The 144,179-nt window shown below is 35.4% G+C and overlaps 6 protein-coding genes, 1 long non-coding RNA gene and 4 other non-coding genes across 13 annotated transcripts; 7 read left to right on the plus strand and 4 right to left on the minus strand.

The window, feature by feature from the left end:
• Nucleotides 1-33,059: 33,059 nt before the first annotated feature.
• On the minus strand, nucleotides 33,060-75,714 carry P5CS (Delta[1]-pyrroline-5-carboxylate synthase). 2 transcript variants are annotated; one of them, XM_073076755.1, is made up of 10 exons: nucleotides 75,467-75,714; nucleotides 54,644-54,820; nucleotides 53,344-53,487; nucleotides 52,439-52,546; nucleotides 39,801-39,971; nucleotides 37,803-37,991; nucleotides 35,166-35,358; nucleotides 33,876-34,880; nucleotides 33,564-33,701; nucleotides 33,060-33,347 (listed from the first exon to the last, which is right to left on the minus strand). In XM_073076755.1, exons 1-10 carry the CDS (start codon nucleotides 75,581-75,583, stop codon nucleotides 33,226-33,228), a joined length of 2,364 nt encoding a protein of 787 aa, XP_072932856.1. In that variant the 5' UTR covers nucleotides 75,584-75,714; the 3' UTR covers nucleotides 33,060-33,225. The 2 variants fall into 2 exon arrangements, with proteins under 2 accessions (XP_072932856.1, XP_072932857.1); XM_073076756.1 differs by lacking the exon at nucleotides 75,467-75,714 and adding an exon at nucleotides 66,651-66,828.
• A 3,293-nt stretch (nucleotides 75,715-79,007) lies between these two features.
• LOC140744660 (uncharacterized) lies at nucleotides 79,008-81,231 on the plus strand. The gene is made up of 3 exons (XR_012102575.1): nucleotides 79,008-79,255; nucleotides 79,805-80,371; nucleotides 81,070-81,231. It is a non-coding gene; the product is annotated as an uncharacterized LOC140744660 (long non-coding RNA).
• A 473-nt stretch (nucleotides 81,232-81,704) lies between these two features.
• Nucleotides 81,705-91,097, minus strand: RhoGAP54D (Rho GTPase activating protein at 54D). Of its 2 annotated transcripts, XM_073076757.1 has the most exons (10): nucleotides 90,812-91,096; nucleotides 90,548-90,726; nucleotides 89,145-89,354; nucleotides 88,443-88,651; nucleotides 87,796-87,986; nucleotides 86,952-87,124; nucleotides 86,378-86,523; nucleotides 84,991-85,611; nucleotides 84,192-84,385; nucleotides 81,705-83,843 (listed from the first exon to the last, which is right to left on the minus strand). In XM_073076757.1, exons 1-10 carry the CDS (start codon nucleotides 90,922-90,924, stop codon nucleotides 83,288-83,290), a joined length of 2,592 nt encoding a protein of 863 aa, XP_072932858.1. In that variant the 5' UTR covers nucleotides 90,925-91,096; the 3' UTR covers nucleotides 81,705-83,287. The 2 variants fall into 2 exon arrangements, with proteins under 2 accessions (XP_072932858.1, XP_072932859.1); XM_073076758.1 differs by lacking the exon at nucleotides 84,991-85,611 and having other exon boundaries at nucleotides 90,812-91,097.
• Nucleotides 91,098-91,825: 728 nt separating this feature from the next.
• On the minus strand, nucleotides 91,826-93,012 carry LSm1 (U6 snRNA-associated Sm-like protein LSm1). Its single transcript, XM_073076759.1, has 3 exons — nucleotides 92,824-93,012; nucleotides 92,566-92,750; nucleotides 91,826-92,148 (listed from the first exon to the last, which is right to left on the minus strand). The coding sequence occupies exons 1-3, from the start codon at nucleotides 92,879-92,881 to the stop codon at nucleotides 91,975-91,977; spliced, it is 417 nt and encodes a 138-aa protein (XP_072932860.1). The 5' UTR covers nucleotides 92,882-93,012; the 3' UTR covers nucleotides 91,826-91,974.
• Nucleotides 93,013-93,644: 632 nt separating this feature from the next.
• Nucleotides 93,645-98,141, plus strand: Dok (docking protein homolog). Its single transcript, XM_073076760.1, has 2 exons — nucleotides 93,645-93,958; nucleotides 94,952-98,141. Exons 1-2 carry the CDS (start codon nucleotides 93,875-93,877, stop codon nucleotides 96,506-96,508), a joined length of 1,641 nt encoding a protein of 546 aa, XP_072932861.1. The 5' UTR covers nucleotides 93,645-93,874; the 3' UTR covers nucleotides 96,509-98,141.
• Nucleotides 98,142-99,615: 1,474 nt separating this feature from the next.
• On the minus strand, nucleotides 99,616-100,629 carry LOC140745017 (uncharacterized). Its single transcript, XM_073076761.1, has one exon. It carries the CDS (start codon nucleotides 100,482-100,484, stop codon nucleotides 99,933-99,935), a length of 552 nt encoding a protein of 183 aa, XP_072932862.1. The 5' UTR covers nucleotides 100,485-100,629; the 3' UTR covers nucleotides 99,616-99,932.
• A 539-nt stretch (nucleotides 100,630-101,168) lies between these two features.
• Nucleotides 101,169-106,984, plus strand: Mms19 (MMS19 nucleotide excision repair protein). Its single transcript, XM_073076763.1, has 7 exons — nucleotides 101,169-101,428; nucleotides 101,851-102,234; nucleotides 102,578-102,927; nucleotides 103,462-104,919; nucleotides 105,280-105,546; nucleotides 105,843-106,010; nucleotides 106,455-106,984. Exons 1-7 carry the CDS (start codon nucleotides 101,341-101,343, stop codon nucleotides 106,656-106,658), a joined length of 2,919 nt encoding a protein of 972 aa, XP_072932864.1. The 5' UTR covers nucleotides 101,169-101,340; the 3' UTR covers nucleotides 106,659-106,984.
• A 29,604-nt stretch (nucleotides 106,985-136,588) lies between these two features.
• Nucleotides 136,589-136,727, plus strand: LOC140745171 (U4 spliceosomal RNA). The gene has a single exon (XR_012102632.1). It is a non-coding gene; the product is annotated as a U4 spliceosomal RNA (small nuclear RNA).
• A 636-nt stretch (nucleotides 136,728-137,363) lies between these two features.
• LOC140745173 (U4 spliceosomal RNA) lies at nucleotides 137,364-137,502 on the plus strand. Its single transcript, XR_012102633.1, has one exon. It is a non-coding gene; the product is annotated as a U4 spliceosomal RNA (small nuclear RNA).
• Nucleotides 137,503-138,136: 634 nt separating this feature from the next.
• Nucleotides 138,137-138,275, plus strand: LOC140745165 (U4 spliceosomal RNA). The gene has a single exon (XR_012102626.1). It is a non-coding gene; the product is annotated as a U4 spliceosomal RNA (small nuclear RNA).
• Nucleotides 138,276-138,898: 623 nt separating this feature from the next.
• Nucleotides 138,899-139,037, plus strand: LOC140745166 (U4 spliceosomal RNA). The gene has a single exon (XR_012102627.1). It is a non-coding gene; the product is annotated as a U4 spliceosomal RNA (small nuclear RNA).
• The last annotated feature ends 5,142 nt before the right edge of the window (nucleotides 139,038-144,179 follow it).

Below are 144,179 nucleotides of genomic sequence, written 5' to 3' on the forward strand. Positions count from 1 at the left end.
TGGACTCTTGGACAACAACTTTGCTATAGATCATAACTTGATCAAATGCATAGTTTCCGATTCTATAACTACTTACGAATTAAAAAATAATTAAAAAAACCTTTTCCCACGGACTAAATTGTGAATCTAAACCGTTCTCAAGTCCCCTTGAACACACACAACAAATTTCATCAAAATCAGTCCAGTCGTTTAGAAGGAGTTCAGTGACATACACACGCACCTAAGAAATATATATATATAAAGATAGTAGATAATAATCCATGGTCCTTGTGCCATGTTTTCATACATACATGCATTAAAGCGTTATATTTCAAACTTTTCAATTTATTAATTCGTTCCATATGTCTTTCCGACCACTAGCGGTCACCCATGCAGTTCTCAAGCGATTTAAACTTGCTTAACTTTGTAGGCCAAAATTTAAACATGCCGCGGGGTACTAAGTACGACCATTTTCATGCCTTCACGTTAAGTTAAGAATATAACTGTTGCAAAGGATTCCGCCCTTGTAGCATAATCGACAATGAATAACTGGAATAAAACCATTTTCTCCACGAGAAATAGCAAATTTAGGGATATTACTTACTAAAAATTCATGAAAACTGAACGTTTGAAACACTCATAGATATATTCATCGCATCGTGAAGAATATATTTCGACATCAGCGTTCAATAAAATTGAATCATTTGGAGAAATTCAAAGAGCTGAATATAACATGTATTGAATACCGAGGTTTATGTAACTGAAATCTATATTTTCAGGCAAACGTCTGTGGTTGAAGGCCAAGTACCAACTCATTGAATGTGGTAGAACTCTCTGTGGTTCGACTCCGGCGGCACCACCGCTACACCTATTTCTGCCTAATAACAGCAGTGTTAAGTGCTGCCGTGTTTTGGTTTGAAGGGCCACACCCTTCCCTAAGGGAGACATACTTATCCGAGGCGTTCCAGCTTAGTCCTCTGGGTGGCGGCGCATCTGTTGACCTCTGGTAGGAATATCTAATCCTATCTGGGGTTGATTACGGATGTCCATGGTCAGCAGTACCACTTACCATCACGTGGTCTGCATGCTCGTCTGCTACTCCTATATTATAAAAAAAAACAGATAGAAGATATTTGTTTCCCAATAATGTATCTCGTAATACTTAGTATATTAGCACCACCTGAAAAATATTCTGATTTTTCGTAGCACTATGAACTTGATTTCTTTATTACCTATTAGTTTCTTGGTTGATGTTACGACATTAATTAATTACTTTGAAGGAGAACCTTTCATGGTTTCACTCCGGAGGTACTACAACGAAATCTTTTTCTACCTTATTACAGCAGCGTTCAACGCTGCTGTGTTTCCGTTGAAAGGTATAGTAAAGAAAATATACTCATTTAAGGCGTTCCAATTTAGGCCCTAGGGGTAGCAACCCATCTGTAGGCAGGTACGAATCTAATCTAATAGGGACTGATTACAGATAATATTGACTGTATAATTATTTGCTAGTTTAATATTATAAAGATTATGTTTTAATTAAAAAGACTAATTTTTAAACAGTAACAGTAAGTGTAAAATAAAGCATAAAGATGGCAACCGAACGAAGCATCGTAAAAGACAATTTCAGCGTCGTCTATGATTTGTTTATCGTTAAAAGGAAACTTTGTTTAAATTCGAATAGTAAACGGCTGGATTTCCTAAGTTTCAATCTTGTTTGTGGTCCGGAGCTTTGATATTATTTTATCGTAACTACGGGGACTGACAGCGCGGAAGAAGATGTACGCGCAAATCTTATTTTCTGAGGTCTCAGGTCGCCCTAGTTTATCAATAATGACATTTGGCAGCATATTTTATAGCTTTACAATAAGATTTTCTGCTAGTAACAAAGGTAGGTTTCTTCAATTTTTGAAATGTTCATAACTCTTCAACACTAACGAAATTTTTCAAATCAGTATATCTATAGAAATAAACGAATATCAGTGGACCAAAAAGCAAATGGAGTCATCATTTGTAGATACATTTATAGTGTTCCAAATAAAATATTTGTTATATCAAATAATATTTTAATTTGATCTTTTTGTAGGTATTTAATTAAATAGAATTTTGTGTTCTTTTTGTATTTAATTAAATTATTTCCTATTGTTGCACGAGCATACAATTACTTATCTAGAGTCACTAATTCAGAATACAAACTCAATGCGGAATATCCAAGTTATCGGGCTTCATTATAAATATGAGTATATTTCATGTACCTATCTACCTTATTTTAAAGTCCATGCAGCTCGAAATTTGAATTTAGCCAATACAATCGATAGTTAACTAATTTTTCATACATAACAGATTGCAAACTTCCCATGCCGTTCAAAACAAAACTTAGTAACTTAACTTTACTGTTTTAAGGTTTATACGTGTAGCAACGTAACCACACCCACAAAATGTTAATGTTAGTTAACAAATTTCTACGTTTAAAAGTAGCAGTATTACAATCCCAACGGAATAAAGATTCTACCTTCAAAATGCTGATTACAGTAAAATTATAAGGAATACCTCACACGACTTCGAAACGAAAAACCTTGCGAGGAAATTTCACAAGAGAGGAGTTGGACGTTTTTCTTTTACTTGTGCTGAGTTTTCCTTTGTACAATCGTTCAAATGTTATGCCATTGGGTATCTGTGCACCTCGCACAGTTCTAGAAAGCTGTTCCGATTGAAACTGCACTCATAGAAATATTCATTGGAGAACGGTTTAAGGATAAGTGGATTTAAGGTCTTTTTGCACTGTGCGACTGAAAAAAAATTTAAGCAACTTATTCAGTTTAAGAAATTAAAGCAGTCATGGATTCCATAAAGACAAAGAGGAGGAAACGCAGATCTAGACACAGAATTTAGATTATTTACGTGTATGGGCTTATCCTGGGCAGGGATCAAACCTGGGAAGCCCTTTGCTTATTAGGCTGACATGTTGAACTGCGTGACGATATCTTCTTATACTCGTATATAAAGTTCTCTTGTTCACTTCACAATGTTAGTTACCGTACTTCTCCGAAACGGCTTTACCGATTTTCACCAAATTTTATATGCATATTCAGTAGGTCTGAGAATCGGCTACTATCTATTTTTCATACCCCTTAGTGATAAGGGTTTTTGACCCTTAATATATTTTTATATATATGTCAACACAACGTTTGCCGAGTCAGCTCGTATATTTATAATATTTTCATTAAAATAAAGTTCAAATATATTACCCATCATTAATTACTGACATATTTAAAAAATGCATGTTTTTGCTGCAACGTAATAGCAGGAACTACACTTACAAATTGTGTTAACGTGATGCAATTTATCTCAATTAATCAAGATTTAACGGGCCTTCGACAGAGATAAATTAACACGTGTAGACCCGGGTGCATAGTATTGCATGTTGTCGATCATGATCAATCGTTATTTGGGCATGATTGATTACGATCATAAGTGCATATGTAGTTATTTCATTTATTACAATTGTGTTTATATATGAACGACTCTATATTTTGTGTCAATGCTCACGTGGGTACTATAAATTATATCAATAAAAAATATTTTTATTGAAATACCGCGGTAAAACACTTTCATGGTATCAAATGTGTTTTCATGTTTTACTTCACAAAATATTAAATGTCTTATAGTAAATATTCAGACTTGATCGAGTTTTATATGTGTAAGCTTTTATCTCGTATTTACCCACACTGGGAAACAAATTTTCAAAAAACCCTTGATTGAACTATCTAAATATATATAACTCAAAGGTGACTGACTGACATAGTGATCTATCAAACCACTGGACGGATCGGGCTGAAATTTGGAATACAGGTAGATGTTATGACGTAGGCATCCGTTAAGAAGAATTTTGATCAACTCAAGGGGATAAAATAGAGGATGAAAGTTTGTATAAATCTTCTTGGTTAATAATATTACTTCATAACGCGAGCGAAGCCGCGGGCAAAAGCTCGTGTCACATAAAGAACTGTATGCAGGATTTCATGGTTGTAGATACACAACTATATAATATGTTCGCTGTCTCTCAAACAGTCTTAAGGACCTAAGTAGTCGATACAACTATGTCGTACTATCTGCAAATGCCCTTATAATAAATAGAAAATCCAGACGTCAATGTTCTAACAGAAAATTTAAGCATTTCCTAGTATCTTTGAGTTGAAACATACGGTCGCAGAGTGAAATACTGATTACTTTAATATCTCCCCAGTCGGTATCTGGTATTAGAGTTAGTCTCTAGTTCTAGGTCAAATTCAATAATACAGTCTATTTTAAAATCCTTACTAATATTATAAATCCGAAAGTAACTCTGTCTGTCTGTCTGTCTGTCTGGTTGTCTTTTCTTCACGCCTAAACCACTGAACCGATTTTAATGAAATTTTGTACAAAGATAGTCTGAGACCCGAGAAAGGACATAGGGTAGTTTTTATCCCGGAAATCCCACGGGAACTAGGGATGGCGATCTAAGATCGATTAATCGCAGAATCGATCTTTTGGACCTAAAACATCGATTATTTTAATCGATATTAGTAAGGATTGAATCGTAAACTATTCATTTGATCAAGTGATGATCTTTAGCAAAGTTGAAGGTACGAATTTTCAGTTTTATGTTTGTTAGTAGGTACGTTATATTATTTTCTTTTAAACGCGGGCGAAGCCGCGGGAAAAAACTAGTATTCTATAAATAAATATTATTTTAAGAAAAAAATTTCAGCACTCCTAAAACGTACTTAATTATTTTTAGATCAAAAGAGGTTCATAGGTTAATTACTATGTTCATAGAGAAAACTGAAAGGATTGTCTGAAATACAAAGATCTAGAATGGAAGACCGAAAATTTTACGTCTGAGCTATGTATAAATATTAATTTAACTATCCTTTATTGCTAACATTACTATATTACTTGTACCCGCCAATCTATAGTGTCTGTTTTTAATATTAAAATAACCGTTTACTACATGCATATGAATATACATACGGTACATACACCAAAATAACATTTTTTACAATTTTTGTCTGTCTGTCTGTTTGTACTGGCTATTCTCTGAAATGGCTGGACTGATTTTGACGGGACTTTTATTGGCAGGTAGCTGACGTAATAAGGAGTAACTTTAGCTACTTATATTTTAGAACTAGCTGTGCCCCTGTTTCTTTTTAACGCGGGTGTAACCGCGCGACACAGCTAGTTATACAAGAATTGTTAATTAATTGTTAAATTTATTATCCCAAAAAGATTTTCACGTATTTGTAATAGTACATAAAAGTAATATTTGCAGTAAGTTTTCTGAACAAAATTATGCTATTATTTCAACCAAATGCGGGCAGGTAAGTAAGAATAAAAATGGTTACAGAACTTAAACTCGTTATTTTGTGGGGAAAAATGAGTTTCACTACTTAGTGTGGCGTAAAAAGAAAAGGAGTGTGATATAACACTAGTCGTAACTAAACGTCAAGAAATACGAATCTTTCAGCGTTAGGCACGGTTTACACCAAAAGCTATAGTGCGATTTGGGACGCGATACAATCTAAGGTGGTAGACCTCGTTGTGGCTCTAGTCCGGTAGCACCACCGTCAAACCTATTTGTGCACAATCACATCAGTGTTTTGTGCTCCTATGTTTCGATTGAAGGGACGGACGTCCGTTCAGTCGTTGTTCAATCACCGTTGCTTACCTTAAATTAATGTCTCTTTTTTCATTTCGCCGCATCAAATTTACTTCATTGTCAAAATTATATTTAACAATATTGTAAAAAATATATTGGCAACGTTACTTTAACCTTATCAAATTCAAATTCAAATCTTTTATTGCCTGAAAAAGGGTAGGTACTAACGATCGATGGTAGCAGACCCTTAATTATTAAAATACAGATTAAAGCAGCCACGGGGTAACAAATGGCTGTTATTGCCCTAATATAACACAAGGAACTTAAGACAATAACTCATAGTTAACAACTAGCCAACAATATTCGCTCGGGATAAATTTATAGCTATGTACTTATAGTGTACTGTGTCCTTTACTAGAAAAAGAAATGGAACAGAAAAAAATACTCCGCTGAACAAAATTTAACTCACTCCTTTAATTATAAATTCTTACCTTTGAGTTAATGTGTTGGCGAGTGTACTTAACATGTACACATTCTGTTTTTAATTCAAGTAAAGGTTGTTACTTAGTATAATTAACTTGCTAGTGTATTTTAGTAGAGTACACAATGTACATAGAAATGTTTACCGTTTTGTACTGTTCAGCCAAAACATGTACATTTTACAGTGTAAACTTATACAGTGTACACAATTACAAAGCAAGATTTGACGGACAATAAATATTAACGTCTTTAAGATTCACAACGAGCCGAGATGCTTAATTAAACAATAAACAAAAATCGTAAAGACCTACAGTGTTCTTTATTATTGTTACTAGACGATAATTATAAAAACATAAAACCCAATTGACGAAATTTAGCCAATGTCACTGTTATAATTTTGAAGAATTCTAGCACACCATTATTTACACACATTATTGTACATACATCTAAAGATTAATTTAAGTTTATGTTCTTGGTTTGTGTCCATGGCACCCACTTAAGTAATAATTTTAGTTAGGTTGTGAATTTAAAACGCCTCTTTAATGTAATAAATAACACAATTACTGAATTAGGCAATCTAGCAAACCACTTCTCACAACACCAACAGACATCATTAAGGATAAGAAAGTTACAAGATCGTCTAATTTAAGGAAGTTCAGCTAACTTAGAGATCTCCACAAAACTTAATGTATTCAAATCGTTTGCCTGTCCCATTATAGCCGGAATGATTCCCTCTGGCGTTATAAAGTATGAGGGTTAATTAAACTTACACTATTTCCTGAACTTAGCTCACTGTTCCTAGAATTGCTTAGAACTTTTTCGCCGCATCGAACATCTAACAAAGTCACAGTCGGCTTCTAAATTGCTGCTTAACTTGAATGAATGCTGATGAACTTTTATGAATGTAGGCAACTGTGTAAGAGTAGTGGAACCCTTCGTAATTAGGCGGTAATACCAACATCCAACATATTTATTTCTGCCTTATTACAGTAGTGTTAAGCAGTGCTTAAGTTTAGTGCCTACTGTCGCCCATGGACCAGATAGGATTAGATATTCCTACCTGAGGTCGGCCACAGGTGCACCGCTACTCCTGAAGACTAAGCTGGAACGCCTCGGAAAAGCATGTTTCCCTTACCACACCATTAAAACCATAACATAACAGCTTAACACTGCTGTTATTAAGCAGAAATAAGTGTATCGGTGGTACCGCAGGATCGAACCACAGAGCGTTCAACCACCTTCCAGGATTGTTTATAGATCTTCATGAACGATAGCAAACACTAGTTACAGGATGAATTGCATGCCCATTTCCTGCTTCAGTTTTATAAAACTGAAAATCATAGAGGATACGTGAATATAAAATAATAAAACCGATCTATAATAAAGATATAAATTATGCCAATCACGTGTTGGCTATAATGTTCTTCAAATATGACACAGCAATGTACGATATTTTTACAACTATATATGTGTTTTATGACTTTAGTCTTTTATTTTATATTCCTTTTTATTGATCTCAATAAAGTCTATGCAGTACTTTTGCATAAAGATAATCTGGATATACTGGAATCATGTCTGAGAACGGTTAGCGGTATGATAAATTTTGTTAGCTGAATTTTATTTAACAACGAAAGGATTTCAAGAACGATATAATACGATTTAATGTTGTTTCTTGATTTGTCATTATTATATATTTTTTTTAAAGTTTTTTTTTTTGTAACATAGGAGTAGCAGACGATCATACAGTCCACCTGGTGGTAAATGACCACTGCCGCCCATGGACATCTGTAATCAACCCCAGATAGAATTAGATATTTTCACCTGAGATCGGCCACAGATGCGCCGCTACTCCTGAGGACACCTCAGGAGTAGCGGCGCATCCTTCTCGAAAAAGTCTGTCTCCCTTACCACACCCTTCAAACCGGAACACAGCAGCGCCTAACACTGCTGTTATTAGGTAGAAATAGGTGTGGCGGTGGTGCCGCCGGAGTTGAACCACAAAGGGTTCTACCACCTTTTAGTTAACAAGAACGGACACTTTAAATCTTAGTTTAATATGTTATCGATGCGTTATAAATTCTGAGGTTCAGAAAACACCTGTACGAGTCGGAAGGTCAGTGACCCATGCCACTAGTCTTCTAAATAGAGGGACAGCCTCCGCAGTCAGGAAACCATTCTTGGGTTTGCTAGTTTCATGGTCTTCTTCTTTGAAGACTGAGTTTCGTCTCTGTTTGCGTGGGTTCTCTCTTCCAGAGCCAAAGGCCTATGCGACATTGATAAACACAGTGATCCACCTGCAGATATCATAGCGGACTCTTCGCATATACGTTCGTCTAAAACTAGATGAAGCTGTACAAAAACTGCATCCCAACCTATTCACTTGGACACAAATACCTATCGATGCCTAAGAGTTCTTAAAAAAAAGTTCTCAAAGGTGTGTGAAGTCTACCAATTTGCACTTGATAAGCTTGGTGAACCATGCCCTAAATGAGTCTAAATCTCTTTCACTCTGAGAACACTCGTGCCCAGTAGCCGACGACGTACACTATCCAAGATTTTACGTCATACTAATAGTATCCCATAAACAAGGGCATTATTCACGTGTTCAAATCATTTGGTGGAAATGCCCTCAATCAAACCGCTGTAACGGCGTGGAAAAGCTCAATTTGTTAGAGTAATATATCACATGACGATGATATGGGCTCATAAAACAATATTTTCGGCTCGTAAACTTTATTGAGAACGTCTGGTTTTTTATAGGCGTTTGATTTCAGATAGGGTTGAAATAGTGGTTTTACTATTCTCCATTTTTTTATAAGGCTTTAAACGTATTAAATTACTTAATATGACATTTTTTCGTATTTCGATTTACGGAAATTATGTGTTAATATTATTTGACCTTATACAAATTACGAAATATGAATTGACCTATATTAGGGTCTTGCTAGTTCTCTAGAATGTGTTTGAGGGAGAAAGATACACAAAAGTCGTTATATTTGATTTAAATCGTTATTAAATGAATGATATTAGTTCTCAAGAGTATCACTATAGTAATAATCGTGGTAGATCATTATCAATTCAGAATCCATGGAATCTACTGGAGATAGCATCTAGTACCAGAATCTGAAGATCTTCAACTATTTGATACTATAATCTGATAAACTTCGCAACTAGAACAAGCTGTTAGGCTTCACACATCTTTGAGAACATTCTGGAGAAGTTTCAGTTTCATATGTTAGCAATCCTGTACTGTGAACAATGTAGAGTGATATATGAAATATAAGATTTATATATACAGACAATGAACGTGTCGTGTCAGACAAAGTCATGTTTCAGGGTTCCATACCCAAAGGGTGAAAACGGAACCCTATTACTAAGTCTCCGTTTTGCTATCCGTCTGTCACAGGGCACTATTTCTAAACGTGTTTCCTGAAAAATGTGTATAACGTTGTCGCTATAACACTAAAAGTTAAAAATTCTTGAAAATAAATGGGGTAAAACAAGAAACCGCTATTTTTCGGCATTTCTCGCTTTAACTATTAAACCATAATAGGAAGACAGTTCAAATTTTCACAATGCATTGACATCTATGGGTGTTATGATTTATTAATAAAAAAATATTAGTATGGAACCCACCGTGTGCAAGTTTAATACGCACTTATCAATTTACGGAACGCTCAGTCCGGCACGTTTTCTCATGTCGCATTTATAGATTAAGCTTTATATTTGTACCAAATTCCCTGTAGGAGGCCGAATTTCAAACTATTAGGGTAGTAGGTAATAACAACTATAAACTACAAACAAGTATAATTCCTACAAATCTCAGTGAAACCGCTGTAATGGCGCGTGAACTAGCCATTTGTTAAAACGGGACTCGGGACTGACTGTCGTTACCATGATCGATGCATGAGATATGTCTATATCTACTATATCATTTTTTATGATGTGAGTTTCGTGTTTTTGATTTTCGTAAGTACCGTAAGTGTCACTCAAGAACTTCAAGAACTTCAAACCAGAGTCACCATAGGAAGTGTATTGGAGAAAGCGGTGGTAGTTTGTTGCCTTCAAAAAGTATTCTATATGTATTAATTTTGAATAAATGAGATTTGAATTTGAATTTGAAAGGCCCTGTGGGCTGTTTTTGAGTGTGGAAAAATAAGGTCATGGAGTTTCCTATTTTTGGCCATGAGGTATATAAAATCACTCTGTCAAGCAGTGATAAGGGACGAAATATCCTATTATGTTGCCTATAAGTTTATAGCTACTACCCTACATTATACTCGCCAACCGAAACTACAAGTATGCATTTAGTGTGCACAAGGTATCTACTTCATTCAATCTTGCTATGTGATACTATTGATACCTAAGCATTACATACATTATTTTAATTAAAAAAAATTAATACTATGAGAAAACATAATTCTATGATTATTTTTAATTTTTGGGGATTTTTGTCGCCTTCTCTTGATCTCTGCCGCTAGAAGACATCTATAAAAAACTCCATAAAAAACAGAACTTCTAACTGAAGTCAATCACCGATGCTTTGCAGCTTCTCAGAACTAAGACGGTCGGCTTATATGTAAGTCAACCGGTATCCACAATTTTACACCGAATCGCAAGAAGTGTTTACTGTACAAATAGGTATGGCGGTGATTCCGTCACCTATACAAATGACGTCAGTTAAAGTTAAATCGTGTTAATCCACGTTTAGATGAGCACAAGACGTTCCGCCCACTGAGCCACAGTTTCCGTGTGACTTACCCGCTAATTTAATTATAAGTCGAAATTCTCGATAAGGCGTGCGTCATCCAAGTGATTTAAATGACTCGGTACTACATGTACTACTGTTTACCATTACGAGTAATTCTTGTATATTTTTGTAATAAAATTATATACACATTCAACAGAAATTCCAAAATAAAAATTCCAAAATCCAAAATGAAATAGGTGTACAACCATAGTAACTATTTATTAATCTGTATAATGGTAAAATGAAGGTCGCAACAACCCGTTGAAGTTCCTGACTGGCGGAAGATGCGACGCACTGCTACTTACTCTTCTGCGCGAATATGGACCAGACCATGGTCTGTTCTGGAGCATATCCGTCCAAATGAATATCAATATCACAATACGCGGAAAGCCAGCGTACGAGAAATGGACAGACTTTTCCCTCTTTCACCTTTGATTACCTTTATAACGTATCATTTTATTCCCCTTAAGAACCCTCAACTCTCTTGTTATTCTTTAATTCATTCAGTCCCATTTTCTGTATCGCTCCATTATATAAGTAGCAAACTAAGGCAGCACACCTGAATAGTTAATCACTATCGGCTATGACATCTGTTATCAACTATACACATGATGTATGTATCGGAAGTCTATCGCAAATGTATTACATTCCCTTAGGACAAACTTGGAATGTGGCTAAGTATGTTTTAGTGTTCATTATATATTCATAGTCATACCAAAACTGTGAACATTATTGCTAAAAGCTGAAATAAGCTTTGAGGTAGTAGAACCCTTTGTGGTTCGACTCCGGCGACACCACCGCCACACCTATTTCTACCTAATAACAGCAGTGTTGGGCGCTGCTGTATTCCGGTTTGAAGGGTGTGGTAAGGGAGACAGACTTTTCCGAGGCGTTCCAGCTTAGTCCTCAGGAGTAGCGGCGCATCTGTGGCCGACCTTAGGTAGGCATATCTAATCCTATCTGGGGTTGATTACAGTCCATGGGCGGCAGTAGCCACTTACCATCAGGTGGACTGCATGCTCGTCTGCTACTCCTATATTATAAAAAATAAGGTACATTTTAAATATAATAATTAGGCAGGTGCAAGTCGAACTCGCCCACGGAAGTTTCCGTACCACCAAATTTTGATTTATTTTTATTATTTGTTATCACATCAGTCATAAAGTAAATGAAAGAAAGAAAAAAAAACATTGTGAATTTTAAATGCATTGTGAAAATATGAACTGTCTACCTTTTACAGTCTAAGTCCAGTTTTTTGTATGGAGACCCCATTTATTTTTGCATTTATTTTTTTATTTTTAGTATATGTTATTACAACGGCCGCTATTACACATAGTCTGCAAAATTTTAAATGTATATCTATCACGGTTAAAGAGATAGAGCCCTGTCAAAAGCGGACAGTCAGCAGCTTAGTAATAAGGTTCCGGTTTTGCTCCATTACAGGTACAGGACCCTAAAAATCGTTTCACCGATGCATTTTTCCTTCTAGCCTAAAAGTACCACTTCAAAAAGTCTGACAATAATGGGTCCACCACCAGACAGAAATGGGTTAAACCACAGATTCTCCAAAAAAGTTAATTCACAACTGAACGAGCATCCGCAAATGTTTCGTACACTGTAATGGATCACTATCCATAGTTCCTGTACAAGTTTAGTCTTGAATCGAACTAATCCGGAAGAGTCCCAATGTAGTATTCGGAGAGAAAGTTTTCTTGTTACTCTCCGTTTCTTGAAAGTTACTTGGCTAATACTAAACTAATATTAAACAGCACCAATTGATAGATTTAAGAGATAGAATAAAATTCATCTATAGTAGGTATATATATATTTGCGAATTTGCGCCGAATACAACTGACTATGCAATATAGATAAGGAATTCGACATTTACTTTGATACATTATCTTCTTTAAAAAATAGATTTTTAGCACATAAGTAGCACTTATCATCATCATCAGCAACCCATTACTGTCCCACTGCTTATATCAGTAGCACTTATATCATAGTTAAATGGCACAGATCGAAACTAGTGGGCAACAGTTGCGGTTGTTTCAGTATTACCATGCTCAGTCAGCATTATATTGTTTGCGTATGGTTCGATTTGTTCCATACAAATTAAAAATACAGACTAAAATATAAACGTTGTTCATGCCTATAATTTGGACTCATAGGACCCTTATTATTATTAATACTACTATAGTACTATATAATGTGTACTTCTAAGTACTATATAATGTATTGTGTGTGTTCCTGTTGGCATGTAAATAAATAAATAAATAAATACATATAGACGTAGCGGCTCGTACAATACAGGTCTGTTATCTCACCTTACTTAAGTAGTCACTGCCACTCATAGATATCTGTAGGGTACTGTACCCTTAGTATGAGTTTTTACGTTTTGACAAAAATGACTGTTTTTGTTTTTGTTTACGTATTTCTCACATATTTCCAATCAGTTCTAATACAATCCGCTTGAGGCGCTGATTGGAAATGTATTGGCAAATCCGTAAACAAATGCCAAAACAGTTATTTTTGTAGAAACGTAAAATCTCATACTAAGGGTACAAGGTCCGTATAGATCGCTCGACAACTCTAGGCGCCTACTTGAGGTGAATCTACCTTGCCTTACCATTTAATCTACGAGTAGTATTATATTGATAACGTCAATGGTATTACATTGAAACACTCAATCGGGAGATGAACTGTTAAATAATGTAAGTACGATTAAAAATCTATGAAAGAAATACATAATATATATCAAAAGAATAAACCAAAACGCTATCTTGATTTGCCGTTAAATCACAAAACAACTTTGATTATATTTTTTTTAATTCATTGTGCCTTCTACAGGTGTAATTATAAACAGAATAATCGTACCGTTCGTCTTCTTTTATGTTACTCGTAGCTTTACCTACTTTCAACGGAAAACACTCCATAAGAAAATCAATTGAAGTACCTACTCGTATAAAACATAATCAGTACTACGACTTAGGAACGGGCGAAGTACAGACAGACACTTCTGTTCCAATTATTTTTTTGTAAAAAGACGCTTTGTAACCTTTCCTTTAAATCTAAATGAAAGGCTTAAAGAAAATCTGGCTCAACGAAATAAATGTAAGGAAGTAAGAATACGCAGATAGTCCACCCTTAATGATTGCGCAATGAATTGTCTTAATGGAGATTGCTTCGTTGCGAAGCTGTTTTAATTACGAGAGAATTATAAAAGTTAAAAAACGAAACATGTAAAAGGTAGTCCGAAAATTGAATAATTAAAAATATTTGAACGCGTGGAGCTGCCCGTCATTGAGTTAAGTCGCGTATTAATTATTTTTAAAAATTGTGTAATCGTAATAAAATCACTACGTCGACTTCTATCTATGTAGATAGTTATAGCGTGTTTTACAAATAAATCACTTTCGTTAACAGTGAAGGAAAACATCGTGAAACCTGCAACCTTGAGAGATATTTAAACAAAGGTCTCAAAGGTACATAAAGTCTATCAATACGCACTTGGCCAGCGCGGTGGACTACGGCCTAATCCTTTTCATTTTGAAAGACCCGTACCCAGCAGCGAGACAATAATAGGTTGATGACGAATTATATAGCTAGTATATACAAAGGCATTCATCATCCTCGGTCCATAACGAAGTCTTAATAAATTGTTTTGTCAAACGTCATTCACTTCCAGATGGTGTCATTGTGAAGCAGGATAAATAAAATCTTAATACATTACATTGACAAATCACTATTTGTGGCACTGCCTCTCATGTCCATCTGTAATCACAGAGACACCACAGATTAAAGCACAGTCGACCAGTCGACCCTAAGTCGAGCATCGATGAGTTGCTACTTATATGTAAATCATTTTCCAAAAATGTAGTTTATACTCCGTAAAACAGATTATTAATGAAACATTCTTCTTTTTATTTTAATCTACGTTTATATTATTCGCATCAATGAACATCTAAACCTTTTGTTATTTCGTGTCCATTTCCTTATTTTTCCTGTTTAATTACAAGAGTGAAACGTTGCCAAAATAAGAATGGTTCAATTTGCGGATGGAGTTTACGACCTCCTTCAATTACACTTTTTAACGGCGGCCAAATAAACGAACCGTTTTATTACTCAATCCGGGAATGGTGCAGCAAATTCGGATTTTATAGTGAAAATCTCGTTGCAGTAATGGATTATGGGGCTGTGCGCTTTATTTTGTAATAACGTTAAGTACTTAGTTACGTTTTTGAAAGTGGTTTGGCCCTTTGTGGTTCGACTCCGACAACAGGACTGCCACACCTATCCCTGCATAAAAGTTGCAGTGTTATGTTGCTGTGATCTGGTTTGAAGTGTGTCGTAACGATTCGAGGCGTTTCAACTTGATCCTCATTTTTTATATAATATGAACGTAACCAACAAGCATGCAGTACATCTAATGGTAAGTGGCTACAGCCGTCCATGGACATCTGTAAACGAACCCAGATAAGACTAGGTCAATGCGTTGCCCTGATGATTAAGTTTGAACACCTCGAATGCGTGTCAGAATCCAATCACAAATATGTCGTTACTCCAAAAGATCAAGATCGTGGTCTCATTACTAACTCAGGCGATGATAATGGCTCATCATCCACGGACACCTGTAATCAACGCTAAATTAGATTAGACTGTAACTTAGCTACAGAAGCATACATATGCTGTCGCTAACCTTATTAGATTTACCTCAGATACCTTGAGGACCTACTTGGAACACTACATATGATTGTCTCTATCTTTCCACACCTAAACTAGAACACAGAACTTAACATTGCTATTACAAGGCTGAACTAGGTGTGGTGGTAAATTTACTTTACCTATATTTTCCAAAATGCTTAGAATGTTTAATGAATAGTTTTAGACTTCTAGTACATCTGTTACGACTAATCATCATATTCATCATCATCACTGTCCCGCTGCTGGGCACGGATCTCTTCTCAGAAAGAGAAGTATTAGGCTCTAGTTTACCGGCAAGTGTGAGTTGATAGACTTCACATTCCTTTGGATTTTTTTTTAATTTCTCAGGTATGCAGGTTTCCTCAAGATGTATTCCTTCAACCGTTTAAGCAAGTGATAATTAATTTCTAATTCGCACATACCTGAAAAATCAGAGCTGCATGCCTGAGACTTGAACCTCGGACCCTCGACCAAGAGGAGATAGCCGAGTTTCTTTACCACTAGGCTATCAGTGCCTTACGACTAATATTTAACTGAATCAAATAGTAGCAGACAGACGCCTTATAATAATCTTCATATAGTATATTTAGCAGTAATTAAGATAGTGCTTCGTTCTAGCCCTTTTGAACTTTCACAAAGCTTTTGTTTTCATACACAAAGTGTCAACTTTGAAGGCATGAAAGAAATTGTTCAGCTCAGTGCCTTGCAATAAACTATGTGCTATATAAATGTATAGAATAAAAGATTTCGCCTTGACCTAAATCCAAATTTAGGTCTTAGATATGATACCTATTTAGACGGCTTACGGATTTATTTCATAAAGGTTCTATAAGAGCGCGCACCGTCACATGGCAACGACAGGTTCAACGACCTTGTCTTCACGACACGTCAATGATTTATTCAACGATCTATATATCAATATGTATATGCACCAAAATAAAAGCAGTAAGATGGGTTATTTATACGCCGAAAATATTGTTTACCTTCTATATTACAGTTTTTGTTGACCAATCAATAATTGGGTAATTGCTCTTTGTCTCTTGCTCGGAAAAGATTGCTCATTTAACAATATGGCTGAATTCTGTTCAGATGTATATGTTTCTTTCTCTATGTTTAATTGGTGTGAGAGTATAATTGTTACTTTTCATGTACTCATAGCGAAACAACCCAATTATAAACTTACTCCTAAGGGCCTTATCGCATTTATCATTAATAAAAGTGATTTCAGCAGCGCTATCCATCTTACCTATTACTTTTTTGTATTTTGTCTGACATGAATCAAATCAAATCATTTTTTTTTATTCAAAATAGGTTTTTTACAGAACACTTTTTGAATATCAATACAACTACAACCACTTCACAAGGTGTTTCGTTATGGAGAAGAAGCGGCAAAAGAAACTCCATAACACACATCTTTTAAAAAAAATGTTTTTTACAATGTTAAACTTAACCTAATGGTACATGTGGAGCTGGAACTACTTCAGACCACACTGTTTTGTCAGTCAACTAATCACTTAGTTTATAGTACGCTTTTACACAAACATGTCGTTAACGACATGTTTGAACTTTTTTTCTGTGAGATTCAAAATGTGGTCGGGTATTTTATTTTAGTAGCGAATACAGTTACCCATGAAAGATCTAGCCACCTAAAGATGATGCAGTTTTTCTGGTTTGGTAGCATGTGGATAATGAAGACCGCTATCTTATAGCTAATGCTATGACCTCCTATTCCTCAAGAGTGGCAGCGCGTCGTCGTAGAATTCATGTTCTATATAGAACTCCATACAGTATAGGAATTCTTCCTCAAGTTACAGATTTCCCTGGGCTGGAGTGATCTCTTAGCCATGAGTACATTGACGGATAATATCATGGAAACATGCACACAAATCGCGACTCTGACAACGCCCTATTCGTCTTTCAAATTAATATTTACATTGTTAAAAGCTTTCGCACAATTCAATTGTTTTACAAGAAGATTGAGATTTCGCAGAATTACATTGAAAACGATCCAACTAGTTATGTGTCTCGGTTTGATGGCAAATACCATAATTATCAACTTGTTGTACAATAAGTGGATAAGTTAAGCGATATTTTTTACCAAGATAGGGTAAAAAATTAAACGTCTATAAACATAGTGAATAGGCATTATATTAGTTTTAAAATAAATGTTATAAAACCTATTTCTACTCGTTCGAAATCTTGACATACCGGTTAGGGGGAAAATCATAAAAAATATAAATTTTGTTAATTATTTTAGTTTTATACCAGTTTTTATTCTGTTATAGTTCACGCCAAACTGCTAGTCTGCTCTGAAGTCGTTGCTGGTGTAGTCATACAATTTGCTATGGCGATGCGATTCATTTCTATATTCAGAGCGGACTAGCAGGTTTACGCGGACTATACTTACTGTAAAATGATTATTATGTCTAGGCCAGTGGTCTAGGCATAAAATAAAAAACAATTACACTCAATGCTACTGAAAATAATTGAACAAAGACCCGTCATTTAAAATATAGTTACGGCTATAAGTTGATGCAAAATGGGATTAGCAAAAAACTTTGTGAAGCCACTTTAAATGAAAAATATTTAATGGAACACAAAAGCCTTTGTTGTCCTCTTGAAAAGAAAATTTGAAATTCAAAAACGTAATTGCATATCCCGAATGGTATTTTGTTAAATTTCTTTTGATAAAATAATAGTGTTACTTTTGTTGTATTGTGGTTATTCTTAGTTCGATCATTTTAAAAATTGATTAAGGTCCAATGTCAAACACAAAGCAACAAAGTAACAAAAAGGAGTCCACTTTATAATTAAGACATTCTTTTTCGAGGCGTACCAGCTTAGTCCTTAGGCGTAGCGGCGCATCTAACCTAACTTAGGTAGGAATATCTAATCCTGGGGTTGATTACAGATGTCTACGGTTGGCAGTAGTCACTTACCATCAGGTGGACTGCAAGCTCGTCTGCTACTCTTATATTATGAAAAAATATAGACAATCTCGTTTCTCGTCAATGATAAGACAAGTGTGTGTGTTCGTTTTGGATTGTAATTACATTTACATAAAGGCGCAGGCAGCGAGCCATACCTGAAGGTTAAGGAAGGTTCGTTACCTTTGTTTGACGTGTGGAAATACAACTTACGACTGTCTTTTGGTAGGCAGGCACCAAATACATATTGAGAAGTAATGTTGAAAGCGGTATAAAGTAACGCTTTGAAAAAGTTGGTAAAATTTTCATGGTTCTTCTCTGAAGGTACCACTGTCATACCTATTTCGTATAACAACTATGTTAAGTGTTGCTGTGTTGTCGGCCTCTTGATCGAGGGTTCAAATCCCAAGCCTCTGATTTTTCAATGTTATGTGCGTATTACAAATTAATTATCACTTGCTTAAACGGTGAAGGAAAACATCGTGAAGAAACCTACATATATGTGAAATCTAAAAAAGTTTTCAAAGGTATGTGAAGTCTACCAATTCGTACTTGGCCAGCACGGTGGACTATGGCCTAATCCTTGTCATTCTGCGAGGAGACCCGTGCCCGGCAGTGGGACAGTAATGGGTTGATGACAATGAGGCATAATAATCTTGCTTAATACGAGTAGATAACTGATACAGACGTCCGAGTACAAGTATAAATTTAAACGAATATAAACACCAAATTACGTCATATTGTTGTTATTGTAATGGGCTGTGACGATAAGTAATTTATATCTTTGTATATAAAATAAAAAACAGTGAGATGACAAATTATTAATTTATCTGGTGCTTTTAAATAAAAACAATGATCACAATTATAATGTTATAAAAACAGTGAGTTGACAAATTAATTATTAATGTGATGTTTTGAAATAAAAACAATGACCACAATAATATTGCTAATTTTAGAAATTATATTTCATATGGTCATCATCGTTTACTTTCGCATAAGCAAATGCTGCCCTATTATTACTGCATGCACTACTGAAATATGTAAATCCCTAACCTTCCAACATTTTAAAGTTATTCAAGCAGAATTTTGCATTATACTCGATTTACCTGTTCCAAAATAACATCAAACCGAACAAGTCCTACACACTCCATAAACTCTCGAGTTAACGGCGCTCCGAAGCGAGTGGAACCCGCGATCGTTAAGGAGTCGCTTATGTTTGCTCGTGCAAGTGCAGTTTGTGAACAAGAATACTTTCCTGTTTTGAGTTTATAAAACTGACGTAAACTTTTAGGGATCCGCACTTCAAAACGACATACGGAACTTTATAAGATCTGTTTTCTGCAGTGACGTAGCATGCAAAAACTCTCGAGTTAACGGCGCTCCCGAGCGAGTGGAACCCGCGATCGTTAAGGAATCGCTTATGTTTGCTCGTGCAAGTGCAGTTTGTGAACGAGAATACTTTCCTGTTTTGAGTTTATAAAACAGATGTATTGATTTGTAGGATTCCGCACTTCAAAAAGAAATAAGAAAAGCTTTATAAGATCACTCGTTGATGCATAACATGCCCCGAGCGACACTGTTTGGTGATGATAGTTTAGAATGCCATAAAGCTCTCTGTAGTTTGGCGGCCACCACCACTGCCTCACCTATTTCAGCCTAATAACTAATAACAGCAGTGCGCAGCGCTATTGCACTCTGGTTAGAAGAATGCGGTATGAGAAAAACCATTTCAGAGGCATTCCAGCTTAGCCTCAGGACCTCGGGTCAGAATCTAATCTTATCTGTGGTTTACACCCTTTGCCCACAGTCCATGCAACTCATATACATATTTAAAAAAAATGGTGCCAAATGAAATCATGATCACGACAAGAATTCTTCCAACATTTTTTGCCATTTTTATGTTACGTAATTTATGATATTATGTCAACCCAGTTGCATGTATCGTGTTTTCGCTTTGTTGATTTATCATTTTTTCCATTTAGAACAATGCAAAAATCGTCTAACATTAATTAGCCATCTTTCGCAGTCTTAACTCAAGAAGTCTGCAAGCCCTTTCACGTGTTTATATTTACACACCCTAAGAAGAGAATAATGTTCCACCTAACTTACTGGAACAAAAACCTAGGGAAGGGACCTTAAAATTTCATGACCTTTAAATATGAAAAAGCTGTTACCTTTTTGTGGAAGCCATTCGTCAAAGCTAGGGATGGGTACGCTGTATTCCTTTTAGCCCTGAACTATAAATCAACATTACTCGTGCAAATTATTTCACACGAACGAAAGATATATGAACAATACTTTATACGGAGATGTTTTATTTAAGCTCGCGTTTCCCGGCATATTTTGATATTTATTCATAAACTCTGTTTTGCTGGGTATATGAAGATTTCAGAATATGATGTTCTATCGTTTGTAAAGTGAACAGCGATTTTTAAGGTTAAGGGTTTATTTACATCTACGGACATAAAGCGTATCCGACGTGTGCCATGGCCATAGACATACAACTATGTAGTAGTAATAGACTTTTGCTCTATTTGCCTAGGCGGCACTCATAAAGGTAGAAGAACCATCTAGGGTTAGAGTCCAGGGACACTACCGTCACACCTATTTCTGCGTGAAGCGCCACCTAGCTAAGCGCTGCTGTGTTTTGATTTGAAGGGTGAGAAATATTTTTCCTAGGCATTCCAGCTTAGCCCTCAGAGATAGCAACGCATCCATGGCCAACCTCAGGTAGGAATCTCATCTTATTTAGGGTTGATTACAGACAGGGCCGGATTTAAGGGAGAGCAACCGGGGCGGCAGCCCCGAGGTCTCCACAAAAGAGGGGCCCCCACAATAGAGACGTCGGATTTTTTTTTAAATTCAGACTAGTAAACACTTGTAAAAAAATCTTTTCCTTTGATATTTCTTTTCGCTGTTTTACCTTTATCTACAATACTTTGTACAAACATGAATACTAGAAGAATCTACCTGCGTTTCACAATAAAATATTTATTAAAAACTCAACTGAAAAAATTGTTCATTTTATTCGGAAAATAATTTGGGGCCAGGGGGCCTCCACTCCTTTGTTGCCCCAAGGCCTCTAGACCTCTAAATCCGGCCCTGATTATAGATGTCCATAAACGGCAGTAGCCACTTACCATAGGTAGACTGCACGTTCGTCTGTTACTCGTATATTATATAAAAAACTAAACTACCGAACAATTATTAGTCCTATCGATTAAACGGGCCTGTATCACTACTTGCTAATTAAATAAGCTTTGTTAACCGTTGTCCGGATACAGATTCTATTTTTGTCTTTACAAAATAGGAAACGTTGCTCACTAAGCTCAAACTTATGTGTAGTTTATTTCGAGAAAGAAACTGTATTATGAAAACTAACGAACATAGAGTAGATTTATCACAGAGTCTTCTTTATAAAACAACTGAAACATGAAAAGGAAGTAAAACATGTGTATATTAGAAGGGGGTAGAACCCTTAGTGGTTTGACTCCGGTGGTACCACCGCCACACCTATTTCTACCTATTAATAGCAATGTTAAGCACTGCTGTCTTCTGGTTTGAAGGGTGTGGTAAGGTAGACATACTTTTCCGAGGCGTTACAGCTTAGTCCTCAGGGGTAACGGCGCAGCTGTGGCCGACCTCAGATAGAAATATCTAATCCTATCTGAGGTTGATCACAGATGTCCATCGGCGGCAGCAGCTACCATCAGGTGGACTGCATGCTCGTCTGTTACTCCTATATTATAAGAAAACATATGACTACAGAAAACTAAACTTAATGAAAATGACATAATTGTATAAGAGTATTGTGTATTCTATATCATTTTCTCACATGGTAAAACTTATACAATTATTTTATTTATTTTAGTGACACTTTTTCTTCACAAGTTTTAACATCAAAAGGGGCCGGTGAAGGCGACCTCGTCAATATTCATGAGTAACAACGCATCTGTGGTTGGCATTAGGTATAACCCTAATTCTATAAGAAATTAATTCGTAGGTGGCAATGACCACTAGTGATGGTAGCTTAAATGTCGTTTACTACTTCAATCTTATAAAAAGCTAGTAACATTTTCCTTATATATAAAATTCTCGGTTCACAATGTTACTTACCGTACTCCTCCGAAACAGCTTTACCGATTTTCACCATTTTTATATGCATATTCAGTAGGTCTGAGAATCGGCTACTATCTATTTTTCATACCCCTAAGTGATCCTTCACTATCACTTAGGGGTATGAAAAATAACAACCGTTGGTCGTTAACCCTTAACATTTTTTTTAGTTATATGGCAACACAACGTTTGCCGGGTCACATAGTAAATGTTTACTGTTCATTTTTATATTACTCACTTTTCTCTATGAAAAGTTAATCTGTAAGCAACAATAATTTGCTGCTCCGGCTAAATTGTTCGCAGTTAATGGCAACACTTAATTGTTGTCGGGCGATCTTTTATTCTCGACTGGAAAAAGATACGGAAACAAAAATATCACATTATTTGCGAGAAGAGATCTGCCTCACAATACAATTAATTAACAGGAAAATGTTATTATAGACATCGTTTCTATAAAAAGAAAGTTGGATTCATGAGTTATATAGCCTTTTGTATGTCCCACTGATGGGCACGAGTCATAGTAAACATTGGTGGTGGTTTGACCATATTCCACCATGCTGCTCCAATGTGAATTCGTGTAGGAACATTTATATTTTTTTACGATTGGAGTAGCATGCAGTCAACCTGATGGTACGTAGTCACTGCCGCCCCTATGACAGAGACATCATAATTATGAAACTGGTGCGATGGTCACCTCATAGTATATAAGTCAAACAGCATCTTCCGTCTAATACAAAACAACAAAAATATCACATTATTTGCGAGAAGAGATCTGCCTCACAATACAATTAATTAACAGGAAAATGTTATTATAGACATCGTTTCTATAAAAAGAAAGTTGGATTCATGAGTTATATAGCCTTTTGTATGTCCCACTGATGGGCACGAGTCATAGTAAACATTGGTGGTGGTTTGACCATATTCCACCATGCTGCTCCAATGTGAATTCGTGTAGGAACATTTATATTTTTTTACGATTGGAGTAGCATGCAGTCAACCTGATGGTACGTAGTCACTGCCGCCCCTATGGCAGAGACATCATAATTATGAAACTGGTGCGATGGTCACCTCATAGTATATAAGTCAAACAGCATCTTCCGTCTAATACAAAACAACAAAAATATCACATTATTTGCGAGAAGAGATCTGCCTCACAATACAATTAATTAACAGGAAAATGTTATTATAGACATCGTTTCTATAAAAAGAAAGTTGGATTCATGAGTTATATAGCCTTTTGTATGTCCCACTGTTGGGCACGAGTCATAGTAAACATTGGTGGTGGTTTGGCCATATTCCACCACGCTGCTCCAATGTGAATTCGTGTAGGAACATTTATATTTTTTTACGATTGGAGTAGCATGCAGTCAACCTGATGGTACGTAGTCACTGCCGCCCCTATGGCAGAGTCATCATAATTATGAAACTAGTGCGATGGTCACCTCATATTATATAAGTCAAACAGCATCTTCCGTCTAATACCGTCCATCCATCCGTCCATCCATATACCGTCCATCGCTACGCTACAAATTAAAAGACACACACACTTCACATACTTGAAAACTTTTTTTAAAGAAATCGAAGACGTGCTGGTTTCCCCATGTTTTCTTTCACCGTTCAAGCAAGTTATAATTATTTCATCATATATTTATAACTTAGAATAACCAAAAGTGTTTGTCCGGGATTCGAACCACGAAACCCCGATTAAGATGCTTACTTTCTGAACGTTCCTAGTTTAGTTGGATATATTTTATTTAAGACTGAGCTTTCTTGCCTTGAGTGTAACATCCACATTTATTTTACGTCAGTATTCGCGTATAAAATATATGTTTTATTTCACATCGACATATAGAAATCTTTTTCAAGAGCGTAGTTGTCCAGAAAACCAAATGGAACCTTTTTACAATAATAAAATATTTTACATATCTTTAAAACCTTTGAAAGGCTAGACCAAACCACAACTTTCATTTAGGCTAGACTTTCTAAGTGAGTGCTTTTGCAAATGAAAGGGTCTAAAGGGTGAAAGTTATATAAATAAAATACATTAGAATATAGACTTTCTACATTAGGGTCCCGTAGACAAACGGCAAAATATAACCGTTATTTTTGAGACGTTACTTATTTTGGGTTCCGCACCATTTTGAGATAAGCTAACCTAAAATTAACGTGCATGGAATAGAACCTTATGTTTGCTACGGATAAAATTAATGTTCATCCCAATTTATCTGGTATGAACTTTATCCAATAGGTTCAATTTCCGAAAAGCAGTAATATGGTATGGGGTTCTTTAAACAGGCGCAAAAAGCCTTTAAAGCTAAGAATGCATTGACGTCTTCAAATTGGCCTTCTGTCTCATAAAAGGTTTAATAATAAAAAATATTACGGAACCCTTTACAATGCGTAATTGGGTTACACTTAGTCGGTTTTTCTATAATATTTAAATATATCGAGTCACCTAAAATAACGTTAGCTGCATAATTTTAATAGTGATAGCCAATAGAAAATTTATCCAACGATCAAACCTTAAACTCTCTTTATAAATATTAGTGTCGATCAACTAAATTTATATAGAACGTCCTACCAAGGTCGACAAACAAAACTAAACATGTAGATGTGTCAAAAACTATGCTGATAACCATTACTTCAAGTATTCCACGGAAATCGAACTTATATCTTCTTAAAGTTATATCCTTCCTAATAATTTAACCCATCATCAATTCATCACATTAAACTTCGTCAAAGATGTGACGGCGCCACGAGTATTCTGAAGAATACTCGTGGCGCCATCTCTTGTCGATTAGTGAGTAGTCTCTTGTGATTCATCACGCTATCCAAGTTTTCTAAATATCTGGCATATATACAAGTTCCGAACTGAGACAGTTGGAGCACGGCCGCTCCCCGGGCATGATCACCTAGCCCGGCGGGAGATCTCCGTTTGCCTAAGATCAATAAATTTTATGTCCAATCGTGTATCGCACATTATGTAACATTCATGAACATAAGAACAACACATAAATCATCTTAACAAATAAAATTGTCTTTACGTGGTGTCAAAATATTTTAATATAATTTTTTTGTGATGTTATTAATAAACACGATGCATTTATAAGGTGCGATTTAGGGCTAAAGTTTTAAGCGTAAATTAAGAGGTATTGCACTAGCGGTAAAATAAAGTTGCTTCAACATTCGCCAATACCGGACGAAGAATGGCTCGCCGATATTGCCTCCTACGACGCTGCACTTAAAAACTTGAGCTAAAATATTGCTCCCATATTTCAGGGAGAGGAAACTTTTCTTATATATTGTGTTTTCTATTTTATTCTTTAATCAGGCGGTGTGGGGATTTAATTTGTGCTGCCTGAATAACATTTTTCGGAACTAAAAATATAAATCCATGTGATGCTTTTTCTTTATGAAGTTGAAGAACCAAACGAGCACGCAATCCGTCTAATTACGAGAGGTCACTGCCGCCTACGGACATATGTAACCAGCTCCATAAAGAAAAAGGACTCCACCTGGAGCAGATCATGGGTGCATTGCCACTCCTGATGTATGAAATGATCGCCCCATATGTCCGCAGCAACACCTGTCTACCAAAACGCAGAATTGCTACAGGCTATAATTAGGAGTGGCGATGGTAACTCCTTCATAGAATATTGGTTCTACCACCTTTCGTGATTGTTACATATTGAATATCGACAACTGTAATGAACCTAATAGAATTAGAATCTTACCTGCCATTGACCACAGTTTTGTCGCTGCGTGTAAAACTTTAATAAATTGATCCGAACTCACGAGAAGAAAACTATAAATGGGATGTTAACGGAACAGCGCATACATTCTTCGGTTTTTACCACAATCAATACACCTAATGCTTTTTACGAAACGACACGACAGACCCCAAGTTCAAGATTGATGGCGCTTTTATGGGATAACAACGATTTCATAACACCATCGGAACGCCATAAGGCGACCCTTTAGTTCCAATACTTTTTGTTTTGCAAAATATAAGCATATAAATCATTTGTTGAGGATATTCAAATGCCTTTAGGGTTTTATGTAATGGATAAATCTTTGTAAGGACTTGTTTATGCAAATCAGAGCCTTGTTCCGTCTCCGTAACTAACAACTGTGTATATTGGTATACTTAAATATGTGCCCTTGAGCAGAGGTAACCACTTTTCGTTAAATAGACTAATGATAAGTGATGATCATGATCATGGTAATTTGATTTTGGCTTTTAAAATAAAAAATAGGAAGAAAATGCTATTACTATCACATTTCTATGTATAACTCACAGATTAAGAAAAATTTAACCCAAAGCCCGAATCAAGTCGAAGCGAAGGTTGAGAGACTGTCATTATCATCAACCCATTACTACTACCACACTACTACATAGTACTACTGTGAACATTTTCTATGAAAACAATACCGCTTTAGGCCTTGAAGTATGCGGCAAAATACAGCCATAAAATAATAGTTCATCATATAGGCATACTGGATTGGAGGACCTCTCTTTCTTCACATGCTAACACACACATTGATTTTTTTACAGAACTCTTACGACATTTCTCAACCGTTTAAATATGTAACAATTAAATTGTACCACGCATGTAATTTTAAATAGTCACTACATACGTGTCTGGGATTTGAAACGATGATCTCCAATATGCCAGTGCCAATAATAGATAATAGATATGTTACACTAATTTTAATTAATAATATTCAACACTCACGCATACGAAACGTAAGCCTATAAACACCCCTTTTCCCGGAGCGAATAATTAATTCAATACTAATATTTATTCATATTAGCAATTCGAAATAATATGCTATGCGGATGTAGTCGGGATCCATTATCCTAATCCCGGCTGTGCCTTATCATTTCCTCGCAGACATTATGTACCTGGACAGGGTTAGCGATTTGCAGGAAATAAACTAAAATAATGGAAGGACCTAAATTGCAAATGTTTTGTTTGCTAGTGAAAAACAGTTACTTATTTATTGAAGAAATCTAAAATGCCAAAAAAAAGTTTCAGTGTATCAGTGGCAAAAATTAGAAAATGATTTATTTATTTATTTTATTGATCTAATTAGAACGGCTGTGGCCACTTACACTAACTAGACAGATCTAACATACAGACATCTCACAGAACTCTAGGCATACAGACATGATCAGCTTCCAGTCATCAGCAAGCACATCACAGTTCGGATAACGATCCATGAGCGCGTTCAATGTCAATGTTCAATGATGAAATGATTTAGTTGATTATCATTTAAGAGTGCTTTAATAAATAATTGCTTTTCACCAGATCAGTTTATGTCCACTTTTCGGTCCTCCTAATATACAATTCATTCATAATATAACTATTTTATAGCTACCATATACTTAATGCTTAATAGTCCAGCCAGTCAACCTTATGATAGTGGGAGCATAAGTGGGGTATAATAGTATTAGAATGAAGCATATAGCTCAGTTAATATCTAGTAAAAGTTTATAATACGTATATGCTAAATGTCATTAATATACTCGCTTCTAATATCTCTTATGTCATTGCGACGTAGCTCACCTTATTTAAATATCTATATTTACTTTAAAACGCGAATAATTACACGGGAAAACGCTTTGTTAAAAATTTTGAGCAATCAATCTTTTGAAAAGCGTTATTAAGAGAATAGTTATAATGTGGAACGTAAAAATATTTGGAAAAGCAATCGCTAACCCTAATCCCGGTTTATGTCCCAAGGACCCGCCTTATCCAACAGGTGATTATAGTACTTACGGATAAGGGCTGGCAAAATAAACATATTACCTTTATTATCATCAACATTAGTATCAATCTATCCGTCCTAATGATGGGTCTCTCGGAGTGGAAAGCTCTTAAGCCATAGTCCACCATGCGGGCTACATGCATACTAGTAGACTTCACATAACTTTGAGAACATTTTTTTATTGAACTCGCAGGTAGGCATGTAGTAGTAGAGGCACAAGTATTTCCGACGCGATGTTTTAGCCAACTCTGATTTTCGATGCGTATTAAAATTTAATTGTCACTTTTGAAGGTGGTAGAACACTTTGTAGATTGAATCCGGCGGCAACACATCCACACTATTTCTATCTACTAACAGCAGTGTTATGTGCTGCTGTGTTGTGGTTTGAAGGATGTGGTAAGGGAGACATACTTTTTCGAAGCGTTCCAGCTTAGTCCTCAGGATTGGCAACGCACCTGTGACCGAACTTAAGTAAGAAACGAATCCTATCCGGAGTTGATTACAGATATCAATGGGCGGCAGTAGCTACTTACCACAAGGTGAACTGCATGTTAATTTCTACTCCTATATTACATAGAAATAATGCTTAAACACTGAAGAAAAACATCACTACCAAACTTAATGTCTACGGAAGATCTTCTATCTTCGTCAGGCTTAAGTTTTGTTTGTTTCAATAGTTTAGTTTGAGAGTTGTATTTCACAAAGCGCAGCCCGCGGCTGGTTACATCGTAACCGATCAAAGTTAAGCATCGTTCGGCAATTTCAGGATAGGAGCTAAATTTCATGGACGCTTCTATAATGTGTATAGCAATTCTAAAGACTTGTCCTAGGCGTGATCGATTTGAAAACATCCGAAACGAATTAGGTATTAACTAAGGGTTGTGATATAAGTATGAATTTGTGAACGTTTCCTAGCCCTTGAAGCTTTTAAAGAAGTTGATATGTGGTTCGACTCTGAAGGTACCACCGCCAAACATATTTTAACCTAATAACATGCTTTAAGCTTCTGAGGCCAACTTAATGTAGGAATATAATGTTACCTCTGTTTGGTTACAGATGCCTACTAATGAGCGGCAGGAGCCATTTACCAAGAGGATAACATTCTCATTTGCTATATAAATAATATGAAGCAGCCCCTCCCACCCTTACGACTTTCTACCCCAGAAATCCGGCAAGACATTTGACACTTCTAACAAGCTCGAGATAAAAGTTCCTACTCCAAAGTGCGTACGAAAAGAAATCCGGTGGAGCAAAACATTTCCGTAGAGCGAAGTCGTGTCAATAACCGAAATCGTCTAATGGATACAAGGAAGTACTCGTACCCAGCAGCCCTCTGCTTATATCCTTATATATATTTCCCCATATATATATAACAATTGCTAACCATACAATTAACATTCATAATAAAAAAAAACTCAAATCCCAATAAAGAGTGTATGACTAAATTTTTTTTTCTTAAACATTTCACTGTCATACTCTGGACTGAATTTTTTTAGTCAACCCATTTGCAATATATTTTTGACAAATTTAATTTGATATAGAAAACGTTTCATCCATTAACCAGCTCGGTGAAGGTCGTCCTATACAGGAATCCTCTTTTATACGCATAATTGATTATATGTACTTAATATACACAAGAAAATAAAAAATATACCAACATCATAAAAACATTAAGTAGCAACCCTAAGAACGGCTTACGAGTCGATTTGTCTTCAATAGCAATAATTCCAAAAACAGGTCTTTGAAAGACATTGAAACAAACTCATCCATGAAAGAAAATAAATGTTTGGGTTTATTACAGAAGCGGTCTTCTTACGTCAAAATACGTATGTTAGGATGTCCCTTCAGAGACTTCAGAGTGGAGGATTAGGGGTGTGGTCCATCTTCCTTTACTTCGTGGTTCTATTAAGGTTGAATTACTGCCATACTGCCTCATAGTAACTGTGTATTATATATTTAGTGTTAACGTGTTCTCGTTTGATGGAATATGGGACATTGATATAATAAGATGAGGCCTATGATAGTCATCGTTTTTTTCACATATTTATACCTACTTAATGATAAGCAGAAGCAGTGCAGAAGGAAACCTGCATACCTGAGAAATCTTAAAAAAAAATTCAAAGGTATGTGAAGTCTACCAATTCGCACATGGCCCGCACGGTGGACTATGGCCTAATCCTTCTCATTCTGAGAGAAGACCCGTGTCTAGCAATGGGTTGATGATGATGATGAATGATAAGATAGACGATCTACTTGCAAAGCAATCACCGTCGTCTGTGGTCATTAAAACCCTAGAAGAGTCGCCTATGCCTTTGAAAAGCTCTTTTTGTACCTTTCTTGGAGGGCTTTATGTCATAGCGCTCCATGAATATGTCGATGGTGTAGTAATGACAAACTTTATTACTATGACAATGCTTGAAGAGGTGTCTTCTCATTTTAATGGCATTTTTAGCAAAGTCGAACATAGCGTATACATTTTTAAGGTGTCACCAATTTCCGCCCTTTACTGAATTTTAATTATTTAATATTTTAAGTATTTTAATTATTTTAATTACTTAATATAGTGTTACTGTATAATTTTGGCGGGTGTGTTCAGCGAGAATTTATTCAGGCTACTCATAATTAGTCGTCAGGGTCCACATCAGTGTCCAATTTGACGTAGTCCAAACATAAAGTAGGCAAGTAAGTTGAAGTTCTAATCATATCTGAGATTGATTACAAATGGGATGCCAGTGGCATTTTATATTACTACATGCTCGTTTTTATATAGAATTTATTTTTGATAATATAAGTTACATTTATTACTTTTATTAAGATGGAAAGATGGATATAGTCGGACGTGTACCAAAAACCATTTCTTTTAAGCATTCTTATCTAAGGGCTTACTAGAAATATTGCGAACAATAAAATTATGTTTCGTTAAAATTACTTTCACGCACTAAGATATAACAAAAGACGACTTGAGAAGAATGTAGCATAATTAATACCTGATTAAGTGTAATTATAACACAACAATAAAGTAGCTAAATCTACACAAAAGCCTAAGTAAGCACGAACAAAGTTTATCGCCGACAATTTATATAGTTAGCACTTCTTAGCGTAATTCCAACAATAATGGAATCTAAGTTGTTCTATACCACTTTTATTTAGTAAGACCTAACAAAGAGAACTAGTATCGCCTGAGGCCATAGATTAGTAAAGATACTTCGGCGCCTTGAAATTGAATGAAGCCGCAAATGGCTTATTATAGTAAATTCTTTTTTTGAATTCTTGACAAATAAAAACATTTTTAGAGAAAATTTACGAATAAATAACTAATACTGCGTAATGTACATAATAAATAAATAATTCATAATAATAATTTCAAATATGTTAGGGACATTTCAGCACGGAGACGTGGCAAAACTTTTTTACGCAACGATTTCAATTCTCAAAACTGGGCACATTTTCTTGAGGTGAGTAATCTTTACTAATCTATGCCTGAGGCCGAAAACTTGCCAGATATTCCGTCGTCAACCCATTATTCTCCCGCTTTAGGCCATAGCACAGATTAATAAATAGTTACTACGTAAGCCATAGTCCATCGCGCTGGCTAAGTGCAAATTGGTAGACTTCATACACCTTTCATAACTAATTTTAAAAGACTATCATGCGTACTCTTTTCGTCAAGTCGGTTTCCTTTATAGTTTAAAGAAATGATAATTTCTAATACGCTAAGTTTTCTAGAAAAATACTTTCTAATAGGTACATAAGTTTGGACAATCATATTTGAAAATAATATTAGCCTGGGATTCGAACATCGGATCACTACAGATTGAGAAAGACAGTTTCAAACCACTCGGCTAAAATTACTTTCGTTACATTGTTATTCCTACTAAAAAAATCGGTACTATATAAAGGAGAAACACAGGAAGCTTCTGTAATTAAACACAGTCTAATTCAAAATAGACCGCTCTGTTAATGTCTGTTTCTGTCATAAGTGCGAAGATATATGCTGGCACCACTTCCTACTCTAGTATTATTTCAGCCCATTGTTCTGTGCTCATCATACGTTTAAATTAGCAATTTAAAACCATTGTTGTGAATAATGGGCTCTCTGAAGCTTTCGTGTTTGTTTAGACATAACTAAAATTGTATAACCAAGGTTTGTAACTAGTACGCGTTTTGGATTTCTACGCTTATGCAATCCTGTTTTTTTTTCTAATATTTGTAACAAAACGATAAGGCAAGGCTACCTGATGGAAAGTAGTCACCGTCGCCTATGGACATTTGCAACACCAGAGGAGTCGTCAATCATCATCGTCATCGTCATCGTCAGCTTTGGAGGAGAGCTCTTTTTTCGTCTTTTTTGAATAGCCATGTCATAGCGCTTTGGTTGAAATGTAAAATTATACAAAATAATAATTATGAATGTTACGTAAAATCAGTTATCACTTCTAACTTGATAACCGCTTATGGCTGCCAATGCAGTTTAAGACATTTATTTATCAATCATAACACGAAATATTTTTTCTAAAAACTAACAAATTTTAAACGGCAAAGTTTTCGCCGATTTGTTTTGGCCAGATAAATGTAAATAAGCAGAGATACATAATATATACATAGATAAGGAGTTTGTAAGTATATTTCAATGAACACCTGGTAGATCAGATATACAAGGTAATTTATAAACAAAGGATAATAATGAATAACGATGTAAAATAATTCAAAACTATACTTCTCGATTATTGTTTTCATATTGAACTGTTAAAATCCTTATATGTTAATCGTTTTCTTATATCTATCATATTTATACACTATTTCCTTAATCTACTTAATAATAGTTTGACACTAGACAAAAAGCTAAATAATATCTTCAGTAGTCAATTGACAGGCAATTTCTCGTGGAGCCACGTCCTCTTCCCTTCATTGAATTCGGCAGCAGTATGGTCGGTACCTTCAAGGATCCATTTTGTAGTAAGAAGACCTTCTACTCCAACGGGGCCTGGAATAAAATGTATGGCGATATTAACAATAAGTAACCTAGATAATATTGCAATTTAGACAATATAAATATAATATCCAACGTAATAGTGTAATCTATAAATCTCCACTTTAATTTCAGTATTTTTCTTCAGTACTCATTTGATAGGAATATTGCTAGATACATATTTAGAAGTACTTAAAGACTAAAGATGTAGAAATTAAATAATTATCTTACCTCTTGCATGTATTCTAGCGGTAGAGATACCAACTTCAGCACCCAGACCGAATCTAAAGCCATCGGCGAATCGCGATGACACGTTGTGGAATACACAAGCACTGTCCACCGAACTCAAGAACCGTCTAGCCGTATTATCTGTAAAGAAACCGTGTAAATCAACTATTACAATAATTAAGTAAATATAATAATCGTACCTAACTATTCCGTAGATAAAATGATCTCAGCTTAATGTCCGTTCGAACATCAATATTGCTGTACATGGTCACTATAATTTAGATTTTTTTAATAGACGTAGTTTAATGTACTCACCGTTTTCAGTAACAATAACATCAGTATGTGAGCTACCGAATTTATGAATGTGATCGATAGCTTCATCCATATCCTTTACGACTTCTATGCAGCACTCTAAAGCACCATACTCATGTTTCATACTCCTTGCAGCCGGTGGCCCAAATGTTAGCTGACTTGCTAACTTTGGACCTGCGTGAATCTTCACACCTTCATTCTTCAACATATTGCAAATTTCGGTAAACAGAGAGTTGGAGACGTGATCCTCATGAATTAATAACGTTTCCATAGCATTGCAAGCTGCTGGGTAGTCGCATTTAGCGTCTCGAACGATCTTCAGAGCTTTAGCAGGATCTGCCTCTTTGTCTAAGAATACATGACAGATGCCCTCAGCATGACCTAGCACAGGTATATGTTGTGATTGTTTTTGGATGTTCCTTACTAGGTCTGAAGATCCTCGTGGAATAATCAAATCGATATGCTTTTCCATAGCTAATAAATCACTAATCTCCTCCCTAGTAGACACTAATGATATGGCGTCTGATGCACCAGCAGGCTCGAGCGACTCTTTAACAAGATCCATAAGAGCCTTGTTAGAAAAGGCAGCCTCCTTTCCTCCTTTTAAAAGAAGGCCGTTACCTGAAGCCATAGCTAACGCAGCTACTTGTGGCAAGGAATCAGGTCTGGATTCGAAAATAACCAAAAGTACACCAATTGGTACAGTGACCTGTTGTAAAATCAAATTTTCAGCTAGTTTCGTCTTTCGTAATACTCTTCCGAGATTTTCATAACTAGAATCAGCTATTTGTTTTAGTCCAATCGACAAAGTTTTTAGCTTTCCTTGACTCAATGCAAGTCTGTTTAGTAAAGGCTTAGCAAGACCACCTTTTGTGGCTTCTTCCAAATCTTTATTATTTGCTTCTAAAATTTTGTCTTGTTTATTTACTAGTAAATCAGCTAAGGAATGAATAGCAGAAGCTCTTTCTGACGGTGACAATCTTTGTAAAACCCGGCTGCCAGATCGTGCTGAAAATTAATAAGAATACAAACTTATAACGGTTCCTGAATGATATTACAGAGCGATGCGTCCCTTAATTAGTACAAGTAAGTTTTCATAATTAATTACTTTATCACATGCAAATAACACAAGACAACTTAATATTCAATATTGACTAACTACCTATATGCCATATGTTTGTACCCAGTCGCAAAGCTTATAGCAGGATCTGAATTCTGTTAACTGATTGATATTTAAGAAATCTAAACTACATATATATCGGTATAAGATAGAAACAAATTCAATTCCCGTACCATTCTCAGCCATCACATCAACAGACGTGGACGGGTTGGATGCGTAGTCAGTGAAGAACGTGCCAACTTTGCGTCCATTGATTATGGTCTTTATCGCCTTCTCCTGCATGCCGTTGCAGATGACCACGCTGACTCCTCGCGCCATCGCCCATGTAGCTGCTTGTACCTTGGAATCCATTCCACCAGTCCCAACCTGCGGGGATTAAGCAACTTTTATTAAGTGATTGTCTAAAATGTTACTTCGCGTTATATCTCAAGGATATGTGAAGTCTACCAATACGCACTTGGCCAGCGCGGTGGACTAAGGCCTAATCCTTATCATTATGAGAGGAGACCCGTGCCCAGCAGTGGGACAGTAATGGGTTGTTGGTGTTGACTGTTTGCAGTTGGTAGCGGTCTTTTCAGTTTCACCAAGATTGGTGGAGAATATATATTATTATCAACCAAGAGTTAAGACAGAAGACTATGATCAGAAGGAAGGGTAATTTTGATTCCCATGTTTGTACCACATCAGGCTCCTGAAGATGTCTCAGGAACCCCTTCTTTTAAGTGAGGCATAGTTTTGAACCTGTATTCACGGGAAACTTGGGCTATTCATCCCTCTTTGAAAAATATATTCGGCTTAACGTTATACACCAAACATCGTCCATACATTTAACCAAAAATAAAAGTATAAATAATTCCACAATTCCACGTTGTGTAATCTCTGACCAGATATCTTGGAACAGACTCTTTCATAAATCAAAGATATTTATAACATCACAAAAACAAAAAGGAAAATTTATAGTAGCTCGTACATAAATTATTTTTAAAACATTCAATTTATTGTAGGAACAAAAATACTCAGTGCTCAGTGGAAAACATAATGAATAATCCTAATATGCCAATAATAATAAATTTTATCAGTTTTGTTCTTACATCATTAAAATACAATATTCATCACGACTTAATGTCGTATATTTCCATGTCACAATATAAATAGTCTCTAGCACTAATTAGTAATAGAACTATCAGTCTACTATAGCCTACAATTAAACTATTATTTGCCACAAATTCCATACCAACCCTTGTATAAGGGCAAAGGACCTTTTTTAACCACACAAACGGAATGTAAATTGTTCGAAGTCGCCTACTAGTAATTATTTATTAACTGAAATTGAAAACCCTTTGTACCCACGCTTCGTAATATATTTTGTGGTTTTGTTCAGAGAAATTAATTTTAGCCTTTACCCTTACCATGAGTTTTTACGTTTTGACAAATATGACTGTTTTGGTATTTGTTTACGTATTTGCCCATAAAAAATCCAATCAGCGCCCCTAGCGGATTGTATCAGAACTATAGTGTCAGTAAAGTAACATTAAATGTCAAACATTGACAAAATGGCGCTTTATGTTTTGTCTCTCTTTTTTGCGAACATGTGAGGTAGACAAAAAGTACATCGTCACTTGAGCACTTACTTATTGTTACGTTTACTCAGTCTACTGAAGCACAGATTAATAAATAGTTACTACGTAAACTGATGCAAACGGAACAGAATAATGGATTGAGTAAACGTAACGTAAAATTGTGGGATGTTTTGAAAACTCATGGTAAGGGTACTGTCCACGTATTAGAAAGGAATCGATTAATTAGAAAACTATTTGAATTGCAAATGAACAACTTCTGAGCGTGAGAAAATGTAATTATTTGGTTCAAAGCTTGCAAATTAGCCAAAAATTGATGCGAAAATAATTTTACTGGACCGTTTCTGTAATAAAGCTGAGTTATACCAATAAAATGTTATTAATGTAGACATCGTTTTGCGGACTCATTTTTTTCCGATAAATAAATAAACGCCATGAGAATAATTCAATAGGCGGCAACCTTAACATATAACTATCAGGTATGAATCTAATCCTATCTGGGATTGATTACAGATGTCCATATGGACTGTATGCTCATAGCTCATCTAACAGTCCCATATTGTAAAAAATGTAGAAGAGTTTCATTTCAGCAGTATAGACACCATATTTTTATTTAAAAACATAACAAGAATTCCAACTCAGTGCTCAAGTGTAGCGGCACATATCCAGTTGACTCCCGTTGAATCTCATGTCGAATGTCGAGCTTGCATGCTCGTTTGATATTACAGACATTTAAAAATATCTTTTAACTGCCGAGTTCCACTTTACAAGAAGTGATGATGTAAACTGCACGTACAATTGAGGCTCATAATAATTCTTGTAGAAAATCTACACCTTTTTGTACCTAATACTGAATAGTGTTGACTTTATGAATTTTCTTTATATACTTCATATGGAAGTAGCAGACGAGCATACAGTCCACACGATTTTAAGTAGCTACTGCTGCTAATGGACATCTGCAATCAACCCTAAAAAATACCAGATTCACACCTGTCGTCGGCCACAGACACACCGCTATCCCTGAGGACTATGTTTGAAGACCTCAGAAAAGTATGTCTCCGTTACCACACCCTTTACACCAGGACACAACAGCGCTTAACATTGCTGTTAATAGGCAGAAATAGATGTGACGGTGGTGCTGTTGAAGAGAGGATTCTACCACCATTAAACTCTTTGACGCTTAAAGGTGGTAGAACTCTCTATGGTTTTTATTATAACCATTGTTTAAATTACCTTTGATTTCTGTCCAAACTGAACTTGGTCTCGTTCCTTGGATGTGTAGGTGTGCATCATTCGGGCACCGTCCTCCCAGGGCGGCTTGTTGTAGATACCGTCGACGTCAGACATCATGATGAGCAAGTCTGACTGGATTTCCGCTGCAAGAAGAGCTGACAGACTGTCGTTGTCTTTGATGCCGATACCCTGTCGATAACATAATTTAGTTACAAATTTGGAAAAACTAATACGATAATATTGTGTTTGCCTAAGTATTTGTTGTTTGTGTGTGATTTTATAAAAAAGTAAGTTGTTAGTGAATAAGACTCGTTGAAATTATTCATACTGTGTAAAGAACATGTGGGATACTTTTAGATATCAGAAACAAAGGTAAATTATATCACGAACTGTAAAGTATTCATAAGATAACATAAACATGACTAGCAAATTTCCACACATTTCACTATATTTAAAATTAGTTAACCCCATATACATGTAGCCCCACACTAACCTATAGGTCAATACACATCCGACCGGCTAGAGATTCCATTTACTTCCAGCGTCATTTTAAATTCAAGCTAGTTTCAGCAAATGTCGTTGCAATTTGGAGTCAATTCCGTGGTCTTATACGATCGGGCACACGTTTGTTTTTAACACTCGACACTGACGCTCGTATTGTAGATCGAATTTGCTTTGAATGGTGTAGCTCTGGTAAGATACTATTATTTTTCCAACATACAATCTCAAACATATTAAGGAATCCAGAACCAGAAGATCTCAAGATCGAACGGAGTTTGCCGCAGGCGCTTGTGATGTGGTCACCACATTCGTGCGATTATACAGGTTTGAAGTGTGTACCAAGTACCAAGTGTGTGGATGCATCAAAGATACTGTACCTTCTAAAAAGTGTCAACAATTTTCGGATATTTCAAAGAGCTGTTTCCTGTCTAAATTCGTAAACTATCTATAAAAGTTTTATTCAACTAAAATTGAAAACGTCGATGTCTCCGGGAAAACCATGTTACTCGTTCGAATGAGATAAAACAAAACTAACAGAGTTTGGCTTTTTCCCATTTTCCGGTAACATATAGATGTACACATATACGCTCGTATATGGTACATAGCAAAGCACTGACAACATCGTTCGTGTGTAGTCGAGAATTTATTAGTTAAATGTAAAAATAAACTACTATGTCATCTTCTTACTTAATTACGACTTTAATGCTGGGCTATCATACAGTGAAACCATAGTAAATACGTAATTAAATATATAAAGTTAAACTGCTATATACTCGTCAACAGAATTTCTCTTGAGAGTCACGCTGGCCATATGACTTAATAGACTAGTCTAGCTCTTATGTAGTTGGCAACGCCTCTTTTTTCATTTAACTGAAGGAGTTATTGTGTTGCCGCAAGAAATTTGATTAAGTTACTCATGTCTAGGATATTATTACCTTCTTCCAGGTCCCTGGAACAACGGTATCGTCGTGGATGTACATGGGCGGACTGACAGCGTCGTTCGTTTTCACGAATAGAACAATTTTAAGAGATGTGAACTCGGGGAGTGTGGAGAACAAATTCTACCTTTATTTACAGATAGGTGTGGAAAATTACATACATAATTATTTTCAAATATTACCTTTTTACCAGTTCCTGGAACAACGGTGTCGTCGTGGATGTACATGGGCGGGCTGACAGCGTCGTTCGTGTTCACGAACAGAAAAATGTTGAGAGATATCAACTAGGGGAATGTGGAGAACAAATTCTCCCTTCATTTATAGATAAGTACTTAGAGATCATTATATAAATAATTATTGTCAAATATTACCTTTTTACCGGTTCCTGGAACAACGGTGTCGTCGTGGATGTACATGGACGGGCTGACAGCGTCGTTCGTGTTCACGATCGGAACAATGTTGAGAGATATCAACTCGGACAGTGTGCAGAACAAATTCTCCCTTTTATTTATATGTGCAGATAATTAAAATAATATAGATAACGATTTTTCAATTATACCTTTTTACCAGTTCCTGGAACAACGGTGTCGTCATGGATGTACATGGGCGGGCTGACAGCGTCGTTCGTGTTCACGATCGGAACAATGTTGAGAGATATCAACTCGGAGAGAGTGCAGAACAAATTCTTGCGCGTTTCTTCGTTGTAGAAATCCGGTTTTGTTACCAGCACCTGGTAAAAGTAATAGAAGTGGTTTAATTTGTTTATTTGAATCTTTATTTCAATATTATTAATAAGTAGATATAACATACTTTAGTAGGTAACGGACTATCGCAACACCAATTGTATGCCAATATTTCGATGTTTTTGAATATGTTTTACGCAATAAAATATACTTATTCAGTGACATTTTATTTAGAAAGCGCTGAATAATAAAATGTTGTAATATTTATTTCTAGCTAGTGAACATTTAGTTTGTAATATAGGTAATTGTATTACTTCGATTCTCTTAGTATCCCTAAAAAAATTTCAGTCTGTTAGACAATACTTGCAGAGCACTATTTTAGCTACAATGTAAATTTACCGAAGTTTTGTTTTAACAGCGAAAAATTATATTACAGTTCTTGCATATTTTCTTACTTGCTCCCATTGTTTTGTATTATCTTAAGTTATGTTTACCGAATAAAATGCAGTGAAAATCGTGCAGAAGAAAATGCAGAAGAATCGTGTTTTAATGCAATTAGGGCTGCCAGTCGTATAGATAAAAAATATACCTATTATTACTATTATAGTCGACGAATCATTCTTTATATTAAGTTAAAGTGGCAAGTGATCATTCCCAACTATGGAAAGTAATCAAGCACAAAGTCGGTCGGTCACAGATGCATTACTATTACGACCTCTGTGAACCAAATTGGTCTCATTTGCGTTTCTCCTTTCAATACATTCTTCAAACCTTGAACAACGCTTTTTAATACTCAGTCATATTATTGACTTAATAAATATTAAGTCGTTAGTCTAAAAACTTTTGTTTTCAATAAAATTCTGTTAGATATTTTTAATATTCTGCTCGACCAAAAGCGTAAGGATCGAACACATAAATCCTCGTCTAAACACGAAGGTATTAAGCCTCTGTCCAATAAAACCCAGCCTGACAACCCTACATGCAGCATATTAATAAAGTTTGCGAACTACCTCCCATCAAATATTGTATACCACTACAATCTGCGCTAATATAAACTTTATAACCCTAACTTAGTGTACACTTATAAATCATGCCTGTGTTCGTAGTTCGCATCAAAAGTCTAAATAATAATATTTTACTCTTTAAGTAGATTTATAGAATTTTACGATTCGATCACTAATGCTCCTATTAGTGATCGAAGACTTTACGTCAATTAACCTTGAAAAGCGTTTCATGAATAAAAGCAACAAAACAAACTTTATTACATATATTTTTTTCATAAAAATGTCAAACACAATAACAATTTACGCTAACAGAACATGTGGAGCTGGAGCTATGTCTTATTCAACCACAGGGATTGGAACTCAAGGAAACTGCTCGTAATTCGCGTTCGCGACACGTCCGTCTCTTGTTACTACTCAAGTGAGACTGATTCAAATCGACCGGTGGGTTGCAATATTACATGAACGAGTATTAAACAAACAGCGGGTAGTACAATACATCTTCTTATACAATTTTACTAAATTAACTTATTTCAATGAGAATTTCTAAGTATGGTTCCTTGTAGCTTCTTAGAAAAGAGACTTTTGGACCCAATAGGTGGCGTACTGATTTCATTATATTTTACTTTACTCAGGGGTAACGACGCATCTGAAGCAGGCCTCATATAGGAATTCCATCTTATCTGGCATTGCCTACAGCTGTTGATGGGCGGCCGTAGCCACTTACCATTAGGTGGACTGCATGCTCGTCTGCTCTTATGTTCAAATAAAAATGTTTAGAAGTAGGTTTTTAAAGTTATATTTCATTAGACATTACCTAGCTCTAAAGTTTGAGTACATACCAAAAAGATTGGTATTATACCAAAAGATAAAGTCGAAGCCTAATTTGAATACCGAATCTAAAGAAAACAAAAACTTGATCGTATAAAAGGTTATGGAATTCGGTAACAAGAAAAGTTAGATTTAGTTCTAGAAATAGTAAAAGGATTGTAAATTCACTTTTATTATAGAGTTGAAGATTGTCGTAACAATCTAGGAACTGGAATCTAGTTTCCTGAACTCCACAATAAAATAATATTATGGCTATACAGGGTGTTTTTTCAAAGGGTACCCAAATTGACACAGATGGTTCAGAAGCGGTTAAATAACCGATTTTTGAAATAAAATAATAAAAAAAATGTTAAGAAATATTGAACCATTTTATCCCCTAAATACAGAACTCATGGACATGATTTCAACAACGAAAACTATCATTCATAAGTTCTGCTATTTATTATCACACACTACTCTGAGCGCTCGCACACAAACATAAAAACTATGCAGGGAGATATCGGTAATATTCGGCTAGCGATCGCCTAGTTTCGTACAACCCCTTTCCCCCTCGTCCTCGCAGACACCTGTGATGCGCACCCGCCGCCCGCCGGCCGCCAGTGGCGCCAGTCGACCGTGACCGATTTTCGAATGTGTTTGCTATTTTTTATGAGTGAAAATGGCGGCACAAAATCAAATAAGTTATACGAACCGCGAGTATTATGAGATGGTACGGTGCTACATTTTAAATGGTAAAAGTTTACGTGGTGCGCAAAGACTTTATGAAAGTGACTCTTTACCGCGTTTACAAATACATGGAAATAACTTAAGAGTACCTAATACGACGACGATTTTAGCAGCTCCGTTAGACTCCGTTAGCTCCTTTAGACTTTTATTTATGGGGAGCAATTAAAAGACTTGTTTACGTTGAGGAAGCCCAGAGTTATGAGAACCTACGCAATAAAATAATTACAGATTTTAGTGAAGTGAAAAGTGTCCAGACACAAATAATGTTAAAAAACAATTTAAAAAAGCGTGCTCAGCTATTGAGAGAAATGGACTCCACTTTGAACAGTTTTTGAAATACCAGTGATATGTAGACAATGTAAATACCAGTGTGTTTTATAAGGGACATTCAATAATTATGTAATTAGGTAAGTTAATTTGCTGTAAATAGTTGATTCCAATTTTTTAAATACGCCATAAAATGTATACATTCGTTTTAAAACAATAAAGTCGTAATGTGGGTAGTGTGTATTTGTTCATTATGACGGTCCTAAGGCCTTGTGTGCGTGTCAGTCTCAATGAAGAACCGCGCGTCGGCATACTTGTATTACGAGTTTGTGTGCGTTAGTGCTAGTGTCATTATCAATGACTGCGCGTACTATGCGACGGTTGTCCATAATGTACGCAGAATTTGGAATAACTTAGAATTAATGTAATTAAATAATTAAGAGGGATTTTAAAGTTTTGACATTTTGTACATAACATTATTGATGTCTAGAATATGGTAAAAAAATTTGGGTACCCTTTGAAAAAACACCCTGTATATCTACATCAGTTAAGCTGAAAGCAATAATGGTGCAGTATTTTGGATTGTAGTACGTAATATTTAAATCATCATCAACCCATTACTGTCCCGCTGCTGGGCACGTGTCTTCTCTCAGAATGAGAAGGATTAGGGCATAGTGCACCGCGCTGGCGTGCGTATTGGTAGACTTCACATACCTTTAAGATTTTTTTATATAAATCTCTCAGGTATGCAGGTTTCGATGTTTTTCTTCGCCGTTTTAAGCAAATGATAATTAATTTCTAATACGCACATGACTTTGAAAAATCAGAGGTGCGTGTCTAGGATTTGAACCTCGGACCCCTCGTTCGAGGCCGAATTTCTAATCCATTAGGCCACCACTGCTTTTACTCAAGAGTAGCATCAGTACAATCAACTCCAGGTTGCATTTTGCAAACGAGAATCCAAAGAGATTAAAGATATCAAAACAATTGTACACGAATGACTAACAGAACGGTGAAAACCAGATAATAACTCGTGTTTGAAACTTTACCTCCCTAAGTCCGGTCCGTTGCTACTATATAGATAGTGAAATGTATTGAAGGTGGTTGAACCCTTTGTGGTTCGACTCCGGCGGCACCATCGCCACACTTATTTCTGCCTCATAACAGCAGCGTAAATGCTGTTGCGTTCTGGTTTGAGGGGCGTGGTTAGGGAGACATACTTTTCTGAAGCGTTCCAGCTTAGTCCACAGGGGTACCGGCGCAACCGTGGCCGACCTCAGGTAGGAATATGTAATCCTATCTGGAATTGATTACAGATGTCCATGGGCAGCAGTAACCACTTACCATTAGGTGAAATGCATCTTCATCTGCTACTCCTATACTATAAAATATAAAGAAAAAACATATTTTTGTCTGTTGCGATGAGACGTCCCTATATTTATTCACAGACGTTGTGGACGTTTGAAACATAAAGTTGAGATCGCAAAATCAAAATGTTAATGTGATTGCTTTCTAGCAGACTGGAAAATCCGTTAATTGAAATGTGAGATTTCAAAGACATTTTACAAATTTGTCGTTGAATATTGCGAAGTGAACTTTAAAATCATTTTTCATTGAAACCAAAGGTATCGTCTTTCGTGAATTATTAAAATTTAAATAAAGCTCGATTTAAAATTTAAATATAAATTGATATTGTTTTGTTTTGTTTTGAAATTTTCCTCTGGAAAGTCTGGAAAGACTTTACGTTGCCATTTGTTTTAGTATTTTGGACTGATCGCAAAACTACAAGGTATAAATATTGGTCAAGAGCGAGTCAAACTCGCACACGGACGGTTCCGTACTACCAAATTTTCAATTATTTCTAGTATTTGTTATAGCCGCTATAGAAGTAAATATATCAATTGAAATTTTGAACCGTCTACCTATTACGATTCAATAGAAAAAGAGAAAAACTTTAAAAAAATAAGGCTTCCAACATGGCCACTACATTTTTATTAAAAAAAATATATTTTTAGGTTTTGTTGTTTTAACGGCCACCGTTATATGCTCTTTCGATACACGAAATTTCAAGTGTCTATCTATTACGGTTCAAGAGATAGAACCCTATGACAGACATTAATTCCGTTTTTACCCTTTTTGTACAGAACCCTAAAATACAACAGACAATGGGCAGTCAACCTTACCGTGATATTTTATGATCGTATAGTTTCGAACGGTACAATGCAAATCATTCTATGCTTATAATCCGCTTGGGACAGTCTAGGATTACCATAATAAAAATGGATATCGAAGGCAGCATTTGTTGCGTTCCCAGGATTTCTTGCAAAAATAAAATGTAGGTAACATTGTATAAGTTATGACGATACAGGTGCTTTCAATTTTATAGGAAGTAGTATTTTCTAGACTTTGATTTAACATCTTTTGAGTATTTTACACACCTACGAGTATTTGTAGATATAGAGTTCTTACGTTTTAATGGAAAAATATGGATAACGACTGACTTATAAATTATTAGGAGACGATCCTAGTATTCAATAACGACGAATTCGGTTGAAAATAGAACCTTAACTTAATCTTGAGTTGGACACAGATGTCTCTCTTACCAAAAAAAATGCACGGTTCGGTTCGGTCCCCTAATCTAATACAACATGTTATCAAAGTATTAACTAAACAGAAGGTATATTTCCAATTTCATCGACGACCATGTAAGCGTTATTACTTCGGCAAAACTTTATATTTTGTTTATATGCATAATTCTCATAAAGAACAAATAAATAATTATACAATTGCGTCGTAAAACTTGCGTAAACTTGCCACGCGATTATGCGTACTAAGTCTTAATGCAAGATTCTAGTAATTTTCAACATAAAGCAGCTGCAAACATAGTAACATACGAGTAGTTCTCAATTTCATTAGAAGAGACAGCATCTACGAGAACATCTACTGGAAATGTGTACAAGTTTGCGAATACTTGAGACATACTCGACTCAGTACTCCAGTGGTAACAATTTCACAAAACATACAAGTTACGAACGGCTTTTAATACAATTTGATAGAATAACATCAGAGTGAAACGAAATAACACAAAAGCAACTAAGTTTCAACGAGATAACACGTGCAGTTAGTGGGTAAACTAAACAATGTATTGTACACGTCAAGCTTTCAACTGCACGAGCAGTTATATCTAAACGCTTTGTCGTCATCATCGCATTACTATCGCACTGCTGGGCACGTGTCTCAGAGTGAGAGGGATTAAGGCTTTAGTCCACCGCGTTCGCCAAGTGCGAATTGGTGGACTTCACACAACCTTGAGAACAGTTTTTAGATCTCACAGACGTACAAGTTTTCAACTGCACAAGCAGTTATACGAGTATATAACCGCTGCGCCGATAGCACAAATAACTTTATTACATATTACGAGTAATTATAATTACGTTGAATTAAACGTCACTAAATAATAAAAAAATAACAAAATTTAATAATATAACCTAAGCTTGTAGCATCATTTTGAAAGCGGAAGCCTCACGACAAAACAGTGAAAATTGCTCGAGCATTCGTATCTAATTGCACGAGCAATCGCTTTCTAAATTAAGCCAAACTTTGACCGCTCTGTGTGACTGTATTTACTAGGGCCATCTGGTATATAAATTAGAAAAAAAAATTGCAATTCGTTGCACTACACTGGGTTTGTTTAGACAGTTGAGGCTTTAACTTGGTGAAGAAATATTTTTGTGGTAAGGTTTTTACGTTAGAAAAATATAATTTTGGTACTCAAAATCCTACAACAAAAGTAATCAAGCAAAATAATCCTCTGTAAAGGTAATTTAATATTAAGAATGCTGTTTTATTATTTGACATTTTCTTATCTAATTTTTTTGTTGTGACACTCAAGGTACATCTATTTTTATTGGAACGTCTGAGCTGGTTTTATCTATGTATTGTCTAGATTTTTTATAAATAATTTCAACCATCTGTGCTAAAGAATAAAAGTATTTTGTTACGATAAAGTGTATTTTTTATTATACTGCCTTCTAATTTCTTGGGGTTGAAATATCGCGGGCTACATTGTAGAGTAATATTATTTTAAAAATCCTTTATCTTTTTCTTAGATATTTTGAATAAAATAAAGATTCAATCTAAGTAATGACCTAAGGTCATAGACTCGTTATCGCTGTAGTTCCGGGACAAGAATAGGGCTACGGTATCCCTTGCCTGTCGTAAGAGGCGACTAAAAGGGGGCTTCTGGGGTCGTGGGTGGCAAGAGTGGGAGCTCAAACCGCCCGGGCAACGGCCCCGGGAAGGACGGCGGTATGTGTGGTCGCATACCGTCGTACGCACCAGACGGTACGGTGAGCGATAAGCTCACCTGGGCGGAGCCCGACGGGGCAATGCGCTAAGAGGACTCCGGTTGCGTTCCTTTGGAGATCCCGGAGTCCTCTACACAGCGCTGAGGACGGCCACCGGGGGGGGGTTTTAGTGTGGTAAGAGTCCCACATAACCCTGTGTCGCTCCCAAGGCATCGGGTACCTCTTGAAGGTTTCCCCCACGTCAACAAAAAAAAAAAAAAAGGTCACTCGTGAACTCTGAGTTTGAGTGCCTGATATATTTTATGGCCCACTGATTTTTACAGGTTTATTCCACGATATACTAACAGATATCAGAATCGTATAAGAATCAGAAGGTACATCGTTGAATGTTATCAGGCTAACTACAAAATCTCCAACAATATTTGACGGCTGTTATTCAACTAGAGCGGTTTATACACTCAGTAATAGTAAAGGGGCAAATTTGAACCACTAGTGCTCACCGATCTAAGCCCTCATCGCGTTCGGCATTGATCAATCGCGATCTAAACATTCCACGTGTTACAGCGATCTACAAATCTTTGGACTTTAAATTTGGCTTACCACGAAGAGATTTTTTAAACCGCTTGTTGCTATAAATTAGAAATTTACATCTGCCAATCTGCCATCTGTCGTTAGTTAACTAACGACAGACAGCGACCATAGCTTGTGTATAATCTTTTTTTTATAATATAGCAGTAGCAAACGAGCATGCAGTCCACCTGATGGTAAGTTGCTACTGCCGTTCGAATGCCTCGGAAAAGTACGTCTCCCTTACCACACCCTTTAAACCAGAACACAGCAGTGCTTAATGCAACAAATATGTAATGAATACGGGTATGTTAATAAATCAGTCTGGCGCTAACCCCGTCGTTTCATTGACGTCTCACTGGCGACGAGATTTTCGAGGCGTAATTAATATTCTTTTGTAACCGCGTGTGCTAAGCAATAATCAAAGATGCCGATCGGAAAGTTGGAACCTTTTAACATTAATTCGCAACAGTGGCCAGCATATATCCGCCGCGTAAATCAATATATTTTGCTTAACGAAATAAAAAACGAATTAAAAGTACCGATGTTAATAACGGTAGTGGGTGAAACAACATATTCGTTAATGTGTGATTTGTGTTCGCCGGATTTGCCTGAAAATAAAACTTACGACGAATTAGTGAAATTGGTAACAGAGCACCTGGAGCCTCAAAGGTCCGAAATAGCTGAACGCCACGTGTTTAGATTGCGTCGACAGCGTGCGGGCGAGTCTCTTATGGAATACCTACAAGCACTGAAACATCTCGCAGCTACTTGTAACTTTGGAAAATGTAAGAACTGTTCTACACTCGAAGAAAATTTAAGAGATCAGTTCGTGTCGGGACTTGCGAACGACGTCATGCGTTCGAGAATATTCGCTGAAAAGAAGATTCAATATAAAGAAGCCGTGGAGTTGGCGCTAGCTCTGGAGGCCGCGGAGAAGCACGCGGAGGTGGCCGGGAGCACGGGCCCAGCCGAGACCTCGGTTGCTGGTGGCGGTGAGGCGGGCGAAGGCCTGCATTTCTCGCGCGGAGGACGCGGACCGCGGGCGCGCGCGCCCGGCGGCCGCCCGGCCGCGGGCGGTGGAGCGCCCGGCGGCGGCGGCGCGGGCGCAGGCATCCCTACATGCTGGCGCTGCGGCAAGGCGCATCGCGCAGATCGGTGTCGGTACATTCATTATAATTGTGATGAGTGCAATCAAAGGGGTCATCTGAAAGTGATGTGTAAAAGTGGTCGGGTCGGCAGTGGTCGAGTGAATAGTCGACATAATTACGTGAGTGACGACTCGGATGATATGTTTAATATCGATGTAGCAGCTCAAGGTAACAAACCTTATTTTGTTAATGTAACCTTAGACGGAAAGGTGGTGGTCGAGTGTGAAATAGACACAGGCAGTCGTATATCCGCGATTAGCGAGGAAATGTATAGAAAATTATTTTTGCATAAGAATATTATAAGTGACAATTTAATTTTACGTTCTTATTCTGGTTCACGAATCGAGTCGCTCGGGTATATAGAGGTGGATGCGCGAATAGGTAAACGGGTGGCTAAATCTTTACGTTTGTATATTATAAAAGGGGGTTCACGTCCATTGTTGGGGAGAGAATGGTTGCGTACACTCGACGTAAGCCAAATAAATCTTCACGAAATACTTGAGGACGGATTCGTGAATCAATTATGTAAAGAATTTCCGGAAGTATTTAATGAGAAGTTAGGAACATGCAAGCGCGCCCTTCGACTACAGCTGATTGACGAGACACCGGTGTATGTACGCGCGCGGCCCGTGCCGCTTGCGCTGCGCAGTCGGGTCGAGCGAGAGCTCGCGCGACTCGAAGCCGACGGAACGATTTATCGTGTCGAGTACTCTGATTATGGAACGCCGATCGTTCCGGTCGTAAAAAAAAATGGGGATATACGAATTTGCGGGGATTACAAGATCACCATTAATCCTAAATTAAAGAGAGACCCTTATCCGTTGCCGCGAATCGAGGAATTATTTGCAAACCTTAGTGGGGGAGAGGAATTTACAAAAATAGATTTAACTCACGCGTATGAGCAGTGTTTGCTATCCGAGGGGTCACGTCCACTAACTGCTATCACTACCCATATTGGGACCTTTGTGTATCGTCGCACGCCATACGGGTTGTGCTGTATTCCCGAGAAATTCCAGAAACTGATGGAAGAGACCCTACGCGGGATACCGGGTTCTGTAGTATTTTTAGACGACATATGTGTAACAGGTGCGAATAAAAAGGAACATTTGGCTAACTTACGGGCTGTACTCGAAAGGCTGCGTGAGATGGGGCTTACGGTCAAAAGAACTAAATGTAGTTTTTTGCAGAAAAGTGTTAAGTATTTAGGATTTATTATTAATAAGGAGGGGTTGCGCCCCGATCCTTCAAAATTGGAGGCGATATCGAACGCACCTCTTCCAAACAATGTCTCTCAATTAAAAAGTTTTTTGGGCATGTTAAATTATTACGGTAAATTTATTCCAAATTTAAGCGACCTGCTGCACCCTTTACACCAATTATTAAAGAAAGACATCGTTTGGAAGTGGGACGCACGCTGCGATCGTGCATTTTTGGAAGCCAAACGCGCCCTCCTTAGCGAACGCGTGTTGGCATATTACGAGGAGGGGCGGCCGCTGGTGCTGTCAGTGGACAGCAGCGCGTACGGGCTAGGCGCAGTGCTCGCACACCGCTACCCGGACGGCAGCGAGCGCCCCGTCTCGTGCGTGTCACGCACGCTTGCGGCGTCTGAACGAAACTACAGCCAACTTGACAAAGAAGCGCTCGCTATTCTGTTCGGAGTTACAAAACACCATCAATATTTGTTCGGGAGACATTTCTTGTTGCGTACGGACCATCAACCGCTGTCACATATTTTCGGTATAAAGGGCGGTATTCCACAGACGGCAGCGAGTAGATTACAAAGGTGGGCTGCACGGTTAGCCGCATATGATTTCAGTGTGGAATACGTGCGATCGGCGGACAACGGTCCGGCCGATGCTTTGTCTCGATTACCTCTGGCTGAGGAGGGTCGCGTGGTGGACACTATAGATTATATAAATTTAGTTGAAGAAATGTTACCGGTTAGCTGTAACGAAGTAGCTAGGGCGACCGAGAAAGATAAGCTTCTTTGTAAGATTAAAGGTTATATTCAGTTCGGTTGGCCGTTGGACACGAGTTGTGACGAAGAAAAGCCATACTTTATCAGAAAACACGAGTTAATAGTTGAGTTAGGATGTATTATTTTTAAATATCGAGTGGTAATTCCGGTGAACCTAAGAAAGCGAATTTTAGCAGAAATACATGATGGTCATTTAGGAATTAGTAAAATGAAAAATTTGTCACGAAGTTATGTGTATTGGCCAAGCTTAGACCGGGACATAGAGGAATTATGTCGTCGGTGTGATGCGTGCAGGGCGGTCCGCGATGCACCACCGCATGCACAACTGCATCCTTGGGAATTCCCGATGAATCCTTGGCAAAGACTACACGCAGATTTCGGAATGTGTGCGGGTAAAAATTATCTCGTCGTTATCGATGCACATTCGAAGTGGATCGAGGCGATCCCCATGCGATCAACGGACGCCCGATCGACGGTAGCCGCGTTTCGTAGTATTTTTGCACGGTTCGGTTTACCGTCTCAACTCGTGACGGACAACGGCCCGCCTTTCTTTTCTCACGAATTCAAATCATACTGTTCAAAAAATTGTATTAAACATGTGACATCGGCACCTTACAGACCGCAAGGTAACGGCGCCGCCGAAAATGCAGTAAAATCGGTTAAGAAAGCTATTAAACGAGCCGTATATGAGGGCGAAGATATCGCCGCGGCCTTGAATAGATTTTTATTTCAATATAGAAATTGCGAGCACGCGAGTACTGGCGTGTCTCCGGCGGTGGCATTACAAGGCCGGCGGCTCCGCGGGCGACTAGATACACTGCGCCCCGACGTGGCCGCTAGAGTGCAAGCCGCGCAGGAGCGGCAGCTGCGAGCCGCCGGGGGCACGTCGCGCGATTTTGGCGTGGGGGACGCGGTGTTAGCGAGGGATTACTCCGCGGGGGGAGATAAGTGGTCCGAAGGGATAGTGGTTAAAAAAACTGGGCCGGTCTCTTATAATATAGACGTAGGTCGCGGAGTGCAGTGGCGGAGACACGCTGATCAAATTATTAGCAATAAAAATAGATTTTCACTATCTCGCACTAGCATTGCCCCCGAAATTGACACGGCGAAACTAGATTCAAGTTTATCCGAGACGGCGGCTAGGAAAGGTGCCGATGACACATTTGAGGACGCGTCCGACGGCTCGGTTGTCGAAGTCGAGGGGGAAGAGTCTAATAAGAAATCCGATTTAGTGGCCGGAACCGATCCTACACCATCTCCCGTGCGGCCGCAGACACCCAAGCCGGCGCCGGCCGCTTCTGCGCGAGCTTTACGCGCACATTATCGTGCCAATAAAAATACGCCTAAGAAATTAGACTAGTCTACATCTTAAGTTTATATACTCATCTGTTTAGGTATAAGTTAGTAATTTAGAAAGGAGAAGATGCAACAAATATGTAATGAATACGGGTATGTTAATAAATCAGTCTGGCGCTAACCCCGTCGTTTCATTGACGTCTCACTTAACATTGCTGGTATGAGGCAGAAATAAGTGAAACGGTAGTGCCGCCGGAGTCGAACCACAAAGGATTCTACCCTACCACCTTTAACTACTTATACTTAGCCTATTAACGCTTGTATGTTACCTCTCTTAATGGTTAGAATAACCTCTATATTTTTAGTTTCTGCTTCTCTTGTAAAACGTACCTGGGCTATTTTGACGTTGTACTGTGAAAACATAGCGTCATACATAGACATGAGCTCCGACTGGCCGACCGCGGCTGCAGCTCGCGGATCCAGAATACTGCCGGCATCCTGCAAAAATCACATTGTCTTTAACATAGCAGTCCAACCAATTTAACATAACATCACATAATTTTAATAAACTAACAGTATTCTAGTTTAGAAATTCGTAATTGAAAACAGCGGGGAACTAAGGGTCTGGCGAATTAAATTCGGGCGAAATTGAACTGGAATTCAAATCAGCATTTTGTGTTACCAAAATGAGAATCAGTGGGCATAAATGTGGATTGCTGGAAAGGATTTCATAATGTGTGCTGCCGGAAAATTAGGTACAACTTAGTGAAATTGGATCCGAACGCCAGCAGGGGTGCTATTGTGATGGTCTCTTTCAAAAGAATACTCCTTGTAATGAGGCATTTTGTAAAGGTTGGGTTTCTAATTTTGCGCCCAACTTGAGCCTAAATATCCAATTTGAAAACTTGTTATGAGTATCACAGTTGTTCTTGATTCTTATTAATTCAAGGGTGCCTCAAAAGTCCTTGAGTATGATTTCTTTTTTTATCTTTTAAATCTACGTTGTAATAAACGAAACGAACAAGGCTGATTTACTTAGGGATGTGAAAAAATAATCTTTTATATTTGTTTATAAACGATTTTTAACGGTTATTTAAGTGAGTGGTCGGCAATGCACAAGCTGTGACCCTTTCCCTGCATTTTAATTAAACCCAGAATTAGAGAGCAAATATTGTAATGGCTTTTTTATTTTTTACCAGTCAATTTTCGGTTTCAAAAATCTATCATTTCTACAATAATCTATTTTTTATTAATAGATTTTTTTCATTCCTTCGCACATCCTTAGAGTTACTTACTTCTCTAGTATGATCGCTGGGGGATAAAGTCTCTCTCATTGACAATGACATAAGTAGTTCTTGTGTCAGCTTCTGTCTCCCAAACGCCACCGCACCACTGGTCACCATAATACATTCTCGTCCCTCATGATGACATTCTGCAACCTAAATACGAATAACTATATATAATAGTGAATAACAATAATTAAAAAACTGAATGATTGACTTGAATGAGATGGAAAAAATAGAAGAAGAAGAAGAAACATAACAATGCATGAGAAGGAAGGATGAAAGGAAGAAATAATATTATGAATTTTAAAAAACTTTACGCTTACTACAGTCATAGTAGAAAATATAAAAAGTCTAAATTGGCCTTCAAAGCCATATACGAAATTCTTTATTTATTTTGTAGGTACTCTATAATTATTTTAATAGACCAAATCATACTTATTTTATAAAACTACTTTTATGATCCGGTAATTTCAGACAAAAACATGTTATTTTGGTATAGACCAAACTATTAAAAACATAGGAAAACATGGCGCCCAACACGGGCCCAATTATAAACTAATGTTTTTAAAATCGGATTATTTGAAAATATGACGTAGAAAACCACAGGATATGCAACACAAAGTAGTGCAATCATGTATCCTATTAAAAAACTCATCTACGGCATAAATGAAAGTTGACTAGCAAAGCTGAGTACCCTTATATGTAAAAAAGTAATTTAACTTTGCTCTCTAGAGTAACCTAGTACCTATATGCAAATGTTGGTATCCCGCTCATGTATTAATTTGTTTAAAGATTGTGAGTAATTATTATGGTATATTTTAAACATGGTTCTATGAGGGCGTTTATTGTGTATTTTACTGCTTTTTATAATAAACAGCGGGATATTTTTATTCAAGGGAAGGCCAATTATTTATAGTTAAAAATAAATGGAAAACAGCTTTAACTGTTACTCAACGTCAAAGTTAACTTTTAATGACTGCACACTATTTAAAGTTAAGCAATGACTAAATAAAAATGTCCAAAGTCCATATTTATATATCTAATGAAAGTTTAACCAACTTTACACAATATTGAAAATTCGTATTTACTAACATTTATCGATTACTTTAATCAACATATTAATAATGACGTTTACAATTGAATTGTGTTGCTTTGTAAAGGTAATTATTAATTTAACATTTATTGTTCTTTTACTTCATGGGGTATTTAAACCTCACGCACAGTAAGCTCTTCTAGAAAAGGTATTTATCAAAAGTGAACTTGCATTATCAATAGACTAAAAGTCATCCTGTGAACGAATTCTCATTACCTGTTCAATAATAGAAGCGAGTCGTCCCAATGCAAGTCCGTTGCCATCCTCCCGAGTGATGACAGCGCTGCCGAGCTTCACGACCAGTCTCCTAGCGTACTTCAGCTGGGACCTGTCCGTGAACGTCTGGCGTTTGCGCTCGGCACTCACGAGTGTTCGCTTGTCCAAGTTCAAGCCCTGTAATTATCAAGTATATAGCATCGTCATCATCATCATCATGAAACATCTTTAAAATAAAGTTCTCAAAGGTATGAGAAGTCTACCCATTCGCACATGAGCAGCACGGAAAATCTCAGAAGATACCTGTGCAACAATGGTCATGGGTCATGTTCATTGGTCATGGGTCGCTGATAATAATAAATCATCAACCATCCAACTATATCAAAATTGACAGTTAGTAAATTTCGTAAAGAAAGATTCGTGTTTGCACAAGCAAACCTGAAAAACTGAAATCACCAGCTTTGTTATCAATTTTGACTGTTTATGCGCTCTGTGTATCTGTAAATTATTCAATCGATTTTAATGGAACTTTCCCGCAAATACATTAACTTTTCTTTTCAAGAGTTAACAAAGGTTGCTTTTCTACCTTCAATAGGACTCGTGATGCAATGATCAGTCAAGCAAACATTTATTACGAAAATTGATATCTTCTTACTATATAACTTAACTTTATGAGTACGTCGTTTAGTTCTTATCTACTATGGATTTTACTATCTATGGTAGTATAGTAAATTTTGAGCCCTCATTACTTTTGCTGGGTGTTCTCATTACTTCCTCAATTTCGTAAAATGCTTCGGAAGACATCTGCAAAGTGTTTCATGAAAATGAGGTAGCGTTTACGTTAAACATTTGCTTTTGATATAGGAAGACCATAAATTCGACCCTTCCTTACTAGTATCGCTATATGTCGGGTCCTCAGAAAGTGAAAAATATATAGATGGCATATATAACTTCAGTTGTGGACAATGTTAAGATTTTTTTATTTTGATTAAAAGAGAGCATGCAAAGCAGTGATGGTCTAGTGAGTGATACACGGTCTCTGCATCGAAGGGTCCGATGTGTAAACCCTAGACATACATATAAGTTGCATTCTGACAGAAGATCAGTGCCAGCAGTGGAAAAGTGATGGTTTTTGGATGATGATGATAAAAGGAAACGTGGAAATCAAACGACTGGGGTATGCTCCACCACACTACTCCAATGATGATGGAAATGGGTCAATGCCAACTTTTATCGAAAGTTACCCATGATTACACAAACTAATGTTTATCATTGTTTTTAAGTGGATCGAGCAGGAATGTCTGAATTTGTCATCTCCTGTTTCATGTTCATGATACGATTGACTGATACAGCAAGAGCATGACCTTAACAGTTCCAATTTGCAGGGAGATATAATGCCATTAGTACCTCCGTACACCCATATCACTTATACAGAAAAAATGTAAATAAAACATTTTTTTATTAAAAGATTCAAAAACTTATTGAGACAAAATTAATCTCATAAGGTGACAACAACCGGAACCAACAACTATATACTCGTATGTCACGAAAAGATAAATAAATAATGATAACAACCCATTCAACTTATTCATGGTGTCTTTATAAAAGTAATCTTTAAACATTGACCCACTTTTGGTTTCTCTGTTTACTGACGTTTTCATTTCAAGTCGGATGTTTTACTGTGCGTTCTGATTATTTATCTTATCTAAGGTAAGGCCACAAGGGAAAAGGTCCGGCATATTTTACTTTACAGCCTGCATATGATGTACTATCAGGAACAACTGTTCGGAAGGTACGTCCGCAGTATAATACTAATTTATAGATCCTTTGTAGGGTTGCCACAAAAAAGTAAGTATTTAGTAAAATTTTCAACAAAATTTAAGTTCATTTTTGACCAAAAAAAATGGCATTAGTTCAATTACATTAAACTATGAAAATTTTAAGGAAAGCAGAAAATATGACAACCCTAATGTGCAGAATAATGGTAAGATCGTACATTAGGGTATTTTCACCACGCATCGATTCAAAAGTACATTATTTCATGTACTAATTTTATTATTCTTGTTACTTATTTTATTTCATAAGTAACAAGAATAATAAAATTAGTAGTATTAGAAGTCAAATACTAATGTAGGACTGACGTAAAGGTAAGTGAATATAGATTTATTTTTGAGGTCTAAATATTTCGTACTCCTCTTGTGTGCAAAGCTCCCATATAGGAACCGAGTTTGGGAAACTGTATTTATTTATTACTTTTCATCCACTTACATTTGGCGGTAATCCAAATGTAAAATGCTTATGCAGCCAAAACCAGTAGATACGTAGAATTGGAGGCATCTATCGTTATTACTGTTTTTAATTGCCTAAGGTTTCAGAGGGAAAGAAAGCTCACTTTACTTTAAATCTTTATCAGGAAAATTCTTAGAAATCTTACTCTTTTATAATATAGGAGTAGGAGACGAGCATGCAGTCCACTTGATGGTAAGTGGCTACTGCCGCCCATGAACATATGTAATCCACCTCAGATACTCGTAGTATTTCTACCGGAGGTCGGCCGCAGATGCGCCGCTACCCCTGAGGACTAAGCTGGAACGCTTCGAAAAAGTATATTTCCCTTACCACACACTTCAAACCAGAACACAGTATCGCTTAACGCTACTATTATGAGGCAGAAAAAGGTTACTTAAAGTAATGGTGCCCCTTTCTTCTATTTTCACAAGTTATTTATTCTAACGTTACGACTTAATGTGTTTCCTAAAACAGTTAATTTGCTACAATGGCCCCTTTCGATCAATGGTCTCTATTTCGGCGACCTTAACTGAAGGAAATCTTATAAAACTCTTTCAGAGGATTCCGTGGAAAAGTACAAATACTTATTCTTAAAGTTAAAGGTGGTATAACTGTTAGTGAAGTAAACAATATTTATTTTAATAGTCAATAATTTGTTATTGTAAAAGTCATGCAGTAATTGAGAATCTATTCACCGTATGGTAGGAAACGGAAGCTCTTGGCATCACTAATACGTGTGGAAACGTCCCCAAGAATTTTTCAAAATCAATTGTGTATAGTATTTTAACACACATCATAAACTAAGCAATATAAGGAAGTCAACATCTCTCGTTTAGTTTCATAAAGTAAAACTTGCACTTATTTGAGCACTGTGATAAACTCCATTAGCGTTAAAAATATCATAAGGAAAGGAGATGCTTCAATATTTAGTCATAGTAATATTTTTGCTGTACTTGAACTGCGTTGCATGCGTTCCTTTTTTATACATTTTGTGTCTTTGACGGGATGTCAATTATGGTTTAGACACACATTTTTTATCCGTGGAAGTAACTATGTCACGTGAATGTGATCTATATTTCATATTTTTTTTATTAAGTTACATAAGCACGGATAATAAAGTGGCGACAGTAAGACTCCTATTAATAAACAATATCAAGCCTAATTTAAATGTTTTTTATTTCAATATCTGAGGTCATCTCGCTATAGTACGTATGAATACGATTATCAATTCTATATTTGTACGCAATCAATTCAATTCTATGTATGACACTTGTGGACTCGGGAAGACGATGGTATGATTTTGACAACAGAATGACTTATCCAAAAGTCTAAAATCCCAAAGTTTGGCTATCTTTCTTTTTAAAATTATTTTTAATATTTGATTTTTTGGCGTATAAGAATATAAAAACATGTCATTTATTTATTTATTAAAAAAGCAGATTAATTTCGTTGGTCTAAGGATCTAGTCCAACGAAACACAAAATAGGATTTCGTTTTGTTTGACACGCAGAAAGTGTAGGATTCGATTTCTAGCCAAGCAGATTTGAAAATAACGAATTCAGATTTAATATACTTCATCTACTTACTTAATTTAATTTATCGTTTATTTCGTTTATAAATTATTAAATAATGATTAATTAAGTAATAATTAATGATTTAATTTACTTCGAGTGCACAGGTTTACGTAGCTCCTTAAATATGTCTTCATATTTATAGTCATGGTGCTAACTATTAAAGTAACTGAGACTAAGACTATCATCATCATCATCATCAACCCATTACTGTCCCACTGCTGGGCACGGGTCTCCTCACAGAATGAGAAGGATTAGGCCATAGTCCACCGCGCTGGCCAAGTGCGTATTGGTAGACTTCACATACCTTTGAAAACCTTTTTTTTTTAAGAATTCTCAGGTATGCAGGTTTTCCTCACGATGTTTTTCCTTCACCGTTTAAGCAAGTGATAATTAACTTCTAATACGCACATAACTTTGTTAAGTCAGAGGTGCATGCCTGGGATTTGAACCTCGGACCTCTCGATCAAAAGGCCGCGTTTCTTAACCACTAGGCTATCACTGCTTAGACTATAAATATAAAGAACATTTTGCTTATAACTTATTCATTCATTACAACCTTTTTAATAATAAAAATGTTAAGGAAGATTTTCTCGTATTTGATATTTATATCGTGAATAATGAAAAAGTACGAACAGATTCTAATAGGGTATTAATTTCAGAGAAGGTACATTATTATTATTAATAGACAATATTATTTCTAAAAATAACAAAAGAAATTGGACTGACATATTTTGTATTTATTTGACCTTTCATGTATTTCGTTCTAATGGAAACGTTACGTAAAGATATAAAAATATATTGTACGACATCCGTAAGGCTAATTATTTTGTTCTTCGCATAATAATATGAATAAATTAAAAGTTCTTAAAAAATAAGAAAAAAATATTGAATTTGTTATAATATTAATGTAGCTATGTAGTCCTGATGGTAAGTAGAGGTGCGCAAAATATATCACTAAAGTGAAAAGGGAGATATATATCTTTTGAACTCAGTGATATATATCTCTCTTTTAGCTCAGTAGCTCACTTTAGCTCAGTAGCCCTGTAACGATATAAGCGACATTTTATATCAGTATTTCAGAGAATCAGATTAAAATGTTTTGACAACATTTTTTATTCTTATAATTAATACAAAACTGGCAAGAAATTATATATGAATTTCACAGCCAACACTATTTGTATATCCCTGTTTTCATATTCTTAGCAAAGAAAAAAAGATTTTAATTTAGTGTTTAATACGTAACCGCAACTGTAATGTATCTCAATCAATGCATTTGACTCAAATAGACTCTCTCAGTGAGTCGCTCATTTGACTCATCACTCACTCGCAAGCGAGTATAACACTGTTGAGTTGATGAAGATCTTATATCCGGAATCGTATGGACCTATGAACTCAACCTTATGACGCGGATATAAAGATATAATTCAAAATCGTCGGGGTTGATGAGTGATTAGCTCTTTGGTGAAGGTATATATCTTTTATATTACTCATTCGCGAGCTACTCAATTCTAATGGTAAGTCACCACTGCCGTCTATGGACATTGTTATGAACCCCTTATGAAATTAGATTTCTACCTGAGGTTGGATACCGATGCAGTGCTATACCTGAAGACTAAATAGGAATGCCTCGGTAAAGTATGTCTCCCTTACCACACCCTTAACACACCAGCTTAACACAGCTGTTATTGGGCAGAAATAGGAGTGGCGGTAATGCCGCATGAGTCGAATCACAAAAGACTCTACCATTTCCAAAATTTGAGAACTCTTAAGACTTCGAATTTAAATTCCTTTCTTTTTGGTAAGTGCAATTTCTCGTTTGAATCTTATCCGATACTGCCGGTGGTAAAGCTACTTATAAGTAGTTCAAAAAACCAATTAATGCTTTTAAATTAAAAAGTTTCAAATTACGTCGGGTGTCGGAGGATTTTTAACGAATGCAAAGCTGCTGTGGGATCGGTGACAGCTGTGAAGGGATTGGAAAGGTAGATAATCCCATAAAACACTTTTTGCCAGGCTCAAAACGATTTTGAATATACGGTTAGAAATTTCTACAACAAACGTAAAGTATAATTCAGTGGTAATGGTATATAGTGTTTTATTTTAACACATTTATTTTCTTGTAGGTTTTATGTCTCAATCTTGTTCGTAATATTTTTGACTTACAAAGTTACTTTCAATATCAATGTGTAGCCATGTTTTAAAATATAAAAATTGATTAGATAACTGAAATTAACTAGGAAAAAGATACATTTCTGATTGTTCAATTAAGTTCCTTTCGAAAACTTACTTAAGGTTTTTTTTTACAACGATAAACAATATACGAGTATCTTGTGCATTTATGAGTACATTTATAATATTTATAATAATTTAACATTTATAATAATTTGCGATAAGATATTTTAATGATTTTACGTACACAATTTCTCTAATCCATAAATGAAACATGAAGTAGGTATCCATCCGTTTTGTCCCTGTAGTCCCGGGACTAGAATAGGGCTACGGTATCCCCTGCCTGTCGTAAGAGGCGACTAGAAGGGGGCTTCCGGGGTTGCGGGCGGCAAGATTGGGAGGTCGAGCCGTCCAGCAAGCAACTCCGGAAAGGACGGCGGTATGTGTGGTCGCATACCGTCGTAAACACCAGACGGTGTGGTGAGTCCTGAAGCTCACCTAGGCGGAGCCCGAAGAGGCAACACGTTCAGAGGACTCCGGTTGCGTTCCGTAGGAGATCCCGGAATCCTCTTGGCAACGCTGAGGACGGCCACCGGGGGGGTTTTAGTGCGGTAACAATCCCACATAACCCCGTGTCGCTCCTACGACACTGGGTACCTTATGAAGGTTTCCCCCTCGTAAACAAAAAAAAGGTATCTATCCGTATAAAAACGTTGACGTCTTAAATATCTCACCGTATGTTTTCCCAAATCCGGTCCCTTAAACCCAAAGTAAGGTTTTCCTACTTACAGGTAAACCTATAAAGTGCCGAATTGCTTTATCCCAACACAACATTTGAATCAAAATTTGTATATAAAAGTAATTTGGTGAACCATTCGTTCTAACATCAAAGTTGTTTACGAAGTTTTATTTAGGATGATTTGAAAGGTGGCGTAATTTTATGGTGGCGATTTTCCAAAATGGATTTACTGTTCATCACCCGCGTTACACAGGTCTTTATAAAGGTAATGTTAATATTAGGTATTGCTATGTTAAACAAGCCTATTTGAAGTTAAATACAGATATCTACAGCAATGGCCACTGTAGGCTGTTTACTCCTCTATTTCGTAAAAAAGTCTACTGTTCGACTGCTGTAGTACCATAGTCATACCAATTTCTACTTTATATTGGCGGTAGCTGTACTTTGCCGTACTTTACCGTTTAAAATTTATCTAGGATTGACATTACACATAAGTGAATTGACTTCCGATCTAGCTCTTCTTCTAACTGAAAATTAATGCAAACAGATGTCTAACGGCAGTTTATTTCGATATTCTCTCTCACATACAATATGCTACTGACTGTGGCCCGTTAAGTCCAAAACGTAATTCACGTTAATTAAATTGGACATCGCCTCTTAATTAACGCCATTAAAATAAAAAGGTTACATAAACCGATTAAAACCGTTGAAAATCTGAACTTATTTCCCAATACCGCCATATTAACCCCTTCAACGCCATAAAACCCTCTTTTGTATGTTATTTAATATGATATTAACTCTCGTAAAATTCCATTCTGTGCTATTCGGACCCAATGAGTGAAATTTTAAATCATAATTTATTTATTTCTGTATGGATGTGACGTTTTAGGGTTAACTCGCTTTGATGGTATATTTTGGATTACAACCCGTCATTTCAGAAAAATGTCAAAGCCAGCTTTTCTTTATTCGTTTCTATGACTGACATTTTAAATGGAAATAAATGTTATAAATATATTAAACTAAAATTGTATAAGACTTTAGTAATTACTAGTTAATTAACACGTTTTAACATTTGTTCGTGCGTCTAATTCGAATTTATATGTCTAATGCCTGCACACAGATATATCTATTCCTGTCGTATACCAATAGATTTAATATGACAGACAGTACCCTTACCATGAGTTTTCAAAACATCCCACAATTTTACGTTACGTTTACTCAATACATTATACTGTTCCGTTTGCTTCAGTAGACTGAATAAACGTAACAATAAACAAGTGCTCAAGTCTTTTGTCTACCTCACATGTTCGCAAAAAAGAGAGACAAAACATAACGCGCGATTTTGTCAACTAGACATTTAATGTTACGTTACTGACACTATAGTTCTGATATAATCCGCTAGGGGCGCTGATTGGAAATTGTATGGGCAAATACGTAAACAAATACCAAAACAGTTATATTTGTCAAAAGGTAAAAACTCATGGTAAGGATACAGAACACAGTGCCATACAGTGTTCAGTTTAGTCTGAAAGGGCTACGGTTTGAGAACAGTGACAAGACAAAGGTACATTCAGAACCTGGCCGAGAACTCTGTTTATCAACGTGACCTTTTGGTCTTCAATATATCTTCTCAATTATCTATTAGGTAACACAAAACAACTGAGGGCTAAACAAAATTGATATATATCAATTTAATAAATATAAAAGTATAACTATTGTATCAAATATATTTTTTGTTCAATTATTGGAAACTTTTGACGTTATTATTAGGCATTTAATAATAAAATTAAAAATTAAAAGAGAATACCAAGTAGGTACCTAGTACAATAATAAAAATAATATTTTAAAGTCATAAATAAATGTTATAAGTTGCTGCAGGCGGAGACTAACATAGTTTTAGTATATTTTCTTTGTCATAAATACATATATAATGTTTTTTCTATCGTTAGTCTAAAAAAGAAAAGAGAGTTGTTAAACTATATCAACATCACTAGAAGGTGGTAGAACCCTTCCTAGGGTAGCGGCGCAACCATGGCCGACCTCAGGTACGAATATCCTATCTGGGGTTACACATGTCCATGAGCCATCACTTGGTCTGCAGATCCTATATTATAAAAAAAAACATCAGTTGATACACTGTTCTTGCTATTAATATTAGTTGAACCAGGATAAAAATACCTGTCCTTGTACACCCGTGCACGTTAAACGCAGTTGCCACGCAAACCGCACGTGCGATGCAATTGATACAATTGGACCTTGTATCTCGACCGCAGCACGTGCCTCTACATAAATGCTTACATATGTTGTAGGTGGATCGGGATATCGGACATGTCACAAAGTTCCCAGGAGTGTCGTAGTACAAGCAGTGTTAATAAATGCTAATTAATGTAAATAAAAGTTATTGGTTCCTGTTTATTTAAAGCTTACCTATGTGATTTTACCAAATCTTGCTTATCTTATAAATGATTATAGCAGGTACTTATTCGAGAAACTTATTACTTTGTTGGCTTTTCTGTAATAGCAATTAATTACTCAAATAGTAGGTACAAAAACATCAGCACTCTTGCGAAAAATGGATTCATCATTCAAATTCATTCGTTTATTTCATTGAAAATTGAGATCTTTCATGATAATAATTCAGACCGAGATTAGGATGCAATACGCTTTCCTTGAAGTTGCTAAAACATACTACTTACTCCTTAAATACATTTCGAAATGACGAATTCAAATATTGGGCGGTAACATTATACACAGGATAAGGATGGTAAAATAATATGCTTTGAAGTAATTATACCTCTAAAACAGCGTGCTTTGTTACATAATTACTTAATTAATATGTTGACTAATGTGTTGAATTAATCATAATTATATTATATATTGATGTTTACAAATTGAAATTAAGAGATCTATAACTATTCATGTACAACAAAAGGGAAATATTTGAAATATCTATTATTTCTTGATGAAATTAATAACATATACCTATATTGTTACATATGTATAGAAAGTTTTGCCTCCCGAGTCACCGCCGTTCCACCTATTTCTTCCTAATAACAGCAATGTTCAGCAATACTGTGTTCCTATTTGAAGGGTGTGATTAGTTAAACATAAGTCCGAGACCTTCCAACTTGATCCTCTCTAGTAGCAACGAATGATCAGAGGCTGTTAATCTTCTCTGGGTTTACCCTTACCATAAGATTGACATTTTGACAAATATGACTGTTTTGGTATTTGTTTACGTATTTGCCCATACAAATTCCCATCAGCGCCCCTAGCGGATTGTATCAGAACTATAGTGTCAGTAACCTAACATTAAATGTCTAAATTGACAAAATGGCGCTTTATGTTTTGTCTCTCTTTTTTGCGAACATGTCAGGCAGACAGAAAGACTTGAGCACTTACTTATTGTTACGCTTACTCAGTCTACTGATGAAAACGGAACAGAATAATGGATTGTTTAAACGTAACGTAAAATCGTAGGATGTTTTGAAAACTCATGGTAAGGATGGAGCTGTCCAATGATGGTAGTAGCCACTTGCCATCGGGTGGACTCTGCATTCTCCATTGCTACTTCAATATTACAAAAAAGAAATCTTCTAAAGCTTGGTGAATACCGTGATTTAGTTTTAAAAAATATGTCAGTCATTTACCGATAACGCATTTATTACACATTATTAGCAGTAATGTATTGATTTTGTCTGTGTATTCCCATTTTGTTATTACGATAAAAGATATCATTTTACATAATGTAAATTAATAAGGAAATGTTTACAGTATTATTTAATAACAAAACGCGTTACATCATATAAATTATAGGTAGTAACGCTAGACCAGAATATTAAGAAAATCTGTTGTGATGAAACCAAATTAAAAAGAATAATAATATAGACCAGACCTTGCATTTAGTCACCTAGAAATTGCACACTGAGATAAGTTTATTACTATTTATCACTGACGTCATAGTAAAAAATATTAGCGTACCTAATCTTCAGTAATACGTATTGAAACAGCGCAGTGCAGTACACTCTAGGACTCCCAGCCGTGGGCACTCGTGCCCAACAAGGGACATAATAGTTACAACCATGAATAAGTTTAATTTCATGCAAATAAATATATTTTTACAAGCTTTTGAAGGTGGTAGAACCCTTTGTGGTTCGACTCCGGCGGTACCACCTCCACACCTATTTCTACCTAATAACATCGGTGTTAGGCGCTGCTGTGTTCCGGTTTGGAGGGTGGTAAGGGAGACAGACTTTTCCGAGGCGTTCCAGCTTTTAATTAAGTTGCTCTGACTAGTAAAGTGCTAAATCTTGCAAGGTAAATTTGACCCACTCCCAGGTCAGGATTGAGCTGAAATTTTGATACAATTTCGATTTGAACCACAATGCATGGTTAGTGACGTCATTCTAGATATAATATGGTTGACGCTCCAATATGCCAACGAACGTCCCAATATTTGGGCCAATATATTTTTACACATAAAGGGATTTCTGAGACACGAAAAATAAATGACATCATTAATAACTATTTTTAAAAACCTTTTTAATATAAATGTATTGTGTAGACAACACTTATTAGAAGCCAATACGAAATATCCATGTGTGGTCGCTCCAATTAAAAATTGGAACAATGATAAGTTTGATATTAAAATTGACCCGTTTAAATATAATGTCATCTGTTGATTGGGTTTAGTCGTTGAATGTTAAGGAAATATGTTTATTTATGTTATTTCCTGAAATTTATGGTACCAATTACGAATGTAAAAAATATATATATACCTACTTAGGTACTTTATAATTAAAAATATTGACTGTCTGCTTGTTTTCTAGTTATCATTAATTTCTTACATTCTAATAAAAAATGCTTATGTCTAAACATTGAAAAATCTATCAAGAACCCAATTAGATGGAGCTTTTAGACTTAGACAGATGAATATACAATGATCAACATCGAAAAGATGGTGATTGAAAAATGCTCACAAGCAATAATAATACGACATAATTCATATAGTTGTGTCTAATTTTAATAACAAACAAGCATTTTCCTGGCCTCGCGTCAAAAATGGGCGTTAAAATTACCCCTTAAATAAAATAGGTTTGATGAGTACATTCCTACGATCGATAAGCATCCTTTATACTAAACAAAGGCTAACATACTGGCCGTGCCGCAAACAACCACGCATTCTTAGTATAAACTATTAATCAAATGATAAATTATATTGATAGTAACAACTTACGTCTTGAAAGATAGGTGGTTTGTCATTCGGCAGAAAATCACCAACAACAGTGTAATATCTACATCCATATGATTTTTTTATTGCACGAGCAATTCGCAACATTTTCGACTTTTTAAACACTCAAATTTTAGTTAAGTTACACTATTTAGTTAATTAATTGGCATTACGATGTGCGTCCGTCCGCTGTATACTTTGACGATGAACTCAAAACAAAACGAGAGCATTATCACCGCTGATAGTAGGTAAACTAAATATTGTTACATCAAATAACTTTAATACACAAAGGCAAAACTGTTTTACAACTGGTTACAGCTGGTGGTTTCTTTTAATTGTACGCTGGAGACTTATATAGTTTTGTAAAAGAAAAACCTGCAATAGAAGACGATCTTTATTACACACCTCGTATCTATAATAAAGAAGAAGGAAATGGTAGTATTGTGGTATAATGGTAGATATAAGATTATTTCTAAGATGAAATATGTGAATTAAGACAAATAATTAATAGTGAATAAGTAAGTACATAAGTAAGTTAGTGCGCGCCAGTGGACGAATTTTTAACTTTTATAGAATTTTAGAGCTATGAGAGAATGTCGCATGTAAATGTTTCGATACGATTATGTTCATATTTTTTGGTATCATTCAGATAAGCATTTTAACCTGGAAACATTCGTTTTTTTTTTAATAAAAATCGTATAATTCAATTTGTAGGTAGGTAACAATAGGTAGGTACAGGCACAGATTATTAATATGAGTTACTTTTTAAGATTCACTACTACTACTACTACTACTTTTGAGATTGAAACTCTATCTCATAACTTTGAATATCTATAAATTTGAATCTACGTTTGATCGGCTTACTAGTAAATATTACATAGTGTTGTATGTAGTAGTTCTATTAAATATATAATGAAGCAAGCACGTTTCGTTCACTATGATTGTAGAAGTAAACATACCTTGGATACAATATGCATATAACTGCATTGACTGCATAAATTACATAAATATACGTAATAGTTACGCAGGACTAGTCGTCCTGCTGTTATTTTGTATATTCATAAGTCCGTTAAGCAGGAAATACTAGCTACTACTAGCTACTACTAGCTATAATGTTATACTAGTGACTTTATTTTAAAATATTAATAGCTTTTTCCATTGTCCATTTGATGGTAAATGGCTACTGCCGCCCATGGACATCTGTAATCAACCCCAGATAGGATTAGATATTCCTACCTGAAGTCGGCCGCAGATGCGCCGCTTCCCCTGAGGACTAAACTCGAACGCTACTACTATGAGATTCATACTACTACTGATGTACTCCATGCTTGCACGGTGTGTAAATATCGGTTACGATGTGTGAATTTAATTTGTAAAATATGTACCTATTTTCCTGAAATCTTGTAAATAAATTACCTGTTGTAATTACAAAAAAAATGTAAAAATAAGGCCAACTGGTAAAATACTCTTTGTCACTTCCAAAATTAAGACGAATCTATCGACATCTATTATCCATCAAGCTGTTTTCCCATTCGGCTATAGGACGTGCAAAACAATGAAACATGCATGCTCGAACATTACCCGTCGTAACTTAACAAACTCTCATAATGAAAATGTTAATGAAACAGAGTTACCGCGGTCACGGTCAACTATATCACTAAGTGAAGTTATGTTCCGTTTCAAATCACATAGAAAACGACAAGACAGTAAAATCATAAAGATAATCATAAAGATAAACTAATCTTCAAGTTTAATCTGACAATCAAACAAACACAATCACGTTCTGAGGCAGCCGGTTACTGTTTGATTTAGTTTTCTCTAGATTTTACTCATATTTGGAGTGGAAAAATTCATAAATACTTTAGAATTTAGTATCACTACCTAATAGGTGAATAAATATAAAAATTAATTATTTCTAAATGAAAGTAATGATGTATGTATATTCGATACATCTACCTATGTAGAAATCTACTTTGTAATAGTAGTGTAGTGTCTTGATTGTTTTTTTTTAGTTAAAGGTAAGAAACGAACATTCAATTGCAGACTAGCATGAATTGGTCCACTGCCGCCCATGGACATCTGTAACCTTTTGTAACTAACTCCTTTTTTTATAATATAGGAGTAGCAGACGAGCATGTAGTCCACCTGATGGTAAGTGGCTACTGCCGCCCATGGACATCTGTAATCAACCCCAGATAGGATTAGATATTCCTACCTGAGGTCGGCCACAGATGCGCCGCTACCCCTAAAGGACTAAGCTGGAACGCCTCTGAAAAGTATATTCCTTATAGAACAGGGGTTCTAGAAAGCTAATCACAGATGTGTCGTCAATTCTGAGAATGACATTTTTTTTACAACAGTGTAACATACTAGAGGAAAAGAAAAATTATAATATGTCTCTTTGATAATTATGATGGTTGCCTCACGTGTATGTCAACCAGAATCCACACTCTTCCACCGAAACGCTGGAACTAACGCTAGTAAAAGATGTGGCGGTGATCCTTTTTTTTTAAATATAGGAGTAGCAGACGAGCATGCAGTCCACCTGATGTTAAGTGGCTATTGCTGCTCATGGACATCTGTAATCAACCCTAGATAGGATTAGATATTCCTACCTGAGGTCGGCCACAGATACGCCGCTACCCCTGAGGACTATGCTAAAAAGCCTCGGTGCAAGGGGGTACTAACATCTTTACCCCAAATGTAAACCTCACCTGCACGTGGTGCACCCTGCTAAACAACAGACGGGGCTATGACGACCGACTGATGGCGGAATAACCATCCAAAACTCGCTAGGCAAAGTCACACAGGCAGCGGCGGGCAGCAGCGCCGCTTGTTCACGAAGATGCCTAGCACTGCGATCACCAACCCGCTTGCCCAGCGTGGTGATTAGGGCAAATAAACCCTCATGAGTAGTGCCACAACAGAACGGCCCCCAGTTCCCGGCAGCCCTACTATTCCTGGCCAAGGTAGCGGTCACGGTCACGGTAGGGCGAGGGGTGCGAAGAATCCCCGGGTTACGGTAGGCTACCACCGACGACTGTTTTTGGCGACTTATAATGGAAGAACACTGCGACTGGACGAACATATTACGGAACTCGAAGTAGAGTTGAGCAACATGAACTGGCACATACTGGGGTTATCGGAAGTCCGAAGAGAGGGTGAGGACACGATGACCCTAGAATCCGGGAATCTCCTCTATTTTCGAGAGGGTGACCATCTTTCCCAGGGTGGCGTGGGATTCCTCGTCAACAAAGTCCTCATAAATAACGTAGTGGAGGTCAGCAGTGTGTCGAACAGGGTAGCATACCTCGTACTTAAATTAACCAACAGGTATAGCCTGAAGGTTATACAGGTATATGCGCCGACTTCGACGCACTCCGATGAAGAGGTTGAGGTGCCTTATACGAAGATATCGTTACGGCTATCAACAAAACATCTAAGACCCACTTCACCGTTATTTTGGGAGACTTCAATGCCAAAGTGGGAGTACAAGAATTCGACGAATCGGTTATTGGACCATATGGTTTCGGACGCAGAAATCACAGGGGGCAAATGTTGGTGAACTTCCTGGAGGGACAGGGGCTTTTCTTAATGAATTCATTCTTTAAGAAAAGACCCCAAAGGAAGTGGACCTGGAAAAGCCCCGACAGTGTGACAAGAAATGAGATCGACTTCATCATGACGGATAAAAGGTGCATATTCAGAGATGTCTCGGTGATCAATAGATTTAATACTGGAAGCGATCACCGGCTTCTAAGAGGCACTCTGGATATAGATTACAGGCTCGAGAGGCGCCGCTTGATGAGGTCGACGCTCCGTCCAAATGCGTCCGAAATCAACATCGATTGCAAAATGTTCCAACTAGAATTAAAAAACCGATTCGATTCGCTGGAAACCACGGCTAATGTTGACGAGGAATTACATAATTTGGTGGAGATTGTTCGTACTGCGGGTCGAGGGCATTTTGGGCAACGTCGGAATACCAGAGAGTCTAAACTCTCCAGCGAAACTCTGGAGCTCATGAGGAAAAGACGAGAAACAACGCACACCGCATCAGATTGGCAGATTTCCAGCAAACACATCAAAAGATTGATAAGACGAGACTTACGCCGCGCGAACACTCTCAGGATTCGGGAAGTGATCGAGCGGAATAAGGGATACAAGACCTTACCGCAACCGCTGGGAAAAAGTCATCTGAATACAATTCGTACATCTCAAGGCACGCTCGTCTCCTCTACTCCAGAAATTCTCGCTGAAACCGAGAAATTTTATAAACACCTGTATTCCGCACGTGCTCCTAAGCCTTCGGCCCGTGTTGATGATCCAAGGGCCGAATTAACACGCCACTTCACCGAGGACCTCCCTGATGTCGACCTGGGCGAGATTAGGATTGCTCTTGAACAGCTTAAAAACAACAGAGCTCCGGGAGATGACGGAGTTACAACAGAACTTCTCAAAGCTGGAGGATCCCCTCTGCTTCGTGAGCTACAGAGGCTGTTCAACTCCGTCATTCATAATGGTACAACACCGGAAGCGTGGAGCAGGAGTGTGACAGTGCTGTTCTTCAAAAAGGGTGACAAAACTCTTCTAAAGAACTATAGGCCTATCGCACTCCTGAGCCACGTGTACAAGCTGTTCTCAAGAGTGATTACGAACCGTCTCGCCCAGAAACTTGACGCCTTCCAGCCGCCGGAGCAGGCAGGTTTTCGAAAAGGCTACAGCACCGTAGACCACATTCATACCATACGGCAGATTATACAGAAAACTGATGAGTATAATCTGCCTCTATGCCTGGCGTTTGTGGACTACGAGAAAGCCTTCGACTCCATCGAAACCTGGGCTGTTCTGGAGGCACTGCAGAGATGCCGCATAGATTGGCGATACGTAGAGGTGATGAAATGTCTCTATAATGCCGCCACGATGACCGTCCAAATTCGAAACCAGAAGACGAATCCTATCCAACTGCGTCGAGGCGTAAGACAGGGCGATATAATATCGCCGAAACTGTTTACGAACGCATTGGAGGACGTCTTTAAAACGCTAAACTGGGATGGACGGGGCATCAATATTAATGGTGAATACATTTCTCACCTCCGTTTTGCTGACGATATCGTCATCTTAGCGGAGTCTCTGCAGGACATCGAAGAGATGCTGCACAGCCTGAATGATTCATCCCGACGTGTTGGTCTCGGCATGAACCTTGACAAGACAAAGGTCATGTTTAACGAGCACGTCATGCCGAGACCGGTAATGATCGGAACATCGGCTATTGAAGTTGTTTCTGAGTACATTTATCTGGGCCAAATTCTAAGACTCGGCAGGAACAGCTTCAATCGTGAAGTGGATAGACGCATACAGTCGGGCTGGGCAGGATATAGGAAGTTTCGTCAAGTCTTCTCGTCGCCAATACCACAATGCCTAAAGGTTAAGGTCTTTAACCAGTGCGTCTTGCCGGCTATGACCTACGCTGCCGAAACGTGGACTCTGACTTTGGGACTAGTCCACAAGCTAAAGGTGGCTCAGCGAGCTATGGAACGAGCTATGCTCGGAGTTTCTTTGCGGGATAAAATCCGTAATACGGAGATCCGGCAAAGAACGGGAGTAACCGACATAGCTCAAAGAATCAGCAAGCTGAAGTGGCAGTGGGCTGGTCACATATGTCGCAGAACCGATGGCCGATGGGGCAGGCGAGTTCTCGAATGGCGACCACGTATCGGCAGACGGAGCGTAGGACGCCCTCCGGCACGCTGGACCGACGACCTTAAGAGGGCTGGTGGTAGTGGCTGGATGAGGGCAGCGGAGGACCGAGTGTTGTGGCACACCTTAGGGGAGGCCTATGTCCAGCAGTGGAATAACAAGGGCTGATGAAAATGATGATGCTATATCACTGAAAAAATAATCAACTTTAATATTTCATGAGCAATTACATTACTCTTACTATTTGTCATACACATTAAAAATACTGAATCAATTGTTTACAAAGTAATTAGATGTTATCACACGCATGCCTCATGTTACTCGATATATGATAACACTATCACATTTATATGCTTTCGTTTAAACTCTACAATAGAGCGACACAAGGGCGTAAGATTTAATACATTCTAATGATAATATAATTGTTAAAAGAGAAATTAATTGGAACAAGAAATCTTATAACTGAGATCTTTTTTTAAACATAGATACAAATACAACTTATATATAAAGCAAGTGGTATTAGTGTTATAGAGAATAGATATGCGTGACTGAGACTTTCGATTCTGAAAACTTCTCGATTGAGACTTAAGATGTCAAACTTCTTGTATTCAATTATTTATAAAAAAAAATGAAAAATATTTTATTAAATTATTACTAGTAAGAATGCTATCACTCTTAAAATAAATATACATTCCTTTATCTAGAATATGTTACCACTTCAAACTGTAATATTTCTCTGCAATTATGGCCTGATTTATCATATTCTTTTATGATTTTATAACATTAATACAATTGTGTAATAAATATTTATTATTTATAATATAGAAGTAGTATACGGGCATACAGTCCACCTGATATATCAACCCCAGATAAGATTCCTAACCTGAGATCGGCCACAGATGCGCCAGTACTCCTGACGTCTAAGCTGTACCCTTACCATGAGTTTTTACGTTTTGACAATTATGACTGTTTTGGTATTTGTGTACGTATTTGTCCTTACAATTTCAATCAGCGCCCCTAGCGAATTTTATCAGAACTTGGACTGGTATGTCACTCCTACCACTCAGTACAAACCAGAACACAGCAGCGCTTTACACTGCTGTTCATATCCTATAAGTACCTTATCCTATCTCAAATAAGGTGTCCCACCTGAGGTCGTTAACAACAGCAAAACTTAAGCTGCAATGCGTCGTCAAGTCATCCCACCTGCTGGGCATGGATGTCCTCTAGAATGTAACATACCCGATCCTTTAATTATTACGTCTTTATTGACTCTATTTAATATAAAGCTCGTGCAAACTATAAACACGCTATTTGCATACATAGGTAGGTACAATAAACTCAATCAAGCAGTAAAGTGCGTCAACGAGTCATCATTGCACCGAGTGCATTAATAAAAGTACTCATTAGCGTTCAAGGTTTTATTATATAGGAGGAATGAAGAACACAAAATGAAAAATAATGCTTTCTATATATACCGATACATGTACCTGTCTGCAAATGAGTTTTCGGCCTAGAATCTAGATGGAGATCGAACCCGAAATCCTCTTCCTTTTTAATAGGTAAATAGCACAGTGCTATATTGTGATTACCACAGATACATTTACCTACAAATGAGTTATCTGCCTAGATTGAGATCGAACCCGGAACCCTCTTCCTTTTAAACTGGTAAAACTATTTTCAGTGCTACATTGTGATCACTATCTTAAAAATTAAATAAAATTATTGTGACTGAGAAGCTTTTTATAGCATTCTACGATAATTTTGGGTAAATTGCGATTCAGGTATGAAGAACGGTACTCCTTCAAAACTGAACGGTACACCTTCAAACGAAGGTGGTAGGTAGGTAGGTCCTTTGTGGTTCGACTTCGGAGGCACCACTGCCACGCCTATTTCTGCCTAATACCGGCAGTATTAAGCGTTGCTGTGCTCCACCTTGATTTAAAATATACTTTATAAATAATGTAACTATCCTGCAAGGCTTTAATACTTGTATACAGGGTATTCTACAACGATCTTAATAAGAAATCTAGTCAAGAAGTCTATTATGTCTTAGTTTATAAAATTGAGGATGTTTTACTTAAAATAAGCGACCGAAAAAGAAAACAATAAGCCATTTCATTATCAAGTAACGAAGTAGCCAATTTGTTACGATTCTTGATTACCGAGATGTCCCGTGGGATGGCAGTTAATTTAATTATGTATAAGATGACTTCCTTTGAAAATTTTAAAGTTATCCACAAAGGAGCAGACGACGTTCAATCGTCAGAATTGTTATTCAAACCACGGTCAACTTACCTACACAAACAACTTGTAACAGTAAGTACTATTTACAAAGTATGTTATGTCATCATCAACACATTAATATAATCTAGTATTTTATATAAACCCTGTGTTTTAAGATGTCGTAGAAGGATAAAACGACCATCTTAGATCTCAAACGATCGGTACCTTTGATTGGATTCAGGTAGAAACTGTCCTATATGGACTTGTGTACGAAAGTCCCTGGGTAACATCACGTCAGGTGGACTGCATGCCCATTTGCCACTTCAATATAATAAATTGAAATTTATGACAGGATAGGACCCGATATCGCGAGAGTGAGAGCTGTACCAACCTATATAATACCAGTTTGCTATCAGAGCTCAAACTGACTTATGTAATAATATTTATCGCACAATTAATATTTCTAACATTAATGATGATTAAGTGTGTTGTACTTCTACTCAAATGCTTTGTCTTTTAATATATGTTGTGCAGCTATTAAAATAAATAAATACATTTAAAATGAGACATAAACATAACTGCTATTTTCCAAGTATGTTTTCAAACTGTCTCTATATACAATTTTTCAGGACCTTTGATCGTTAATAAAAAGCTGTATAATGTCTAGAAAAAGTCTTTTTAACGTATTTTTACTCGCTTCACTTAATTTCAAATGTAACTAAATAACAAACGGTTTAATCCAATTTTGGAAGATTTTTTAATTATTGACAGCACCCAACAAGCATATAGTTCACAAAATTTTAAGCCGCCCATAAACATAACCAACGAAAATGATATCCTTCGTATTAATTTGAAACACCACAACAGCTGTACGTATAAATAAAAATCGTACTTACAGTCAAATGCCGTCCGTGAACACTGAAATTCCGAAGAAAGCCTCCTCTGTGCATCTTCGAAAACTTATTTGTCACAGCACAAGCGTTCAGACCAGTCAGTAGGATGTTATAGAACATTGTGGTATTATTTATCGAGTATTTTAAGTGTATGAAGTGTTTATATAATAGGAACAATTAATACATGTTTGCAAATCGGTTGTGAGTGGTTAACTGCGATAGTGGCAATATGAGATCTGTTCTTATGTCCTAGTGTGACGCGTTTGATAAAGTAGGTAGTAGGTATGTATCATTATTATCAGAATAGTTAGGTATGTACGATTCCTCCAGGAAATTTAATTTGTAATCGCAAAACTGTGTTCGTTACGCCATTTTTGACAAATCAGTGGGTGGAAAGTCACGCGTGTACAAGATGGTATTATCGTCACCCGAAAATATTTTGGAATCTAAATATTGCCTCATAGGAACAATGTTCAGTAGTAATTTTTTGTACATCATTATGTATATCTGACTCACAAAGAGGTTACAAAGTCCACCCATTATAGTTGACTTCGTGTTGTTACTATCTTCTTCTTTAAAGCCTCTTTAACAGGTAAATACTCTATCAACCAGAAACAAAACAGAAATATATTTGATCACCTTTATCTGCCCTGTCGGGGTTCTACTGAGAACTCTGCGTTAAGAGCGGTTAAGTCACAGCGCCACGGTACCCAAAAAAGTCAAGTACTGCAAATATTACACTACCCACGAAACATAAAAAAAATAGCTGCTACCTATGACTTATTATAATTTTTATGATGGCGTCATTTACAATGCAACTATTTGCGTCATTTTTGCATGTGTAATTAGCGCAGGATTTATAAATGTTAAAAAATACAAAGTAGCATAGTGAATATGATGTGCCTACAATCCTCTAAAAACCACATTAATTTCTATTAATCAAAATAAAAACTTAGTAGAAAACATATACATTACATAGCTACAACAATAAAGTACAAAAAAATATCTGATAAAAAATATTTTTGCTACCAATAATTGCTACCAAAAATATTTTGGCTCCCAAAAATACCTAAAGTATTTAATCTTTAATAGAGTTCAACATACAAAAAATGTTAGACTTATATGAAATCGCGAAAACAAACTTATTTGCGTGAATTACATATTATAATAAGAGTTCCGTGGTACGAGTGATTAGATAACATTAGGTCAATATTTACTATGTCTACGTTTAGATTAATAAATACGCAAACATCATTATACTAATAATAATTTATTATGTAATATTATGAGTAGCTACAGTTCCGCCTTGATTTCTAACATTTTTATCTAATGTTATTTAACTTTAGCAAACGCGAATTTTTGCAACAATATTTGTTTCACAAAATAGTATTATTACAAACGTTCTCTTGTATAACACGAAACACATTGCTAAATTGTTATTTTCTCATTTATTTTCCTGTCGCGCGTGTTTGTGGCCTCACGCGCGTCCAACCCGCCATTTGCGTCTTATTATTTCATGTACAGCAGGTATAGCCTAGCGGTTAAGAAACTCGGCCTCTCAATCGAGGGGACCGAGGTTCAAATTCCAGGCACGCACCTCTGATTTTTCAAAATTATGTGCGTATTAAAAATTAATTATCACTTGCTTAAACGGTGGAGGTAAACATCGTGAGAAAACCTGCATACCTGAGAGATTTATAAAAAAATAAATCTCAAAGGTATGTGAAGTTCACCAATACGCACTTGGCCAGCGCGGTGGACTATGGCCTAATCCTTCTCATTCTGAGAGGAGACCCGTGCCAAGCAGTGGGACAGTAACGGGTTGATAATGATGATGATTTCATGTACATACGGGTCGCGATAACACTGCCGTGAATTAGAGCGTTTTTCCTATCACGCATGTTTACGCCCGCGCTTGCGTTCCTACCGCAACCTCGCAACTCGCTGCAGTTTCTTCGCGATCCATGTGCGTACGAAACGATAGGACTCAAGAGGATGAAAGCGGATGAAACGCGTGTGCGTGTGTAAAGAAACGCGACAGTAAAAACGCCCTTAATTCATGTGTGCGAATGTGACGAGTAGCGTGTGGAATAACACGCGCGACAAGACCAACTATATTTGTGACGTCACGAAGCTTATGATCTGTTATGAATGACTCCCATCTACATAATTAAGCTCTCTATAAAGGGTCTATAAAGCTTCTAATATTGGAGAACCAATAATAAAACTGCGTAATTAACCTCCATTCGCCACAAAATAGTTTAAACACTCACTCTACCACAAAATACCTAATTGATCCTACATTAATTTGAATGGCCTCCCGCCCACCTTGATTGTCTAGGACCACAAATAGAACATAGGTACGAAAGTTTATCTATTAGCGTTTTAAGCCTTGAAGGCAAAACAACATCATTTGTTGTTTCGCCCTTAGGCTTAACCTTATTTTCGAGTACTGAATAAGTGATCTAAAAGACAGAATTGTAAAATCCCTTTGAGAGATTTTTTTATTAAAACAAATAGAGCTGCCTACAATCCAACAGTATCTAATGAAAACAAAGAAAGTAATATATTGATGTGAAAATAAGCAAGTGTATTGTGTGGCGGTGGTCTCGGAGTATGATTAAGCAACATTCTCTTATTTGAATAAGTTACCTAAACTTACTAAGTTAAATTTATGCAGATTAAGAGACAGGTCTTTATTTTATGGCAGCTCCAATGTGTGAGACAGAATACCATGCATGATATATTATAAATATAAATTCGTAAAGTAGCACCATTTGTATTGCCACTGCGCCTGCTATTTAATCTTAATTAGTATAAAAATAAAAACCCAACTGCTTGAAATTGATTAACTTAAAATAACAGTAATGTAAGTCACACAATTTAGACGAATCCATCAACACCTCATATGGTAAAGGCTGTAGGGCGTACCAGAAAACGTGACATGCATATCTACGCTTTGAAGTCGGATAAAAAAGCATCGCACTCAGTTATGGGTTAAGGCACAGTATAAGGATATTTGTACCGTGGTTAAGAGCTTCGTAAAAGCAAATACACGTTTTTTATATTATATAGGAGTAGCAGACGAGCAGGCAGTCCACCTGATTGTAAGTGGCTACTGCCGCCCATGGATATCTGTAATCAACCCCAGATAGGATTAGATATTCTACCTGAGGTCGGCCACAGATACGCCGCTACCCTTGAGGACTAAGCTGGAACGCCTCGGAAAAGTATGTCTCCCTTACCACACCCTTCAAAACGTTATTAGGCAGAAATAGGTGTGGTGGTGGTGCCGGAGTCGAACCACAAAGGGTTCTACCATTTTTAACACTTACCTAAGATGTTCCAAATTTTCCTGAGATGTAATGATACATCTATGGCCAACCTTACGTAGGTATATTTCATCGTATTCTTCTTTGATAACTGCCTACTTAATTGAGGTTCATTCTAAGCGTAACTGTATTTCTCGCAAAATATTTCTTTTCTCTAAAAACCATAAAGCGTAGATAAAACACAAACAAGAAATTCACTGACACAAATAGAAAACTTCATCAAAGCTCGAAATTATTTGACAACAATCAACAATGGATTGTCACTGCAGTTAATCAACCAGTCTGTTCACATGCAAAATATTTAAATAACCATGTGTTAAAGGCCTCATATCCAGAAGCATGTGGGGCAAAGCTAAATGATCGGTAAAATTTTAGCTTCGACGAAAGGCAAGCCATGTACCTGTCCCCAAGGGAAGTTATGCACACCGTGCAAGCTTATGAAGACCAGGAAATCTTTGAAGTATTTATTTTTTTTCTTTTTCAATTAAAATTTGTTGTAATTGATTTTTAAAGTCATATTAACATTCTTACCTGAGCAGTAGGTCACTTATTAGATTCATGCTTAAGTGGTAACGTTTTAACACTTCAGCATATGAACTCTTTGGGTATCTTGGGATGAAGACTCAGTGTTAGTTGGGAGATTACATGATTACTGCGCCAAATAAAACACAATTTATTCATGTAAAAAAATATAAAGAAAACTGATTGTTCAATCTACTTGATGGTAAGCAGTCACTGTCGTCCATGGACATTTGTCCACAAATAAAACAGGAGACTTGTTTGAAGTCATTCACAACATAGAAACTTTTTATTTGTTCCTCACGGAAATCAATAAACTTTTCTAATTTATTTCCGAGAAATAAATTAAGAATCTTAAAATACAGTTGCATATGTTCGATTCCAAAAACCCAAGTTTACTTAATTAAAATTAAACAATTAAATATATTTTTGTCACTTGTAGGTAATCAAAGAATTAGGTACCCTAGTTAAAGTATAAGTATATCCACAGGCCTCAAATTTTCGTCGAAGAACCAAAGCGTCTCCCGGTTCCAATAATAGTAAGCTATTCCAAGCAAAATCCAGTAAAAATCCAAGACTTTAGTACACGACGCCGACGATGGAATTCGCGAAAATCACGAAAACAGCAATATGAATCGAACCCGTGCAAAATTCTTAACTTTTGCCAATGGTATAAAAGAAGGAAGGCTCTGAAAGAATTAATAAGAGAGAACAAAAGAGAAAAAGAAAGACGAAGGAGAGAAGAATATGAACAAGAACGTCTAAATGACCTAATACGATGGGAACAAGTGAAAAGACAGTATGGAAAACCAAAATACGAACCAATACCAAGAACCATTGTTGAGGAGCAAAAAGAAGTAAATATCAAAGAGCCTAAATCTGAGCCTTTGGTTTGGCCAGCTCCGAAGAAGGAACGTTTTTATAATAGGAAAACGAAAGAGAAGCCCATAACCTGGTCAACTCCCGCGCGTAAAGTGAAGAAAAAGAAAACCATCAAAGAAACTTCAACCACCGCCAAGCCCCGTTATGGGACTAAACATGTGTCGGTAAAAAAATAGTAAGTATTCGTACCTACTTTATAGTATTCATAGAGCGCTAGAAAGACGATAACCTTAAAAACCTTATATACTATTTTCCCGCATAGGGGATATTTTATTCTTTACTATACGGATGTAACACATAGATCCGAATTCAATCCTCGATCAGGCAGCATGTAAATGAAAAATTGACATGTCTGTCCTAAATTGAAGGGTAGTAGAGCCAGTATGATTATACCGGGAAGGTACCACCGCCACATCTATTTCTACCGAGAAGCAGTTCTGAAATTCAGTAGTAAGGTGAGGATGATAAGTGAGGATGCGCGCTAACTTACATAATGAGGAGATACCTAATAACAGCAGTGTTAGGCGCTGCTGTGGTCCGGTTTGAAGGGTGTGGTAAGGGAGACAGACTTTTCCGAGGCGTTCCAGCTTAGTCCTCAGGGGTAGCGGCGCATCTGTAACCGACCTCAGGTAGGAATATCTAATCCTATCTGGGGTTGATTACAGATGTCCATGGGCGGCAGAAGCCACTTACCATCAGGTGGACTGCATGCTCGTCTGCTACTCTAATATTATAAAAAAAAACTATTTTAATCCTCAAATGTGACTCAGTATTTGCATGCAGTGACTTGTCAATCAATAAAAAAACAAGACGTCCTATATTTCTATATTATAATACGAGTAATATGCATTTTACACAATATTTACATTTCAGTGACCCAAAAGACACGATAACCAATCGCTTCGTCAACTATTGTTACCGCGTCTGTTGTCAGTTCTACTGTTGCCTCACTTGCATTCTGGTTATAGCATTTGTAGTCATTTTTATCCTATAAACACTTGTATCTGAATATGCATTAAAATATTGTAAAGTTCATTATGCGTTTTTATTTTAAAATTATCTTACCTTCAAAACATGTATTCGTTGAACAATATTAGAATGCTAAAAGGTTTGAAGGTGGTAGAACCCTCTGTGGTTCAACTTTGGCAGCACCAACGCGACACCCGTTTCTGCCTATAGAAGTATTAAGCGCTGTTGTGTTCTGGTTTGAAGGGTGTAGTGGGAGACATACTGTTCAGAGGCGTTCCAGCTTAGTCCTCAGGGGTAGCGGCGCATCTGTGGCCGACCTCAGGTAAGAATCTAATGTTATCTACGGTTGATTACCTTCAGAAGGACTGCATGTTCGTCTGCTACTCCTATATTTAAAATCCTTCGAGCTTCTTCGAGAGACGGAACAGAGCTGCTACGCAAACTATTCCGGTCCCGAATGTTTTGCAACCTAAATTTTTGACACTGGACCCGATTAATATGAGCGGTGAACAATTAAATGGTGGTAATAAAGCATACACTTAAAATGAAATAATATTTATTCATAATAATTACGTATGTATAGCCTACACAACCTGTATCAACTACAGATTAAGAAAATATTACACAAATACTTTTAAAATGTCATAAGAATATTATTATTTTTGTACACTGTTATAAAATTACAAAATTATTATGAGGAACAAAAAACTGACAAATGAATAATTTTATAAAATCAATATTTCTACAATAATGTTATTAATTAATAATGTTATATCAATATTGTTACATTTATGTAATTTCGATGTTATAAGATTACAATAATGCGTGAAGATTTACAACGAAGTCCTTAGGGGTAGTCATATTACGTGTCATAGTCGTGCATATTACGATTTAGCCTCTTACTAAAGGTTTTTGAGCATTTAATCCCAGACATTAAAGTTATTGAACATGTGAAGTCTACTAAACTGCTTGGCGAGCTTGGTAAATGGCCTATACCCATTGCATTTAGAGAGGCTAGAGTAATAAGCTAACTATATTGTGACATTAAAATAATTAAGGCACAATTTAAGGCAACCGTTTAAATTTAATTTATACCTAAATTTAAAAAAGATATTTACAAATTGTCTTACAAAATTGAATCGCAATATGCTACTCAATTTTGTCTCACACAAGATAAAAAATGCGACAGCATACTTTATAAATAAAAATGCGGAACAATTGAGAGAGTACGAATATGATAATATAATTTAACAAAAATAATTAAATCTCTCAATAGAAATGAACCACATCAGAATACATCAGATGAAATATTCAACAACCGGGAGGATACACAGGGTGTTTATTTTCTAAAATAACAATCACAACTCTAAAACGACGGAAAAACGGCGCTTGATACAAGACACAATTTAAAATATAAAGTTTAATCGCTTGTGTATATCTGTATCCTAGGAAATCACATCATAACATGTTAATACGCTACAATAAAACTACTTAATAAAAAGAATACCCTGCAGGTATAATAAAATTTGGTTAAAAATACTTATCGTAATTGTGTTAAATGTTTTATGGAAAATTATGCACATTTTTTTCATAAGATCTCCAGTCCATCTGTACATCCGAATAGAAATCTGGAGATTTCAAATTATGGTTAGTTGTTTAGTATCTATTAAGATAATTAGTAATAAACATTTAATTAATTCTCACTCTTTAACTGCATATTTAGGGGCAAAACTCACAGAGCATTTTTCTTCCTCCACCGCACGTGGACATGGAACCGCAACAATTGCGTTTTTTTTACGGCGCGATTGTCTGCTGACGAAAGGCAATTATATCGATCATTTTCCGTCTTACGAGTAATACGTAACTGCAGCTACTACCGAATCTCGCAAAACTGTGGTGTGAGTTTTTCAACAAAATAACCATTCGCTAGAAGAAAAACGCTCTGTGAGTTCTGACGCTTAGAAGGGCAAATCACGATATGGGTCCTAAAAATTCAGATTTCCATATCATATCACTTAAAATAAGCTCTTTTATACCCAACCTTACACCTGTTACCCTTTGGTAGTCTACTACAGGACATATACTTCCATATATTCGCATGGATATATCCTTAGCTATCACACTAGAGATCAGTTTCTCTCAACTCAAACGGCTTATCAATCACATTTTCTTTTTCAACCATTAACTTTTTATTATCTAGATTACCCTCAGATGTACCGGCACTTCTTTTCCTATTCGGACTTATATCTATATTTACAACTTTTAAGGGAGATCTCATCGCATCCACTGCTAGATTACCTATAGATGAGGTTAGATCTGATGGTACATTACCATCTAGACAATACAACAACGAGTCTGTTAATCTATCGTCGGTTTCTGTAGACTTATTTATCGACAGGTCTATAGGAGTCGCTGTTAGCACTGACCTGCTTAGTAAATACTCTCTGAACGGCTCAGAAAGAGATTTGGTTACATTCAAGCTGGTCATAAGGTGGTTTGGTTTGAACTTTGGTAGTAATTCTTCGCCACGTAGCGTCGTGTTGAGATCTTCGATTTGGTTTCGTTTCTCGTGGCTGATCATGAAATGTGTGTTCGCGGATCGAAGAGGGCTAATGTCGACTGAACCGGATCTCGCGTCGTATGGTTTGACTTGTGATGCGCTGGCTGAGTGATTTGATCTGAAATTGTTATAATATACATTTTTTATTAACAAAACCAAAATCACGTAACTAAGTAACGAGTCAAGTGGTAGTCAACATTTAAATAATTGTCGTGTAGAGACAATTAGAAGCGAGTACGATTGTGTAAATAATCTCATCGGGTGTATTCGGTACTCGCCACAATACTCGAACTTTCTCCTCTTTATGTAAGTTTTGCGAATCATATTCGTGTGTATTCGTGCATAGCATTATTCGTGTCGAATATACTAAGTTTGAACTGCGTTCACACACTCGTAGTTGTTCGGTGAGTTACTCGGTATGTTCGCGTGTAACTGTTGCGTAAGAACATATGAATGTTACACTAACCTTTCACAAGAGAACGAAGACCGCGACATCATATCATCATCAGAAGACACAAAGTCGCTATCGTTCTTCGGTGATATCGACCGATAAATATCCGATTTGCCGGATTCATCCTTATTGGCACTCTCTGGCATACTGTCGCGCTGTTCCGACGTTATGATTAGTGGTTTTCTTGAACGAGGGGTCATTATTGATTCCTGTAATTATACATTTAAATTTATCAGATATGACTTATAGGTCTATGTGCATGGCGCGGAAAACACATAGCCACACATATGATAATTAAAATTTATGATAAATGGTATGCAGTCTATTGTATTTATTTATAAAAATCTTTGACTCAACATCTATAACTACATATAATAGTGCACTGATATGGGCTGTGATTTTCCATGTTTGACATAATATGTTATGATGGTATAGTCCGCACCAAACTACTAGTCCGCTCTGAAGTCATTGTGAACAGCTGTAGTAATACAATTTGCTATGGGCGACGCGATCTATTTCTATATTCAGAGCGGACTAGCAGTTTTACGCGGGCTATACACATATAAGCCAATTTAAAAAATACATATATAAATTATATGTAACGATAATAACTGTGAGGCTTGATAAAACTGATGTGACAAAGTATCCTTAAAATCTGAAATGAACATGATATTATAGTGAAGTTTATGTTTAATACGATTTTAAATGCAACCAAAGTAAAAAAGAGCATGCATCTAATGATTTCGAAGACAAAAGCTCACATTTCGATGACATATGCACATGCTTGCAAACACTGAAGCATTCTAGCACAAACCTGCATAGCTTTGGATAGCTTCTGCGTGGATTTCGTTATGGGCGACATGGACGCTCGCCTGAAGTTCATCGTGTACGGTGTGACACAGTCCTCGTCGAAAACTGCTTCGGATACACCCGGTGTACTCGTTAGATAGTGCATCTTGAACTCCATATCTGTACATATCTTAGTTTTTTTCGGCGTATCTTCTATCGGACTTTTCTCGCTAGATATCTCAGTTTCAGAACAAGTTTCTTGATCGTCTATACACGATACGCAAGTCGGTGTGCCTCGGATTATTGCGTTACGTTTTTGATACTTTTTATTCAAGTTTTGCGACGCGGATATGATTTTCGAACGGAACAGTCGTGTGCCGCGCTTCTTTGTGTTCTTAGGCGTTTCGTCATTCGAATCCAACGCACTGAGATTCGGTTCCGAAACAAATTTCGGACTCATTTTCCTTGATTTATTCAAAGCGCCCTCCGACAACGTACTTTCATTACTCGCGTCTGAATCATAATCGTTATCATCCAAGGATTCCGAACTAGCAATTTTATTCGCCAAATTCTTTAATACGATATTCTTATGAGTAACATCGACTTTACTATCTTCCCCATATCGCAATTTCCCTTTGCTTGATTTCTGAAAATAACGCATGCGGTCAGCACATGACGCGAAAGTTAGACAGAGTCACACGTGTGAGAGAGACAGAGCACATGATGCGATGATTCGTTGATTAGTTACAATTAACGTGGACATGACAGTAACAACAATTAAAGCAAATTAGATATTAATTATAATTGTTATTTAGTGATATTGAAAATGGTGAACACATGTGGTATGTGATGTGGTACCACCTAAAGAAATATTTTGGAACATTTTTTTAGGTTGAAAAATATTTCACGATAATATGATGAAATATTTTCTCCTGAATCTCAAAGTGAAGGTCACAATACAATTACTAAACTTCAATAATTACAACAAATTACATTCTACTTGTGCAGTAAAATTTAATCCTTGATCATAATTGCATCAAAAGCATTTATGACTTCTTTTTCCCACCATTTTCAATATCAGACTGAGAAATTATCTCGTATTACAATTAGGAACGTTGATGCACAATTGCGATTAATGTTTACATGCCAGAAAGCTCATAGATTTATATTTGTAGATGTACCCTAGAATAACAACAAGGACAAACATTGATATACAATAAAGGAATTAAGAAACAGTTAATATTTTATCCTTTACTGTAATTAAACTTGTCGCAATTATGTCGATAATATTTTAGATTTTAGAAAAAAATAGATTCTCCTGAATAGTAAATATTAAAATTTCGAATCTGTCACATTAATAGGGCACATCTACAATTAAAACTTCTCATAAAGCTATATACTAAACAACATACCTCTTCCACAGTATTTATAGCAGAACCGGATCCCTTCTTCGGCGTTTTGTTCAGCAAACCCTTGTTGAAAATGTGCCTCTTTATAGAGTCGCCGAAACTACGCGAGCCCGCTACTTTACCCGTTCGCTGTATTTGTATTGGTGTACCTATACACACATATTGTGACCGTTAAATATATGATAGAAATATTAAACGTGATTTGAAGTCGTGAAAAATATCACGGGATATTATCGATAATTCAGAATATATTCAGAAGATTATTAATTTTGACAACATTTATTATTCACTATCTTAGTTTTAGTAAAAAAAAAAATATATTTCGTTTGTTTTTTCAATAATATAGGAACAGAGAGATCGCTCGCTAACAAGATCATGTCTGAGGAGCGGAAGTGCTCCCACAGTATTAGTTCGGAGTTTGTATATGTACAAGCTGATAAAAAATCTTCGATACTGTGATGGCCCCATCTCTTGACGACTTGTGGAAAGTTGCTACAATTTTTATATAAATATTTGGGATTAAATATTGTCGAAATTTCGATACGTTAGCAACCCTACACATCGCGGCAGGACATACCGTATCCGTTCTGTCGGTTGAAGGTCTTCACGAGCCGTCGCTTGTGGTGCGAGTCGGGCAAGGCTTGTATGTGTGCGTATAGTTGCGCGAGCGCCGTGTCCGTCGGGTTGTGGGCGTTCTCCGCGCGTGTTCGCCCGCGGTCCACGAATGTGTAGACGGTGTTCGCCGCTGTCCTGGAAGTTGGAGTCGAAATGTTTAAATTGATGAATGGCGGGAACTTAACTGCCAAATGAATATGAAAAAATATGTATTTTCTTAAAATTGCGGCTTTTCCTTTAGTTTGTCATGTATCATTACTTCCCAGAATTTGCTCCTTATAAGTGACACTATCAGATACAGGTGTATTTTTTTTTCAAAATAAACTCGTTCGATTCCCGGCTAAGGAAAAAGATATTTTAAAAAACTAATGATGTAGTTTTAGTTTTTAGTAAAATCGGCCTCATAACTCCTTTCAGCATTTTTCGCTAATCCTTATAGTTTCGGATTTGGCCCAAAAGGCCTATTTGAAAAATTCACCCTGTAGACTGCTAAAAAGGTTTGGATTAGTAGCCAACTTTTTTCAATAGTTTGGGAACCCCCCATGAAATCTAAGAAGGTTTAACAAAGCAAAGCAATGATTAAAATAAAACTTAAATTTGAACCTGCACACCAAAACGCACAAGTATGCATTTAATTTAAGAGTTAAGAGTCTGCTACAATAAATAAAAACCAGTATTGTGCATTTATGAAAGTAGATCCGAAATCCATTACATGACAGTTTAATAGTCAACTCAACAGTTATTTTATATGCTATGTCACAATTTTTAGTCTCAGAGAGTAATAAAACACCCAATTTTACACATACTTATCGGAAATGCTTTCGTCCAAGTCCACATCAGGCGACATGACGCGTCTCCTCTCTCTTATTGTGAAGTATGCCGATGCGTCAGTTGCTAATTGCGCGGGAGCTTCGAACAATCTCGCTGAGAGTCGAATCATGAAGCTTATCACGGGGGATAGCGCTATCGCATCCGCGTGGAAGGTTTCTGGTGATAGCTGAAATGGAAAGGTGTCTTATATAAAGAAATGCCTAGGCTATTGAAAGTTTAAATTGGAATATTCCTGTCATAAATATAAATTTCACCGAATGATGCAGATTTAGATGCAGAATGGTATAAGTTATATGTGGTTGCAGTTTTAAAATTGCAGATTTGATGTTATTCACCATGCAAACTTTAAATCTAAAACCCCCCTAAGTAATATCCTAACTTAACACTATAAATCCGAATGAGTTAATTAAGTTTATTTGTTTGTTTGCTATACTTTAATACTGTACTTAACATATTGTCATGAAAATGTATACACATGTAGTCAGGCGTTCAGAAAAGAAAACAGGGTACATCTTATCCTGAAAAAGCCACCATTTTGCAAGCAAATCTTCACTTAAAAGCTAAGTAATGCTATGATGATTAATATTATTGCTTTAACAAAACCTCATTCAATATATAATACCTTTCTTGGACAAAGAAGATGCGGAGTAAACATAGTCGCAAGCGTGTCGGGCGACATGCGATTGGACGCCTCATTGTCGGCGACCAGTCTGAGCAGCGTGAGCAGCCTTTGTAGAAAACTGCGGTGTGAAGGCGTCAGGAGGAGTAGTAGCAGTTGCAACGCTGTTAGGAGCTTGGTCTCTGATGACTCTGCATTTGGTGGGTATTGGACTGAAAATAAGAAAAATGAATGTTTGTGAAACATCTTTAGAGGTCTATAATAAATTATGCTATACATCCATGGGAATAAAAGGTGTGTAGAAAATAAGATATGAAATAAAAAGGAAAAGTCTTCATGTAAAGATAAAACTGTGTGTGGCCCTTTGTTTGGTCCAGAATTTTCTTCAAGGTTGTCATAATTTAAATCAAGAAATCATAATTTTTTTCCACATAATATAGAAGGATATTTTCCTTATAATATAATTTAAAGAAGGTATACTTTAGGTATACTTTTAATAGTGAAACATAATCTTTGTGGCTGTGGGTGACTCAGATAATATTCAAAATCCTATTATTAAAATTTGGAAAAGTCCCAAAACACTGACCACTTACTATCAATGGAGCATGCTAATTTATTAGGTTACTAAATCTGCACATCTAAAGCCTTTATTGACAAGAATTATTTAGTTACAGCTATACTAATAATTATTCATACAACACTAACCGGCCAAAGTGCAATAAGTCTGATAATACTGATCCATAAGTAATGGTTGTGGCAACTCAGCCAGGAAGCCCTTCAGGACTGATGCACAGTCGTGCACTGAGAACTTGCTGTCTTCCAAGCCCAGGTTGGAACCAGTTAGGAGGAGCTGACGCAGTTCCTGCTGACGGTTCAGGGAGCCTGTGCGCCGGAATATGCCTTCCTGGGTTACATCTGGAATTGTATAGTAGTGTTTATTAGTTTATTGCATGATTGTTCAGTTTATGTGGTAGTATCAATATAAAAAGGCATTAGAAGCAGTATGTATGATCAGGAAGGTACCACAACCACACCTATTTATAATATGTAGCAGTTGTTCTCTCAGTGAATGGGTGTGGAGTAGACTTGAGTAGCTCGCGAGTGAGTGATATAAAAGATATATATCTTCACCAAAGAGCTAATCAATCATCAACTCCAACGAATTTGAATTATATCTTTATATCCGCCTCACATGGTTGACTTCATAGGTCCATACGATTCCGGATATAAGATCTTCTTCAACTCAACAGTTTTATACTCGCTCGCGAGTGAGTTATGAGCCAAATGAGCGACTGACTGAGAGAGTCTGATTCGAGTCAAATGCATTACGTCTTAAACACTAATTAAAATCTTTTTTCTTTGCTAAGAATATGAAAATAGGGATATACAAATAGTGTTGGCCGTGAAATTTATATATAATTTCTTGCCAGTTTTGTATTAATTATAGGAATCAAAAATGTTGTCAAAACATTTTGATCTGATTCTCTGATATACTGATATAAAATGTTGCTTATATCTTTACAGAGCTACTGAGCTAAAGTGAGTTACTGAGCTAAAAGAGTGATATATATCACTGAGTTGAAAAGATATATATCTCTCTTTTCACTTCAGTGATATATAATGCACATCTCTAGTGTGGATACTGGCTGTTTTACATTTGAGTCAACTATCTTAGTTTCCAGGATTGGAAACATATGCAATAGGTTTTAGGTAGAAACCCTGTTCTATTTCAAATCTTTTACAGATATCCACTACAAAACAAACAGTAACTATTTATCATCAGGATGCTTGCTACTTCGACCTTATAACAAAAACTGATAATAAGAAATGAGGCTATCAGCAATATAATATGTATTACACAATCAATACTACATAATCATAATAATTACTTGCACCATTGATGAAATTCTTAACCAACCCTGACTGTTAAAAATATATTCCAATTAAGTTGATAAATCTAAATTAATTTTAAGAATACCTCCAATGCTTATATTTTATAAAAGACTTGTAAAATTTTGCACACATGAATAACATTAAAAAATATAAATAGATTGTTTGTATATTTTAATTTTTTACATGTTATTGTAATAAAAGTAATAAATACTCACTTTCAGGTTTCGATAGGAAATCTATGAGCTCGTTCAATCTCAATATTCCTTCCTCATTTATCGAGTTCACTTCTGTATTGTTCTTAGCGTTATTTTGACTAGAATTCGTCGCGGAATTCTTTGCTTTCTTATGAAAATTCCACCTAAATTGCTTTGGTTTGTCTGTCGAACCGTCGACACTACAAAAAATAAAAATAAATCGCGCATAACGTGACCGGAAATTATTGTAACGAATTTTCGTATGATAAATATTTATATACTCACTCGTCAGTATTTATATCCACAACGAAAGATAAATGCATGCGCACTAATGTAAAATATTGTTCCAAGTTCTCTTTTCTAAGTCTTTCTATCAGATTTATTTCCGCAGAACACATTGTAATTTCAATAACGAACACTACACGTTTTCTATAGTATACAACTTAAAAAACATAATTACACAAGGTAAATAAAGGAACATATTATATATTATCGTATTATAATTACTACTCGGCTCAATTGATCATTTTAATGATATCTTTATATTAAAAATCGTTTCATTTTGCTGATTTCTTTGCATTGTTTTCAAATGAATAAAATTAAATGTCAATTGTCACAACGGCCGAAATTATTCGTTCAGAAACGTATATACAAATCAATCAATCAATCAAGTTATATATCTTCGCACCGACAAAAAGGATCTAATGCTTTTCGTATAATTATTAGTCATTATTAATAAATAAGTAACAAATGATAACAAGGTACTGTATAATAAATAAATAGAAAATTATTATTGTAAACATTAACCGGTAGTATTGCCAACTTCGTACCTAATATTTGTATATTGCAACATTTCCTACAAAAAAAAAATTCAATGAATTAATTTTATTCAGATTATCTAATAAAAACACTACGAATAAAATAAATAAATAAATATTTGGTAGATAGTAGATACTCTTAGTAGATAGCTAACAAAATTCATAAACAAATAACAAAGTCCTAAATTTGTATAACATACAATATTATTATTTTATAGGTTTGTATAACAAATAAAAGAACAGATTTATTTCAATCTACCCAATCCAGTAATAAGACCATACGGTCTGATCTCAGTATAATTTATTCCATTTGTCTTACTTGATTTAAAAATTGTTTTTCCATACATTTCTGGAGTCTAAAAGCTAGTAGGTCTTCTGGACATAGTAATCAAATTATGTCAGAGAAATACTATACACGGAATTATTTTTATTATTTTAATTTATAGACTAGAAGGAAAGGATAAAAAAAATGGCCCAAAACTAGTAACATAGTTGTTCACTTTTTTTTCTTAGATTTATTAATGACAAGTCTATAAAGTCAATGAATGATTTACGATAACATAAAGAATAATGTACATGCTTTTACATTTAATTTAAGTATTAAAACAATTGTGGAATATACAAAATAAATTAGAACATGTCATCATGTCCTAAGTCTGCTAGAAGATTCAGTCCTCTTTCTTTCAGTGCTTTAGAGAGTAACTTCTGCTGTTCTATTTTGGCATCCTGTTCTCTCCTTTGTGCGTCTAAGATATCATCTACGGATACTTCTGTTAGTGGAAGGTTGTCTTCTTTTTCCTTGTCCTGAAATAAATTATTTAAAGTTTTACACATTTGTCTCAAATATTAGCTATTTCTACATTAAATAAAACCTTAAATTAGTATCATAAACATTAGAAAACACAAAGTATTTTTTTGTATTAAATAGAAGTAGGGTTGTATCCAAAATAATGGACTTATAGACATATAAACATCATTAATAAATAGTTATTGCCTGACAATTTTTTAATTTCTCTATAAGCACATGTTTTATAATTAGCTGAATCCTTTTGTTTAATTTAATTCAAAATCCGAGTACTTTCCTTGTATGTATTGTTTAGATACAGATATTACGATAAATATACTGCAGTTTAAACACAGAGTTAATACTAAATATTCCTAGGTTTAAACCGCGATACTTCATGTGACATAGAAAAGTATCGGATTGTGAGTATAACTTACAATTTCTCCTAAAAGCACAACGTTTTCCCCTCTCACGATGAAAATTCCTCTCGGTATGTCACCGTACTCGCGCCCGACATGGATTCTCTCTATCGTCTTATGTAGGACTAAGTTCGCGAATTGGTCCACACAGCGCAAATAGCCGATCAATGTCCTCCCATCTCGCAGCAGCACCATCAACTTCTCTTCATGAAACAAGCATCACGGGATAAAAACATTTCACATACAAATAACGAAGAAAACAAGAATAACACATACTGTCAAGTTCGTCTAGCAAATTCGCCGTCCCAGCTAAAGGGTTCACGTTATTCGACATTGGATATACTTCAATTAATATTCGGTAAATAAACAAATTCTACGTATAATGTAAATAGATATTTATATTTCAATGAGATCTCTAGTTGCCGAAGCATGCAATCAAAATCATATGCAATTTGACATGACAATTGACAATTAATTTGACAATGACAACAATACAAATGGCACAGATTGTTTAAGGATACTGGATAAGTACATACCTACAATTTTATGTCTAGCATTAGTTTTTCTTACAGTAGTTTGTTAATCAACGATTGTTTTGGAAATGGTCTACTTTGCTTTTAAAAAGAGTATTTTTTCTGATTATCTTTTTATTATTTGTATGCATATCTCATAATGATATTTTCCCTTTTGATGACCTTACGATTTTTCTCCTAAAATGGGTGAAAATCAGTTAAAGACAAAACATTTTTAATTAGAAATAAATCGTATGTATGTAAAACACTCAAAATTATGAGTTAAGTAAATTGATATATACCAAAGAATGTAGAAACCTTAATGTTAAATGTTTAAAATTTTACTTTTATCTGATAGTATTATAATATAATAATGATTTACTTATTTATAGTAAAAAAGACTCGTTTAAAGATAAATAGTGGTTATATGTTTCAGATAAGCAAGGGTTTTTGAGGGTTAACATTAAAATTATTTTTCGGGAAAAACTGATTTAAAGACTTGACAGCACTGTGTTATTGACATTAAGGAATCAACGTCTTTAAATCTTGTCTTTTTCCTGTAAATTATTTACATCTGTGTAAATAATTGTGACAATTTTAATCTGTGTGTATTGTGATTGTGATATTGTCTTTGTTTGTCAAATTATTGCATGCATCGCACGTCAAAGTCGTCAAATGCGAGCCTTTTCTTTTTATGTTGAAATGAGTTATAGTGCAAAATATACACGAAGCCTGCGATATTTTGAGTGATTGCTATGTTACTTAGTGGATTTGTTTGTTGAGTGAGTTTGAAATAACTACAGTGGATTACCAAGATGGATTTGGACGACGTAGTAAAATCCGGTTGGTTGTTGTTCCCACCAGCGGGAGGGAGCATGTTTAGCAAATTTCCCAAGAAGGTAAATTCTGTGTAACTGAAATTATGTATTTGGAATATTCAAGTGTTGAAAAACTGGGCTCGTCACGCTATCCGTGCGTGATTAGGGCGATGCTTTCTAATGAGTCAGGTTCGCGATCCTATAGTTGATATACAACGCATATATGATGTAGAAAACCTGCTACTGTTATGTCAACTTACATTATTCCTTAGAGTGCGAATATAATTTTTTTATTATAATTTTCATTTAATATCGGTTCATTATTTATGTGTGACATTTATATGATTATTTTAATCAAATTTAATTAGTTTTTTACATACGTTCCTGTAATGTTAAGATAAACAATATTGATCTACATATAAGCCTCTCTTCTAATTATATCAGTCTTATGATTGACAGTTTATTAATCTCTGCTATGGCACAGAAATTACTTGTGTGTATTTTATATTGAAAGTTTAGTTTAAGATATAAATGTAGTTTGTTATAGATAGGAAAAGAACTAGTTATTTTAAACTAAACTTACAAATATGTAAGTTAGTTCAAAATAAAAAGTAATGCATAAAAGTAAAATATTACTTTCATGCATTACTTATTTGCAAAAAAATATTGAGATATTTTATTCAAAGTAGATTCTATTCAGAATTTGATCTAGATTTTCAGCTTTAATTACAACTATATCTTATGTGCCGGTAAAGTAATCATTGGGGATAATATGTCATATGGTTCATAGTAATTGTTTTTAATACACATTTCATTTTTCCCTCCCATTTTTCCCATTTTATCTCTTCCCAAGTAACTGATTTATACAATAGAGCTATTGTTGTGGTCCCTTGGAAATTCCCATATCACATTAATTGAGGAAAACCAGCTACAATATGCTAATTAATAACATAATTCTTCATATTAATTAATTTGACGAACCCATCCACATGTTTTGTTACCTGCACTTCCTTCCATTATAACAAAAATAGTTTATATTTTATAATTACAAACACCTTGTTTTTTTCCTTTCAGAAAAATTGGCAACAAAAGTACTGTGTACTGTTTACTGCAAGCAAGCAAGGTATTGAACGACTCGAAATATACGACAACAATGATGATATTACATCCGGTGCTATTCCCAAGATCATAACTCTCGAAAATTGCATCAAAATAACTCATTCTAGTCCCAATACTATAACAATACTTACGAAGTCTGTTACTCAACAAGTTAGTACACAAGTGGAAACTGAAACATTGGAATGGGTGACCGCTTTGCAATCTGTGGCCTTTAAGAGTGGAGATTCTGGTCCCATTAGTTGCGATGAGGACAATGACCTTTATTGTTCATCTGGTGAAGGAGTATTCTCAGTCAAAATGTGTTCATCTGAAGCATCAACAAGATGTGGCTTTGAACCCATTAGATACCTCTTATTACTTACAACCACTGCCATAGAGTTGAGAGATGTTAATGACAATAAGTTGTATGCAACTTGGCCATACAGGTATATAAGAAGATATGGTTATAGACAGGGTAAATTCACTTTTGAAGCAGGCAGAAAATGCGATACGGGCGAAGGTATCTTTCATTTAGAGCACCCTAATCAATCGGAAATATTCAAATGTTTGTCACTGAAGATGAAAACAATGAAGCAAATGATTGGAAATGATAACTTGAATAGTCCTGAACATACAGAGTTCAACATTCAACCCAGTGTCAACTTGTTTCCTGGGTCCAGAAGTCCTCTGGTCGCAGCAAGGCCTGACGACTTGAACCTAAGCTCACTTTCATTTAAAACTGCATCAGTGTCAAGTCAACAAAGCATTTGCACTGAAAGAGACAATGCACCATTATTAATGCCTAAGCCTGCCCTAAAACCTAAACCTCAGAAACCACCAAGAAAAACAATCAACATCCACAAACAATTGAGTAAAGATCTACCAAGTTCTACGGATGAAAGTATCGATTTTGGTAGATACAAAAAACTTGATAATTACGAACCAATTGATCAAGTGAAAAGTGAGAGTAATCCATCTTTAGGGCCATACGATAAGGTTGAAGTACGTAGTGAGGCGTGGAAAACATTAGGGATTGATGACCCCGATCATACAGAATTTACTCCAAATTTGGGTGACAATCCCAACGTCATGAAACTCATATCCAGGTCACAAGACAATTTGAATACTACAGGCCCAGAATCCTCAAGAATCATACTGTTACCCAGTCCCGTGGTAGATCCGGAAGACGAAAATTACGACAGGCTTCAGTACTTTGGATCGACAAGCAAATTAAATAAATCTTCACGGTATAAAAAGATTGAAGCAAGACCCACAACATTGTCTATAGAACCTAAGAATAAGGACACATGGAATGATTATGATGAAGTGGAAAATGTGATGCAAACTGCGAGGTTAGCTGACGATTCTCATTTAGGTTATGGCATGATACGGAAGCCTAACACACCAGGACCACAAGTCCCTACTGCAGCGCAAGCACAGGCTCTCCAAAACCAAGTAGGATTAGAGGAAATTATCCACAGCAATTGCAATGGAACAGATTATGCAATTATAAGCCGTCCAAAACGAGTTTAAATAGTAACAATGAGATTTGAATATGAAGACTGAATTTGACAGCGAATTATTTCCATGATATGCCTAAATGCAATTTTAATTCTCGAATAGTTTTCGCTCCAATGTCGAATTTGTTAAAATCATTAAAAATAATTGAAAGTTATTGATTTAGAAAATTTGTATATTACATAAATATATTAAAAATCAAAAATATATTTAATAAGACGAGTCTCAAAATAATGTAGAATTCAATAAAATAACTGAATTGTATTAATTGGTTAATTGAATATTAATTGGTATAATTCGAAAACTCTTATTTGACCATGTTGTATAGGTTATAAGTTTATTATTATGCCTCCATTATAATATAGTCCAATTAAGGAGTGCTAATAAAAATATTGTATATTATAATAAGAGTTTTAATAATGAAAATATCATAATTTGAATCTTGATTAATTTTTCTGTGATTTTGAAATATATTACATAGAGGTTTAATAAAATGTCAATGATGAGACTGTTTCTGCATTCCTTGTGTTTTAAAAATTTTAAAAGTATTTTAAACCTTCAAATGAAATTCCATTTTAAATTATATAAATGTTATACTTTGAAACGCACAAGATTTGTTTAGAGATTATGTAGTTTTATATTATTATGATGTGATTATATTGTGCCTATATTAATCTGTATACTGAGGAAACCTTGTTAAGGGACTAAAATGTAAGGTCTTAGGGCAGTCCTTAGTAAAATTTGATATCCACAGAATTTATAACCAGATTTCCATTTGAACTATGGACAGGTAGTTTTTAATGGAAAGATGAGAGATATTCCAATATTACATTCCAAATTTATGCTTTAATTTTTATGTAAGTGTATATGAAATGACACTAAGGACTTGCTATACCAGTTTTTGAACTTTACTGTAGTGTAAAATTAAATAACTGATAGTATTAAATTATTTGAAAATTTGAATTTATTTCTACTTACATGGTTTCTGATGTGAACTTAATTATGTATTATAGATTTTAAATAATGATTACCAGATGGTGCCAATTTTTTTAAGTACAATAATATTTTAAGGCCATAAAATGTATGTCTTAAACCTACTATAAAATGATTTACCACTATTGATAGGCTGCATATAGCATTAACCAGATACTTCACTGCATATATGAGGGTTTTTTTTTCACTCTTTATTGACCATGTTATAAACAATGTGGTGCAAAAGGCGGACTTAATGCTAAATAGCTTGGAAAATAATTTGGACTCATATATTGTGTGTATGCAACTTAAGCTGTTATTTGCCCTCTGATATTTTTTATTATCATTTTTATTTAATAATAATTTCTATGTAATATTTAATACCATTGCTGTGTAAAAATGATATTCGTCAAAGTTAATGTTATATTTAATTGAAATATATAACTTATACTAAGAATTTCCATGTTTTAAAAGTAAACAAGCCATACATTTTCATGGCCTTTATCACTTAGTGTTGTTAAGACATTTATGGTGCATATTTTATTTAATATAAAAAGTATTCACTGTATTAATTATTGTAATTTTGCTATGATACTTACAGGATTTTATGAATTTTCTACTAGTAATATATATTTTGGCCATATACTTTATAAAATATATTTTATATAATGGACAATGATTTGTTTTCTTTTAGAGCCTAGAACCTTATTCTACTGGTATATAAAAAGGGTTTGATACAGGACTTTATTACCTACATTATGTTTTAAATTATACTAGGCAAACATTGTGATGCCATGATAAAAAAATGTTAAGGGTGAACAACTCTTATCACTTAGGGGTATGAAAAATAGATAGTAGCTGATTCTCAGACCTACTGAATATGCATATAAAATTTGGTGAAAATCGGTAAAGCAGTTTCGGAGGATGTACTCCAGCTTTGTGTAAGTAACATTGTGACAGGAGAATTTTATATATAAGATTTAAAAATAAGATATATAAAATATATATCTTACACATACATCACAAATTCTGGGAATAGATAATGAAACATCTAAATGCTAATTTATTTTTTATTTCCTTTTATACATCTCAAAATAGATCTAAACATACATCTGGTCATTTAAAACTATATATTCATAAAACAATACTATTATTTAAATTATTTTTTCATTATTCAGGGTAATCATAGAAATAGTTAAATTATTACACTGAAATATTACAAAATAATTTAGATAATCCAATTGTAATTTATCAATCATAATCTACAATTAAAGTACATACTTCCAATACTTTATCACAGTCATTGTTTATATCATTTACACATTTCATTAATTACAATTGGCAACTACAAACAAATGAGGAAAACAGCTACAGCTATAATATTATTAAAGTGAACTACAGATCTAAGAAAACATATTGCATAGAAATTTGTGTGTGATATGTTAAGTATACAGGGAAACATGGTTTTCTATGAATTTGTAGACAAATTGACAGAAGTCTTTTTCTATATGTATTCATATTGTATATTGAGGACAGATCTTTATTAAGTGTTTATTAATAAACATACTGTTTGGTGTATTATTAAATACCTATAAAAGACAAATATAATCTAGATATCCTGTGCAAAATATAGTAGCTAGAGTAATTGAATGAGAAATCTACAGCAAGGTGATATAAGTTTTATTAAATCAAACTTTGCAATACACAGGAAGCTTTGCTCTTTTAAAACTGGTGCAGTTTGCCATATTGAAAAATTTGGGCCAATCAAGCCAATTTTACTGAAAATTAACAGCATAATACAGGCAAGTAGGATTAATCATTCAGAGGTTTAAGATTTATCTAGTCAATGCTTATGGCTTAAGCAGCCTGTGTATTACATTTTTGTAAAGTGTAGATAATGGAAAAATATTTTGCGATCAAAAATACTAGTCACAATCAATTACTAAGATGCTCAGAATACTAAATCTTATATTTGGGTTTAGTCATCAGTAAATTACTACAGAAAAGGCACTATCAGATATTTTCAAGCAGTTAAAATTGACTGTGAATCTATTTTAATATTAATTCTTGTTTTGTGCATATATTGAGCTAAAAAACCTAATCTTCTAATAAGCTTTTTAAAATTGAAATATCAACTTTGATAGGACTTACAAATGGGTTATAAAAATGTCATATAGCTAGAAACCTTCCTGAAAATATATTGAAGAAATATTGCCAACAATACTTTGCTGCAACATACTGTTTTATTAAGCAATACTTTGTAATCTAGTCCACTATGGATCAAATGCAGTATGCATAATATCTCTTTAGTCTGTGATGCCTACATAAAACTAAGTACAATATCACTAGATTAATTACAATAAGTATTGCACATGATAATTCAACATCTGTAGAATTCCAGCTAGAAATCTCCACAAAACTACCCCATATACAAGCCTCCTTCTGTGTTCAACTTTTGTGAATCAGTCTATCCATCTAGCTCTTTTGTTTCAATATTTTTAATGACTTCGCGAGCAATGAATTCAAGGTCACTGGACATAATCTTCTGTACCGTTTCACCTTTCTCAGCCATAATGTCCTCGATGTTTTTCTTCCCGTTCATATCGGAGAACCAGTTGAGGTTATCCGCAATCAAGTGCTTATTTTGGCAGCCGTCACAAATAACGATCACAACGCCCTTGTAATAAGCAAGTTTCGTGATGAATTTCGTGTTCCTCGTATTGCACTTCTTGCATGTGAACATAAGCTGGAATTTGCCTTCGGTTTTCTTCTGCTCGCCGGGAAGGGTTACTTCGTTAAACTTCGCAACTGTCGTGCTAAAGTTTCTCGGAGATTGTACCTTTGGGGTCGACGAGGACAGCGGCGCCGCCGGCATCACCCGCCGCCCGAAGTAAGAGTTCCCATTGCTCGGGAAGTAAACTACGTTGTTGAGCAGGCGCGGCGAGTGATATTTCACAACGAAGTCGATCAATGTTTTGTGCGACATGGCCAAAACACGCGTTATGCGATTGCGGAACATCAAATTTTAAGTTTCTGTTCTTCCAACTTTATATACAGTTACTACAAAGTAAACGATTTTGAAATATTGCATCAGTTTTCAGTAAGTATCCGAAATTATTGTCAAAAGTCCTTATGTCACTCAAGAAAAGAGAAACATGAGAAAAAAAGCATGTGTTAAATTTATTGTCATTGTCAATGTCAGTGTCTCAAATTTAACGTCAAATGTCATCAATGAACTTAAAATAATAATGCCACTTAAAATGTAAGGTAGACAAGATAATGCCTACATTTTGGAGAAATATAAAAAATAGTCCCTCAGTTATAGCCTGCTACATCCTTTATGCCTCAGTAACAACATTAATTCCACGGGTACGAGTTGTTACAAATTTAAAACTATCGTAAAAAATAATATTTTTAGTTCATATTTAGTCGTTCTTTAACAAAACATAATTTAATATATGTAAATATCATTTATCATTGTAAGTGGAGCTTTAATTTGACGTATGCACGTTCTGCTCAAAATTTAATTATTTTCATCATCAAATAAACTCTTAAGTCTCAAATAATATTATAATAAATAACTTAAATACGCTTCAATAAGAACATAGCCGTTTATTTCTTAGAATGCTTATCTTTAAGCATTTCGTTAATGTTTATGTCTTGACATTAAAGTCATTGACAGATGATTGGCTGTATAAAATAAAGAAATGTTCGCGTTATTGTTAAAAATGACAATTTTAATAACCTAAATTCAAGTATTCCTTGTTTTCTCTAAAAATATATTTGATTTCTATATTTTTGTGGACTTGTTTTATGTTTAGTATTTCTCCTAAATTATATTTGAAAGTGGTTCAATAGACTTTAACAACCTTATCATGGAATCTATTTGGTTTAAACCGGAATTGGCTGACGAGATCATAAAAAATAATGATATATTTGAAGAAACTCACAGTATTGTGACCGGTGAGTTATTTATTTAGTATTATTTACTTACGAGATTATCTATATTTACGCCTCTGTCCTGGCACATAGGTATTTCAGTTTCATTAAGTTGAATCTTGGTGATCTTTGTATTCTTGTTAAAGGAGATTTGGGTAGGTATACCTACCTTATTCTAATAGATTATTTGTGAGTATGCCTTATATAAGCCTTTTAATCATTTAAAATAATGTGCTGGCCTTTCGTCCAATTACCAAATAATATTACAGGGCATTATTTTGGCTATTCTTCAGAAAGTTGTACTGCTTTTTATTGTTAATAAATTTAAAATCATAATTAATTAATAATGGACTGGCAACTTAAGGCTTATGATTCTATTTCCAAGCTTATTCTTCTTATTTCAATTCACCTATCTACATTATATTTAAATAATTTCTGTTTTTCAGATATTATGTCTGGACATCTAGAAATAACGAATCTAGTAGAAAATATGGCCGGAGTGCTAACAAGCAAAGAAATAGAGCACAGAGTGAAAGGGATGCAATTCTTTACAAAGTTACTACGAGAGATACATAAAGAATATCTATCAGAATTACAAGTTAAGTTTATAAGTAAATTTTATATTGATCGGTTGAAAGACAACCACAGAGTTATACCGGCAGTTTTAGAGGGATTTCTGGCAATCATTGACATGAAGAATTATAATATACAAAACAGTGGAGAATTTTTCACGATACTTTTCAGGGAGGTCCCCTGCCAGTCCCAAGTTAGACAAGATCGGTACAATATCTATTTGATTGTAAAGACCCTTTTGGAAAAAGATATTGAGTGTAAGTACAAACTTAATTATTATTATTTTTTTACCGGTCTTAGAAGCTACTACTTCTAGTCTATGTGATTTTAAGTAGTCATTGTGACCCATGGATATCTGTAACCAAATCATCCATACTACAATCTATGTGATGTTGCATTATGTGAGGACTATATGAGCATTATGGGACTGAGATGAAATGCCTAGAAAGAGGGAAACTTTACTACACTCTTGAAACATGGACACATCAGTACTGCACTGAAGTCAATATGCAGAAATGTATCAGTTTTAATTCCTCTAATACTCATTTAACCTTAATTGTGTAATGTAGTTATACTAAAATATACTTTTTTCAATTCCAGACATGAAATCACTAGGACCAGACTTTGTTTACGGAGTCATATCATCAATTGACGGAGAAAGGGACCCACGTAACCTGATGTTCCTTTTTAACTTCCTACCAACATTTGTAGCCAACATACCCTTAGGTCACTTAGTTGAGGAAATGTTTGAGGTTATATCCTGTTACTACCCTATCGACTTTCATCCCTCTCCGGATGATCCCGCAGCTGTTTCAAGGGATGATTTGGCAGCAGCACTATGCCCTTGTTTGTGTGCGACACCGGAGTTCGGGGAGCAGTGCCTTGTATTGTTGATTGAAAAGTTGGATTCAAGCCTAAGGATTGCAAAGTTGGATTCATTAAAGTTACTGGTGAGCATCATAATGACTTATAACTTTCTTAAAGATCAGTTCATGAAACTATGAAACTGACTAGCAAAGAAATTTACCCAGTATGATTCCAGCGTATCATTACCTTAATTTGCAAATCAGCCAACTCCATTTTTTTTCAAAATGTTTTTTTTATTTATTTTGATTTCGTTCAACGCCATTTATTTTCAAAATAAATAAAAAAACATTTTGACAAAAAGTGGAGTTGGCTGATTTGCAAATTAAGGTATCAATATTAGAAATTGAGATTTTAGTTATTGGTGCCTCAAGTAATAAAGGACACACATATTAAAAACATTTTTACGTTGGTAAATATGTGATGCATATATTGTGTGGTGATATGAATTGTGTTTCTTTTATTGTTGCTATGTTCTATTATGGTTATTAGTTAAATTATCTTATCTCGCTCTAAAGTATGTAAGTTCTTCATCCATAAACATTTTATAGTGACTTATCTAAATGAGATTAAAACCAGTTACTATTTACTGCTTTTAACTTGATTTGATTTTTTTACAGGCAGAGAGTTGTAAAACATTCAAAACAGAGACTTATGGACCATTTTTGAGAGCTCTTTGGTCATCATTACATCGAGAGATTACTCATAAAACTGATGAGGAGCTTAAAATAGTCGCACATGAAACCCTATTGGCATTGGTTGCAAAATTAAGTACTGCAGCAAATACTGACCAAGAGTTTGAGAATTTTGTAAAAGGTATTATCATTTCGATGCAACAAGCGCTAGCAGAATCAACAACTGTTGCACAGTTCGTACAATCAGCAAAAGTGTTGTTAACCACAGCCAATGGTTCGAAAGAGTCTTGTGAAATTGTCACAAGGACTATGATACCAGCAGTCGTAGCTTATTATGAGTTTAAAACATCACCAAAACTACAAACAGCAAGTATTGAGTTCTTAGGCGATCTGTACGAGATGGCCAAACATTGGGAGATATTGGACCAAATAGACAAACAGTTGGATGAAATACCGCAGCTCTGTTTGACTGCTGTTAGTCAACCGGCGAAAGATTTTCAGATTGCCGGTTTTAAAATGTTGGTTAGAGTGAAAAATATACTGAAAAGTGACTTAGTAGTGCCTTTCGTTGAAGTTTTAGTGCATAATATTCAATATTCGCAAGATCAAGACTTATTGAGTGTTAGTGTGGAAACTATTCACGCGATAGCAAAGAAGTATCCTGAACTAATCATGGATCTAGTCGTTAAAGGGAAGTGTGACTTAGATAATCTAACTGAAGACAAAACGGCTTTGAATATTCGATTGAATTTGCTTTCAAATTTGGCTAGCATTGACGACTTCACGAAAATTATTATTGAAGAAATGTTGAAAATAGTTACATCAAGTAATGAGGAGGCTCCTAAAGTAGTTGAAGCTCTGAGTGAATCTATGTCGAATGCAAGTTTGTTTACAGACAAGAAATTAGAAGAGATTGAAAGTGACCATGGACTTATAGATTCCGTTATTAGTTGGATAGTAAAAGAAATAAAGAGCATGCCGCATGAATCGTTATCAAATGGGTATGCGCTAATATCTAATACGATGTGCAGTTTATCTGCAGAAAAGCAACAAATAATTCTAGAAAAACACACAACTGATATCTTAGAAAGATGTAAAATGGATGAGACATATTTATCGCTTTTGGAATCGTTATATAGTTCTGTTAGACAAAGTGTTTATAATACATACTTTGAAGAGATCATGTTGCTATGTTTGAAACTAGCGTTAAATAGTGATAAGGAATTGATAAGAACTAAGGCGTGTGGTTTAATAGCGCATTTTCTGAATAAAGTGGAGTATGGACAGAAATTCGATTATTTGTATGAAAGACTAAAGAATTATCTTTCGACTTGTAGTAAGGATGATCAGAGCCTATGTCCGAGGTTGATAAATTTGTATGCGTGGATAGCAAAGTCATTGATCATGAGAGGCGGTGATTTGTTCCTCTTTTGGTTGCAAAAGGTGGGTTTTATTTCAGTGGTAATAAGATGAGTGTGATTCGTGCATTTACCCTCATGGGTATTTAGATAAACCTAAAGTTTTTAATCATTGTGATATTAATATTGGTAAAAGAAATATAATATTAAACTTCCACGACACAGTCTTCTTACAGAGCTACTTTGTCGAATTATGATGTCGAGGTCATGTTATGATCTATTTGCGGTAGCACTCTACCGAGAAAAAATTATAACATGACCTTTACAATCTGACATAATTTTATTCTTACCCAATCAATCACATAAAAACAAAGCATAGACGCTTATGATAAGATAAACAAACTTCTGTTTTATTGTGAGTTTATTCAATTGAACTACATTTCAGATTCTAATATCAATATCAAGTGCAGATTGCTGCAAAGAAGGATCGGAAGCGATTCGTCTCATCATGACAGACTTTCCCGACTGTTTAAATACAAGACATCACGCTAAAATCAGCATTCTATACAAGCAACGCATGTTCCAAACGTTTATGACCTTGACAGAAAAGTTTGGTCCTTCAAGCCCGGATACTAAGGAAGCGTATCTACTGAGTTGGGGATATATTCTCGCTAAGACGCCTAAGAGTGTGCTTAATAATGAAGTTAATAAGGTTAGTTATTCTTCTATAAAGATTGAAAATTTTCATAAATGTAAAAATATTACCCTATAAGCTATAATAGTCTACTAAGTTTTCAGAGGAAATATTTTCAAAAATCCATTATGAGTAATAAGTTTATGAACTGGAGTGTTCTATTTTACAGCATACAGTATTACTAGTCTGAAGATATTTAGTCAAATGATACATTTTTTTAGCACAACTTTCATGCAGTACCTCAATGCGATATCTGTATGGTCAAATATTAACATTATTATTTATCTGATTCGCTAAGTAATTTCTTTTTACAGATTGCACCCCTTCTAATTGATTCTCTCGAATACGACAATAAAGATTTGTTGATAGTTATGGTGGATGTCCTTTGTCATTTTGTGCAAGGGAAACAAAGCATTGTGGCTCAAAGCCTACAGACTATATTACCACGACTTGTCAAGTTATCTACTTATGTTAAATCAATGGTAAGTACCTAGAACTTAGATATGTGGTATATTTTAATGGGTCTTGATATGTATTTAATTGTATATAAAATGTATGAAATGATTGTAAGCAATCATTTAAGACCTTTTCATTTTTGTAAATTCATTTTACTCTTTGTTTGTATCACATTAATTACTTTGTCCAACTCATTGGCAGTGACTGTAAATTATATGGACCTCTATATGAATTTCATTTCAAATATGAAATATATTATTGTTTTTCAATGATTGATGCTTTTTGGGTGCTTAATATTTACATCTGACTCACCCTTCAGTCCAAAACAAAGAAAATAAAAAATGTTACCAAAAATAATATGAAAATCTTTTCGCCATAACAATTGTATTTTTATTTGGTTCTAAGAAGACAAAATAACAACACAAAAATAGAACAAATAGGAATTTTATGTATTTTTTATCTTATTCCAGGACGTGCGAATAAAGAGTCTACAATGTCTCTACGACATAGCAAATTCATACCCAACGGTTTTATTACTACCCTACAAGCAAGATGTGTTATTGGATTTAGCGCCCTCTCTCGACGACAAGAAGCGACTTGTACGCAATGTTGCAGTTAAAGCACGAACTAGGTGGTTCCTAGTTGGCGCTCCTGGTGAACCTAAAGAAAATTAGCTATTTAGAAATATAGAAAGTGGAAAATAATTTAAACTATCATTGATTATAGACAATCCTTCAAGGAAGGTGCAATAGATAAGCGCGCCATCTATTCGCGACAAGACGAAACTTGAGGAATGATGCAGCTCGTTGCAATATTTCAACTCTTCATAATTAAGAATAAAATATAAATAATGCGAAATAATTATTTATAATCTGTTGAAAAAATCTACAGACAATCATAATAACGTCATAATGTCCTATTATTTCATGTTAGTTTCATCACAAATGGAACAAACATTTTTTAAATAGTGAAATATCAAGGGACACAAATTGTATATGCACAATATCCTTTTCTTGTTGTTATTTTGTTGACGAGTTTTGTTATTTTGTTGTCCCCTTATGTGGGACTTTTACCGCACTAAACCCCCCCAATTCCCCCCCCCCTCCGGGGGGCGCGGCGCATCTGTGGCCGACCTCAGGTAGGAATATCTAGTCCTATCTGGGGTTGATTACAGATGTCCATGGGCGGCAGTAGCCACTTACCATCAGGTGGACTGCACGCTCGTCTGCTACTCCTATATTATAAAAAAAACAAACCGCTGTCCTTCCCGGGGTCGCTTGCTGGACGATTTGAGCCCTTAATTTTGCCGTCCGCAATCCCGGAAGCCCCTTTTAGTTGCCTCTTACGACAGGCAGGGGTACCGTAGCCCTATTCTGGTCCCGGAACTACAGGCACACAATAATATTTCGAACCTAGATGCGTACGTTGCTTTTAAATATTATGTTTTTTTTTTTGCATTTACCAGGCAGCTCAGTTCAATGCTTTTTGTACCTATAAATGTGTATGTTAAAACGGCGAATATACAAAAATGATTATTACAAAGAGATTATGTGTTATATCAGGGCGCGCAACTTGGTCCGACATAAAAAGAAATATACATTTTAAAGGCTCCAACAGTAGAACAAAATAAAAAAATACTTACGCTTTTTATTACATATAATGTAAATAATTTCTAAGTTGACGATACTGTGAAGAAGTTGTAAATTAATTATTGCAATGTAGTAAAAGTGAGAATAATTTTATGATCTGACCAAATTACGTTCTACTTATCGGTTTTACGATTGGTTAATAAAATATTGTTAATTGTATGTTATTTTAACTACTCTTGTTATGTTTATGGATAATGTTAACGTATTGTGGAAAACAATAAATTTGTAGTAAACTACATTGTTGCGTTTTATTAATAGTTGGTTGGCAGGTTTCCAGATTAAAGTAAATTGAGAAAAACATGTTTACAATTTTTTCGTGTGTGAATTATAAACGTTTTTTAGGGTTCCGTACCCAAAGGGTAAAAACGGAACCCTATTACTAAGACCTCGCTGTCTGTCCGTCTGTCACAGGGCTATGTCTCTGAAACCGTAATAGATAGACACAATGAAATGTTTACATAGGATGCATAACAGTGGCCGCTATAACAACAACTAAAACTGGGTCTCCATACAACAAACCGGTATTTTTCGCCATTTTTCGATCTAACAGTTAAACCGTACTAGGAAGATGGTTGAAATTTTTACAATCCGTTTACTACTATGACTGGCATTATAATAAATACAAGTAAGAACATATGTTAATATAGTTATTTTAATTTTATTATAGTTGTTTAGGTATTATTCATCATCACCCAACGCCATCTTTTTTTGTGTCATATAACTAAGTTTTGTTGAAAATAGTCAAATGAATAAAAAATAATGAACATTTGGTGGTACGGAAGCCTCCATGTGCGAGTTCGACTCGTACTTGGCGAATTATTTTAATATTTTTACCAATTAATAAACTTCCTCTTGAGGTATTCCCGGAGCGCTATGGCATGGGGCTCTTTAAATAGGAAATGCGAAAGGAGCTCTCCAGAGCTGGCTACGTATTAAATAAATATGCTGAAAATCTACATATAACAAGATTGCGTTCTTGCTTAGCTCATTTTCAAAGTAGCTTTACACTATTGTCTGTGATTGCTAAAGTTGGTATTATAAACTTTTCATGCCCTACTGCCTATTATTTGCAATTGTCACGATTTTTTTAAATAATCCTCAACCAATAGTCCACTAAACCACTTCTGGGCAACGTCCTTTAAGGGAATTTCAATAAATAACATCCATAAGCCCTCTATTGATTATCCACATTCTACACCTTATCTACCGTAATCACAATAGATTATGTGTAAACTGCTATCTTACTAATTGCTGTCGTAATTTAGACACCTTAATCTAGGGCGCCAATTAATGTGTCATGTCGTTAACTTTGCATGCCGTATGGCAATTAGAAATAGTCATCTACGCACGAGACAGTTATTTCCACCGGGCATTTCAATACTGATATTAGTATTGGTGGTAGTAGGTTGTAAGGCAATTACAAAAGGTATTACAAATTAGCCCTTAGGAGTAACGTGTAGCAAAAGTTGATCTCAGATAGGATTTGTACAAGCATTGCCAGATCTGATTAGTCGCTGGATCTGATTTGATGTCCCACGAGGCTGGCACAGACGCTCTAAGGGCTCGTTTGCATACGGAGTTACGTTAGATATCTATACGTAACGATGTAAATAGGTAACACATTGTTTAGTTTAAAATTGGTAATAGCAGGTTATCTAAATATATTATACTAGCCGTTACCCGCCCGCTTCGCGTGGCATAAAATACATGCCAAGTAAAAGAAATATTAAATTGTGTTATCTAGCTGCCTAATTATTTATCACTAGCCGTTACCCGCCCGCTTCGCGTGGCATAAAATACATGCCAAGTAAAAGAAATATTAAATTGTGTTATCTAGCTGCCTAATTATTTATCATGAACGGATTTTACGAAATCAACACACCGTTAACTACTTAGGGTCTTATCGATTTATATGAATTAAAATAATAAATAATATTTACATTATTATTTACAGTATTATAATTATTTATAATTCATTGTAATAAAATAATCTTTTTTTTTTTATTTTATGACAGAAATCTTTCCATCGAGCCTTACATGACGCCTTTACGTTTTTTTATGAATTTATGAAGATAATGGAGAAGCTGAGTAATGAAAAGGTTCAAAGAATGGTCAAGCAGCAACAGTTAAAAGCCGAATGGAAAAATAAAAATATTGTAAAAAATTAATTAGTCATATTATTTTAATGTCAAAATTAAAATTTACATTTTTATTTAAAAAAAAAAGTATAAATTTCGAAGTATTTATTCTTGGTTGTTTAACAGGACGAAACAAAAAATCGTTTCAAAATTTGATCTATTCCAGCTGTTAATTAAATATTTTTACTTTTTTTTTATTTTTATTTTACACCGTGCATTTTTTCTAAGGGCATTATTCCCGAACTCTATTCCAGCCTAGTTTCAAAGTTCTAAAATAATTATTATTTACTCTATTCCATAGGAACCGTCCATGTTATATGCGGCCTTACATACAGTGGTTCTTTCCAGGGTAGCTGGCTGGGCGGTTAGAGCTCCCATTCTTGCTGCCCGCAACTCCCGAAGTCCCCCTTTAGTCTCGTACGACAGGCAGGGGATACTGTAGCCCTGTTCTAGCCCAAAAATTTTAATCCAAGGTCTATGTGTCTATCACATAACCATCACTAATCCACGCATAACCACAACCATACCCCACGGCAGGACAAAATGTTGGCACGCAGTGAGTCCAAAGTAGTTGCGATGGACCTAATCAGTATACCAAAATTACGCATTATCATATATGAAATTTGCACCCGTCCACGTTGTCGTGTATTTGTCTGAATAGACGTTATCTGAAATTTTACGTTTCTAACTTCGAACTTAAAAGATTCCCGTATATATACATATAACACTTCTTTTACCTCCTTAGTAGAATTTCAAAAACATTCCTATGTACATATGTATCAATAAATACTTTATCATCAAATTTCTGAAAGCTAATTCAACACCTGCGGTCGGCAAGCCGACACCCACGGGTGGTGTATGACCCGCGACTTTTCCTTGTGGCCCGCGGGTCTGCGCGTTACTAATAATTTACCAAGTGCAAGTCCAACCCGCACCTTGAGCATTCCGTACAACTAAAATTTTTATTTACACATTTTGTGAAAGTTTCAACTGTCTACTTCTACCGGTTTAAAAGTTAGTTGGAAAAATATCGAATAGCAGTTTGTTGTATGGGGACCCCTTTTTTTTATTTTTAGTATTTGTTGTTATAGCGGCCACCGTTATGCATCCTCTGTAAGAATTTCAAATGTCTATCTATTACGGTTCCAGAGATAGAGCCCTGTGACACACGGACAGACGGACAGACAGTGAAGTCTTAGTAATAGAGTTCCGTTTTTATCCTTTATGTACGGAACCCTAAAAAACCGTCGATGTGCACTTCAACACGCGTAATACATTCCCATGTTAAAAATATATGTTACGATGGCCCGTGGAATTTCACCCTACACTAAACCTCTCTGCACTCTGTTCTTTTTCCAGACACGCCATAGGAAGTAACTTCAACAACGGTTTTTAAAGAATCTTCCTTTACTTATAGGTTTCTAAAGGTGGTAGAACCCTTTGTGGTTCGACTCCGGCGGCACCACCGCCACACCTATTTCTACCTAATAACAGCAGTGTTAGGCGCTGCTGTGTTCCGTTTTTAAGGGTGTGGTAAGGGAGACAGACTTTTCCGAGGCGTTCCAACTTAGTCCTCAGGGGTAGCGGCGCATCTGTGGCTGACCTCAGGTAGGAATATCTAATCCTATCTGGGGTTGATTACAGATGTCCATAGCCACTTACCATCAGGTGGACTGCATGCTCGTCGTCTACTTTTATAGTATAAAAAAAATAGTACCCTAATGGTGGTTGATTGTTGAGTTGCTAAAATGCTGAAACAGATGTGTAAACAGAAAGGCATAATGCATACACCCTTCTATAGCAGTCTTAAGGGTTAATCTAAAAATCTAAAAAAAACCGTGACTCAGATGCTTCATTGATTGTAATGATAATTTTTCATAGTGGTCGCTCCCGAATTAACGGAGTTTGAAATGGAATTCCAACCCCCATTTAACGACCTTAAGGGATGATTTTCCAAAAATAATGGTATAGGTGTTTAATTATTTTCTATCGAAAACCCAAATACCGATTTTTATACAGTTTACATTAAAACTGGAGGACTTTCATACAAACTTACAACCCCTATTTTACCCTCTTGAGGGTAGATTTTCCATAAATGGTGTTAAAAAGTTCTATTATTTCTAACAGGAAAGCCAAATGCAAGTTTTTATAGTCCTTGCTTCCGAATTAACGGAGTTTGAAATAAAATTCCAACCCCCATTTAACGAACTTAAGGGATGATTTTCCAAAAACAATGAAATAGATGATTAATTATTTTCTATCGAAACCCAGATACCGATTTTTATACAGTTTACATCAAAACTGGGGGACTCTCATACAAACTTACAACCCTTATTTAACCCAAATAAGGGTTCATTTTCTAAACGGTAGAATTATAGTTCCACTGTAGCTAACCAGTGAGCCAATGGCTAACTTACATAGTGCTGGCTTTCAAATTGGCAAATTTTAAAATAAGCTGTTAACCCTTATTTTACCAACTTAAGGGTTGATTTTCCAAAAATGGTGAAATAGGTATTTAATTATTTTGAATCGAAAACCTAAATACCGATTTTGATAGCGTTTACATCAAAACTGGGGGAATTCTATACAAACTTACAACCCTTATTTAACCCACATAGGGGTTGATTTTCCAAAAACGGTAGAACTAAAGTTATTTTATATCTAACCAGCAAAGCAATGGCTAACTTTCATAGTGCTGGCTTCCAAAATGGCAAAATTTAAAATAACCTGTCAACCCCTATTTAACCACCTTTAGGGTTGATTTTGGAAAAACCCTTAGATTAGATTTTTATTACTTTAAATCAGAAAGCTAAATACCAATTTTCATCTAGTTTGCTTTAAAACTGACGGACTTTCATATTAACTTCCAACCCCCATTTAACCCCCTTAACGGTGGAATTTCGTAAAATCCGTTCTTAGCTGACCTCTACTCGGTGAAAAGAATATTCCTACCAAATTTCAAGTCTTTAGCTCTAATGGTTCCAGAGATATCGTGATGAGTGACTATATACGTGGAAATCTCTTTTATATATATAGATAAAATGCTAATGTTCGTACGTAAATTCACAATTTTCTCTATCATCCGCAACTCTGATCAACTTCCTGTTGGGATGGCAGATACCCCTTGGTCTCCTGATATGCGTAAGGGGTTTGGTCGGGGTGGGTGGGACTGGCGAATGGTGGTGGTGGATTCATAAGCCCTCTATTGATTATCCACATTCTACACCTTATCTACCGTAATCACAATAGATTATGTGTAAACTGCTATCTTACTAATTGCTGTCGTAATTTAGACACCTTAATCTAGGGCGCCAATTAATGTGTCATGTCGTTAACTTTGCATGCCGTATGGCAATTAGAAATAGTCATCTACGCACGAGACAGTTATTTCCATTGGGCATTGCAATATAGTGGTTACATTGTAGGTAAGGCAATTGCAAAAGGTATTACAAATTAGTCTTTAGGAGTAACGTGTAGCAAAAGTTGTTAATGAGATATCTCAGATAAGATTTGTAGCTTCTTTATTATTTACTGCTCTTTTAAGAATAAATCACTTTTTGTCTAAATCACGATTTGTCTTTTTATCAAGTTAACTACATGTTCATGGTCCCACGGCTTCTTCAGATCGTCGTCGTAGAGCGTCGCCACGGTGGTTCAACAATATGATGTAAATAAGGGCGCGACCCGGAATGGGATGGGTGACCAGTATTGGTCAAATTATGTGTCTTATCCTTCCTAGGGCACGTTAAGCAGTGGTCTGGGTTATGAGATAGTAGTCCTTAGCTACTTGGAGATCTTAGGATTGAAAACATTCGGCACTTTACCCAATCCGCCACCTTTTTCCACCAATTAGTATTGGACCAGCGTGGCGGAGTATACTCAGGTCTCTAACAGAAATATACCGTAAAAAGGATCGCATTCAAACAAAGGTCCAATTTTTTCCGACTAAGAAATAGGCGGAAATACTGTTTGGCTGTATGTATTTATTTAGTATGTATTGTAAAATTGCTACTAGCTACTACTCAGATTTTCTCTTCGTCAAAACATTATTAATCCAAAAGATTAATGGCGCATATATATCAGGTTTTAGGGGGACAAACTGTCCGTTAACAATTAGATTTAAATTTGCATAATCTCTTATCGCGTTCTGTGTGCTGCTCTAAAATGTTAATGGCTTCGGTGCTCACGTGGGATAAAAGATGAAGCATTTCTATATAATGCATACCTATTCTGAACTAAATTATTTATTTTAGTTGTAGATTATGATATAATAACTAGGTATTATATCATTGATAGCAGTGATAGCCTAGTGGTTAAGAAACTCTGCCTCTAGAACGAGGGGTGCAAGGTTTAAATCCCAGGCACGCACCTCTGATTTTTCAAAGTTATGTGCGTATTAGAAATTAATTATCACTTGCTAAACAGCGAAGGAAAAACATCGTGAGGAAACCTGCATACCTGAGCGATTATAAAAAAAATCTCAATGATATGTGAATTCTAACAAAACGCACTTGGTCAGCGCGGTGGACTATGACATAATCCTTCTCATTATAAGAGGAGACCCGTGCTCTCCAGTGAGACAGTAATGGGTTGATGATGATGATGATGAAGGTATTACATAATTTAGGTAGGTATTATGTATTTAGAAGCATTTGGGACAGTACGCAGCTGATATTGTGTTCAGTGATGCCCTAGACATCTGAATCAAAGGGAAAATGAGTTAAATATGTAATAAGTTTAGATCATTCATAAAACTTAGTGGTGGTTACGGACTAAGTTGTAAAGGTGTCAGTATTGAATAAGGCATTTCTATTTATTGTTTAGTTCATGTCTCTCTTAGACTAAAGATAAGAGAAGATGAAGGGACGATCATTTTGCACTAGTTGAGTGACTGAACACCATATTAGATTTCATAAATATTGCAATAATGCACATTTTAAGTGATGTCAAATTACATTTGTATTTGTGAATACCTATGTGTATTACTATTTACTAACTATCTACATATATTCTTATCACACAGCACAGTGACGTCCTACGGATTTATATTTAACACAATTTGTATCGCAAAGGTATGTAGGCATTACGCCAAGAGGTACAATTCGAGAGACCACCTCTCCCTTTTATATAATTCGAGGTCTTTAAACACTGAAATCTCAGTATTCCCAATGTAGAGCTTATGTAAACAAGCGACGTTATTCGCTCGCATTTGACGCTCAACTGTCAGTCTATGTAAATTTTAATTAAATCACTGCGCCGGATTGTGTCTAATCCTTGAAAAGGTCCGAGGTTTTAGCTGCCCGGGGACCCATCTTGGACTAACATAGTCCGGCTTTGAATACAAATCTGGTCTAACGAGTTTACAGTAACGATCGGCCGATGATTAGACGATTAGTCACGGCTCTTGATTTCCATGCTAATTAGTTGGACATTTGTTTGCGACTTGGGACTTGAAAGTTAATGAGGTCGCTGGTAAATCTTAGGGACGTGCTGAAAAATCTGCACATTTTTATTCATTTAATATTCATGAAAAAAAAAATGGATACTATAGCTTTTTAAACAAAAGGAAAATATAACTATGGCATAGTTGATGTGTATGGCATGTATTGATTACAATATATATTAAATAGTGACTGAACGGTTAAATGCCAAAAAATTATGTGCGTGATTTATAGTTTAGTATAATAATCTGACCGCAAAACTTAGTAACAAGAAAAAAACAAAGAACAACGTTAGGTAGGTACTTAACGAAAAACCACACTTTACCAATCGTAGTACCCAACCTATATAATAGTTGTAAAAATCCTTACATAATAAATAAGTAGTCAAATACTTATTACATTTAATTAATAAATGTTAATATAATTGTAACCCAGATTAAAGCTGTGCAATTACGAAACAAAGTTGAAAATGTAACCAACAGTATAGCTCCACTTTCGCAGCATAACGTTACACTTTGTAAGCATTGCCAGATCTGATTAGTCGCTGGATCTGATTAATTACCACAGAATGTGAGCGTCTGTTGCAGATAAATGACGCTTTGATGTCCCACGAGGCACAGACGCTCTAATGGCTCGTTTGCATACGGAGTTACGTGAGATATCTATAGGTAACAATGTAAATAGGAACATTGTTTAGTTTCATATTGGTAACGGCATAAATGCTTTCAAAAATACATTTTAAAATAGTTCAAAGCTTATAGGTTTGTGGTTCAACTTCAGAGGCAACACCACACTTATTTCAGTTATGGACAAGCCTTATGGCACGCCTTATGTCTATAACACATACCTAATTGTTAAGCATGACTGTTTCCCTGTTTGAAGGGTTTTTAAGAGGATTATATGTACAAATATCACGTATTCCGGCTTAGTCTTCAGGGCCAGGGGTTGCGACGCATCTGTAGCTAACCTGTGGTAGAAACCTAATCCAATCTGCGTTTTTTAACAGATCGCAACGATGATGAATGAAACTTCATTTACTACTTCAATTAATTTCGCTAAATTAATCTCGCTTATTGGCAATTTAAAAGTCTAACATACAGACTACGCGTGATAAACAAGATAAATACTAATTTGTGCAAGTCTAACAGTGTTACCCTTTGCTCAGTGGGACATCAAAAATATGAGCATCAACAAATTATACATAAGCAGCTGAGCCTGTATTAACCCACCTACCCAGTGACTCGAGAACTGGGGCTTTAGGATGAGACTATTGGTCTGGATAGGATACATGGCTTACATATAATATGTAGAGTCGCTAATGTGTTTTATTGTGAAGGTGATAGAACCCTTTGTTGTTCGACTCCGCAACGCTACGCAGTCTTATCTGAGGTCGATAACAGATGCTCATAGGCTATAGCCATTTACCATTGAAGATTGTAGACCCACCGTGGTGCGAATTCGAGGGCGCCACCGCCACATTTTTTCTGGTTAATAAAAGCAGCGTTAAGCGTTGCCGTGTTCTTGTTTGAGGAGTGTGGTAAGAGCGACATATTTTTTCGAAGCTTTGCAGTTTAGTCTTCAGGAGTAACGGCGCACCTTAGCCGATTTTAGGCAGGAATCTAATCTTAACAAACCAGAATCCAGCATTGAGAATTGCTGAACATTCTTTTTTTTTGAGCAGAAATAGGTGTGGTGGAGGTGTCACCGGATTCGAACCACAAAAGGTTTTACAACCTTCAATGGTAAATGGCTACTGCCTATGAACATTAGTCGTATTATAGAGGTCGTACTATACACTACCATCTATCATTCTTTGAACTTCAAAAACGAATTGTGTTTTTTCTTAATAATAAGACAAGCCGTAAATTAAAAACAACATTAATGAAGTCTGGACAATACGACCCGTGCAATGAAGAAAATCCCCATTGACCGCTGAAACCCGACCTTTGTAACCTTCAGTATTTAGTCCTAAGACTCCTAAGCTCTTTAAGTCACACCCTTAATCTTAGATATGCGTTGCTGGAAAGATATATTTTAATTAAAACAAAAAAAATCTTACATTGTGTTACATTTTTTCACTTGTGAATATTTAGGAGTAGATGGTATGATTATGCGATTAGGTGCCGGGTTTAATAATTATAAAAGTCAATTTACGCGACACAATTTTTATTCACTCACACTAATCCACACATACAATAGAACAGAAGGAGAAACGAAGCGACAGCAAGAAGATTAGAATAAAGTTCAGCACATACATATAGCACACATATAAAGTTCAGCGAAATAATATTTAAGCGGCGCGAAAGCATAAGGTGGCGCGGTGTAGCCGTACATAGACTCGGTAACGACTACTCGATGATTTGAATACGCGGCCCAAGCGCAGGCGGCCCGTGCGGGAGGGATCGCACGCGCTCGGTGCCGCTCGGCCACACCGACCGCGATAAGACAACTATATAAGACTACGATCTGTTTGTCCAACTTTTATACACAAAATATTTTATATTTTTGATGTGAAACATCTATAGCCGCACGTAAAAAAGATTTCTGGCGTGGCGACGATTACCTTTAACTACATAGACAAATGTTCTATAAGGGACAGAGCTATTAGAACAATGTGATAAAAAAAGACAACTAGTGTTTGACCTTGCGTTTCAAGTGTACGCAAACGTAAATATTGACCATGGAATATAGTGACCAATGATTACTTCAGTCAAAACGGGACATCGATTTTTTTATGTCAAATACTTTTTACTTGAAAAAATATAGTTAGAAATAATAAAAAACACGCTTTTATGATAAAATTAACTAAAAAGTAGAAAATAATTTTCAATCTAGGAATCATTTAAGGAAAAGTAAATAGTATAATTGTGCAAAAAATGAGGGGCGCTTTATGAAAACTGATAAATGGAGCACCCCATGTTTTTTTCACAATTATAATATTTACTGTTACTTAATTGACAATGGCAACGGTTCATTTCGGAGACAACGGCACGAAGCATCGAAAAAAGGGACTGTCCCGTTAAAAACGGGACGTATGGACGTATATTTCTCATTGATACTCATGCTTGTCAAAGACAATGAAATAATGGAACAGAAGGTAAAAAATGTCCAGAACTGTCGATAATAGTTTTAGTACATCGTTTACGTAGAAATGTTATAGTACAGTTTAACTAAATAAATTATTATTATATAAATATATAATTTGATGAAAGAATGTATCTATACAGATGTATCGACTGGTTTAAAATATACGATTTAAAAATTGTTTATATTTATTATCGTATATTAGTAAAGATTACTCACTCCTAACAAGAAAATGTACCCAGTTTTGAGAATTGAAATAGTTGCGTAAAAAAGTTTTGCCACGTCTCCGTGCTAAAATGTCCCTAAAATATTTGAAATAATTATTTATCTATTATGTAAATTACGCAGTATTAGTTATTTATTTGTAAATTTTCTCTAAAAATGTTTTTATTTGTCAAGAATTCAAAAAAAACTTACTAATAAGCCGTTTGTGGCTTCATTCAATTTCAAGGCGGCGAAGTATCATTTACTAATTTATGTTTATTATTTTCAGTTTTATTTTACACACGACCATTAATTGCAAAGTTGTGTACATTTTATAAATGTACTAGCTGACCCAGCAAACATTGTGTTGCCATATAAATAAAAAAAATGTTAAGGGTGAACAACCCTTATCACTTAAGAGATATGAAAAATAGATAGATAGTAGCCAATTCTCAGACTTACTGAATATGCATATAAATTTTGATGAAAATCAGTAAGAGCGTTTCGCAGGAGTACAGTAACTAACATCGTGACATGCGAATTTTATATAATCTTACCGTGGTCTTTTTGAGGATTAATTTCTGGCTATACAAAGATTGTTTATTAAATTATGTTTAGGTTAATTTATTCAATTAAAGAAATTTTAAAATACCGTATACTATCCTATATAAATTTTATGGTAATATTTTTTATTATTTACCACAGATATCGAAGAAAATTTAGAGATTAGGATACAGAATTTCCCATATATCGATTTTATTTTATTAAAATAAACTATAAAAAGTTATATTTTGACTAAAACACACTAATATAAAAATTAAGCAGTGGGATTTTAAACTATAACATACACGTATGAACATCGTGAGCTTCAATAAAATGTCACTTCTGTTCTGTTGATCTATGGTCATAGATCAATGAAAATTTTTTCATTGATCTATGACAGTTCAATTCAATCAATGAAAGTTTTTGTCAATGAAAGTGATAAAGACGCAAAATGCATGGTCATGCATTTTGCGTCTTTATCACTTTCATTGACAAAAACATACTTTGTCTCTTTCTGGTTACTCATGTAATCATGGCGGATCGAACACGAAAAATAAACAAAATTTAATAATTTCTCTTCATTTACGTGTGATAGGTGATTCCATGAATCTTGTTTCTTTTTCGAGCATAATTTTTGCATTTATGCATTGCACAAGAAGGCATTTTGAGGCTTAAAATTCAAAATAATGACGTTTAACGTGTTCAGTGACATTCGTGTGTATTACTACGCCGCGCGAGAGCGACTGGAGTCGTTTTAACTCGTTTTACACCACTTGACGTATTTTGTATGTTTTAAGTATTGCCCGCTTATTTTTCTGATAATAAAATGTCTGACCGTGATAATTTAGAGAGTGAAAGTGATCAGCCTTCTGCAAAGAAAGCAAAATCACACTATGACACACCATCAAGTCATCAGTAAGTTAATTATTTTTTTATAATTAAAGTATGCATTTATCTGTGCATTAAGCACGCGTATATTTGGTGTGTTTTGAGCGCCAGCAAATGTAAAATCTACTATCTTGGTAGATTAAAATTCACATAAAAATCATTGCATACAATGTTTTTAAATTATTAATTAATTTTAATGTCATTCTTCTCAGAGAATAAATTTATTAAGACTGACAGAATTGTATTTCAAAATCAGCTGATGGCGTGCAGCGCACGAAAGTTTTTTCTTATTTGTTATAAATATGAACATTAAAAAATTAATATGTTTTTTTCTGCATATTACCTACTTTTACAAAATAATGTCGATGTTTCACATCTGCCAGGCGTCCCGTGACGGCTCACATTTTTATATTATTATTTTTACTTTATTATTTTACTATCTTATTTTGTTTTATTAATTTACATTTTATACAGTATTTTAAATTTGATTTTATATTTTTAATTTTACAATTTATTTTTATTTTTACACTTTTTAAAATATTATTTATGCAATTTTGATTTTAATTTTCTTTACATTTTAATTTTAACATTTTAATTTTAAATGGACAATTAAATATTGTACGTCCACTACAAATAGTTTATTTAAAATGTGATTTTTAACTTAAAATTATCGTTTAATTTTCATAAAATACCGTATTTATTATACGTATTTATTCAATTGAAGGAGCTTCCAAGCTTTAAGCTTTGGGAAGTTACCTATCATAGTTAAGTGCTCATTTATTCCTTTATTTCCATTATTATTATACCTTTGACTTTGTAGTAGTTTTTTTTATTTAATTAACTGATATTGACAGTATAACCGACATAGAGATATAAATAATAATTAGAGAAACAAGTGTATTAATTACCTAAGTCATTGAGAAAAACACTTCATTGATCATATAACGAATTAAGTAAAATAAATCGTTTTGCACGTAAATATAATTACAGTCTGTTCTTAACATTATTTACGATGATAAAATAAATTAATGATATTATACCTAATCAATAGTGCAATGTTACAAAATTATGAAATGAATCCATTCTTCTCCGCGTCAACTGAATTCACTATCTCACGCTGTTCTTCATTGTTTACTCACTCCCTTTATTCCTCTGAGTAATGCTTTGTTACTTTTGTTTTCATGTTTAAGACGCTTGCAACTGTTACAAAGAGTTTCACTTCAGAATAAGATTCAGTTTATCCGACCTCTCCAAGATAAGTTAAAAGATTTGTTGTTCGAAATAAACTATGTAGTAAGAGTTAGGTACTATTGTTTTTGCTTGTGTGAAATGAAACACGTTTTGCAGCCGGTTTTACTTCTCGTGTAGTAAATGTTAAATGCAATACACCAAATGTACTTAACTTTTGAAACCAACACCAAATAGAATTAGAGTGTACCGGTAGGCCAGTTTCCCATAGGACTATGAGGTCATAGATCAAACCAGAACATAAGTAATAAATAATGTTATTATAAAGCAGGAATTAGTACGCTACCACAGTTACACCACGAAACTACAGCCCGCACCAAACATGTAGTCCGCTCTGAAGCTGTTGCGCGCAGTCTACTAATCCGCGTTTGGACAGCTTGGCGAAATATGGCCTAAACCTATCTGACACTCTGAGAGTCTGAGAGTCTGCCCGTGCCTAGAAGTGGGATAGTTTACGACGAGTCTTAGTAAATTCGAAATATACCACGTGTATTTGGATGTCCTTGATTTTAGTTTATACCTTCCATCCAATAAAGTATAAGCCCCAAATTGTCGGAATCTCCAGTAACGAACAATAACGGCGTTGCGTGCGAGCGTAAACCACAATGAAACTGGGATTTTCTTTATAACGCCGCCCGCCTTTGGTCACCCGGCCGTTACGTCATAGGATTAGTTATGTGGTGGACTGTTGGGCAGAGCTCTATACAACATACCATACTGTGTAATTCCTGAAGAAGGTTATTTACATATTTATTGATAAGCCGTTTGGTACTTTAGAAATATAAATTAAATACAATTGGAATTTTGTGGGTGTGTACATTGATCTGGCTCGAAGGACCTTTTTATAATTCTTAGTATCAATTATTCTTTTAATAATACTTAGACAAAATAGTAAGATATAAAGTAAGAAATTAAAAAATATGAATGCATTTAATTACATTTTAGGTAAATTATTCAACGTTAAAAATATATTTAATAATTTGTGTTTATACACTTCTTATTTTACTAAAGAAATGTATAGGTTACCATTTTGATAGCTGAATGAAACACATTACTAATTAGCAACTAGTGGAATAGTAGAACTGTCTCGAAATTCGGAATAAATAAAAATAAAAGAGCCTAAATCAAAAAATGTATCTTTATAATAGTCATAGTACTTAATAATATAGTATATTATATGTGAATGCCGAGATTACTATACCAAGTGTTACTGCTGTTAAGAAAATTACGTAAAACTCTTTTCTTACACTTAAAGAAAGTTATAATATCGCACCTTAATAGTATAACGTTGCATTTCTTACCATTTGTGTCGTATAAAATGCAAAGTTATTCGCATTAGCCGAGCGTATGCGCCGAGTTGTAATGTTGGGAAATACTTCGGAAAACTTCCACTGTAATTACTGCAGTACATACTTCTTTACGTGCTAGAATACTGTGTCTAGCTAAAACTTTTACTTAAACGCGGTAATGTTCGTACTAATACTAAATATTAAATGTTGAGGGCTTATAAAATTATACAACGTCTCAAAAATTAAATTCTTAGTTCAAGGATTAAATTTTCTAATTTCCAAAATAATTTTCAAAACAATTGTCTTAATACATATATCTTTAGGTATAGCGTAAGTATTTAAAAATATATGATTTGGAATTCTCGGATGTTTACAAAATCTCTCTTTCAAAGTATTGGAGACCACTTTAAATAAATGTCTTGGTTAAATAAACGTACAGGCATGCTGTGCTGCCTCACTGCCTTTAACTTTTATTTAACCCCGTTTTTTGGGAACCTTCAAAAAGTAACCGACGCCGTGGGAGCGACAAAGGGTTATGTGGAATTTTTGCGCCCTAAAACTTGACCGTCCTCGGCGTTGCGAAGAGGACTCCGGGATTTCCAATGGAACAGAGATTTAACCTTCTAACCTCTTAACCTAAAAGGTTGCCTTTAATAACTAAAACCTTTAGAAAATGGCAGGAGAGATGCTATTTTAGAATCCCACATTAAATAAAGAAGGCTAACGAACTATTGTTAAATAAAAAAAAGCAAACTAAATAGCAAACTTTATGAACGTGAATATAAATGCTCCAGTTTATATTTCATTTATAAATACGTATTCCTTATTCACATTACAACTTCTATTTTTATAAGAAGAAACATTTAGTAAAATAAATAGGAGTTTATATAACTTGCTGAAGACGTGTTATTTTAGGCTGTAAGCGAAAGGAAATGTAGATCCTCTGGTAATAAGTATTTTGATGAAATATTACTTATTCGACTATTTTCAAAGAAGCTATATGTAATGAGTTAGTTGTAGGAAGATATTTATAAAAAGTGTTTTAATTTAGTCGTTTGTTGAAAGTGGAATATTCATTAATTACTTGATTTCATTCAAATATATTTACTACTTACTTATAATGTTTATAGACTTGTATTAGCAATTCGGTGAAGTATGAAATTTATACATAATTTCCCGATTAAATAATTTTCGCTATGATCGACTGCACCAGTCTGCCGTGTTAAGAGTTCGGGATTCAATCCTCAACTATTAATTTAATTTAATTTGATCTAGGTTTGGGTCTACCTACTTATCATTGTAATGTATCTAACAAAGAATTATTATGTTAAAAAATGCCCATTTTTTTTTCACATTAATGTAGTATTTGATTTCTTTTTCACAGTACTGTATATAATTTGAATATCACGTATTTTGTCCTTTTGTTTAGAGCCACCTTCCTTAAGATACTTTTATTACCTATAGTATGTAATATCAGTTTGATTTATAATTTAAGTTATCTTCGTTGTTGAAGCCTCAATCATTGTACAAATATTAGTTACTTAGTAGATAGGTACTACTAGGAGTTTATGTAGAAACAATATCAGTTATTGCTAAAGCAATGACCTTATAGGACGTCTAATGCCCTGGAGACGTAATAATTATGTACACAGTAATTACACCGAGAGCTTTAGACGCCGCAGTGCCTATTCACATCAACATATCATAGCATTGTGTATTAAAGTAAATACATAAAGCAGTACATAAAGGTAATTGTTTTTACACTTCCCATTCTACTAAGGCTTTAATGTTATATGGGTGGAATAGAAATACATAGTGACGCACACAACATGATCCAGAATCTAATTAGAAAATTCGATTAAATAAAGCGAGTTTTCTAATTAGATTCGTAATTCTTAATAAGGGAATCCGTTTTCGGCATGTCCTGCCTGCTTTCGATGCAAGGCTCTTCAATTTTTCTATGTAAGCAGGTAATATACGACGCTGGTCAAGTAGTTCAAGTACATACAAATTGCTAGAGTAAAGTTTCACATCAATCGTAAAGCACTTGGCAAGAAAAGCAAGTGGGATTCGAAAATGGACCTAATGTAGGTAATTCCTACTCTGATAGTATAACTACTAGCTGACCCCGCAAACGTTGTGTTGCCATATAAATAAAAAATAAATGTTAATAGTGAACATCCCTTATCACTTAGGGGTATGAAAAATAGATAGTAGCTGATTTTCAGACCTACTGAATATGCATATAAAATTTGTTAAAAATCGGTAAAGCGGTTTCGGAGGAGTACGGTAACTAACATTGTGACACGAGAATTTTATATATATCTAAGATTATTACACCCCGTGTGTGATATATTCCGGAATAAGAGTTTTCTTTAGTATTTAATATTCCTTCTTCGTCGCGTGACGTACCCATTACTTAAGTATATAATTATGTATATACTACCTAAGTGTATACCATTACCTAAGTATATAATATAAAGATTAAATAATGATATGATATATTAAAACCTTACAACTGTTTAAAAATGCAGTAGCTTTAATATTTTATTGGACGCTTCTATTCTATTAAGACGGTCGTACAACCAAGGTTACCGGTCTCGTCGGCTGGAGTTAGCGGCTAACCATTAACCGAAGTTTTAGGGCTTCGGGTACAAAACTTGGAGAATTTATTGGAATTATTCGCATAAAATATTCATTAGTACTTAATAGCGTAGTTCGAAAACATGTAGCTGTTATTGAAATGCTCGCGCAAACAAATTAATCACAGAATGTGAGTTGGGAAAAATGTGTGTGTGGACAAACATATAAATTCTTTTATACATTTTACCTACATAAGATATACTTTCAAGCTAGAAAATAGCAGCGCTTAATACTACCGATGTTAGGCTAAAAATGTGTAGCAGTGTAGTCAAACCATAATGGGTCATCGCCCAAAAAAAAAAACATCTTCCATAGGCGCATGCTATGATATCCATAGAAGGGAGATGGAGAAACCACATACCATAATGCAAACGAGACTTACAGATATTCATGCGTTACATGTCAAAGATCCCCCTCTAATGATATAACTAGTTTTCGCTAAGATAGCGTTAGAATTACACGAAGCTTAGTGAGATAAGTCATAAGTCGTCGTGCCGCGAATCGCTTCCATTAGACGACAAAGCCCATCCCGAGGAATGCATTAACAAAATGGCCGCCGCGCTAACGACATCATCGTGTTGTTGTTCAAATTGTCGGAAACTTGAGCCGTTAGCCTGAATGCTGGCTATTATGTATTATATCGGATATGAACGAATGCAGATTGTAGGTATTAATTAAATGTGTAAAGCACATTTTCAAATGAAGGCATTATTGTAATTTATAAAGCACATTTTTAAAGGCACCTAATATTTTCAATTACCCATTACTTAAACAACTAGAATTGTCTAAGTTAGCATTAGAATTACAGTTAATTTATATCCCTCAGAACACCGAGCTTAGTACAAGTGAGATAAGTCATAAGTCGTCGTGCCGCGAATCGCTTCCATTAGACGACAAAGCCCATCCCGAGGAATGCATTAACAAAATGGCCGCCGCGCTAACGACATCATCCTGTTGTTGTTCAAATTGTCGGAAACTTGAGCCGTTATACCGAATGCTGGCTATTATATATTAGATAGGATATAATCTAATGAAGGAATTTATTTATGTAAAGCATATTTTTATTCACTGGAATGGTTGTTTCTTTCAATTCCCTTATTTTTTTTTATAATAATATAGGAGTAGCAGACGAGCATGCAGTCCACCTGATGGTAAGTGGCTTCTGCCGCCCATGGACATCTGTAATCAACCCCACGTATTTTAGATTTTTAGATTAGATATTCCTACCTGAGGTCGGCTACAGATGCGCCGCTACCCCTGAAAGCTGGAACGCCTCGGAAAAGTCTTTCTCCCTTACCACACCCTTCAAACCGGAACACAGCAGCGCCTAACACTGCTGTTATCAGGTAGAAATAGGTGTGGCGGTGGTGTCGCCGGAGACGAACCACAAAGGGTTCTACCACCTTCAAATTAAATACCGTTGCGCTTGTTTCTCCTTATATTTATATAAGAGGCATTGCAGAGGCCGTTGCAACTTAGTTCTCGGTAGAAGCAACCATATGTGGCCGATCTGCTTATCAAAGGGTAGGTAAGAATGATTGCAGTGCTTCTGTCTCTGAGAACTAATCCGGTATTATGCATAGTTAGTGTCGGTCATAACTCATAACATTCATATTAAACTATATTTCTTTCGTTATATAACTCTTTTATAAAGCCGCCGCATTAGGACCGAAAAGTTCTACCTTTTTAAAGATATTTCGCTATTATTTTGGTATTTCGGCATACCGAAAATATTATTATTTTCGGTATGCCGAAATACCATACGATAACGTCTGTCCACAATAGTGAATGCACCTAAACAATCCTCCACCAATATCACAAGACAAGTGACCTACTAAGGAATCATTACTTGAATTTATTTTGGTTTACGTTTAATGACAAATTCTTTATTATAATCTGTTATTTGAGTTATATGAATGATACTGTAAAGTAATATGTACTTATAAGTATAAAATCGTTACTTAATTTTTTGTGCATACATTTTTAAAATAAAATTTCAATTTCATTTGTCTATTTACTTATTGAGAACAATTTGTATTTGTATTTCACATTACAAAATAAGTTATAATTTGTATGCATCAAACTTTAAATTGCATGAAATCTTTAAAAGATGATGGCTCTTAAAATAATGTCCGACTTGTAACAATAGTAGCACCACAGTACAAATAAGATCCTTATACTGTGGTAGCACCGCAGACGGGTGTCGACTACCAAACCGTATTTGTTGCAACCGCGCTAATAAAGACTGCATGCCACGTGCCGGTGACGGCGCAACGAAATGGCGTTTCGGGCCGACGTCACGTCGTGTTTATTCCCTGTACGAGTGTCATAACAGAACTGTGCTGTGGGCATTATGTTTATAATGAAGATTAGTAAAAGTACCTGTGTTGCCACCTATTTCTTGTTATTGTAAACAAGAATGCGACGAAATAGCGTTTCGAACCGACGTCACGTCGTGTTTATTCCCTGTACGAGTGTCATAACAGAACAGTGCTGTGGGCATTATGTTTATAATGAAGATTAGTAAAAGTACCTGTGTTGCAACCTATTTCTTGTTATTGTAAACAAGAATGCGACGAAATGGCGTTTCGAATCGACGTCACGTCGTGTTTATATCCCCTGTACGAGTATCATAATATAACTGTGGTGTTGGTATTATGTTCATAATAATAAAATGAAGATTAGTAGCTTTTTTGCAACCTGTGTGTCTGTTAAAATCGTGACATTGTAAATAAAAGCGTAACAAAATGGCGTTTCGAGCCGACGTCACGTCGTGTTTACATTCCCTGTACGAGTGTCATAACAGATCTGTGCTGTGGGTATTATGTTCATAATGACGATTAGTAAAAGTACCTGTGTTGCAACCTAGTTTGTTAAAATATTTGCATTGTGAGCAAAAGCGTAACCAAATGGCGATTCGAGCCGACGTCACGTCGTGTTTATATTCCCTTTACGTGTCATAATATAACAGAACGAAACTCTCATTTCTATTTTTAATTCATTTCCACGATTTCCAGTAACATGATTCTATTGACGATATTATTCTAAAGATTAATTCTAGAGTAGGTATATCTCATGAAATATGTGTAATTATATTCCACAGTTAAACTGTGGTTAAACCGACATCAAAATCCGTTTTAGATTAACTAGCACGTGCGCCAGTGAAACTAAATGGCGCTTGGAACCAACGTTAACGTTAGCTGGCTATTATGACGTATCGTTTCATATTCTCCACTACCCGCAGTTCACATATTTCTGCGACTGCGAGATGCACATCGTAAGTTACGATCGCACCCGATAACCCTGTAATAAGTCACGGATATTTCCTTCTGAACTAACGATGTCCACGTTTTGTTTTGTTTACCGATTTCTATGTTATGATATTTTGTGTCGTAAAATGACATTGTTTGAACAACAATTTATTTAAATTATATTCAGAACCCTCGTTAACGTTAGCTGGCTATTATGACGTATCGTTTCATATTCCACACTACACGCAGTTCACATATTTCTGCGACTGCGAGATGCACATCGTAAGTTACGGTCGCACCCGATAACCCTGTAATAAGTCACGGATAAGTCTTGTTGAACTAACGTCGTGCACCTTTTATGTTCGCAGTATTGGGTCGAAGATATATTATGATTTTCAAATTAGTGAACGAATTTAAAACTGATTCTGAAGTTACAATGTTATTGGCAGTGACATTTCGTGTTAACTAACCAAATTTTAAGAACAACTATGGTACCTACGTACCGTTTATAGTAGATTTTAATATTCATTCTGTGTTACTTATTATACTAGCATTTTTCACTGAGTAGCATTTCATCCTCGTTAGCTACAATAAAAAACTGAGAAATACAATTCGCACTAACATTGTTCGTATATGTACGTTTGCCTACATGTCCACTTCCATACATTTCTGCGACTGCTAGATGCACATCGTTAGCTTCGATCGCATTGATAGCCCCGATAATCTTGTTGAAATAACGACTTTCCCGTTTTATATTCGACCTGTTAATTTAGAGACATATTAATATCTTTATATCAGTTATTACGAGAGTTTGTTTTGATATTTAAATCGCTAACGAACCCAAGACTGAACAAATATATTGCAAAGTTTGGTAGGTTTTAATTTTCATTCGTTATTACTAATACTGCCTTTTCATACTCTTTAGAAAAAAAACATTTATATCTTTGTAGGTCATACGTCTACAATTGCGATATGTACTTAGTAATAGTTGCACCCGATATCCCGTATATAAGTCACAGATGCATCTTGTTCAAATATCTCCGTTCAATTTTATGTTCGCCTCCATATATTTCTGCGACTGCGAGATGCACATCGTAAGTTATGGTCGCACTCGATAACCCTGTAATAAGTCACGGATAAATCTTGTTGAACTAGCGATGTTCACCTTTTATGTTCACTTTATTGGGGTTGAAGATTATGATCTTCATATTACGAATTGAGTTTTACAAGAACGAGTTTTCAAATGAACTATTTTTTATATTTTTATTATCCACTTTTATGATACTATGATTATTATCATCCAAAATCTTTAACAGAAACACGAGAATAGTTCTTTCATATAAGCCGCCCACGCATAAGTTTTTAATAACATTGAAGTAGGAATACTTTCCATCTGATAGTAGTAGGTGGTAGGTGGTACCTCCCATGGATATCTGCAACCAATTCTATACAGAACAGGGGTTCTACTTAAAGCCCAGTACAGATGCGTTGCTACACCTGAGGAGTGAAATGGTCGCCTCAAACATCCTTATACGGAAACGCAGAACCATTCATGTGTGAAACATGAATCATCTGAGGAATATAGATAGATAGAAATAGATATAGATTTATACCATACCTCCGATTCTGAACTCAAGCGTAAATTGAAAAAATATTTCTTCACTTCCGAACTGTAAAATTTTCTTCAATTTATATTTATTTATATCTTCGTGTTTTCTTTGTTAAAATCTATCTCTCACGCTCTAACTTGACCATCTATGTATCTACCGACCCTTTATTATTATGCTTGACCTATTTTACTACTGTGCTTGTATAATCTATTTGCGGAAACTTTTAAATGGCTGTCATTTACTAACACGTTTGTATATATACTACTCCTAGCTGTAAGTTTTCCTTCAAGAAATAAATAAAAAAAAACTTCACTAGTGTTGTAAGTGTCCACACTTGACAGTGATCATTCCCTGCAGACTATATGTATGTATATGTGCACGATGCAAGTACGATGCTCCTAGCCTTTCATTCAAATACCCGTAAAGTAAGATAGATCCCACAGCATCCAATTTTTATGCTTGCGACGGAGCTGAAAAGCTATGCATTTTAATGAAGACAAATAAAATCCGAATAATAATTGGATAGGACGGAGACGCTCATAAACGAATTTTTCCATTTGTTCCTGGTTCCAAATGGGAAAAGTTTTTATTTACTTTTTTAAGATTCTGCATATCAATATGTCTACACGGTACAATAGGTATAATAACAAACGCTGAGCTCTCTGAATAATAGCACATATTTCGATTAAGGTATTGGTTCTTCATTTTATTTTGCTGCTCTTGTTATTATAATTACGATTACCCGTTCGTCTCTTTGTTTGTTTGCTTGTCTGTTATAGCTTTGCTCCAATAATTTAATCTACGGCTTTATTTTACAGATCGAAACATAATATATTTTTTTATTATATTCATTTTACTTTACAGATTTAGAATTATCTATGCAGTACAGTCACTTTAACAACTTTTACACTGTAACACACATAGCGTATCTACTCGTATTTTAACATCATTTGGTCCTTCGTAATGTGTGTAACATAAACTTAGCGCAAAATACCATTCCTGTTAAATATCGAAATACGATTCCACCTCCCTCTAGTCGAACGGTAATAAAGTCTTGTGCAACTAACGAGGCGTTCATCTTTTGTATGTCGTCCCATTGTGTAGCAAGGGGATGTTGGTGCAATATGTATAATTTCGGTAAAGGCGTGCGATCAGCTGTAATCTTACCCAGTCGTGCTTAGCACAAAGCTTTGTGAAGGGATGTCTGTGATATTAAAATGCACTTTATAAGCTTACGATAAATTATTTTGTAATATTACGTATGTACTGTTACAAAATATTAAAAACCTATTTCATTTTGTTTCTCTGTCTGTATGGAGAAGTTCGATGATTTTGATGGGAATTTTTGTAAGTAAAAATGTTAAGCTTTAAACATCGTAAATATTGAGATTTTATATGTAAAAAAATGTTAAATAGAACAATCTTCTCCTTGTGCGCTCTACCTTATACAATAACTACTTACTGCTTAAAAACGACTTTGCTTCTTAATACACGTATTGTTACTTTATTTATATAAAATGTAGACCAGGAAAGATAGAAATAGGAACACTTTCGTGTTATAAGATTCTTCTATATTCTATGATTCAATAATGTTGCACACATTGAAATTAATATTCAATTTGAAAGGGTGTGTATGAAAATTATTTTTCTGAAGATCCGTTCTGCTATTGGAAGTATATTAATAAAATTCTTCGTTAAAAAAATAATAATCCATATTCTCAAAGCTTTATTTGTTTTCCTTTGTAAAGTTTTTCTTTGACATCGGAATGCTTTCCTAAATTTCCTTTTCTAAATAAATATGGCGCAGAAGAATGCCATACTTTAGTGCCTTTTAATAAAGGGTGTCTCCCCTCTAATAGATTTTTCATACACGACGCATGTCGCTTACTGATCACATTCTGTTTTTGTTCTCGTTAGATAGCTTTTTAGCCCTTTGTACGTTTCTCTAATTGGAAATGATTTCTAAAAGGCTTATAAGATATATGATATGATAATTTTATCAATATGATTAATAGAGAAGAACTAAATGAGCTCACTAATGACGTCAAGGTAAGTAAGGTGTAATTAGGAATACTCCAAAGGGCTCCAAAGGCAATAATTCCAATATTTTAACTATTGATATTGAAGCAGGACTGCTAAATAGTAAAAGATATAATTGAACGGAGAGTTTACTATTTACTTAGATAGTAAATTACTCCTTTTCTACAAATTTCACAATATAAAGTAAATATATAAAGAAAATTAACATTTTACTGTACATTATAATGTAATCTTTGTAAAATGTCTTGATATAAAAACTTTTTTGTACCACATTTTATTACCATCACGTGGTCTACGTCCTCGCTTGCTACTTCGATATTATATAAACTAATTATATACTTTAAAAAATAGGTAACATTTCAACTAGAGGATAATAAATTTTACATACTTTCCTCATAAAATTCTTTATTAAAAATGTCCTTATCTTCATAACCGTTGAGCTGTGCTCGACGCGATAACTTCGCAAATATCAAGTAATTAAGTTATTAATGCCTTTCCCCGGATGAGGCCATAAATCCTTACCCGGGTGCTTTGATAAGGCCCCTTAATTTTGAGGTGTCCCCACCGGATCCTTCTAGAGCAGGCGTCGGCAACCTTTTGAGTCGGAAGACTCAAAAATTCATTTTACAAAATTTCAAAGTTTTTAAAGAGCCACAAGATTACCTGTCGCCAACAGTAAATAATACTTGCATAAAAATATTTTTGACAAAGACAAAAAACTTATTTTCGTAAGAAATATATATATTTATTAGTACATAATTAGTGTTTTAAAAATAGATATTATATATATGGTACCTATTATTAGGTAATCACTTTTCATTTCAGTAAAAAAATTAAAACAATTGAACACTTAGGTACTTACAATACTAATTTGTATTACAATAACAAAAGATTGAGATATCATGGCTATTCAAAAATTAAATTTAAACTCTACTGAACGATGTAACTTTACGATTTTTTTACAATTTAAATCATATACGGAACCAAAGAGCCGCAGCTTCACATGTTGCCGACCCCTTGTCTAGAGGGATTTCCGATCGCAATGAATACATTAAGTTTCGATGTTTGCTTTGCTAGAACAATTGTCTTTGCTTTGCTGTTGATATAACTAACAAGCAGGTATGATGCATTATGGAGCGAGAATTATTATGTATTTTAATAGGTGGGTGGGGTATAGATAACATGTATTATAGATATGAAATACAGATGGTGTCCTGTCAGGTAAACCATAATAAACCCTTAACGTGATGATTTGTTATATCTATTTAGAGTCTGGGCAATTTCGTATTTATTTTTGTGAAATTTACAAAGACTATTTTAATTTTTAAGTGGTGGAAAAATATATAAAAAAGATCAACCTATTTTCTTGAGCATCTCATTATCATCATTATAATTGTTAATAAATAATCTTATCACATATTTATAAACGAATGATAAAAGAAGCACTCATTTAATATTACTTTCGCAATTCAACGCAATTGCTGCTAATTCTCTGCAAAAGCATAAGAAAGTCATACTAAGAAAAAACATTTCAAAGACCTAGACTCAGTCGGCTAGAGGACGTGAAAACACTAAGTACATTCATTAGAATAAATGTCCTCGACTCCTCGATTGTCCCAACTTGGAGTCGCTAAATGCTGTCTAGAGACCGAGGAACTCTTTTGTTTGGTGAAAGCGCGATTTACTCTGGCGATGTAGTACGTTTGTCCTCGTAAAGTAAAATTGGACCTAAGTGTTTTGGGTCAAGTAAAATATTATGGTTGTATTTTTTGTGTATGTGTTGCGTAAATAATATGAAAATGTTTGTTAGATTGGTACCGGGATTACATGCGTAGTACCACAGTATAAGGATATACAGTAATTTAACTCGGCCCTGTCCTTGAATTAGATACCTACGGTTGCGCTGGGCACGGTAACGCGTTAGGGCTGCCTGCCTACAGTTTTTTAATTACATCTGCATACTTGCTGACTTTCTTTTAAATTTTTTGATTGTAAATGTTGTATTTTTTTATTTATACAAATGAATGCTATAGTTAATTATATAGAAAGTGTTGAATGAAAATGCATGTTATGTTTTTTAATATGTATATATTACGTAATAAAAACTATTCTTATAATTGGGTACTTGACAGTTACAACAATAAAATATGAAATATGTTCGACATGATAGCTTATAAATTAACATAAATTATGCAAAATTTAGTTTAAATATTTAATACAATATTTAATAATAATTTTAATTAGAGATCGGCCGAATTATTCGGCCGAATACAAATACCAAAAAAGATGCCGAATACGCCGAAAACCGAATACCAAACGAATATTCGGCGCATCTCTAATTATAATCTATACTCCGATTCATAATTGGGTGTCCAAAATGTAAACAAAGGTGTTGACCTATCAAGAAAATACCTTTCAAATGGTAGTTTCTTATTTTTGACGATCTTAAAATAATACAACAATAATAAAATATTGATCTAAATAAATTAAGATCAATTCTCATTTTCTAATATTTATATTACCTCATTCAGAATAGTCCCTCGGCGGCATATCGCGCGAACAAACGGGTGCCGAAAGGCCGCTAAGCCACGCCCTCAGCCTTTGTTGCGCCGCGCGACGACGAATAAATACGACGCGTGCGTTGTGCAAGCAAGCCCTTCGTTTATCAACAGTTTCGAGTTTTATTTTGCGCGGGAATAATAAAAGTTGTAAATTGGTCGAAGAAATAGTTTTATTCTATTAATTCAGAAGAGGGATAACCTCAAATAACAAGCTCTGACACCTGTCTACTGAACCAAAATTACAACAATCATACGTATTTTTTTAAAATATCAAATTGTATTAATTAAAAACTAATCTAATTTAGTAGTAGTAGTACCTAGTAGATTAAGTATCTAGTATTAACATAAAAATCATTGTAATTGTCTTACCTTTCGGAGTTTCCAGGCAGTTTACAAAATGTTATATCTGGATGTGTTATTGACGAAATGAAGCAACCAAAAACAACACAATATAATCTATAACTTTTCTTCGCCATATTATTCTTGAAACAACAAAATATCTTACAAAACCGTCACATCACCCGCTCGTCACCGTGGCACATTCACGAATGTTCGTGTACCGAGTTAGTACCGGCCCGAGGCGAGTAGGCGTGGCTTGCGTTTCGTGCGTTTGTATGAAGATAAAATACTGTATAATCCTTATACTGTGGTAGTACTTAGGTAAAAGACGCATTATTTTGTTGCACTTGTACCAAAACTTAGGTACAATAATTTTATTATTATTGATTCTACAGTTTTAAGTTATGAGTGTTACGACTATTACTTAAGTAATAAGTTAAAGTTATAAGTAAGTATTCATTATTACTTTGCAATGCATATATGATGTATGTCAGGTTTTTGTACATCGTAGAACTTTATAAAGACATGGGGGTTTATATTACATGGGGTCGGTTTGTGAAGACTCCTTTAATTTAACATACTTTTCAAACCGGACCATCGTAGCGTTTAACACGTCACTTATAAGCCCTTAACAAAATTATGAAATTAGGAATCCATATGCACATTTTGGCTTGATTCAAAATGATCTTGCTAAAATGTGCAACATAGATTATTTCTATAAATGGCGTTGGGTCCACGAAGTTACTTCAAGTCCCTAAGCCCTCAGTATTTGATTGATGGCTAATTGGCTAGACAGTAACGTCATGTCAACTGACTAGACTCACCATAGACATATCTAACCAGCTTCAGGTCGTTAGCATGTGATTAATTAATGGGTATTTGCAGAATTAGGGTTTCGTATTTTGATGTCTGCGTTTCTGTCATGATACGGGTTTGCTTTGAGCATTGGTAGACACTTTGGATATATTAATTTGCTATTGGATATGATTATGATTAAGATTGTTTAACAATTATTATTTTTGTAAGTTTGCATTGAATGAAATTCGTGTAAAATGTAAACGAATTCTGATATTCGTTTACATCTTACAGCTTACGGCTGCACTAATGTTTTCAAAATTTGTAATAGTTCGTTTCAATGGTTTCGTTTTCATTTCGTTCGTTTTCATTGAAAGGGAAAAAAGAGCAGGTTCTATGAACCAGGTAGTTTAAATAACGGATGATTTATTATAGCAGAAATAATTCGATTCAAAGGAAAGAATAAAAGTCCTTTACAATAAAAACATACGTAGCACGCGATGAAATATTTAGAAGATACGAGTATAGTTGCTGTAAAGTCAGTAGATGAAGAACTACATTATTGTCTTGTGTCTGGAAAAATAACAAGCTGCATCTACAAGTTCTATTCAGAAACCCTATAGCAGACGTATTGTGTCATCAATGTGCGGATAACAAAAGCGACATGCGCAAAAAACAGGAATCAATTTGTTCTCTTCACCTCTTACAAGAATCCTATTCAAATCGAGTCAGTGAGTTGTCACCCCTAGTTACGTACATACAATGGAAGTACTTTAGACGTTTTACGGAACCCTAACAGATGGTGCTGTGCGTATTCTGAATCACGCTAACGATTGTACGACGTAGATTGTATAAGTAGTCGGGCAGACGAGAGAAATGTTAACTTTGCGCAGAGGCAATATCGTAACCAATGAAGGCTTACTGAGGTGCGATTATTGCTAGTTGAAAACTTTACCAATACCCCGCCTTGTGGACGTGTAAAACCGTCCGCTATGGCAATTTTTGTAAAGCCCTATGGGCTATAAATTTAAAAATTAAAATGTGTGGAAGTTGCTGATTATGAAAAATATTCTTCAATAATTTTGCTCCGTTTAAAAAGGGACTGGTTTCGTTTTTCCGCTTTTGTAATTTTTTGTACTCTTTGCTTCCATAGATTAGTAAAGATTACTCACTACTAAGAGGAAAATGTTACCAGTTTTGACAAATGAAATTGTCATTGTCCTCTATTTTCGTGTTTAAAAATATTATAAAAATGTTGTTTTAGGGGCATTTACGCATAAAACGTTATTTCTCCGCACTTTTTTTTTCTCTCCGATTTCGTGTTTTTGCACCACTTAACTGCACATGTCGACATTGTTCTGCGTAAATTACACCTTGATAGTTGGAGACTTTAAGGAGAAACAATCCGCTATTTTACATTACATGGCTGACACATAGTCAGCCATTTAATGGGAGATATCTATACTTATTTATGTTTGCCTCTTACAGAAATCCTATTCAAATAGAGTAAGTGGGTTGTCACCCCTAGTTACATAAAATGGAAGTACTCTAGACGTTTTACGGAACCCTAACAGATGGTGCTGTGCGTATTCTGAATCACGCTAACGATTGTACGACGTAGATTGTATAAGTAGTCGGGCAGACGAGAGGAATGTTAACTTTGCGCAGAGGCAATATCGTAACCAATGAAGGCTTACTGAGGTGCGATTATTGCTAGTTGAAAACTTTACCAATACCCCGCCTTGTGGACGTGTAAAACCGTCCGCTATGGCAATTTTTGTAAAGCCCTATGGGCTATAAATTTAAAAATTAAAATGTGTGGAAGTTGATGATTATGAAGAATATTCTTCAATAATGTTGCTCAGTTTAAAAAGGGACTGGTTTCGTTTTTCTGCTTTTGTAACTTTTTGTACTCTTTGCTTCCATAGATTAGTAATGATTACTCACTACTAAGAGGAAAATGTTACCAGTTTTGACAAATGAAATTGTCATTGTCGTCTCTTTTCGTGTTTGAAAAATATTAAAAAAATGTAGTTTTAGGAGCATTTTCGCATGAAACGTTATTTCTCCGCACTTTTTTTTCTCCGATTTCGTGTTTTTGCACCATTTAACTGCACATGTCGACATTGTTCTGCGTAAATTACACCTTGATAGTCGGAGACTTTAAGGAGAAACAGTCCGCTATTTTACATGAAATGGCTGACACATAGTCAGCCATTTAATGGGAGATATCTATACTTATTTATGTTTGCCTCTTACAGAAATCCTATTCAAATCGAGTCAGTGGGTTGTCACCCCTAGTTACGTATAATGGAAGTACTCTAGACGTTTTACGGAACCCTAACAGATGGTGCTGTGCGTATTCTGAATCACGCTAACGATTGTACGACGTAGATTGTATAAGTAGTCGTGCAGACGAGAGGAATGTTAACTTTGCGCAGAGGCAATATCGTAACCAATGAAGGCTTACTGAGGTGCGATTATTGCTAGTTGAAAACTTTACCAATACCCCGCCTTGTGGACGTGTAAAACCGTCCGCTATGGCAATTTTTGTAAAGCCCTATGGGCTATAAATTTATAAAATAAAATATAAAGAAGTTTATTACTATGATCATCAAGAATATTCTTTAATAATGTTGTTGTGATAGCCTAGTGGTTAAGAAACTCGACCTCTCGATCGAGTCAGGCACGCTCTCACACCTCTGATTTTTCAAAGTTATGTGCGTATTAGAAATTAATTATCACTTACTAAACGGTGAAGGTAAACATCGCAGGGAAACCTGCATACCTGAGAGATTTATAAAAAAGAAATCTCAAAGTTATGTGAAGTCCAATAATACGCACTTGGCCAGCGCGGTGGACTATGGCTTAATCCTTTTCATTATGAGAGGAGACCAGTGCCCAAAAGTGGGAAAGTAATGGGTTGATGATGATGATGATGAATGATGAATATTGCTCCGTTTACAATGGGACTAGTTCTTGTGTCCGCTTTTGTAATTTTTTGTTCTCTTTGCCTCTTACAAGAATCCTATTTAATTCGAGTCAGTGAGTTCTCACCCCTAGTTACGTATAATGGAAGTACTCTAGACGTTTTACGGAACCCTAACAGATGGTGCTGTGCGTATTCTGAATCACGCTAACGATTGTACGACGTAGATTGTATAAGTAGTCGGGCAGACGAGAGGAATGTTAACTTTGCGCAGAGGCAATATCGTAACCAATGAAGGCTTACTGAGGTGCGATTATTGCTAGTTGAAAACTTTACCAATACCCCGCCTTGTGGACGTGTAAAACCGTCCGCTATGGCAATTTTTGTAAAGCCCTATGGGCTATGAAATCTATAGAAATTTTTGAAGAATATTCTTCAATATTTTAACGAGTCTGCTCCCTACACAAGGGAGAGCAGTGAGCACAAGAAATGGCTTGATTCCTTTCAGTATTAGCCAATCACAGACAAAGCAACAAAATTTAGTTTTATGTTTCGATTCATGCAAAAAACGTAATGTAATCCTTTGGCTAAACTCAGGTATGTCTCTTATCTTATCTGAAGATGGTCGATTATAGATGTCAAAGGGCGGCAATGACCACCGTACCGGGCCAGTGTACTCTATGTTCGTTTGTTACTCCAAACTTAAAAAAATATGAGCTTAGAAAATGTCCCTTTTGTTATATTTATTTGTCTTTTGTCAAGGAAAACACCTACTATCTCTTTGTCCCGATGACTTTGGAGGCTCCCGTTCAACTTTTGCAAAGATCGTTGACCTGGAATTAACGTTGGAGATTTTAGGGTCAGCCCACTGGAGCGGAACGTCAACACAATTCGGCACGCATGTGTCCGAAGTCTAAAGGATGGATGACTTTATGTTCAGCTTTTATTTATGTAGCGGTCACGCGATCGTGGACATGGGCCGTCCCTAAAAAGGCGGATTTGTCGTTGTCACCGTGTTAGGTTTCTTTGAATTATGGCCTAAACGGTCTAATCCTTTCTTATTTTAATAGAGATTCTGTATTGATTTTAGTTTTTACAAAATCGACAGCCATGTAGATTTTTTCAAGATGTTTTCTTTTGCCGTTACAATTTTAAGAGACTCGATTTAAAATACTAGGATATTAGGAATTTTATAAAATAACTTTCATTACGTCCTTACAATTCTGAAGATGTGATGACCACTATTTTTGTAACACTGAAGTCAGAAAGATAAAGTATAACCAACTTCATATAAATCAGAACTTCTACCTGAAGTTGATCAAGTAATCACGGATTACTATACTAACTAAGTCAACTACCTGACCACAGAAATATCAACCAATAATCCTAGGAATATGTTTATCCAGTGTCTATCTCGTCTAGACATGCTTGGCGTGTAGCTTGCCAGTTACTCTGCAATGGATAGTAACGTTATGCCTATCCATTTCAGAGTAACTGCCAAGCTATTTGAAAAGGCTTATAGGCTCAGTTTGGTTTAAAGCCATTTAGTTTCTCCAATACAGTAATACTGGTTCCAAACGACGCAGCGCTAATAGAATTGCTTTGAATCGAGACCCATTGGATAAACGTATTACCTATTGAATAAATACGAGTGATACTGATATGGAATGTAAACACTGGTATATATCCGGGGTTCGCTTTTCAGGCTCACGTCTGATTTTTACGAAATTTGATTTATCAAATGATTTAATATTATGAAAATGTTGCAAGAAAAGTTGCGTAAATGAAGCCTGAGAGTTCAAAAGATATTTTAAGATGTATAAAGTCTACCCATCCGCCTACTGTGGTGGTGAATTATAACCAAAATCTTTCTCTTTACCTGCGGGGACACCTAGATTCTTCTTGGTTGTTGATATTGAAATTTTAAACAGTTTAATTCTTACTTTCATAATACTTGTGTGTTACGTAAGTTCGCTAAATGCGAGTATCTTTGTATATTTTGATTAGGTACCTTATTCTTCATGTTATAATACAACAGTGCTTTACTTGCTGTAATTCGGTTCTACCGTCTTCAATATTCCTTACTAGTTTTTGCCCGCGGCTTCGCCCGCGTTAAAAAGAAAATAATATGACATATTAACATACATAAAACTGAATATTCGTAACTTCATTGGAATGACAGTGTCGCCAACTGGCCAAAATTGGTCGTACCAACTTTAAAACCTTAGTGGGCTCATGGACAACAACTTTGCTAAAGATCATCACTTGATCAAATGCATAGTTTACGATTAAATCCTTACTAATATCGATTAAAATAATCGATTTTTTGGCCCAAAATATCGATTCTCCGATTAATCGATCTTAGATCGTCATTCCTAGTTCCCGTGGGATTGCCGGGATAAAAACTATCCTATGTCCTTTCTCGGGTCTCAGACTATCTTTGTACAAAATTTCAATAAAATCGATTTAGAGGTTTAGGCGTGAAAAAGAGACAAACAGACAGACAGACAGAGTTACTTTCGGATTTATAATATTAGTAAGGATTACGAAATTAGTAAGTATAAACAGTTTATTTCTTACTTCCATATTACTTGTAAGTTACGTAAGTTGCGAAATGGTAACTCTGAAACAAAAGTCATTTAACCAGCGTTAGGTGAGGGTGGATTTTGTGGAAGATTTTTTTAAGACAGTATTAATAATTTTGAATTTAACCTGTTATGCGTAAAATTTCTGGTTGATAAGCCTGTAATATTGTACAAGAACGTAACAAATCATCCGAGTTTTTTCTTTGTACCGAAAGGAATCGGCCGATGTTGGAATATAGTCCGCGCCAAACTGCTAGTCCGCTCTGAAGTTGTTGCGAGCAGGTGTATTCATACAATCTGCTATGGCGACGCGATTCATTTCTATATTCAGAGCGGACTAGCAGTTTTACTCGGACTATGCTCGGGTGTATCTTTTTACTAGACTGCGGGGAGTAATTTTTAAGCTTATGTAAATATCTCAGTCTTTAGTAAGCATAAAAAGTTCAATTCTTACTTCCATATTACTTGTATGTTACGTAAGTTAGCTAAATGGTAACTCTGAAACAAAAGTTATTTAAACGGCGTCAGGTGAGGGTGGATTTTGTAGAGGTTCCAGTTGTTCAGTTTCAAACAGTTACAGCGTTTTTGTAGTGCATTCACTGTGGATTTCATGTAGAAATTGTCCGTGTGTTTCTTTACGAGTGTTACTCGTATGTATTTGTATACCTGATAATATAAAATTGTCGATTTATTTTTCACACATGTATCTGCCCTGCCTATTTACGATTGGTGCAATAAAAAAATGCCGTTATTGAATTTTGCCGCTTTTGTTGCCAACCGCATAATATTTACATATCATACAACAATGTAACATTATCCTTTTACAAAATATACACAATATTATGAAAATAGACAAAATTAGATAATTCGACTTTTTAATATTTTGTACAATTATGTTTACAAGAAAAACTGACCAAATATATAATCAGTACTAATATCATAAACCAGAAAACATTATTACCTTGGAAGCGCTAGCTGGAAGTACCAGATTACATTTTTTTTTATTTGGTAGTCATTTTTTGAAAAAGAATTTACGGGGCAGCGATCTGGCTCATTTATTTTATTTATTATAGTTTTACTTATTTTTTGATTACTGTAAATATTTTTATTTCTATTTGTTTTAAATTTAGTTTAAGTTATTATAATGTTGTAATAAGGTTTAAATATTGCAAAATAAAATGTTTAATTATCCTTTTATTATTTTATACAATACTTAGTTATATGGAACAACAATAGATGAGTGATGCGTTAGAGATATGATGAATGATACGTAAGCAACGTATAATAAAATTAAAATAACTATATTTACAGAACATCTATATGTACACATCTATTTATAAATAGCCAGGTAAGTATGTTTTGTTCAGATCAGAAATAGTTAAGTCGGAACCAAGCCAGACTACAACGCAGACATATTGTCAGAAGTTCAGCATAACATTCTGTTAATTTATGAAATTTACTGAGAACTGACTAGCCAACTTTGAATCTAAGCATGCCATGTCATGAAATATGCTCGAGATTTCCAGAACTGGATTCTATTGGGATTCGAATCGTGTATTTGAATCCATTTTTAATTGTCAATGAAACCTGGTTATGTGTGTTTATATAGTTACTACCTATATTTATGTAATCTTAAGAAAATACTTACTTAATTAGTGACCAGAAAAACATTACCTTCCACATGGTCCATCGGGTAAGAAGTGGATAAATTTGCGTCCAGCAAAAAAATGACGTAACAGCACAGTAGATCTATAGGCGTTGAAAATATCTATCAATTTTATAGTAACAAGGTATACTTTTGTAAAGTTAACATACCTTTCCGTAGACGAAAATCAAGTTACCGGCATGAAAAAACAGATGCAAAACAAAGCTTTGCAACTTCGTCAAGCCGCTCGGTGAGTTTCAAATAACAATAGTGCCGTATTTCCGAAACACGTACCAGCGAATTGCTACACAATGTATTCGGTATGCATGCTTTGAATACTGGATGCCTCGTATCACTAGACAACTGCGTGCAACATAACTCGTTGTTCACTTTGTTATTGAATCTGTTGTTACATTATGAATTATGTTTTATCTTTGGTATATTTTGGTTATATGAATCGGTAGGTATACCTCGGATAGCTATCTGGTTTTATCTGGGATTGATTACAGATGTTCATGGACGGCAGTAGTTACGTTTGCTATTTCTATATTACGTAGTAGGTATAAAAGTATGTAGATTTATTTTTATCAGAGCATGATATAAACGCGCCATAGTGCAATGAGGGTTTGAAAACGTCTATCAAGCTATGCTTTTGTAAGTTTTACCTCAATTTTCTCTACACGAAAATCAAGTTACCGGCACGAAAAAACAGATGCAAAACAAAGCTTTGTAACTTCGTCAGGCCGCGCTGCGTTTCAAATAATAATAGTGCCGTATTTCCAAAACACGTACCAGCGAATTGCTACACAATGTATTCGGTATGCATGCTTTGAATACGTACTGCATGTTATGTATCACTGGACAATGTGCACCATAACTTGTTGTTCACTTTGTTATTAAATCTGTGGTTATTTGTTACATTAAGACATGTTTTAACTGTGGTACATTTTGGTTATACGACGGTTTATCGTTATTTACACATTTAACCGGCACTGACTTATAAAGTAGAAAATAGAAGCACACAAAATACAAAAAATTACGTGTCTTTCACACATTTATAAGAACCCTTTGTGGGTCGACTCCGGCGGCACCACCGCCACACCTATTTCTACCTAATAACAGCAGTGTTAGGCGCTGCTGTGTTCCGGTTTGAAGGGTGTGGTAAGGGAGACAGACTTTTCCGAGGCGTTCCAGCTTAGTCCTCAGGGGTAGCGGCGCATCTGTGGCCGACCTCAGGTAGGAATATCTAATCCTATCTGGGGTTGATTACAGATGTCCATGAGCGGTAGTAGCCACTTAACATCAGGTGGACT

This window comes from Epargyreus clarus, unplaced genomic scaffold (assembly GCF_041222505.1).
Source record: "Epargyreus clarus isolate Ecla_fem2 unplaced genomic scaffold, WU_Ecla_fem_2.2 ptg000009l, whole genome shotgun sequence".
NCBI classification, from domain to species: domain Eukaryota; kingdom Metazoa; phylum Arthropoda; class Insecta; order Lepidoptera; family Hesperiidae; genus Epargyreus; species Epargyreus clarus.

What these genes read in the sequence shown, in the direction of transcription:
- Mms19 (XM_073076763.1), top strand. Translation starts at nt 101,341, where the DNA reads ATGGAATCTATTTGGTTTAAACCGGAATTGGCTGACGAGATCATAAAA. An exon ending in TGGATTCATTAAAGTTACTG is followed by an intron (nt 102,928 to 103,461) that starts GTGAGCATCATA and finishes ATTTTTTTACAG; the next exon opens with GCAGAGAGTTGTAAAACATT. An exon ending in TCCTCTTTTGGTTGCAAAAG is followed by an intron (nt 104,920 to 105,279) that starts GTGGGTTTTATT and finishes ACTACATTTCAG; the next exon opens with ATTCTAATATCAATATCAAG.
- RhoGAP54D (XM_073076757.1), bottom strand. Translation starts at nt 90,924, where the DNA reads ATGTGTTCTGCGGAAATAAATCTGATAGAAAGACTTAGAAAAGAGAAC. An exon ending in GACGAAAGCATTTCCGATAA is followed by an intron (nt 87,125 to 87,795) that starts GTATGTGTAAAA and finishes TCCAACTTCCAG; the next exon opens with GACAGCGGCGAACACCGTCT. An exon ending in CAACCGACAGAACGGATACG is followed by an intron (nt 86,524 to 86,951) that starts GTATGTCCTGCC and finishes ATGTGTGTATAG; the next exon opens with GTACACCAATACAAATACAG.
- P5CS (XM_073076755.1), bottom strand. Translation starts at nt 75,583, where the DNA reads ATGTTCTATAACATCCTACTGACTGGTCTGAACGCTTGTGCTGTGACA. An exon ending in TTCCAGGAACTGGTAAAAAG is followed by an intron (nt 37,992 to 39,800) that starts GTATAATTGAAA and finishes TGTTATCGACAG; the next exon opens with GGTATCGGCATCAAAGACAA. An exon ending in AGTTTGGACAGAAATCAAAG is followed by an intron (nt 35,359 to 37,802) that starts GTAATTTAAACA and finishes TAATCCCCGCAG; the next exon opens with GTTGGGACTGGTGGAATGGA.
- LSm1 (XM_073076759.1), bottom strand. Translation starts at nt 92,881, where the DNA reads ATGTCGAATAACGTGAACCCTTTAGCTGGGACGGCGAATTTGCTAGAC. An exon ending in TTTGCTAGACGAACTTGACA is followed by an intron (nt 92,751 to 92,823) that starts GTATGTGTTATT and finishes TGTTTCATGAAG; the next exon opens with AGAAGTTGATGGTGCTGCTG. An exon ending in TTGTGCTTTTAGGAGAAATT is followed by an intron (nt 92,149 to 92,565) that starts GTAAGTTATACT and finishes AATTTATTTCAG; the next exon opens with GACAAGGAAAAAGAAGACAA.
- Dok (XM_073076760.1), top strand. Translation starts at nt 93,875, where the DNA reads ATGGATTTGGACGACGTAGTAAAATCCGGTTGGTTGTTGTTCCCACCA. An exon ending in TTAGCAAATTTCCCAAGAAG is followed by an intron (nt 93,959 to 94,951) that starts GTAAATTCTGTG and finishes TTTTCCTTTCAG; the next exon opens with AAAAATTGGCAACAAAAGTA.
- LOC140745017 (XM_073076761.1), bottom strand. Translation starts at nt 100,484, where the DNA reads ATGTTCCGCAATCGCATAACGCGTGTTTTGGCCATGTCGCACAAAACA.